The 141,073-nt window shown below is 32.6% G+C and overlaps 16 protein-coding genes and 1 long non-coding RNA gene across 29 annotated transcripts in view; 9 read left to right on the top strand and 8 right to left on the bottom strand.

Annotated features, from left to right (window-relative positions):
* LOC129287947 (RPM1-interacting protein 4-like) overlaps positions 1-1,539 on the bottom strand; it is a 4,112-nt gene extending 2,573 nt beyond the window's left edge. The window contains exon 1 of the mRNA XM_054924236.1: positions 1,279-1,539. Coding sequence (XP_054780211.1) covers positions 1,279-1,284 — 6 coding nt within the window. The 5' untranslated portion in view covers positions 1,285-1,539. The remainder of the gene's footprint in view (positions 1-1,278) is intronic.
* Positions 1,540-5,383: 3,844 nt separating this feature from the next.
* Positions 5,384-9,279, bottom strand: LOC129288228 (putative pentatricopeptide repeat-containing protein At3g25060, mitochondrial). The gene is given in 5 exon segments (XM_054924742.1): positions 5,384-6,071; positions 6,074-7,087; positions 7,090-7,256; positions 8,181-8,373; positions 8,917-9,279. Coding segments are annotated over 3 exon segments (1,830 nt in total). The 5' UTR covers positions 7,229-7,256; positions 8,181-8,373; positions 8,917-9,279; the 3' UTR covers positions 5,384-5,394.
* Positions 8,905-14,884, top strand: LOC129288227 (uncharacterized). Its single transcript, XM_054924741.1, has 13 exons — positions 8,905-9,192; positions 9,273-9,966; positions 10,618-10,702; positions 10,786-10,875; positions 11,211-11,284; positions 11,931-12,015; positions 12,121-12,210; positions 12,483-12,613; positions 13,110-13,191; positions 13,285-13,332; positions 13,675-13,747; positions 13,853-13,956; positions 14,543-14,884. The coding sequence occupies exons 1-13, from the start codon at positions 9,018-9,020 to the stop codon at positions 14,660-14,662; spliced, it is 1,851 nt and encodes a 616-aa protein (XP_054780716.1). The 5' UTR covers positions 8,905-9,017; the 3' UTR covers positions 14,663-14,884.
* A 1,825-nt stretch (positions 14,885-16,709) lies between these two features.
* On the bottom strand, positions 16,710-21,595 carry LOC129288780 (uncharacterized). Its single transcript, XM_054925517.1, has 6 exons — positions 20,975-21,595; positions 20,098-20,159; positions 19,722-19,990; positions 17,830-17,904; positions 17,646-17,708; positions 16,710-16,889 (listed from the first exon to the last, which is right to left on the bottom strand). Exons 1-6 carry the CDS (start codon positions 21,079-21,081, stop codon positions 16,845-16,847), a joined length of 621 nt encoding a protein of 206 aa, XP_054781492.1. The 5' UTR covers positions 21,082-21,595; the 3' UTR covers positions 16,710-16,844.
* A 9,690-nt stretch (positions 21,596-31,285) lies between these two features.
* Positions 31,286-34,103, top strand: LOC129287664 (acyltransferase GLAUCE-like). The gene is made up of 2 exons (XM_054923886.1): positions 31,286-31,696; positions 33,055-34,103. Exons 1-2 carry the CDS (start codon positions 31,409-31,411, stop codon positions 33,946-33,948), a joined length of 1,182 nt encoding a protein of 393 aa, XP_054779861.1. The 5' UTR covers positions 31,286-31,408; the 3' UTR covers positions 33,949-34,103.
* A 78-nt stretch (positions 34,104-34,181) lies between these two features.
* On the bottom strand, positions 34,182-39,843 carry LOC129288970 (uncharacterized). Of its 5 annotated transcripts, none has more exons than XM_054925796.1 (11): positions 39,487-39,842; positions 38,749-38,863; positions 37,997-38,073; positions 37,125-37,204; positions 36,872-36,932; positions 36,468-36,535; positions 36,299-36,380; positions 35,886-35,968; positions 35,717-35,804; positions 34,885-35,004; positions 34,182-34,602 (listed from the first exon to the last, which is right to left on the bottom strand). In XM_054925796.1, the coding sequence occupies exons 2-11, from the start codon at positions 38,840-38,842 to the stop codon at positions 34,414-34,416; spliced, it is 942 nt and encodes a 313-aa protein (XP_054781771.1). In that variant the 5' UTR covers positions 38,843-38,863; positions 39,487-39,842; the 3' UTR covers positions 34,182-34,413. The 5 variants fall into 5 exon arrangements, with proteins under 5 accessions (XP_054781771.1, XP_054781774.1, XP_054781773.1 ...); XM_054925799.1 differs by having other exon boundaries at positions 35,717-35,794; positions 35,885-35,968; positions 39,487-39,840; XM_054925798.1 differs by lacking the exon at positions 39,487-39,842 and adding an exon at positions 39,373-39,477.
* A 4,135-nt stretch (positions 39,844-43,978) lies between these two features.
* Positions 43,979-46,667, top strand: LOC129288947 (uncharacterized). Its single transcript, XM_054925763.1, has 4 exons — positions 43,979-44,376; positions 45,114-45,245; positions 45,952-46,038; positions 46,294-46,667. The coding sequence occupies exons 1-4, from the start codon at positions 44,073-44,075 to the stop codon at positions 46,425-46,427; spliced, it is 657 nt and encodes a 218-aa protein (XP_054781738.1). The 5' UTR covers positions 43,979-44,072; the 3' UTR covers positions 46,428-46,667.
* Positions 46,668-46,751: 84 nt separating this feature from the next.
* On the bottom strand, positions 46,752-52,026 carry LOC129288945 (uncharacterized). 2 transcript variants are annotated; one of them, XM_054925760.1, is made up of 5 exons: positions 51,680-52,026; positions 49,071-50,300; positions 47,738-47,884; positions 47,467-47,647; positions 46,752-47,151 (listed from the first exon to the last, which is right to left on the bottom strand). In XM_054925760.1, exons 1-5 carry the CDS (start codon positions 51,914-51,916, stop codon positions 46,970-46,972), a joined length of 1,977 nt encoding a protein of 658 aa, XP_054781735.1. In that variant the 5' UTR covers positions 51,917-52,026; the 3' UTR covers positions 46,752-46,969. The 2 variants fall into 2 exon arrangements, with proteins under 2 accessions (XP_054781735.1, XP_054781736.1); XM_054925761.1 differs by having other exon boundaries at positions 49,071-50,314; positions 51,680-51,810.
* Positions 52,027-53,240: 1,214 nt separating this feature from the next.
* On the bottom strand, positions 53,241-58,166 carry LOC129288946 (xyloglucan endotransglucosylase/hydrolase protein 2-like). The gene is made up of 4 exons (XM_054925762.1): positions 57,948-58,166; positions 55,887-55,987; positions 55,610-55,803; positions 53,241-53,721 (listed from the first exon to the last, which is right to left on the bottom strand). Exons 1-4 carry the CDS (start codon positions 58,144-58,146, stop codon positions 53,331-53,333), a joined length of 885 nt encoding a protein of 294 aa, XP_054781737.1. The 5' UTR covers positions 58,147-58,166; the 3' UTR covers positions 53,241-53,330.
* Positions 58,167-59,950: 1,784 nt separating this feature from the next.
* Positions 59,951-62,060, bottom strand: LOC129287950 (NADPH-dependent aldehyde reductase-like protein, chloroplastic). 2 transcript variants are annotated; one of them, XM_054924239.1, is made up of 2 exons: positions 61,470-62,060; positions 59,951-60,422 (listed from the first exon to the last, which is right to left on the bottom strand). In XM_054924239.1, exons 1-2 carry the CDS (start codon positions 61,864-61,866, stop codon positions 60,127-60,129), a joined length of 693 nt encoding a protein of 230 aa, XP_054780214.1. In that variant the 5' UTR covers positions 61,867-62,060; the 3' UTR covers positions 59,951-60,126. The 2 variants fall into 2 exon arrangements, with proteins under 2 accessions (XP_054780214.1, XP_054780215.1); XM_054924240.1 differs by having other exon boundaries at positions 59,951-60,524; positions 61,470-62,048.
* A 2,037-nt stretch (positions 62,061-64,097) lies between these two features.
* LOC129288309 (uncharacterized) lies at positions 64,098-66,557 on the top strand. Its single transcript, XM_054924826.1, has 4 exons — positions 64,098-64,297; positions 65,589-65,778; positions 65,962-66,111; positions 66,437-66,557. The coding sequence occupies exons 1-4, from the start codon at positions 64,098-64,100 to the stop codon at positions 66,500-66,502; spliced, it is 606 nt and encodes a 201-aa protein (XP_054780801.1). The 3' UTR covers positions 66,503-66,557.
* A 7,127-nt stretch (positions 66,558-73,684) lies between these two features.
* LOC129287955 (protein XRI1-like) lies at positions 73,685-79,406 on the top strand. 5 transcript variants are annotated; one of them, XM_054924246.1, is made up of 10 exons: positions 73,685-73,896; positions 74,835-74,890; positions 74,963-75,085; positions 75,176-75,321; positions 76,971-77,034; positions 77,121-77,223; positions 77,320-77,360; positions 77,464-77,547; positions 78,336-78,578; positions 78,883-79,406. In XM_054924246.1, exons 1-10 carry the CDS (start codon positions 73,877-73,879, stop codon positions 79,074-79,076), a joined length of 1,074 nt encoding a protein of 357 aa, XP_054780221.1. In that variant the 5' UTR covers positions 73,685-73,876; the 3' UTR covers positions 79,077-79,406. The 5 variants fall into 5 exon arrangements, with proteins under 5 accessions (XP_054780221.1, XP_054780225.1, XP_054780223.1 ...); XM_054924248.1 differs by having other exon boundaries at positions 73,690-73,844; XM_054924249.1 differs by having other exon boundaries at positions 73,694-73,778.
* Positions 79,407-82,531: 3,125 nt separating this feature from the next.
* LOC129288927 (uncharacterized) lies at positions 82,532-85,818 on the top strand. 2 transcript variants are annotated; one of them, XM_054925741.1, is made up of 6 exons: positions 82,532-82,709; positions 83,025-83,253; positions 83,374-83,589; positions 84,338-84,513; positions 84,716-85,007; positions 85,420-85,818. In XM_054925741.1, exons 2-6 carry the CDS (start codon positions 83,156-83,158, stop codon positions 85,493-85,495), a joined length of 858 nt encoding a protein of 285 aa, XP_054781716.1. In that variant the 5' UTR covers positions 82,532-82,709; positions 83,025-83,155; the 3' UTR covers positions 85,496-85,818. The 2 variants fall into 2 exon arrangements, with proteins under 2 accessions (XP_054781716.1, XP_054781717.1); XM_054925742.1 differs by having other exon boundaries at positions 82,533-82,709; positions 83,025-83,234.
* A 4,139-nt stretch (positions 85,819-89,957) lies between these two features.
* LOC129288926 (purple acid phosphatase 15) lies at positions 89,958-96,001 on the top strand. Of its 2 annotated transcripts, none has more exons than XM_054925739.1 (7): positions 89,958-90,332; positions 91,406-91,597; positions 92,344-92,677; positions 92,780-92,997; positions 93,618-93,808; positions 94,307-94,591; positions 95,691-96,001. In XM_054925739.1, the coding sequence occupies exons 1-7, from the start codon at positions 90,032-90,034 to the stop codon at positions 95,841-95,843; spliced, it is 1,674 nt and encodes a 557-aa protein (XP_054781714.1). In that variant the 5' UTR covers positions 89,958-90,031; the 3' UTR covers positions 95,844-96,001. The 2 variants fall into 2 exon arrangements, with proteins under 2 accessions (XP_054781714.1, XP_054781715.1); XM_054925740.1 differs by lacking the exon at positions 95,691-96,001 and adding an exon at positions 94,993-95,651.
* A 1,853-nt stretch (positions 96,002-97,854) lies between these two features.
* On the bottom strand, positions 97,855-99,933 carry LOC129287682 (uncharacterized). The gene is made up of 2 exons (XM_054923907.1): positions 99,861-99,933; positions 97,855-99,038 (listed from the first exon to the last, which is right to left on the bottom strand). Exon 2 carries the CDS (start codon positions 99,004-99,006, stop codon positions 97,978-97,980), a length of 1,029 nt encoding a protein of 342 aa, XP_054779882.1. The 5' UTR covers positions 99,007-99,038; positions 99,861-99,933; the 3' UTR covers positions 97,855-97,977.
* Positions 99,934-117,478: 17,545 nt separating this feature from the next.
* LOC129287602 (uncharacterized) lies at positions 117,479-118,840 on the top strand. The gene is made up of 2 exons (XR_008587746.1): positions 117,479-117,846; positions 118,553-118,840. It is a non-coding gene; the product is annotated as an uncharacterized LOC129287602 (long non-coding RNA).
* A 2,907-nt stretch (positions 118,841-121,747) lies between these two features.
* LOC129287650 (chromatin modification-related protein EAF1 B-like) lies at positions 121,748-139,891 on the top strand. The gene is given in 25 exon segments (XM_054923873.1): positions 121,748-122,124; positions 124,500-124,686; positions 124,785-124,839; positions 124,918-125,015; positions 125,139-126,423; positions 126,546-126,665; positions 126,807-127,079; positions 127,847-128,038; positions 128,309-128,389; positions 128,623-128,680; positions 129,029-129,399; positions 129,402-129,479; positions 129,616-129,669; positions 130,248-130,296; positions 130,391-130,575; positions 130,663-130,716; positions 130,841-130,921; positions 131,577-131,714; positions 131,849-131,959; positions 132,675-132,775; positions 135,676-135,894; positions 136,002-136,371; positions 136,609-138,395; positions 138,670-138,900; positions 139,517-139,891. Coding segments are annotated over 22 exon segments (5,709 nt in total). The 5' UTR covers positions 121,748-122,124; positions 124,500-124,546; the 3' UTR covers positions 138,205-138,395; positions 138,670-138,900; positions 139,517-139,891.
* The last annotated feature ends 1,182 nt before the right edge of the window (positions 139,892-141,073 follow it).

Raw genomic sequence — 141,073 nt, 5'->3', positions numbered from 1 at the left:
GTAGCAGAAAGAATTTGAAGGAGAAGACAGTAATTCAAAGTTCTTAATATTATTCAACGGCAAAGATTGTACAAATGAAGAGTTTTAGGACATATTTATAGAGCCCTACCAATGGTTTAAAAACAATCAAAACAAATCTCAGTTTAAATAGAAGTTGACCCTAATAATCTAAAAGGCTACACTAATTCAAACAAAACCCTGAATCAAAACAGGAAATAAAAAAAAATAACAAAATGGGAAATAGAATCAAATATTCTCCTTTTTACTAGCAAAAACAAAAACAGAAAGAGAAAAGGAAACAAGAAAAAGATTCAACAATTCAACATATTCAAGGTTACTTCCAAAGAGATTATGTTGACGACATACAGAGTTTAGTATTGGAAGAATTTATTTAAGATCCTTCCCTTACAAACATCTTGCGGCAAAACTGTATGGTAAGTATTAGGTTAAAAAAAAATGCATTTTTGTGCATAATCAAACGAACAATGTAGCTCCATTTGACTAAACATGTGTGAAAAGTGGCAACTTTAACAACTGCTGGTAGTGGATGATTTAGTATCCCATAAAGCTCAATCTTAATTTCATACTGAAGTTTTCCTTATAAACTAAGAAAGAAAAACATACAAAGGTCCACAACAAAGGCAACATGATAATCTTTTCCAAAGCAAATGAAATATTAGATATTAGACTTCAAAATTTAAGCACTTCTCCAAACATGGCACATTGTGATCAGAGAGAAGATGTGCTCCCGGAAGCAATAAATTGTCTGACTAAATTTCCTGCGTCAATATTTATAAACACAGAAATTAGGGCGCTCCTCGTAAAAGTAGCTATCTCCGGCATCAAACAAGGGATTAAAGCCAAAGATCAAACTTGTACAGCTTAACTAGCAGCTTATATTGATTCAACGAGAGAAAACACCAAAGGCCTTAAGGTTTTCCATAATCCTCGATTCATCATGCTTAGCATAACTTGAACACAGCGTATATGGTTTATAATTATAAAAGCAGCTGCCACTTGCCAGCATAAACCAACAAAACTAAACATCGCGAGATTCTAATTTAATATGCTCGATCTGGCTGCAACAAAGAATCTAGCTTAGTTCAACTTGATCAAGGCATCAGAAGATGAAGAAGAAGAGATTCTCAACTTAGCTAGGGAAAAAGCAACATAATGCAGGTGATTGAAACTCCGATTTCTCATCAATACAGAGAGATAAAGGGTGTCGAACCTACGAAAAAGAAAACTTACCCAAGAGAAGAGAAAGAAAAAACTTACCGCCATTTCTTCCTAAGCTGAACTTGGAAAGAAACTCAGAAATCTTAGCTACTAATTCGTCAAGAAATTAAGCTTTACGGACCAGACCACGGAGACAACTCAACGCAAGAAGCCACTCCACAAAATTGAAGGACCCAACAGGAGAGAGAGAGGAAGAACCATAGAAAGAGGTTTTACAACCATTGACCGGTGCCACCGGTAATGTTTGACCATTCTCTTCCTTCTTCCTTTCTCTCTGTAAATTCCGAGTTTCTTCGCCCTCTCCGAGCTGTTTCCCCCGCAGTCATCATTGCCATATAGTGTTCTTCTTTTACTTTTTTTTTTTCAGCCGTGAAAAAATTAACTTTTGTAGGAATTTTTATTTCTCATTTTTCTCTTAAAGTTGAATTTAAAAATTAGTTTTCTTTTCCTTATGAATTATCCTTTAAAAAATTCAAATGTTGTTAATATTAGTTTTAAAAAATAAGGTTAAGTATAATGAGCTTGATTAACGGGTTAGAGTTAATGTCTTTTAAATAAGAAATCTCGATTATAAAATAAAGAAATGTTCGCAATCTATTAACTGAATTAGTTGGAATTAAAGAACTGAAAAATCATGAATTTCTTGTATTTAAATTTATTGAGTGAAAATTTAGAGTGGTTTTTCTAATGTTTTATGTTTATTGCATATCAGTTTAGTAATATATATATATATATATATATATGATTTATCAACTGTTTTTTTTTTGGTGAAGAATCAACTTCTTTTATCCATAAATTTATGAAGTAGTATAATTTTCTGTATGTCTGAATTGGAGATCTCAGTAAGCATTTTTGCTACACTTCAATTTATTATTTATCAGTCTAGTAATTGACTTTTTAAGCACAGTTGTATGGTACCTATTGTCATTGGTGATATTTTGAGTAACTGAGCTATTTATTAAACATTTTTGGTCAAATTGAAAGATGCTGTCAGATATTAATATCCCATGTTCTTCGATTCATATCCATTTCTGCAAGCAATATAAATGGATATGAATATTAATGAAAGTTTAATTATTAATTATGTTACTAATAATCATTCTTCGTCCTTTGTAGGTCCCTCTCTCATGATTGTAACTTATAACAAGCGACTCCGTACTTTAAGGCCTTTTAAATGTTGTCTAAATTTGTATTGTGATTAATAATACGATACATTATTTAACATTGATAACTAGTGTCCGATGTTGAACTTAACTGGTGGGGACCAAAATGAAGGGATTCAAATTCATGAAAGTTGGGGACCAAAATTACTTTTATCATTTTTTTTCCAAGTGAATATGAACAAAATTCACTAACAAGGATGCTTGCCTCCTATATCTTATAACAGCATTTGTATAGTATTACAAGAAAGAGATTGTCAAAGAATAAAATCAAAAATTTCATTTCATTTATGGGTAAATAAGTAAATTGGCTATTAAATTATAAAAAATTGACTATCTTTTGTTCAATATTTTACTCTAGTTAAAAATAATGTAATTTGATTCTTACTATTAATAAAAGTTAATTTTAACTGTTAGTTAAAAAAAAACCTAAAAATTACATTAAATGATAAATATTTTATTGATTATTGTTTGTAATTTTTAGGTCATGTACTGTAATATTTAGTCCTTTTAGGAAATTTTAAAATTTTTTTTATCATTTTCTTATCAATTAATAATTAAAGTTAACTTTTATTAATTGCAAATGTTAGAGTGCATTATTTTTAAAATTGACAAATATATTGTATAAAAGGTGAATTTAGGATCCAAAATGTTTTTGAACTTATAATGGGAGGTTAATTTTACTCCTTTACCCTTCATTTATTTACACTCATTTTAATATTTTTTCAGAGATAAATATAATTTTTGTTTCATGAAATTTTCTTCAATTGTTGATTGAATCCTTAAACTTAAAAGTGGATAAGTCCTTCAGTTTCTTCACTTAAAACGACTTGATTTTTATAGTTTTTTTTGACTCGTAGCTCAATAAATTATAAAGATTAAGTTATATTAATTTCAAGTTTAAAAACTAAATTAATAATTGAGAAAAAAATAAAAATCAAAAAACATATTATCTTTTTTTTTTTGGCTATACTTCTTACATCTTTTCTGATAATAAATTAACTGACAAAAAATTGGGAGAATCTCATCCCGCGCCTTCAAGGAAGAAAAAAAAATACAATTAGGCTTAATACATTTTAAAATTATTCTGCAAGTCCAATAGTTCGTTTTGCAACACAAATGTTCTTAGTAAAAAAAGGCAACAAATATAAGTTCAGATTTTTATAATTACATGTTCATAAATTTTTAATTTTATGTTTATATACTAACAAATAACTGACTAGTGGAAGTGACTTGTTTGTTTAAAGTCGACATGTTCGTGTTGATTAACTTAATAAATTTACAATTTAAAATTCAAATATTTATAAGTACATGTCCATCTATTCATAAATCAAAGTTCAAAATTTATAACTTCATATGTTTAGAATTAAAGTTCATCATGAAAATAAGTTTAAATTTTTACAACTACATGTTCACCAATTCAAAATTTTAGGTTCACATATTAAGAAGTAATTATTCATTGGTAGTGAAATTCTTGCTTAGGATTTACAAGTTTGTCTTGATCAATTTAATTTACAATTTAAAGTTTGAGTATTCACAAATATAGATTGATCTATTTATAAATTAAAGTACAGAATTTATAACTTCATGTATGTAGAATTAAAATTTATTATGATAATAAGTCTATATTTTTATAGCTAAATGTTTGTAAATTTACAATTTTAAATTTACATGTTAATAGATAATTATTTATTGATAATGAATTTAAAATTCTTTATTATTTATTAAGGACAACTGTATTTTTTCTCTTTAAAATATATTTGTAAAAAGGGCCTTGAACCTCAAGAATAATGTCATAGTATATTGGTTCACAAGTGCACTTTTCTCCCTTGGCACCCTTCGATGCGATGCTCCCCGGAAAATTTGAATTCTTATAAAGGACAGGTTTATACTATACATACATTTATGACTTCGTGAATTTCACCTTTCATTCCCAAAAAAAAAAAAAAAGACTAAACAAAACAAAAGAAATAAACAAATAAACAAAAAGGACGACGTTCCTGTTAGCGCCAGCGGAGCATGTTTGCTTTTGTCGGCAGATTTGTTTAGAATTGACTGACCGTTGATTATTGGGTCATTAACCTCCCGAATCTATGGTATTCTTGGCTTGAATAAAAAGTATTTTTAAATTAGAGGGATAATTACACCAATAACTACTAAAAAAATTGATACACAAGCTAAAATTAATAATAAATCCCATTTAAAAAAAACTTCAGATTCTCATTTCAACGATAATCTATTTAATATTGTTCTTTGTTTGTAAATAAATTTTTTAAATAGTTTTTGAATGTGATTATCCCAAAAATAAACTACACAAATGAGTTGGTTCAAAATTATTTTTTTCGTTTTCTTCATATTTAACATTAGTACTTGTTCTGGCAAAAAAAAAAAAAAACATTAGCACTTGTTAAGAAATTAGTTTTCTTGATGTAAATTTATATATATAATAACAATTGAATAAAATGTATTACAATACACAACTTTTACAAGTCATGATCAGTAAATATGGCCATTTATCTATTTTTTTTTTTTTACAATCATGTCTAACTGTTAAAAAGTTGTAGATTTTTTTTTTCCTTTTCGGTTATTAAACTAGCCAGTAAAAATGAACACTGAATACTCCTTGAAGTAACCTTAATCTTTCATACATCCTTATTATTTCAGTTAGTCTTTTAGACAACAAAATGTTACTTAATAAGTAGATTCTCTAAAAAATTTATTTAAATAAGAGAGTTACAAATAAATAGTGAAATATCATTTCAATTACGATAATAATATCATTTTAGAACAAGAAATTTTGAATTTAAGTTTATGTAAATGCAAAATATATGACTTTTATACGATCGTATTTTAAATTGATATATTAAAAATACTGTAGCAAAAATGAGAGGAATTTTCTTCTCTGACCTGAATAATGAGAGGGAATTGAATTGAAGACTTGAACACGCCAGGAGAAGCATATTTTGTGCCACACCTCATGAGAGTAAACTATATTTTATTGTTTACTGTAAACTTTTTCATTAGTATCCTCTTCCAGATCAAACAGCAAAAATTCATCAAACATGACATAACCTGCCACTCTCATTTCAATATCTAAATTATCCAAAATACAAACAATATTCTTACAAAGATGGTGGCTTTTATCTTCCATGAGAAAAGCATGTTGCTTTCCATTCACTTCAATCACACTAAAACCAGGGGCCTTTTTCACTCCAGACATATTCATGATCTTTTTCACTTCAGCTACTTCATCCCACTTACGTGCCTTGGCAAAGAAGTTAGAGACTAGGGCATATATTCCAGGATCATCTGGATTCAACTCGAGAACCTTCTTTGCCACCTTCTCCCCAACCAAAAACTTCTCATAGTTGCAGCAACCTCCAAGGAGGGCAACCCATACAGCAACCCCAGGTTCAGCTTTCATGGAATCTATCAACTTCAAAGCTTCTTCAACTTGGCCTGCACGAGCCAGGAGATCAATCATGCAAGCATAATGCTTCTCATCTGCAGGTATCTTGAATTCATTGATCATGAAATTGAACCAGCATCGACCTTCTTGCACAAGACCTGAGTGGCTTAAAGCAGAGAGAAGAGCAGCAAAAGTTGCATGATCTGGTTCCGTATTTGTTTCTATCATCTGTTGGAACAGTGATAGAGCTTCCTTCCCATTCCATGGACTCCACATGTGGAAATCATTGCATTCCAAGAAACTGTGTCCTTAAATCTCATCTGATCAAAAAGGGCACATGCATAAGAAAGTGATCCACATTTGGAATACATGTCAATAACTGCAGTTCCAGAAACTCGCTCAAAATCCAGTCTCTTCATAAGATATCCATGGATGGATTTTCCCAACTTGAGACACCCAATTTGTGAACAAGCTAGAAGCGCACTTACAAGACAAACGAAGTCAGGTTCATAGCCTTGACTCTGCATCTCTACCAACAATTCAAGTGTGTTTCCTGCAAAACCATTTTGAGCCAAACCTGAAATCAAAGCAGCCCAAGATATGACATTTTTATGAGTCATTGTCGAGAACACTTGAAAAGCAAGTCTTAGATGTCCTGTTTTAGTATACATATCTACAAGACTGGTTTGGATTACTACATCCATTGGTATATCTCTCCGAATTAGATACCCATGAACTGAGAGACTCAATCTGGAGTCACCCAGATTTGCAATAGCTTGAACCAACCCCAACATGACAACCCCATCTCCATCCATTCCCTCTTTTAGCATTGTTCTGTAAACATCAAGAGCTTCTGTTGCTCTTCCACACTGAGCATAACCAGATATCATAGTTGTCCAACAAACTATATCCTTCCTTGGCATTTTATCGAACAGTTCCATTGCTTCATCCATCTTCCCACACTTCGCATACATATTCAACGCGGAACACCCGACAAAGACATCATTTCCATACCCACAATCCACCGCCTTGCTCCAAATCTCCATCCCCATTCTCAAATCGAGCAACCTAGTGCACACCTTCAATGCCACAGTAAAAATGGAACTGTCGGGTCTCACCCCTTCAGAAATCATCCTATGGTAAAGACTCAGAACTTCGTCTGGGTATCCTTTACGAGAATAGGCAACAATCATGGCGTTCCATGCATGAACACCTCGTTGAGACATTTGATCGAACACTTGACGGGCTGATTTGATATCACCAACACGTGCATAAGAGCGATGAGCTGGCCGTTTATGCCATTTTGGATGAAGGTACCGGTCAAGATTATCAAAGCGTGAAGCTTCGCAATGGAAGGCTTTTCTTGACATGCCAAAAGGACAAGCTTGAAGTGATTAGCCCATGGACGCAGCAATCGCATGTCGAAGCTACAAGCTCTGAACCATTTGCTTAGATCAAGTGGTGAAAGGGAACCAGGTAAGAATGTAAGAGCTTACAGTTTATTTTAACGAAGTTCATAGATCATAACAGACATTAATTAAAATACATACAAAATCAGGCATAAAAATCAAATTGGAATACAAAAGTGTTTATTATTATCTTCTCATCTTCACCGGTTTACCCATCATCAATGTTTTAAAAGCAGATCAGACGTTGAACCGGAGAGACCAGTAGTTCATGATTTTCTTGGTTGAACCGGTAATAAACAAAAAATATTATGCACATATATAATGATATAAATATGAAATTGTTATGTATAATTTGAAAAAAAAAACAAATATTCTAAATTGATGATAAGTTAGCAAGCTCACATGTAACAATATATGTTCCAAAACAACAAAATAACTAGAAGTAACACACTAATAATATAAAGTAATCAACATAACACCAAATAAAACCTGTACACTAAAAATACATATTTCCAGTAACAACTTTAGCACAACATTTAATGTATTTGTAAATGCATCAATTTCAGAAAATCTGTAGACGTCCAGTCGTGTGTCTTTCTCGGTTCATTCTTGGTGAACTTGCAGACACTTACTATATTAATGCCAATTTACATGTGGATTAAGGACAAAATTGTTCCAAAGGGCATGATCATCTAATTCTGGGTAACAGCACTGTGTGAGGCAATGAATATATATATATATATATATATAAATTGATCACAAATTAAATTAATAGCAGTGAAAAGTAAACTAGTAAACGGGGTACAGAGAAATAGAAAGTGGACGAACAGAATAAGAGCGAATATGCTAATATGGTGCTCTGAAATTTTGTAATAAGAGAATACACAGAACCAGATGCAAAGAAACCTATAGTAATATATAACTCATAGCAGAAGCAAACTAGTAAAAGCGGAAAAAACTCACTGTGAGTATCAATGGAGGACAATGAAGGAGGGAGAAAGAGAGTGGAGTGAATGGATGATTGATTGAGGACTTGAGAAGTTGCATAGTGGCTAATGCAGAGCGAAGTCGAAGTCAAGAATAGAGGATGGGTGACCAACGGAGTTTCAGAGCTGCGCGAGGTTTGGACTGGAGGGAGCCGGCGGAGGTGTGGACTCTGGAATCCAGAGGAAATGAAAGTACAAACAGGGGATGAAAATTACTCCTTCTGTGTATTTATAGTTATGTGTGTTCGTGCACTTTTTTTTTTTTAAGATGTTCCAAGAATCTTCGCACTTTTATTTCATGATATACTAAATTTAAACCCGTACATTTTATTTATTTATAAATTTAAAAAATAAAAAAATAAAAATTTAAAATATTAAAAATATTAAAAAAATATAAAAATTTATGAATAAAGTGTAAAAATTTGAAATTATATATTTTTTAAAATAAACTTTTAATTTTAATATGTTTGTATACAAAAAAATATTTTTAAAAAATATACATTATATTCATCTTAAAATTAATAAATTCAAATAGAAGTAATATTATAAAATCAAGATATTTTGTCATTAGTCTATATAAACAAATTAATGATTAAATGCTAAATGGATCTGAAGCTGGGTCTTTCAAATTTATGATTGAATATTTGTTTTGTATTTTTAGGCAAATAAAACAGGGATTAAATACTTGTTTTATACTTTTACGAGTCATTTACCTGAATATCGCTAGCCTCAAGTTGATCGATCTATTGCAAATTGAGCTAGAAACGAAGCCAATTCGATGTTATAGAAGCTTTGGTTGCTTGCCGCTGCTGCAATGGCGGAGATCTCTGAGTCTCCGTCACAACCTTCCGAAGAGAAGAGCCCACAGACACAGATGTCGAAGCCACCCGAATCCGATCCCGGCTTCGACCCTAAGACCATGCGAAAGACGAAACCTGGACTGAAGCGCCTTATCCTCACTCTCTCTGTCCTCCTCTCCTTCATCCTCGGTCTGCCCACTCTCTAACTTCGTGATGTGTTTGTATGCTTGTAATTCTACAACTAATTGGTGTGCATTTATTCTTTTCAGGATTCCCTCTTCTGTGGAAATCCATCGAAATCTACCGTGCCCCACTTCCGTTCCGGAGTATTGAGTCATTTTCAGCTCAAATCGAGTCCAACCCGTTACTATTTCCATGCCAATTCCAAGCAGTATTTGTTGGCTTTGATTCTAGGAGCTTCAGGGCAGATGCGCTTGAATCAGCGATTATGAAGAGAATGTTTGAGTTCAACTCCAACGCTTCCCAATGTGGCGCTTGTAGTGACAATTATACTGTATCCGTGGTTGTGGATTCCGGGTCCAACTATGTGGAAACAGAGAATCTGAAATCTTCGTGCTCTTGGAAGTGTGGTACAATCAATAAATTTGATTCTTTTGGGAAGTTGAAGGATAATGACGAAGAGGCTGACGAATTGCTGCAGTCTATGCTAGGGGCTTGTTATGATTCTGTGTTTGGAGGGAAGGTTTATAGTGTTATTGTGGTGAACGCGGAGGAGCAAGTGAGAGCCGTGGTTGGGAAGTATCGTCATGCATGGATAACTGGAAGAATTTCTGAGGAGGAGGCGGTGTCGAGGATAGCAGAAATCTTTGTTAGGGTGTTTGTTAACGGTGGAAAAGAAGAAGATTCGATTCATGGAGAGTTCATGCCTGTCGGTGCTGATGGGAAGATTGTTCTGTCTTTTAGTTTGCTCAATGCAGACCCACGAGATTGGATATATGATTGGTATGAAAATTCAAATATTTTTGTTACATTAATTTCGTTAAAATGTTTTCTAAATGTTCATTTTCTTTTCTTTTTATTCTCCTATAGAAGAGATACTTTGAGGGACTGAGAGCATTCGTTCTCTGGTCTTCATTATCTCAGGGCTTATCTCAACCACATCATTTTTCTTGTTGCTTTGGAAATATTGATCTATGAGATCGTATTGACCCATTATGCTAATCTGATTAACTTTGAATTTTTAATGTTAGATTAAAGCCTTAATTTATATAAGAGATATTGATGGCCTATTCATTATCTCATAACTTCACATGCGTTCAGGGATATGTTAGGGATAATTTTCCCTTTTTTCATCTTTGTCCCTTTTCTTCCCTTTTCTTCTAAACTAAATTCTTTTGTTCGATTTGAGGGATGCGATTTTCATTGTGCATGGAACTAAATAAAGGTATGGTTTATGTATAAGTTGGATCAGATATCAATATATGTGGTACTAGTTGATCGGAACTTATTCTGGCCGACACTTGCCTAATTTTTATATAAAAACCTTAACTGCTGAGTTTTTTTTTTAATAAATAAAAAACTAGACACTGTTTATAATGTGTAGCATCATCAACTTGATGGTATTCTAGAGTTCTCATGATGATGCCATTGTAGGAATTTTCATGAAGTAGACGAGGCTTTATTGCACCCTGTGATTGACGCTTTGCAACCTATTGCAAATGTAACAGTTGAAAGCCAGGTAGGTGCTTGTAAGTCCAAGAGTGATGAGAGTAATTTGATAATTTGGCTTTGAATGATTTTTATGTTTGTCATCATTGGCAGGTTTTATACTACACGCCGAAGTCTTCATTATCTTTCTGGGATGATAAACATGGCAGTCATATATTTAGTACCAAGGACCTTCCTTTCTTTGTACGCTTCTTGTCTAGTGGTTTACAGCCTTTATTGAATAAGATGAATATGAATTTAAGAAATGCGGCTCTTATTATTCAATATGCATTTCTATTTAGAGCCCTATATATGTTGCAAAACATGATATCTAACTTGTAAAATGAAGATGTTTGATGTTAACTCGTTTGTTCACTTTTTTGGTTCATAGCAGAAAAATAGTTATGAATTCTTTGTCACTGTTATGCTTAAAATATACCAGCCTATTGTCCTATTTGTCCCTCATAATGTAATGTTGCTAGGATCTAGAATATTGTAAAAAGTTGTTTTTGGTGACTCAATATTTCTTTTTTAAACAGGTTAATTCAAATGAGTGGCACTTGGATACTTCTGCTGCTGCTAGCGGGAGGTCAAAGATATTGCAATTTGTGGTGTATATTCTTTGACTCGATCCTACAATTATTTAGTATTTATTCTCATATTTTAATGAGATATGACCTGTTGACTAATCGATAAGTACACCTGAAGATAAAAATTTTAATGAAAAAGTAATTCATGGATGAGAGAATAATGATTTGCTGAGATAGAATGACAGGATACAAGTTTCTCTCCTAAAGGGAAAAATACGTAAAAAACCCAGGCTTTAACTCAAAATAGCCTTTTAATCCTTATGAAGATCTCCAAGGGATAGCCCCCTTTTTCATCAAACCTCCAAAAGAAAAAAAAACAATTCTTCCTAGGATTAAAAAAAAAAAAAATCAGAAACCCATGAGAAGGGCATAAAAATAATACTCTACGATAGAAGACATGGGAACAGTAACTGCTAATTACATGCTAGAGCATTCTATTCTAACCAAAGACACCACAAACAAGTCAGCAGAGACTGCACAGTGCCAGAGAAATTTGTACTCCTTTGGCTTACGTCTGAGATAAAAATTTGGTTTTGATCATTTTGTTTATGGCCTTAGCATCAGGAAAAAAAAGAAAAGCTTTGTATAACTTTTCTGACTTTATCTCTTCTCTCTCTTTGCTGAAATATATATCTTCTCAAATGTTTTCTTCTTTGTCTATTATATCAGGTATATACCATCTGCAAAAGAGTATCCTCTTCAATTGGTGCTTCCAAATGGAGAGATATCTGAGACAAATGGTTTTATATCACCGGTTAGTCTCAACTTTAAAATTGCATCACCTCTACTCTTTGTATTTTTCCTCTCATGAAATTTCCAAATTGCTTAACATTGAAGGTTCTAAACTGGAAAATTGTAGATGTGGGGTGGTGTTGTTGTCTGGAATCCCAAGAGCTGTGTAAAGGACTCAGATACGAAGGATATAGCCAGGAATATGATTTCTCCGAAGGTTTCCTTTTCTTCTTTGATTAGTGTTTATTAGTTTCATATCTGCCATATACCAATACCCTTTAACATTTTATTGTATTTGTAGGACACTGACATAAAGCAATCATTTCTAGAAATAGTCCTAAGGAATTTCGTTTTTCTGGTTTTTGAAGTGCATCCATGAATTTCCATCGAAAGAATTTGATGACACCCGAACACACATACAGAGTTGCATTTTTGCAGATGGTCATGCATTATTTTCCTCTAGATTGAAGCTTGCATATATTGAAACAGGATCTCCAGAAGCTTTTTGAAGTTATTATGGGGCAGCTGCGGCAACTTTTTGGTCTTAAGTCCAGTAACCTCTATGTTGGTCTATCAGGGACATCCATCCTCCTTGGGAGTGAAAGAGGTTTCACAGAATGGTAAAAAACAATGGTTCTTAGTAACCTTCAGAATTTTTTGGAGAACTTTTGAAAGCGTGATACCAATTGCATAAACTAACTGCAAAGGTGCTAAATGACCATCATATTTCAAATGGATTTAGTGAACTTATATTCTGACTCCTAAAGGAGCAAATATTTTGCATTTTCATTTGTAATTATGCAACTTCCCAAGTCCCCCATTGAAATTGCAGCAGAATTCAATGGAAGAGGTCCTTCTGCAGAACAATTTGTGGGAGATTCATGGTAAGACATGAGTAGGATGTTACTGGTAACAGGCTGAAGCATTTTACAGTGTGGCATTGACATAATTGACTCATGCCTTGGCAGTGACTCACTCAATTAGCTTCTTGGGATGCTGCATGTGGAACCCATTTACATTACATATTATGTGCATATACTTTAAATGGCTGAGTTCTTTTTTCGTTGCTTTCTGACTTTTATAGAAAGACACTGAAAGAATCGTCTGCATGTGTAGGGAATTGGATGTTTTATCTCGGCAACACACATGCTTTAATCTTCATTCATGTGCTACAACGCTTGGATCTCTTTCTAGATTGGTATTGTTATCAATGATATCCTTTCCTTATGTGATGTCACAAGCACATGATTTAGCTTTCTATTATTTGCTAAAAGCTCAAAATTTCTCATAGGTACAATCGTTGCCTAGGATGATTATCAAGGATGAAATTGGAAAACAGGTGGGTTCAAAAATATATATATATATATATATATTTGGTCTATAGGGCAAATATAGATAGATGATACTATTAAGTTTTTAGCAATGATATGTAAGTGATCGCAGCACTGCAATTTTTCCCCATTTGCATCCAGGTGCGAATATCTTGGTTATACAATTTCAAATATGTTCAGAAATTGTGTGCTTCAATTTTTCAGTTTTATCAATCACAATATGACTCGTTATTTAATACCACTCATGCCTAAATAATCTATATGCTAATTTTTCTAAATCACTTTTTACCTTCTAGATGTGGATTTAGATTTTCTCTGTCTCATCCCTTCAATGTTTTGTCTTTGAGCAGGTGAAATTTTCTCTGGAGGCTGCAAAATTGGCTCAAAATAATGCGTCTGTTGGTATATATGATGCTGCAGCTGGTAATGTTCTTCCTTGACTTAAACATTGATATCAAATCTTGTTGCTGCAGGATTACTATTTATATTCCTTGTTGCTAAATTATGGTTGATATCTTTGATTGCCAGTATCCTCGAGGCAGTCAAGGTCTTTGGCAGAAGATGCCTTTTTTCACCCATCAATCATGTCAATCAGCTATTATTCATTTGAGCATTGTTTTGCCGTCTATTCGGTTTGTTTCTCAACTCTGTCTATTCTAAATTAAATTACTAACAATTTGTTATATAGCTATTAGGTGATGGATTAAGACAAACGTGATCTATCTGATTACACTACATTGACTAAATCTAATGCACTCTTAGGGATTGTACGTGGTGTATTAATCTTTCATCCAAATAAAATTCCTCTTTAGCTTGATTAGATCTTTCTTTTGAAAGAAGAGAATGAAAATGAAACTATTACTAAAGTGGAAGAACCATACTTTTCAAAAAAGAGGGTCGAACTATTGACATTGAAGGCCAAAGCTCCAACTAAATTTTTATCTCCAGCTTTTGTCCCCCCCCCCTCCCTTTATCATTCATTTGCGTTATTCATTTGATAAATTATGTCTTAAATCTTTGTGTCCCATCTACACGCATGAGAACACACATTAGGGTTCGTGGGCATTGAGTTGTATGCCCATTTTTAACTCTACCAGGAGTTGAAAATGGCTCGGGATACTGGGGATTGCATTTCCCTTACAAGACAAGTTGCTTTCTAGACATTCTTGAGTTGAAAGTTGAAGTAAATTCTTGTCTTATTTCTTTCTTTTGTTGCAGCCTTTCTTTCTTCCGGTTTTAATGCATGTAGTCCTGGCTGCTTTAAGAGAATGGAAAAGATACAAGCAAGAAAATAGGAAGTACTTGGTATGGAAGACCAGGGCAAAAATTACATCTTGATCCCCATGGCTTTCCACTGTTGAGTACGATCTAGACGAGGGGTGAAGCATTCTGACTGATGTGAATTCCTTCTCCTGAAGTTTTGCTTCTTTGTTGTGTTTATATAGAAATTAGATGTTTTCACGAAGACATTTTTGGACCTAGCTATATTTCTGTCGACAATTGAATGTTGAAACGGTAAATTTTGTTACACATCAAAAGATTTTGTCTGTTAACAAGAAATGGCAGGAGTAACTATTTGACTCTTTCGAGGTAACCAAAAGATCATCGAATTCGTGACGTGCATGAATGGATTGATGAAATTTTCACTGTTCCTTTCTACTATCCGACAAAAATCAAGGAAATGAACTTGGCAAAATCAACGAGGCAAGAACTCATTGAGCTAACTCTAGTCTAGCTTTATGAAGTCACTCGAAAGGTTTAAGATAAGTGGGAGTAAAAAATGGCGAACGAAAAGGCAAGAAAATCTTACTAAGGGGCCTCGTGATAAATTTGATAGATGCAGAACCATATTTTGTCATTGGACTTGTCATCATTCATCATTCATCATGGCCTTTTGTTTTGATCCATGAAGAATGGGTGGAGGAAAAATTAGGAGAATAAATTGAACGAACTGTATGTATTAATAAGAGGCAAACAAGTGTCAAGACAGGAAAATTTTATAAAATCTGTGGCAAAATGTTAATTTTTGCCAAATCCATGGAGCAACCGTGCCCATGCAATATTATATTATAATAATAATATTATGTTATTATAAATGATAAAGCACGATAGTATCGTACAATTTATATAACTAATCTCACCTAATAATATTAAGATTTGCTGTTGTAGTAGTAATATTAATCTACTAGCTACCACCAGACATTTGATTTAATTGGTAAAGAAGTTGTATTCTCTTTATCAAAGATCTGAAGTTTAAATCCTTTGAATGTAGCTATATCCAATTTAGTCTGGATCCTCATTTAGTCCCTCACCTGGAACTAAGGTAGGCTCAAGATATCTCATATGAATTTTTTAAAAAAAGAAAAACAAATAAAATGAGGTGATTTTTATTTTTGATATTACTGCCATCACCTGGCTTGATTTAAAGAGAGGATGACACTTCCTAACAACACTGAATGTGGTGCATGACAACAGCTTTCTTCCCTTTGAGCTTTCATAATAATCATAGGACGATATACCTTCCACTCCTATTAGCTTAATGTGTAGTGCCTGTTCTTATTAGAATAATAAACGTACAATGTCAGCGTGTGGTTTAACTTCAATGGTGAACCCTTTCAACTGAAGGTTTCTTTTTCTTCTTTTTATCCTTCCAAGCCTCTTCCAAACATCAACAGAGACTCTCTTCCGTACGACGCGCCCCAAAAGTTTAAAAACAAATGACTTATACACTCTGAGGCGACAAGACATGGACTGTGTCCGACTTATTTCGATGAAAATTGAATTCGTTAGGTGAAGCAAACAGAAGGCTTTTAGCATCGCGTCAAATCCCAATGACTATTTTAGCTAATCCCTTTTGAATCTTCCAAGGGATTGAGAAAGGTCCTGAGATAAAAGCTTCCCTCTTGTTTCTACATTCCGTTTAGGAGCATTTATCATCTTGCATTTTGGTACTCGCATAGTTTTCTCACTTCTCATAAAAAACTTTTCTCATCCAGAAAAATGCAGCAGATCTTGCCTGACAAGTCAACCCCAACATTATCGAATCCAGTGATCAATACGAGGGTAAGCACTAAGCACTCCTAAATTACTCAAGGCTTGTTGATTAACAAACAATTAAAATCGCTTAATGCTTTTCTCCATTCATGGAATTTAAAAACAAAAAGGGGGGTGAAAGTGAAGGAAGAGCATAAAACAGGTTACAACAAGTCTTATCCCATTATATGGAATTGACTACTTAAAACAAGCCACGCTACAAAAAACTGGGGAGCTTTAGTAAATTCCGTTAGATCAGACATGAATTATCTAATATCAATAATAATCAATGAAACTTGCGGAGGGTCGGGGTGGAGGATGAAGGAAAGGGGGGGGGGTTATAAAAGCTTCATAACGAAAAACCCAAAACAAAGGGTGGTTAGAAACAATGTCAATCAAGTATAAACATAAGCCTACAAAGCATGAGCTATATAAGTAACAATATTACACTACAAAACGAAAAAAAATGTGACTCCGATTCTAATTGTCAACCCTTTGACTCTAAAGCTAAAAGTATCTTCTTCCTTGGCCCCTGAAACCATCAAAGCAAAGCCAGAATGAGACACGTTAAAGCAAAAGGAAATTGAAGACACAATTAATCCTTAACGCCAAAACATGCTTGCAGAAATGAGAGAAATGGAGTGACTACAATATAATACTGGTCTGAAACTATCACATCAAAATGATCCATAACACCACAACCACAAGCGTGGGATTGATATTTTTGTCTTTTGGCCAACAATATTAAGAAGACTTGGGCATTTCTGAAAAATTAATATTCCACGCTACTTTAATCAGTGTAAAGCGTTGCTTTCAAAGGTAACATTAAACCCCTTAACCTTGAGACCGTCCAACTAGACGAAAAAATCTTCTTCTAGTAGGACAGGAGTTGCATTGAATTGCCTAATTTGATATGCTACAGGTAAATTGCACAAAGGCATGCATGGCCAAGCATTACCAATTTCATGTCATTAATGGAGTACCCGTCTCATGGCAGCTTTAATAGGAACATAACATTCAGTGTATGGGATTTCAAGTATGCATTTGAAATGATCGAAGCCATTTTCCTAACAAGCATAGGAAATTCAAGTATGTTAAATGTGAATTTTATTTCCTATTAAAGCATGATTTCAAGTATGCGGCTTTAATACTTATTCACTAACAAGTGATAATCAACAGTTTCAAATGGGGCCAACGAGGCCATTTGCCTATCCAACATGATCGAGGCACATGTAAATTATTGCTGTTGGAAAACAAAGCATAGCGCAAGGACTTCAATTACGCTTACCATTGGTATACCCATAACCTTGAGATCCTCATCAGTCATGTGCATGAGAGCTGTCATGTCAACCTGAAGAAACAGGTTTTACAGATGAATACTAACTCCAGATGAAAAAATGAAATCCCAATAAGGCATTGAACTAGCAACCAAAAGGAAAATGAAAAGAAAAATTATTTAATGCGCTGCATACTTCTTCAGCTTGAAAAGTTATGAGATACTTCTCAAGACCCAGGGAATGCAAAAATTCATCCACTGAAGTATCAGTCTGTAAAGTAAGAACAATAGTTTCAGTGAGAAAATGCATAATACATCAAGAGTTCTGGAAATTGAGAAGGAGAAACCATTGGGAGAAACTTATATATTTAGCCGTATACTTAAACTCAAGTTTGCTTCCAATTAAATCAAGAGATGGGGATTTTTTGTATATCATTTATTTTATAACAAACTCTTGTTAATATTATTAATACATTAAACTCCACTTGTCTTGATTTGAATGGATAAAAATATATTAAGTAAATAAGACTAAATACCTAAGTATTCCCTGAAACATTTAACTAAATTGATATCCTCTTGCAAATTATGTGAAGATGACAGTATGATACTTCTTGGACCAAAAATAAAGATAAAAATAAAAATTAATCTACAAACATAAAATGACTACAAAATAAGCAGAGTCACGTAAGACAACTATGACCTCTGGTCCATCAAAATGGGCTTACATCTATATTAAGTAGGCAACCGAATTAAGCCTATATCTCATTAAACATTCAGCCTGTGAGCATTACACATACCACCAATGCTTCGCCCACTTTCACCTTCTTCATTCAACAAATTAAAATACCACTAACACAAGATTAATGTTTAATAAATAATGATCTTGTCATTATTATTACCATAAAATATCTGCAATTGCACATTGTGACTGTGCAGTACAATGGCAGATCCTCACAATAGCATCAAGTGCACTTAATTGCAGTTCCGGGTTCCCATGGCCGCTATAATATTCAACCAATTGATGCCTTTTTACACATGAACCTCCTGACAAATTAATAATTTTGCCCCTGCTCTTCAATGATACAACTCCCTAAAACTACAATAATTTTTACCAAGTTCTGAAGGCATATGACAAATGGTCATAGCTACATTGTTATTATTCTTCGAATCATATTCTATAAATACCCCAAAACATCTATCTTATGGCAAAAAAGTATATTTACCTCTATATGCAAGAAAACCACCCTATTTATTGCTTTTATCTCACCTTCAACCAAATTTAACAAAAACAAACTAAAGAAAAGAATATACAAATGCTTACCTATCTCTTATCATGCTACTATTCACCTATTTCAACACCAACATCTCCACTACAACTATCCAAACCGGCATCTTTTTTTTTTAAATATATATATATATATATATCTCTGACTAATAGACATCTAAAATATTAAATCTTGATAGCAAATCATATTCATTGTTGTACTTTGTGACAGATAATGGGTCAGCTGGCAGAACCAAAATTTACAATTCAATCTTGAAGGAATACATAATCAGATAAAATCTCCTGATTCACTTCTTCACTTGACACAATGTTACACGTAGTGACCAGCCAAATGAATCAGATTCTTCGGCTAGGATAACCCTATTTTAACCCAAAATCAGTCCTCAGAAGCCATCTCAAGGGTTGGTCAGATGAGGGGATAATATGTGAGAAAGGAGCTAATTGGTTGGTAGCAGCTCAATAGATCTCAAAGCAAGTAATTCAAAGGGTCTTGAAGCCTTCTACAAAAATGGCTAAGTGAGATTCCAAGCATCTCTTTCTCCAAGTTTATGCTTTTAATTGAAGAAAGGAAACAAATGTTCCCCAAATAACTTCTTCATCTTTTTTTATTATTGAAAAAAAAAATTCTTAAGTAATAACACATTTTAAATTACCATGCAGTCATCCTCCACATAAGAAGCAGCAGGGCATGCATCATCCAGTAAAAGTTGGTGTTAAAGCATGATGAGCATTAACAATGACCAAACAACACAATTAGTTTATACCTAATTACTGAAGAAATAAAAAAAATAATAGCAATTTACCTTTTGCGAAGTCTTCTTTTTGGGAGCTGGGTTAGCTGCTCTTTTAACATGTGGTGCAGGAGCCTCAACAATGACACTTTTAGTGCTTGTTTTAACTTCCACTTTTGACTTTGGTGGATCTGAGTTTCTAGGCTGTTGAGTCATTGTCCCTGATAACTTTTCACGTAGATCACGCATACCTGGAGCAGAATTCTTTCCACCCTGACCAGCTGGCTGAAGACCCTTTTTCTGAAGCTTCAGACGAAGATCTTGAGCAGTGACTTGACGATCTTCACAAGTCATTTAAAAAAAATGAAAACCCATAAAAAGAACTAATGGCATCCAACAAGATCAGCAACTTATACTTGCATATGATAATAACACAGTCAGTCCATACTAGAAACTCGTGGTTCGTCATCCTCAAAAAGATCATGCTCCCACTTGTCATCTTGTCTCTGCCTGCAAAACATATGCCCCTTGACTAAATCATTAAAATTTTTATTTCCAACAATCATTTGAACATTCAAGAATTTGGATGAACTTGCCACATAGGATGGGCATACTTATTTCAAGCAATTATGGCCATACAATCAACTAGAAAGTAAGAAAATACAAGTGGTAATTCAGCATGTAAATGATAAGACTCCAACAGACAAAAAGTAAATAACCAAATGTGAAAACCCAAGGTTATTATAAAACAAAGAAACCAGAAGCTAAAAATTATGCTGTCTACACAAGAACTTCCAATGAGTTAAATATGTCTCAGAACATCTGCTACCCCACTAAGAAATCTTTTTCCCATCTTTCCCTACTCCATGCATGACAAAGCATAAAAGAGAATGACTCCTTCACCACCAGTAACTTAAAAGAAAACCCTTAAAATCAGATTCCATGTTCTGAAAAATACAAGCCAAATGTGACGGGAATTCAAATAAGTGTAATAAAAAAAACATACTATCTTCCTACTTAAGCCGGCAGTTCAAGAACCAAATTGCAGCTAGTAAACTACAGCCCATTTCTCAAACAGCGTAAAAAGACTTAATCCCTATCAGCCGAATTCCTGCTACTGAGCTGAGAAGAATGTGCTGCGATACCATTCAGCAAGAAGATCAAGAGAAAATAATCATTAAAAGCAGCCCACCCAACCGGAAAATACAAAATGTAATTCGATACGAAGCCAATGAATAATCACTAAATATTTCATCAAGCATTTTTTTTTTTTCAAGTAAACGAACGTTCACAGCAAAAACAAAATGAGTGGGCAGACAACAGACCTCTTTCCGGTGATTTGCCGAGGCCTAGTAGAGTCAGTGACAAAATTGCCATTAAGGCGTTCCTTTACTGACCTCCTCGCTCCAGTCTCCACACGATCAGCATACATCTTCAACTGCTAATTCGAAACGAAGAAAAGCCAACCCTAACCCTGAACCCTAATTTGACGGCACCGAGAAAAAGATTGTAGAAGGCAATCGCAAAATTACCTAGACGTCGAATACCCAGCTCCAGAAAGGATCAGAGAATATGAAAAAACCCTAGCCCTCGTAACCTTACAAAAGAATCAAAAATTTGGAAGGCAAAGCAAACAAAAAATAAGGGGTATAAGGAAAATTCGAATTCGGAGAAAAGCGGGTTTGAAGGAAAGTTTCTGAGTTGGCCCAAAAAAACAAAACAAAACAAAAACCGGACAGCTATTAATTCTTGATTTGATAGTGTTGACACAATCACAGTTTGAGGGGAAGAGAGAGAGAGGAAGAGAGACTAAAGGTTGTTCGAACAGAATCAACAGAGCTTCTGGTTGAGAGTGCAGATGAGCCGAAGGGACTTTTCGGGGATCCGCTTTGACACTCACCAGAGAAGCGACGCAGACTCACCGGTTAGCTATCGGATATCGCAATGTGAAATATTAAACATTATTAAATAATTAAATAAATCTTAAACGAGCCATAACCCCAAAGTCTGCTATGTAAAACACCAAATGTTTTTTTAGACCAGAGTGTAAAACTTAAATGTTTATTAAGCAAATTCTTAGTTTTTGGATGGCATAGCGAATTAAATTGAAATTTTTTTACAAAAAATATTAATTAAAAAATTTTTACTTGAAATTTAATTGAAATAAAAATAAAACTTTATTTAAAAAACTAATTGTAATTAATTATTAAATGAGAAATACATTTACATCATATGCTAATGTCAAGTAAAAAATAGGTATTATCAATGTATAACATGAAAATTTCAACATTTTTTCCCTTCGTGAGCAAAGAAAACTAAAAAATTATTATGTGATATTCTCAAGCTTTGTGCTAGAGCTGAGAAGTTGGTATGTACATCTTTACATTATTGCTAACATCAAAAAGAAGAAGAATCCATATATAACATGAAAAATCTTACAATTCTCACTCTTCACGAACAACAAAAAGTATGTCTTTATTTCTTTTCTTTCTTTTTTTTTTTTTGTCAATACAATAGGCAAGTTAAAGCTTGAAAAGCCAAAAACGATACGAAACTAATCACTAGAACACAAGCTCTATTCTTGATTAACAATTTCTTGATTAACCCTAAGAACATCATTTAATGTCCAAAAACCTTGATTCTCTCTGTCTACATTCTTAGCCAATAAACAAACGCACTCAATTGATTCTCTTTCTAAAAAGAAAATTTCTACTTTTTTTTAGAAGACAAAGGTAATCCCTTGTTTAGTGCATAATTAGTATTAAAGGATGATTTGGATATGTCTTATTTCTCAAACTTTGTGTTAGAGCCAGTTTGATAAATTAGGATCTATCAGTTTTTATATATCATACTTTTATATGCTGGAGTTTAAAAATTTTAGCTCAAAAAAGATATTTAAAAAAAAAAAAGGCTTGTCAACCTCAACTCAGAACCTTTTGTACCAAACATGCTAGTTCATACCTAAAAAAATAAATAAATGAAAGCTAGCCCATAAGTTTCATGGTCTTTTCCTTTAGTGTGAGTATTGATGTTGAGCAAACAAAGAATTAAAATATAAATTTGCCCTTAAATTTCTTTTCCCCGGAGTACAATGCCGCTCTAACATTTTTTAATGCTGTAAAAATTCCCCGCGGTGACAGAGGTGTTACATTAACAATTAACATCAATGTTTTTGACATCATTTGACTAAACTATGTTTAGGTGGCATAACACGTGATATCCAATATAACTTTTTTACCCTTTCGGAATCCTACAAAAGAGACGAAAAAAAGTGGAGGCAGAGTAGACCTCGAATTGAACGACCAATACAACAACAACAACAACAACAACAAGCCTTTATCCCACTAGGTGGGGTCGGCTACATGGATTGCAAGACGCCATTGTGCTCTATCATTTATTAAGCTTTTAGAAATATTATTAATTAAGAGATCACGTTCAACAACTTCCAAGAGTGTTCTCTTAGGCCTTCCTCTACCTCTCTTAATCGGACTCAAAGTTATATGTTCCACTCTTCTCACTGGTGCCTCCCTTGGTCTTCTTTGTACATGCCCAAACCATCTCAACCGATTTTCTACCATTTTTTCCTCAATAGGTGCCACCCTCACTTTTTCACGTATGTGCTCATTTCGAATTTTATCTTTACGTGTATGTCCGCACATCCATCGTAACATTCTCATCTCTGCTACTCCAACTTTATGCTCTTGCTGTCCCGTTAGAGCCCAGCATTCACTACTATATAACATTGCCGGTCTGATAGCAGTACGATAAAACTTTCCTTTAAGTTTATTAGGCACCTTACGGTCACAAATAACTCCTTTAGCTTTTCTCCAATTAAACCACCCAGCTTGAATTCTATGTGAAATATCTCCACTGATTTCGCCATCATTTTGAATAATGGCTCCCAAATATCTAAACTTTTCCACTTGAGGTATAATTTGATCTCCCAATTTCACTTCCAAATTATTTTCGAATAGTCCTTTATCAAATTTACAATATAAATATTCCGTCTTACTTCTACTCAGACGAAAACCTTTCGACTCCAATGTCCTCCTCCATAACTCAAGTTTGCAATTAACCTCTTCTCTTGTCTCTGCTATAAGAACTATATCATCCGCGAAGAGCATACATTTCGGGATTTCCTCTTGAATATGTTCCGTCAAAACATTTAAAATCAAGTTGAATAAATAAGGACTCAGAGATGATCCCTGATGTAGCCCAATCTTTATAGGAAAATCCTTTGTTTGACCACTAGGCGTTCTTATACTAGTTTTTACCCCCTCATACATATCTTGTATGGCTTTAATATAAGCAATCCGTACTCCCTTTTTTCCAACGCTTTCCAAAGCACTTCTCTTGGTATACAGTCATAAGCTTTTTCCAAATCAATAAAAACCATGTGTAGATCTTTATCTTTACAACGATACTTTTCCATTAATCCCCTTAGTAGATAAATCGCCTCTGTAGTTGATCTACCTGGCATAAAACCAAATTGATTCTCAGAAATACTTGTCTCCAATCTCAACCTGTGCTCAATTACTTTCTCCCACAATTTCATTGTGTGGCTCATGAGTTTAATCCCTCTATAGTTAGTACAATTCTGAATATCTCCTTTATTTTTATAAATAGGAATTAATGTACTTCTCCTCCACTCATCAGGCATTTTCTTGGACCGTAAAATCACATTAAATAACTTAGTTAACCATCTCACCCCTTCTTCACCTAAACATTTCCACGCTTCGATAGATATACAATCAGGTCCGTTAGCTCTACCATTTGCCATTTTCTTAAGAGCTTCCTTTACCTCCTTATCACGTATTTTTCGATAGAATGACAAATTTTGTTCTCCTTCACCAGTTACTAAATCCTCCAAGTTACTAGATGAATCCTCTCCATCATTGAAAAGTTTAGAAAAATAAGTCTCCCATCTATTTTTAATTTCATCATCTGTAACTAAAATTCTTCCCTCTTCATCCTTAATAATAATTGAACGACCAATAATGATAGATAAATTTTAAATGATTCAATCATTATCTTTGAATTATGAAATTCTAGAATATTGGATGCTATAATTTTTTTTTAAATATAAAGCCACAAAAAAAAAACCAAGCAAAGATAGACTAAAATTAAGTCATGTCTGAAACTATAAGGTTTTTTTACAGTCAAATGATGGGCTTTTCAAGATCATAACATCAAAATTATTAATTGATGCCTTATGAGCTAGAAGGTTGATGCAATTATTTGCTTATTTATAAACATGGAAAAAAAATGATCACCCAATTCCTTCTAGTGCTCTTTGATTTTCCTAATAACTGTTGAGTGTCTGTGGGTTTTGAAATAGTTGCATTCAATTAGTGATAGGTCTTCTATTAAATTAGAGTAAACATTAACTTTGAATATGATGACATTCTAGCAAAGCTTAAGACTTTCTAAAATCCCCATAAGCTCAACTATTATGGTGAGATGATAACCAATATTTGAAAAATCACTTAATTCAGTTACCCTTGTCATCTCCAATGATGTCACCACAAGTAGCAGTATCATTAAAATTGACTAAACCGTCAACATTGAGTCTAATCCACTCAGGATTTAGTGGGCTCCATTTAGCTTCATATCTAATGTCAAATTTGCTCAAATTGTTGATTTTGGATTGAAGTTTTAGGTTGTTGATTATCTATTAAGTGCAATAGAAGGTAATGTCGCTAGCCAAGATATCATCTTCAAAGTAGATCTTGCATCTAGCTTTCTATTTATTCTAGCAAGCATGGGCAAAAAAGTCTCTGCTGGAGCGTTCTTCTTGTACCAAGGCTACTTACTTTGTTTTTAACATTCCATGTTATCCAATTCTACACACATAGAGAGAAGAAGGTATTAAATTTGGTATGAGTGGCTAATTTTTTTCAAATCTCTTTAGCTTTCTTACAATCACGTGAGATATGAATGAAAGAGTCAAGAGAGTTACAATAAAAAAAAAGCGAGTATGCTATTGAGAAGTATCTCCATTAATTTGTGCGCAGTTTGTTTGAAGACAATTCCAAATAACTTTTCAAAGGAAATATTTAATTTGTTCATATGTAGGCCATTTTCAAATCTTGGACCAAATATTATTATGGTCATGGCTTTGATGAGTCTCTATAATTTTGTAAGTGGATTTAACGGAGAAGTTACCATCACAAGATGGCCTCCAAAAAAGAACATCATATTTACCTTGTCAGTTAGGAGGTTGAAAGAGCACAATATGCTTAGTCACGTTAGGGTGGAGATAGTATCTTAAAATATCAAAGTTTCATCCTCTCATGGGATTGTGGAAATAAGAGACCTTAGCATGAAGGAAAAAAATTGGTATTATGGAAAGTATGTTTAATAAGAGGATCAAGTATGAGAGTCCATTTATCACACCAAAATGATATTTGGTCTTGTGTTCCAACTTTCCAATGAGAATGAGTGTGTGATATGTGTTGTCTTGTTATTTATCTGGTTGAGAATTGAAATTTGAATATTTTGTTATGTATACAACTCAAAATTTTATTTTAAGGAAAAAAAAGAAAAATGCATGCACGCTTGCATGCATGTGCGTGCAAAGACCATACTAGTAATGTCGTATAAGAAAGGATTAAAGTATTTTTTGTATCTCTGAACTATACCTTCATGAGCATCACTGAGTTTTGGAAGGACTGCTTAATATTAGAAGTAAAGAGAGAGGCAGGTGCAGATGATGAAAGGCACAAGGGAGAGAGGGGGGGTATAAGGTGAATCTAAAAAAGGAGGGAGACAAATATGAAGGCACAAGAGAGATAGGGGGTTTGAGATGAATCTAAAGAGGGAGGGAGACAGATATGAATGTGGAGGAGAGAGAGAGGGAAGAATGGGTTGATGATGAGGTAGAGAAAGAAAGGGTGAGATGATGAGATGGAGACACGTGTTGCCAACTCATCAAATTTTTGGGTCTCACTTAGCTCACTTAATATCTACTAGCTTATGTTTAATGATAAACTACTTTGTAATTCATTTTTAAAAGATTAAAGAGATTTGTTAAATCAAAGAATAGTATAGAACACAGAGTACTCTTAAAAATATAGTTTAAGAATAAAAATTGACTTTAATTCTATAAAAAATGGTCAAGTAGGCTAAGCTCATAAGACTAAGCCATACAAAATGGGCCAAGCTATTTTCCACCTTTATTTTACAAGATTATGAAGACATATATTGATTTAATAGGGGAAAAAAGTCTTTAACCTTTTGAGGGACTTTGTGAACATTGAATTTTTAAAATTTCAATCCTCTTTAACGTGGTTAATTTTTATGCATTGGGCGTAGTCCTCCTCCTCAAAGGGGGTAGTTCTTTGGTTGGTTAGCAAAGAAAATGCTCACATATCCTATTTATAACGTAAATAGAATTTTTTTAATATTTATAAGTCATGTCAATCAATTTTTATCATAAATTTTTTCATTGACCTTTTATTAAATATTAGTGATAAAAAATATTATTAAAGCATACATATTTAATAAAAAAATTAAAAATTTATTAAATTTTTAAATATCATTAAAAAATTTTAAAATTTTTTTAGTTTTTATAAAATATGTTAAAAATAATTTATAATTAAGATTAGAGGAGCATAAATGTTTGGCAAGCCCTTGAGCTACTGAAAGGAGGAGTTGCTTTTTTCTTTTAAAGTCGATTGCTTTGTTGATTATTAGTTGACCCAGTTAGGATGTGGAAGCTTGGCATTTGACCCTCCTTGCAACCACTGCACCGTCGATGGTATTATATCCACTCTAGAAAGCGTATAATACCTTAAATATAAGTGAAAACAATATGTTATTAAAGCAATCATATTTAATACGAATAAAGTCAAAGACTTAATAAATTTTTAAATAAATTTAATAAATTTTAAAATTTTTATTGATTATAATAAAATATGTTAAAAATAACCTTCAATAAAAACAAAGGATTGTACATGTTTATATACACCAAAAGGTAAGTATGGTTAAATGAATTATTATTGTAAAAAAAAAATAATAAAATTCTATCAAAATATATCAATAATAATCAAGTCTTTTGAAATAACATATAGAGTTATTAACTAGGGTCGGCTTTTGAAGGGCCAGAGCTTAAATGGGCCAGCCCTAATAAACCCAATCATCCTTTAGGATTTTCTTTTACAAGACCCAACTCTAGTTCTCAGGGTTGAAGGTTGGCCCTCAAAATCTTGACTCTTTTTTTTTTACTTTTTTAATTTAAACTTTTAAAAAGTATATTTATAATTTTTAAAAAAAGTTATCATACATAAAATTAAGTCTAAAAAATAATTTAAATCAATTTATACCATAATAAATAAAAAAATTAAATATTCAAGTCTAATATTAAATAACAACATTAAAATTAATATCAATAAAAATTAGACTTGACTAACATTATTAGCTAAATCTTAATGAATGAATGAAGAAGGGACGAATGAGTTTAATATATTTATTTTTTTTGGTTTTATATTTAATCTTCTATTTTTTTATATTATAATTTTTTTAAAAAAATAAAAAGGCTTAATAGGGTCAGTACTTTTATTTTCAAACTTAAAAGGGTTGGCCCTTTTAATTATCATTTTTCCTACTAAAGGAGAGGCCTAGTCTTAGTTATTTTCGGGTTTAAAAGGGCAGGCTCGATGAGCTGCTCTAATGACATAGTTCCTTTAAAGTCCTTCAAGTATCTTTTTGACATTAACGATTTTATGTTAAATAATTAAATTGCTCTTTATTTAAAATAAAAAAATATGTTCAAATAGAAAATTATAATTTTTTGTTCAATTCTTGTAATTTATAGAATAAAAGTTATAATTGATTATTTTCAAAACTTAGACTTCAATGATAAAAGAAATTTCATGTAAAAAATTATGATTTTCTTATTGAATTCTTATGATTCATATAATAAAAGTTGTGATTAGTTATTTTAAAACTTGGACTTCAATTATAAAAGGAGTTTCATGTTGGAAAGTTGTAATTTCTTGTTAAAATTTTACAATTTACAAAATAAAGTTGTGATTGTTGGTTATTTTTAGAACTTATCATCAACCATAAAAGAAATTTTATGTGAATTATTGTAATTTCTTGTTTAATTTTTATAATTCATATAACAAAAGTTGTGATTGCTTAAATATAAATTGTCATTGAAAAATAAAAAATAATTTAATTATTTAACATAAAATTATTAATATCAAAAAAGTACCTAGAGTTCTAGAAAAATTATATCATTTTAAAGAATTTAATTATTATTTATATATTTTGATGAGATTTTATTATCATCTTTTCTTTTTTTTTTCCTCAGTTATACACAATTAACACGCATAGACCTTTTTCTATAGATTAAATCCCACACTAGAGATTGAACTTGTAACCCCTTGTTGAAAGAATTATGTTATTATAAAATGAAAATAGTCTGGTAACCAGCGTGGTGTTTTTATTTATTTATTTTTTTTAGGCCCGCCTTCATAAATGAGCAACATATACCCAACATTGAAAAAAGTTTCAGAAACAGTGTAAAAAAACATATAACAATTCAAATTCATATGTCAAATTATTTGCAATGAAATGATTATTATTATTTTTTTCAAATGCAACTTCTATTTAGATTTGGCTTCTTTCCATTTTCTCCCTCTCCACCTTCCATCTCAACCATTATGTTAGATCTATTTTTAAATAGTTAAGATTTAAAATATAATTAATTTATTCTAAACTAAAATTCAATATTTAGTAGTATAATTAAAAAATTAAAAAATTTAATTTTATAAAATATTAAATCTCAACCATTTAAAAATAGTTCTAATGGTTAAGATAGCAAGTGAAGAAAAAATTGAGATAGAAAGAAATGAAGAGAAGCCAAGTCCCTTCTATTTTATAAAGTCATAACTAAAGACAAAAGATGTTATGTAACTTGACAAAATATTGTTACTCAATTTCATTAATTCTACTTAAATATGCATCTCATGATGTTACAAAAAACCATACTCTCTGTCCCAAATTATAGCACATTTTTAAATAAATTTTTCCGTCTCAAAATATAAAATATTTTGGGTAGATTAATGTTTTATTAAATGCATCAATTTCAATATTACTCTTTCTCTTTTTACAATTAATTTTATCCTTTCTCTTTTTAATATATTAAATGATGGATATTTTTTAAAAATTTACATTTTTATTTTGGAAAGATAGGGTTGTTAAGTACATTTAATAAGTTTTATTGATATGTGAGATTTTATTTAAAAGTATTTTATAATTTAAGATGGAGGGGGCATTATATATGGCCACCTTAGACAAAGACATCAAATATTGGATTACGTTTCATGATCTCTATAAATTTCCTTGGACTTTGATTCTACACATGTTCAGTCAATATAATCAATAAGAATTAATAACCATATTTAATTTAATTCTATAAGGTTCTCTAGAAAAATTCATACACTAAATTACTAGTAGCAAGGAACGTATTTTATAAATTCTTCATAGGTTCAACTTTCATCAATAAATAACTTTGTTTAAGTTACTCAACTTTCATTAATTCTACATCTGTTCCGCTAATTTAATCAATAAGAATTAATAACCATATTTAATTTAATTTTAAAAGATTCTAAAAAATTCATACACTAGACTACAAGTTTGGAACTAATCATATTTAATGTTCTTGTGCTTTAAAAGAAATTCATGAAGAATATGGATTCTCAAGTTGCATTATGAATAGAATACATTATCTTTTGGAGAACATCAGTCAATGACCCCATAATTAAGCAATATAATTTTATAAAAGGACCATTGACATATAAACATTAACAATTAATAAATAAAATTCATGTTTCAACAAGTAGTATCCGATCCATCTAGATTATTATTAGATATTAAATTATTTCAGAAGTCTTCTATTGATATTCTCCCTCCCTTTTTTTTTTTTAATTTAAACCATCTATGCACATGAAAAATTGGAACTTGTCATGAAACAATGTGGACTGATCAGGAAAAAAAAAATGCTTTGTTCTAATGAGAAAAAAATATCTATGAACCAAAGACAAAAATCTATGCAAGCAAGACAGGATATGAGGGAAGGTCCACATAGGCATCTTAGACTTCTTGTTCCTTCTTCTTCTTGTTTTTTTTTTTTTTTTGAAATTTTATTATCTTTTACATGCAAAATGACCCTATATCTACCTTATATAGAAAGATTCCATAACTCTTTGCTGTAGACCAATAAGCTGCAAAGTAAGCTGAAGAAAACAGAAATGAAATTTATTAACCTGGTTGTTATGCTTGAGGGACCTTAAACATTCTCTCAAGAGCACAACTCTTGTAACATTAGTGGAAGTTACTAAATATGCTTGTAACATCGAGGCTTTGGATCCTGCAGTTTCTATTAAAGTTTCTGAAACTTTCATTTTTTTTTTTAATTAATGGAAGTCACTCAACTTTCATTAATTCAACATAAATATGCTTTTCATAACGTTATATAAAAAAAAAAAACAAAAAAGCATATTATATATGATCACCGTAAGCAAACACCATCAAACATTGGATTAAGTTTCACGGTATCTATAAATTTCATCAGACTTTGATTCTGATTAATTCGGTGGATGACAAATATGGATAATATAGAGCTAGTTGAGAAAATTGTGATTTGTCCTGAGAAATCCACACCCAATAAGAGAATTTTCTTGTCAAATATTGACTTATCCCTAGTGGCTTATCAAGATTCTGCATCCTTCTTTGATCCTCCGAGTAGCCAAATGAGCTTTTCTCAGATTTGTAACAAATTGTATTGTGCTCTACGTAAAATGGTCGTGCATTATGATTTCATGGCTGGTCGGCTTGTGCCGAGCTTGGAAGAGGATGGTCGATTTGAGATCGACTGCAATGGTGCCGGCATCGTCGTCGCTGCAGCTAAAATCGATAAAAAGTTGAGTGAATTTGGTGAAATTTCTTTGTCTAATCCAAGGTTAAAGCAACTTATTTGTTTCGTGCGTGAAGAGGATGAAGAAATTAACGTGAACGACATGCCTCTTGCATCCATACAGGTTCCTAATTTCATAGAAAAATTTTCTTGTTTCTTTCATGATTCTTCACAATTCCATAATCCTGATCTAAATATTGTCTGTTGCAATATGCATATGTTCAACATAGATGCAATTTAACTGATTTTAGAGTTTTGTTTGGTTGATCCTTTGCTAGTAAACATTTATTATTTGCGATACAAACTAATATGGAATTGAAACAACATATCTGATTTTTAAATTTTGTTCTTAACAACAACAAAATATCATTTGAGTTCTTAAAATGTATTTTACATGTTCAGTTAAATTTATATTTAATTTAATTTTAAAAGGTTCTAAAAAATTGATATACTAATTAAATCACTATTTAGAAACGTATCATGTTAATAGAAGTCAGGAACAAATCATATTAATGGTTTTGTGCTTTCAAAGAAATTGATGTCAAATGAAGATAACAACAAAATAAAAAATTAAATTGATGGAACATATTTATAAATATGGGTTCTCAAATAGTTTATTGAATAGTGTAGATTTTTATTCATTTTTTTATTTAAACCATCTTTTTTTTTTTTTAAAGAACTGCATGGGTTTTCAACTATCACAACATAAACCATTTCTATCTTCATCATCATATGTTTTGCTTCTTTTAAATATATATTTTGTACAGGAAAATATATTTTCATATCTTTAAAATTTGTATTAACTATATAGATTCTGGTCATTTATTTTGTTTTGATCGAGTGCTTATAATTTACTTTATTAGATTTTTTAATCCCTGAATATTAAAATTCTTGAATTTTCCTTTTAAAAATAAAATTAAGAACTTTTTATATAATTTTAGAATTAATTTGTAATTATAATTCAAAGTTTATATAATTAGGTCGTCTTCTAAATAATTTTTATAAATATAAAATTTTAATAAAAAATTTAATAAAAATGTAGATATTGTATAAAATCAAATTTTATTTTTTCTTTTTTTGGCCAAAGCATTAGATCAAAATTTTTGTAAACTCTAAAAGTGTTTCTGTTTTAGTAAAGTTAATAATTTATTATTAACCAATGACTTTGTAACCTAATAGTATGAGAACTCCTTTATAAGTGGGAGGTTACGGATTCAATCTTGCTTGTAACTTTAGGTTGTTAGTACTTGCCCCTTTAATTAAGAAAATAATTTATTGTTAATTTTAACCTCTAGGATTGACATATCTAATGGATCAAACTACAAGGATTTGATTTTGGCAAAAAAAAAAAAATTACAAGGACCTACTTTAAAATTGAGAAAAACTATCACCATTTACAAAATGATTTTCCCTTTCGTATGTATAGATTATTTTCCCACAAAATAAATTGTTTAAAGTTAATTATTTTGTTGATAATGATAGCTGACTCAGTTTGGATGTGGAAGCTTAGCACTTGCCTCTCACTACAACCACTGCACACTTGATGGTGTAGCCATAAGAGACTTTGAGATGAACTTATGTGCCTTAACAAGAGGTGATGACTTCATAGTAATACCAAATGCAGATAGAACCTTCCTTAAAGCAAGAAACCCTCTAAAGATAACACATCCACATTATGAGTACTCCAAAACCCCAAGCACATACAATGTGTTCACCTCTCGCGGCACAAGTCAGATTGGCATCACCAAACGGCGATCCATGACAGAAAACAAAGTTCACGTGCTTCATTTATCACCACAAGAAGTTTCCAGATTCAAGAACAATGCTATGAAGTCTAACACCTTAAAGAACATCACTACATTTCATGTAGTTGCAGCCAGAATATGGAAGGCGAGGAGCATTGCGATGAAGATGCCAGAGGAGGAGATATCCACGATGCTGTTCCCGGTCGAAGTGAGGAAGTTGGTTGTCCCTGGACTGCAAGAAGGGTTTGCAGGTAATGCATTGGTTCCTGGCTTTGCAAGGGCTACAGTGAAGGAGCTCGTAGAACTGGAAGATGCTTTTCTGATAATGAAAGTGCAAGAAGGGATTGAGAGGATGGATGAAGAGTATGTGAGGTCAGGGATAGACTGGTTAGAGGTGAACAGAGGAGTGCCTTGTACAGAAAACAGTTTTTCACTGGTGGCTTGGTGGAAATTAGGGCTAGAGGATCAGCAATTTGCTTGGGGGAGAGTAAAATGTGCTACTCCACTTGAACTTAAGCCTGGTTTGGTTATGATGTTGACAGGAACAGAAGGTAAAGGAGGCCTTACTATTTGCCTGGAATTGCCTGAGGATCAGATGCAGGAGTTCTGCAGGATCATGCTTGAAGCATGAACTTATTTACCTCTAATAAGATAGAGTCTATATGCGTCCTAGACTTATAATTTCCTTTTTCTTAAAAAAAAAGAAATATGAGACAGTATATGCAATGATATTTCCAATAATATGAATTTTCATTGGCCTTGTTGGGGTTCAACTATATGATATTGGGCCTAACTACACACCACTCACTTTTGGTAACATACCGGCCCTTGGGGTTGAATTCTTTATTGCATTTATGGAGCATCTTAGTTCTCAAGTCTCAACTGACATATGAATTTGTCACAACCTTACAGAGTATAGTGAGTGCTAAAAACCATTCATATGATTCATAAAGAAGATTCGAAATATGTAGTGCAACATGGTTTCTTTATTTGATACAAGGGAGCCTATCAGTCCTCTTAGAGGAAATACTTTGCTTTGGTGGATCCAGTTCCATACAAGTATCACGAGTTCCGGCTGAATATCACTGAAACTTGTTTATAACAATGTCCGAGTGCTAAAAAGTCCGAAGAAGGGATTTGTAATGGCAGACTTTAATACTAATCCAGCTGAATTTAGCAGTGTTATATCTACTTTTTCCTCAGGGAGATACAAAAAGTCATCCATTTTCTCAAACCCACAGAGTTCAAGAAAATCCACACCTCCGTTCAAACTCCCAACTCTATCCTGTTCAAAAAGAGATAGAAAATTATGACTGATAAAAACATATTCAGTTCACTATAACAACTCTAAAGTGTAAAAACCAGTTCTAACTTAATCTACTCAATTACACACAAGGAATTCACCATATCCCCCAAACTTTCACCATGGAGCCACAAGCAAACAACTCAAAATCGCTCCAGTTTGGGCCTTGAACAAACTATTTAGAGGGATAAAAATATGGCTATCTAAATTATCATAGGTTTCAGAGAACACAAGGTCTTCCCATTGATCAAAACACTGTCTTACCTGGAATAATGGGTTGCTCAATCGGATCTTCCTGTATTTTTCTTGGTTGGGATTCTTGACAACATTCCCAACATAAATTAAGAGTGTTTCAAAGGCCCTTCTGACTCTTGCATGCTCATCCTATAGAGAATTTTAAAAACCAATAAATAAAACATTAGAAAAAACAGCCATAAAGATTAACTTCCGTACCAGAAAACTAATGCAAGACTGGGTGAATAAAGCATGTTATGTCAACCTCCCGACATAATTGTGATTGAAAGTTTCTGTGTCTGTAGACTGCTTCTTGTGGATTTTCATGAGATAAGGTTAAAACTACAAAGACACATAAACCTTCAACATATACCATCCAACCAAAACTTAGGTGTGAATGTAAAGTTTAAATAAGCGACGTTTGAAGGAATGGCTGAATGGTGTAGACAGTGATAAACTCATACGTTATTTTCTGCAGATAATCAGATCACTACATCTTTCATCTAGAACATGCACATGAAAAACTGGACCTTGCCATGAAACAACGTGGACTGATTAGAAAAATGCTTTGTTCTAATGAAAAAAAAAAATCTATGAACCAAAGACAAAAAAGTTATCCAAGCAAGAAATGACATGAGTGAAGGTCCGCATAAGCATCTCGTGTACAGAACAGACAGTGTGCACGAATGACTTGGATCACTCAGTAAAAATGAGTAATATTAGACTTCTTGTTCATTTTTTTAAATTTTATTCTACTTTAAATGCCAAATGACTCTTTACCTTATAGAAGGATTCCATAACTCTTGGAGTAGACCAATAAGTCGAAAAGTAAGCTTAAGACAGAGAAATAAAATTTATTAACCTGGTGGTTACGCTTGAGGGACCTCAAACATTCTCTCAACAGGTCAACTTTTGTAACGGTGTAAACAGGCTTCGGATTCTGCAGTTTCCATTGAAGCAATAAAGTTTCATTGATGTAGTGGAAGGGTAAGATTCATTTAAATATGAAATACAAGAACAGACATCATACCGTTTCTTTCTGTATTGTTAAAGATAAAGATTTCCTGGTCGCATGGCCTTCTAGGGGCAACCCAGGTTTAGATCTTCTGTTTATCTGTGAAGATAGACAAACTCAGAGACTTCTCAACAATGCTCAAATAAAATGGAACACATAATCAGTACGCATCCTCCTCAGTCTGGTGTTCAGAAGAGAACTTGTGAAAGTATATCACAGGATTATGCATGTATATGTTACTTTTCTTATCTCTGATGACTGGGCTCAAAATGGAAAGGGGGTTCAGCTTTCACAGATTGAATTTCTCATTCATGCTAAGTGATGAAGGCATTTTATGAACTACGATGAAGAAATTTCTCAAATTCAATACTTTAGATCAAAGTTGTTATTCAAAATTTGCAGTCAAAATATAGATAGTGAGTTCTTCACCTTATCCTGTTCAAGTTTCTGCATGACCTTTTCCCTTGCTCTTTTCTCTTCTTCTTTCTCTGCTTTCCGCAAGGCTATATGTCTGACAACTCACGTACATAAGTGCAACCACCTAAAATCCTTATAAATAGGAAAAACTATAGAGATCAATAATTAAATATGAACATACCGTTGCCTTTCATTTTCTTCGGCAATTCGCTTCATCTCATTGAGTTTCTTACCAGCTTGGATTCTCTCCTGGAATCAGAACAGGAAAATTAACATAAATTAATATAGCATTCTCTCCTAGAATCAGAACAGGAAAATTAACATAAATTAATGTTGCCACAATTGACGACAATTGCAAGGCCTAAACAGAGTTAACAGAAATATTAACTTCTTCATGGTTCCACCAAAAAGGGTTGAACAAGTAAGAAATTATTTTGATCTTAGCAAATATTTGAAATTTATTGAATTATGAATAATAAAAGGGACAAACAACTGAATTATGAAATATAGGGGAAAGAAAAGCAAAGAGGAAAAATAAGTTATTGTTATTGTACGGTTGAGAGATAATTAAATAAAAGCATGTACCTTTTCCCTTTGTATCTCCAATTTCCTTTCTTCTTCATCCTTCCTCTTGTGCAATTGTTCCCTACAACAGAGCAACAATGGCAATAAGAACCAACCAGAAGAAAGGGAAACGATGAATTTAAGATTTCCATTATTGAGATGAAGTTATAGAACCATATAAAATATATCATCTGGAGTTCTCAATAATCAGATAAAGTCATTATTTCTTAATAAACAACTGCTTGGAAAATGGTGTGAAAGGCCGTAAATGAACCTTAACTTCTGTGCTTTGATTTTCACTTCTTCTGTAATAGGGAATGATTGAGAAGAACCGATCTCAATATCTATATCTACCTGGAAGAATGAGAACAGTTGAAACAATGGATTAGCCCAGCCATAGCAACCTACCAGAATGTGTACCTATCAAACTGAAGTATTTTAGTAAATCACTCCTAGTGTAACTCAATACATGAAGAATAATTGAAATCCATGTAACTAAAATTGCATATAATATATATATATATCTTTAATCTTGTGATGGTAGCTTCTGCTTCATAAAGTGAGAACTTTGATTATCATTTCACCTTGAACGCATTTATTTTCCCAGAATTTAGTGTCCTGAGATTTTTCCTTGTCAAATTAGTACTGGTGTTGTCAATGGCGCATGGCAGAAAGCCCAAAATATGGCACAATTGATAGCTGCCACAGCCACCATGCCTTGGAGGTTTCACAGCACAGACACTTGGGATAAAAGCCATGTCATTGTATAACATTACATCACAATTGATATGATACAACACTTTAGGTTACATGTAGATGCTTCAAATTTTATCGCTGTGTCAGTATGCATGCTTCTTGACCCAAAACTGCCACTCCATTCCATCATGGTGGCTGCCATGACAACACCTCCAAGTTCTAATGGGACACAGATATAAATTAGTTTAAACCACTATTAATATCATATGACTATTAAGAATGTCAAATAACATCTTCCACTCCCATCTTATAAGTTATAACAATGTCTCCAGCCTTTAATAATTACTCAACAGACTTTAAGGATATGCGAGGAAACAGGAACTAGCATGCATCAAACTAAATCTACCGAACAATATTTGAAATTATGGAATCAATGGCGCAGAAACTTACCAACGGAATCTCATCAATATCAGGATCATTTTCATGATCAATTATCCAATTTATAGCGTCCTCTACATTAGTATTGCCTGGAAAAGAGAAAGAACATGGTTTAAGGAAATATAGCACAAATTAAAAAATAGCTAAAGCTAACAAAAAAGTATACCTACACAAAAAGCACACTCTAGGACATGCCAAAAGAAGTACATCTTTCTAATTACAAATGATTTCCCCAAAAACTTAAAGTAGTCTTGATCAAATAAATAGTTCTTTTTCCAATTACCATTTTCTATAATAACCCCAATGCATACAAGTACACGTGTTTTACCCAATGAAACAGAGATGCACCCTTTCAGTTTTATGTGAATTTGCAAGGATAATTTTGTCTAGGACACAACTTTCTTATTAATCAATTTGTTCTTTTGGAATTTGGACGATGACATGTATTGCATCCCATCTGAAAAAAATGACTTATGAATGGAGAGACAGATAAATATGGTTAAAGGCATCTCATCTTTTTCCTAAGTATCTGTCCTTTTTGAGCTAAAAATTAAAGCAAGCATAACAGGAAGTATACAAAATAACTGTACTGATTACTGTGTCAATCAGGAATGAAATTTCATATGAACTATTCATTCAAGCATTACAATCTAACAATTTCCTAACATCCAAAAAAAAAAAAAAATTAGAAACAGCTTTTAGTATGATAACCAGCTTGTACAAAAATAACACGTCTAAGAAATATCTTTATATGATAGACTAACCAGAATAATGGAGGCCTCGCGTTGCCTTTGCCTTTGGAAATCCCATTACTTCAAGTTCTTCAAGCATCTTTTTGTCCACTTTTGGAACAGCCATTTCAATGGACAAAACAAGAGACTGCAACCAAAAGCAGCATATTTTCATTCCTTCGTGAGAAAATCCAACATGGATATGACATGTTATTTCCCAATTCCCTCCCTCACAAAAAGGTATCAATAATTAATTCCGTAATTTTCCAAAAAGTGAATAGGATATGAACAGATTCACTATCAAGACCATCATGATCTGTTTGGCCAAAAAAAGAAGAGCATTCTAATCTGAAAAATAAGAACAACAACTAAATATTCCCCCAACCTTCAGATCATTTTCTGGATAGACAAAAACAGTTTAACAAAGAGCTGGACTCTCTGGCGGCAACTAAGAGCAACTAAGCAGCCATACAGCAGCACGAATTGGGCTTTTAAAGAAAAAAAGAAAAATTATTTCATTTGTTACAAATTACAATTTTTATACTCATTTGATTATCCACAATTTTTCATCAGCCAAACGTGACACACAAAAGTTTAAAAAACCAAAATCCAAAGGGGCAGGATCAATAAGAAAAGATAGTACTTCTCCATAACAACCTGAAGTCAATTTCTGTGAACGTATTTTGAGATTAAAAATATTAAATGCCGCTGATTAAGAAAAAAAATCTTAAATGCCCAGGCATCAAATAAAAAGTTTAAAAATATAAATACCGTCTCCCAGAGGATAATAAGATGCTCAGTTCAATTGATGAAGCTTTAAAATATCAATTAGGGTATGCAGAGAGCGAGGTATAAATTTCTTGAAATTCTTCCATTGCCTTGAAGAAAACCCACATTGGAAGCAACAAGAATATCTGAATGCTATGAATGGAGATTCCTCTTCGATTTCCAACACGAGAAGAGAAGTCGAGAAAGCCTCCACCCATATCTGGGTTTCTCTAACCCTCTTTCTTTCTCGCTGTGTTTTCTTTAACATTCTGATGCTTCGAGCTTTTGGTTTGCTTGTTTGTCAATAAAAGAACTTCGCGCTGATTTCTTCTGTTGAAGCGCCGCCTAACGGTAACCAGAATAAGCTTTTGGAGGATGGCAGTGAAGTATTGCTCCGAAATTCATTTCTATAAAAGAAATATCTGAATTTTCAAGATGAAAAAATGTGGTTAAAATTAGTTAGATTTCTTAAATAGTAATGCCTCCAATTTTTATTTGTCAGAGAAATCATTACTTTTAATTCATATTTTTCATAAATAAAATCACATATTTTAATAAATATTTATTATAAATTTTTAAATTGTCCTTCATAATTTACATTAATAAAAAATAATTAACATATGCTTATATTGATTAATATAAGGTATTTTAATCAAAAAAATTTCAAATATAATTATTATAGTTAATTAATTTTTTAAAATTATATGATACTTCTATAGTTTTTTTTTTTATATATAGAAATGAAAGGAGTACTCTCCTTGTCCCAAATTATGAAACAATTTGAGACAAGATTATATATATGTATAGATATCAATAAAATACAATAATGATACTTTATAAATTTATTTTTTTATAACAAAACTATAAACTTTTAAAAACATCCTCACATATTTAATCATTATATTATTTTATTAGTTCAATTCTCTTTCTATATTGAAAAAAATATCATTAATAAAATTTTATTTTTTTTAAATTATCTTATATTTTAAAATAAAAATTCTTTTAAAGTTATATTATAATTTGGGGCAAAGAAAGTACTCTGTTTTAATTTAAAATTCTTTCCAAAATACACCCACATTAAATGTTTGACCTAATAACTTCTTAATGACACTAAATTAGTATCTCACAATTAATAAAGACATAATAGCAAAAATGCAATAAATGCATCAAACAATATGCAATGTTTTTTATACTAAAAGGCCTGTTCGATCCAACATATATGATATATTTTAGAAAATAAATAAATACATTTGTATTCTTATTTTTTTAAAAATACTTTTTTACTTATCAAATGTTGCATTAGAGTTCTCAGTTACCCTGTCCTAAAATTTCAGGGCACATGCTTTGTGTTTGTGAACGATGTGTTGAAGTGATGGTCGAATTAAGAATTTTATTTTATTTTTTGATATGGTTGAAGAAACATTCGGAGAATTACGTTACAATCTCGTCTGGAAAAATAGAATTGCATTATATATTTTTTTGGGAGGAGGGGACTCACTTGTCGTGCTTCATACTTATGGAAGAAAGGACCAACCTTCTTGAAATCCTTGGGTTTGGGTTTATTGCATTTGTGTGAAGAAAATATATGGTGTTTTTCATTCAACTATATATATATATATATATAAAAGAAAATATAGGATCTGTTTGGAAATCTATTTTGGGAACAGTTTTTTATTCTTCAAAATAAGAAAATAAAAAAATTTGTTTGATAACATGTTTTTAAAAAGTATTTTTAAGAATAAAAAAATAAAATATTATTTTGAAGAATAGAAAAATGAAAACAATTTTTAGGTGTTCTGTGATTATTGTTCTAGAGAATAAGGGAGAATGAAAAAAAAAACTTATTTTTAATTTTTTTATTCTCAAAACATGTTCAACAAAATATCAGTTCTCAAAATAATAAAATAAAAATAGTTTCAAACAACCCCATACATTTTGGTCTTGTTCGTATTTTGTTATAGATTCCTGTATTTTTCTAATGTTTAGATCTCTACATTTTTATTTTTTAATATTTTAAATTTTTAAATGAACAAAATGAATAAAATATAAGAATTTTAGATGAACGTAAAATATTAAAAAATAAAAATAGAAGAATTTAAAATATCAAAAAAAGTATAAAAATTTATAATAAAATATGAATAAAGCGGGAGGGAGGTAGAGTTGTGGGACTGTAGGTATTTTGCTGTGATCCGGAATGCATTTAATCAATCAAATTATAAAAACTTAATTAAAATAAGGCGAATTTTAAGAATCTGATTAGACTAAAATATAATTTTTAGTCCAATCCTAATTTTTTGGGCTAAAACTCATAAATTTGACTTAAACCCACCTAAACTTCTAGGGAAACAGTGGTTCATGAGTGAAATCTGGTCAAGCAATAATCCTCGGAGAAACAAAATATAAGAACTGGCAAATTATTGTTTTTTAAAAATATACATAATGTGTTTTTATATCAAATGGTCATGGGAGTGGTTGTTGTATGGCTAAGTCTGGTGCAATTTAATATCTGAAGAATAAAGATATGCATTTTAGCATAAGCTAACACTGTTCTTAAAAGTAGTGATTTGTGAGACAAATCCTAAAGAGTCATGAAAATTAAAATAACTTGATGATTTTGTTATACATAAAAGGCAAAACTTATATACTTAATATATTTTTACTCAATCAAGTCATAACATGTAAATTTTAATATGTTAATAATATCAATAATAAAAATTTATTATAGAATAAATAATCTATTAAAAATATACATATAATAATATAATTGAAAATAAATACTTTAAATATATATAAGTTTTTTCTATACGTAAAATGTTAATGTTGAAGATGTGCAAGAAGTTGTCATGTGTCTAAATATCTAAGATTGCTGAGTATCATCCTCATCGAGGGTGGAGATTTTTCTAAAACAATAATATATTTTTACGATTATGGAAAAATTTTGTGAAATGAGCAAAATTGAAAATTACTTAGCTTTAAAAACAAAATTAACCATTTATAAACCAAATGAATAAATGATTAACAATTTTTCAAACCTCCGTGGATGTGACCAAATCCTTGCCGTCTAAAAACAAAACAAGTAAAGTAGTAAATTTAGTTACAAAATATTTTTTGAGGAGCATTTAATAGCTTAAACTATTACATAGTATAAAATAAATCATAAATTTTAAAAAATGTAGCATTCAGTAGCCCACCATTAACTTCAACTAATGAACATTATATGGGGCTCATAATGCCATGACGAGCGCACAACACATCAGCATGGTAAATGTGCAAATTTAACTATAAATTATTTTTTGAGAAGCACTGAATAGCCTGTACTATAAAAAAAAGACCATCCAACACATTTCTCTCAATTTTGACTAAACATCATTTATTTTCATATTTATGAGATCCATAAAGTATTAATCTCTCCAATCTTCTTACCTTTGTTCACAATATAACTCTAAAAAAAGAGGTTTAATGAGTTTTTATCTAAAGATATTTACAAGGACAATATCAATGAAGTAGAAGCTTGATTTTATTACGCATAAAAGAAGTTTGATTCTAGCTTAATTTAGTTATGAATTATTTCTTCTACTTTGTTAATGTCGTTTTTGTGAATGTCTTCAAATAAAAACTTTTTGAACATCTTCTCAAGCTAAAATTAAAAATGAAGGTAAGAAGATTAAAAAGATTAATGCTTTATGGGCCTCATAAGTATGAAAATAAATAATGTTTGGTCAAAATTGAAGAGAAGATGTTGGATGATATGAGGCTCATAAAGCATTAATTTCTTCAATCTTTTTGCCTTCGTTCTCAATCTCAACTCGAGAAGAAAAGGTTTAAAGCATTCTTATTTGAAAACATTTAAAAAGATGAAATTAATAAAGTAGAATAAACAATTTGTAACTAAATTAAGCAAGAATCAAGCTTATTTCATGCATAATAAAATCAAACTTCTACTTCATTGACATCGCCCTTGTGAACATCTTTAGATAAGAATTCATTGAACCTTTTCTTTTGAAACTTATATTGTGAAAGAAGGCAAGAAAATTAAAAAAATTAATGCTTTGTGGACTTCATAAATATGAAAATAAATAGTATTTGATCAAAATTAAAGATAAAGTGTTGGATGATTTGTTTTTCTATAATAGAGATTACTTAGCGCTCCTTAAAAAATAATTCGTGACTAAATTTGAGTCTTCATCATGTTGACGTGTCATGTCACATGTCATTATGAGCCATACATAATACCCATTAGCTAAAGTTAACGATTAGTTACTGATACTCTATTTTTAAAATTTTATAATTTATTTTATACTATTTAATAATTTAAACTACTAGATGTTATTGGAAAAATAGTTTGGGATTAAATTTTCTATTGTGCCCAAACAAAAGTTACGTGCGAAGTACACCGACCCGATCCTCATACCCGACCAAAGATACGCGGATCCGGGTCCACTGTGAATCCCAGTCATCTCCCGGGACACTTCCAGAAACCGTTGGAACCTAAAGAAAAGGAAATATACACAGTAGTGAGTCTTCAAGAGCATCACTAACCACCTTCAAGAATTTCTCAAGAGAGATCATTCATCGCAATTTCGGAGAAAATGTCAGCTAAGAAACCCATAGCGATAAAACTGCTATGCCCTTCACTGTCGAAAGTAGTCCGACTTCTAGTTGCTTCGGATGAACAGAGAATCGACCTGGGCTCCATAGCTCGAGATTTTGGGCTCGACCCATCGACGATCAAGTTGAACGGTCACTTTATAAGTAGAGGCGTCGACCTCGTTGCCTCCTCTGTTACTTGGAAGTCTCTCCTCTCTTTCTTCTCTGCTAAAGGATTGCCCACTGGGAAAGACGACGGTGATGCTCTTGATGTCACCGGCAAACTCTGTAAAGCTGGGAATAAACGTGAGTCTGTGTGCTATCTATTCACATATACGTCGCAACTATTTGTTTTGTATGCTCATGTGTTTATTGGATTTCTTGAAACTGTGACAATCAATGGGTATCCCCTCTCCGATTGCGAATGCTTGATCTTTTGTGGAAAACTGTCGTTAGAATAAGGAAAAGGGCATGCTCTATTTGGTTGATCTTAAAATTTTGTGTCATGTATCACAACGACTATTTATTTGTTTGTTTGGGCAGGAATTTTTTGTTTGATTGCGTGCAACAATTTAATTCGGTTGGGATACCCCATTGTGTCAGGGAAATTTTATTTGGTATGATTATTATTAGAATTTGATACTTTTAGCCCAAAAGTTTGTGGGTGTTTGAACAATGTAGATTTGTATATTTAGTACAATGTTTGCTCAAACCTCACGGGGAGAGTTGTCAATATTTAGTGTCCGAATGTATTTCAAACATGATTATATTCATTAGTTGGACACTTGTACATAATAAAAAAAAATTGTAGATTTGTATGTTTATCACTTTTACATTTATAAATCACTATATATCTTTTTTGTGTCCCCTTGAAATCTCCTTTTGATCCTAAGTCAGCCAAAACCTCAAAAGCAGGTAACATGGCTTTCCATCCTTCTAGACACAGATCGTCACAGGGTGCTCTTATTGTGCTATGTCTTGTATCCATGTTAGTATTACTGCTTCTGAGGCATCTGATGAGTTGTGAACTTTTCGTTTTGCAGGAGGGCATGACTCACAATATGCTGGAAATGAGGTTTGTAAAGAGATAGAAGGTGAGAATTTTGGTAGCAGTGGAGGGACTCAGGAAATAATCGACTTGCTTAAGAATAAGAAGTTCAGAGAAAGCAACCCAGGTAAATGTTTTCATGAAATCTTTTTATATGGATGGCAATCTTGGTGATTCTTGAAGGCTGAAGATATATATATGAAGATATATGTATGACTTTTATATATATCTAGTTGACTGACCCCTTCTAGAACCATGGGTATAAAATGTAGAGCAGAAGAAAACACTTATGATTATGAATAATAATGTAATAATAATGTGATTAGATTGTGTGCTCTATATATCCGAGCACTCTCTTTAGTCTGATGTATAAGCCATTTCCAATATATAACCAAAAAAAACTTTAAACCTTGTTAATTTTATCTTAAAATTAACAAGTTTGCACCTTTGTCCCTAATAAATATTTTTAAATCTCATTATTAGTATTTTTATTCAAAGCATTTAATAAGAACAAAAATATAAAGAGGAATATTGAAAATTGACAAGTACCCTATAAATAGGATTAAATTTTTTCTTCTCTCTCTACCCTATAAATAGAATCAGAGGAGTATGTGGTATTTAGGTACCACAACAAGTTCAGAGACATTCTAGTTTACAAGGCAATAGATGATAAGCATAAGCTTATAAAATATTTTGCAGCATTCATTTTGCTATATTTGTAACTCAGCTTATATTTCTTCATAGCTTGTCCATAGCCTAGACAAAAGATGCTTGCATGTAAAACTCTATCGAATGTTTATGACATGGATCATTTTGGTGTATTTGTATTGCAGTTATCATGAATGGCCTAGGCTGCAAGAGAAAGCAACTATGTGAAGATTCCAACCTATTCAAGAAGCTAAAAATAAATGATACGACAGGCATGTGTTTGTTCTAATTCTCCATTCAACCGCTCTCTTCTATTGATTTTCTTATCATGATCATGGTTTTTTAACTTCGATTGAATCTCGGGATTGGTCCATGATCTGATCAGCTTTTAATTTTTTGAAAATGTCGATCTATTAATATTTCTGAAAGTTAATATTGTGGCATCTAACTGTTAAATACGTGAATGTTACATTTTTATTGATGAATTTCATTTCAACAAAACTGAACGTTGAATGGAATCTACACAGATAGTCAAGATCAAGCAAGTGTTCCTGCCAGTGACATTTCAGGCAACCAGTTTACATGCAGAAATGCAAATAAGAATCTGAAGCGGATAAGAGACGAGGCAATTGTAGCTGCTCATTGTAAAAGGATTAGATGAATTCTCATTTTATTATCTAAGTACAATTTACCTTCTTTTTTTTTGGGTATATTAGGAGAATTTGAACTTTTAATCGTTGCCCATGCCCCAACCCGCTTCATTCTTGTTATTGGAGCTCCATCAAGTAGCTCCTATGATTTTCTTCCAAATTTGTTATTTTGACGGACTCACCATACATCGCCATTATGTACATCAGCCTGTACATTCTAAGTTGAAGTGAAAGCTGTAACTTTGATGCTCTTCGTGATGTCCTTTAGCCATGCTAAAGGGGGTTATAAAGTTTGTGATATCCGTACCATTTCAATATCCAAGGTATTTGTGGAGTAATTGCAATCTCTAATTTTCTATTACGTGACAATAATCGAAATCAAATAGTTAAAATGTGTATATGGTCAACAACTCCAGTTGTTCATGCGTTAAATGTAACAGGGTAATGGAATCTGTGTTGCCTTTTGATCAACTAGGAAAAAAGATACAAAGGCAAGCATATTAACTATATGCAATGAGAATATGGTACAATTAAAAAAACTACCTATTCGGTATCATTGTGAGAAGTATTGCCAAGCAACAGCAATGCCTGCAACAATTACCACTTTTAGAATCAATTTTGGACTGACAAGGGATGAGGAGGTTGATGATGGCTGAGACGTCTCTGATGATTTCCCTCTTAGTTTGGCAGACAGCTTAGCTAATACTTGGCGAAGAAACCCAATTTTCTTGGCACCTACAAGCAAAAAATACAAAAGAGGGGGGGGGGGCGGCGGAATCAGAAACTGAGTAACCATTTAAAAAGTGCACACTCAAATTTTATTGCACCTAAGTTTAAGAGCATAACATGAATATGGTCGTCATTAATAGAGAGTGAATATAGCATACAAGGAAGGTTTGCAGAAAAAGGGTACATATTAGATGAAGATTGAGATATTGATATACATGGAAATCTTGTAGGCATCTTTTAGCATTTTGACTTGGTATTTGGCAACAAAATCGATTTACTTGTGGGGATCAAGACGCAATTAGTGCACTAGTTAGGGATTACCTTTATCTTTCATACGTCTTTCCTCCTCTCCAACACGCCTACGGAGTACATTTAGCAAAGATCCAAAGTACAATGCAAAAACTGTGCATGTAATTGTGATGACATTGTAAGGCATGCTAAAATCAGGTGTCGTCAAGGGCACCAGCAGAATTTCTGTATATGAAAGAACAGGACCCTTCTCCTGCATTACAGATCCCATATACATAGGTATGACGGATGGAAATCTTAAACATACCAGAGTTATGACCATGATTGTTCAAATTCAAATTACCTGTAATTTTGATAACATTGGTGGCTTGCTTATAGAATCGTCAGGAAAATTCAATCCAGCATGGAAGTTTGGAAAGCTTATTATTGCTGATGGAATGTCAAATCCTTGGTTAGCATCTGGAGGATACTCATCAATGTGCAAAAAGCCCTGTGAAGACCGAAGAAGGTCGGTTAAGAACCAACATCAGAAGAAGAAACTGATTTCACATTCATCCACCTTGAAACTGTCTACTACATTTCTTTTCATACAAGATAGCAACCATTATTTTTGGTAATGGAAAAATAATTGACTGATGAGATGGGAGAATAATCCTGAAGTTACAAATACAGAGGATAAAGAATCCTTTACAAAGAAAAGTTAACATAAAAGAAACAATCCAGGCTCTAACTAAGAAAAGCCTGCGGATCCCTTTGAAGTTTTGTAAGGGGTATCCCTCTAAAAAAAAAATAATTTGCGGTGACCCACAACTAGGACATACAAAAAAAATCCTCTTCCAAAGAAGATGTGGTTGAAGTGTTAATTGAACGCTCTAATATTCTATTTTAAAGATTCAAACATTGCTTCCATCTAAGGAGTAGGTTCAGAAGATCATTAACTCAGAATTTCTACAATAATCTAGAAGCAGATCAAAAAGAAAAAAAGAAAAAGAAAGTTGCTTTTGATGGGTAGCAAGGAGAGGGTGAAAGCCAACCATTAGTAAGATGGAACTGTTGAAAATCAGGGGGGAAATTAAAAATAGAAGATGAAGGCTACTGGCCTCTTCAGCCTCAAAATGTAAGCTTTTATCAGGTCTCTTGACTTTTTATCTGAATTATATACATAGTGCGCTCTGCAGCCATACATGTGGCATAGTGCCATCCTCCATGGCATTACAATACACAATATAGCCTACCATTAATAACTATGCAGATGATAATAATCCATAATTTAAGACATATAACTCCATGATAACTATGCAGATAGAACTCCACCATATTCTGTTATTTTGTTTCCACTTCCCATCACCAGCCTGAATTCATTGAAGTAAATATTTTGAGTTGAAGTTTAAAACATCGAGAAACTTGCATTACTAACATTAGACAACACAATGCATTCATCTTTCAAAACTAAGGATTTGGACCTTTGAGTACTTATATATTTTAAAAGGCATTACACAAACAAAATTAATATTGTGTATGATTCCTCATTCTTCATATGACACCGCATCATCAACACTCCTACCTAATTGTCTTGTGAGGTTGGTTTTAACAGTGTTATGCAAATAGTGCTTGACATCAACCAAAGTAAAGTAATCCAAAAGGAAATTAAACAAAATAAAAAACACAGAACAAACCTTGTCAAACTCTAAATTTAGGACAGCTGACTTCATGTCACAGGGAAATTTAAGAACCAGCTCCATCACCCCAGGTGATACTTTGTCTTCAGATGGAGAAACATGCATTCTCTCAACAAAATCAGTAACTACTCGACGCCTTTCATCAACAAATAGTTGTAGAGTATGATAGTATACTTTAACATACCAAGGAACAATTTGTAGAACATTAACTTGGAACCTACACCCCTCTTCTACACCATTAGCACCAAGGAAACCCAGGGTCAGTTCAGTGGATTTCAAGGATATTGCAATAGCCCCCCTTTCATTTCCACTTCCCATTAAAAATCTACTTGCATATAAAGGGGCAGGTGAGCTTGACCAAAGAACTGGTTGGTTCCATGTAAACCTTAAATCAAATTTCTCAGTTTCTCTATGCTCTTTGATTGAATATTCATACAGAATTGATGGGCTTTTTTCTAGTTCCTTATGCACCCTGTCAGGATTAATAGACAATTCAAAGCCAATGTTATTCTTCAAATTTTCAGTTGCTGTATCATAAGCATGCTTCTGGAGATTCTCAAGTTCAGCGACAAGACCTCTTTCAACTTGAAGATAAACATTACTTGACTTGGCAAGAGTACATCTTCCATTTATTTGCCTGCCAAAAATTGAACTCAAAGACCAGCTTGGCTGCATTTTTGACTCATTCTCATAGTCCACACCAGCTCTCTGACCATTAGGCAGAAGTGCAACTGTAAGAGTTTGTTCTAACATAACTCCTGAATCTAATCCATCAGCAGATTTAGATAGAGTCAATCTCAATCTCTGAGAATGGTAAAAGCTTCTGTAAATAGATGGTCTATCCATCAAGGCAGAGAGACCAGCTTTATCTCGACAAGGAAGGAGTTTCAACCAGGGAGTGAGATTCTCAGTGCATACTGCTTCACGTGGCAATGTACCATATCTCAAACTTCCTGAAGCTGGTTGAAAGACCAATTTAGGAGGAAAATAAGTGGTGGAAGACTCTAGGAAGTTGATTGAAGCACAGAAGAGTCCTGACAGTGAGTGTGTTAAATTCTTCCAAGATGCATCAACCTGATGTTCTGGGACATCAAAGACTGCCCACAACTCAACTCCAGGAGGCTTTGCATTGCTGCTTGATATTGGATCAAAACCACCCCAGCTTTCGTAGTTCCACCGACCTTGTGTGAAAGATAACTCCATCGCATTAACATGATACTTCTGAACCTGTCAATTTAATACTAATCCACATGTTATTTAGCACTCAGAAGAGAGCAATTCTTTTGGAGCACCAAAAGATTTTAAAAAAAAAAAAAAATCAAATTTTACTCAACAATCCATAGCAAAAGCATTTTCATTACGAAAAACAATAGTTTAGACCAAAGTATAAGCTTAACAAATTAATGTTAAATAAAGGAATTTCTTTACTACTTTAGACCTTCATCATCATATTCAATAAAGAAGCTATATTAAGAAAGCCATGTGCTGAATTAAAGACACAAGAATTTTGCTTTAGCAAAATACAGAACATAACAGCACTTGTAGTCCTTAAAATGCCTAAGCTGGTCAAAAGAAAATTTTCAAACATAACAAATCCAGCATCCACCATTTACACCAAATAATACGCCCCATATGAGAAATGGCCACCAAAAAAAACCTCATGACTTGAATGAACAATTGAAAGGTATGGATTTTCAATCTTGTGTGTTTGCAGCAACTGTTGCCTGTTCTTTTACAGAGTAAAAGAATTTGTCCATTGCCATTTCAACCTCAACAGCTATGTTAAGATATCCCAGATTTATCCTCCCACTGAACCATAAGAAGTCCCACAGTAAACCTCTTTGTTCCTTATACTTCGAGCAAATTGATAAAGGGTAGTCAACATTTTGATTTTCTCAAGTGCACTAACAGTGAGAGACTTCGTCTTTCCATTGTGGTGCAACAGAAAGCACAAGCTATGAATGATTGTAAGGTCCGCCAAAACCAACAATGAGAAAAAGAAACCTATCGAAGGCTGTGAATTTGAAAAAGTACCACCAGTATATAACCAAGGAAATGCAGATTCTCAGATTTTAACCACCCGTTTTCCCTTAGTAACAGTAACTAGATGCTACAATATTTTCCAAGCAAATGAATAATAATCAAAACAGGATGTGGGTTCAGCTTCGTGAACTAATTTGAACAATCAACGAACTCGAATGAATAATTCACATCTTGCTAAACTTCAATTACTTAACCATGTGAAGATAGGTCCATTAACTTTGTCCAATGTCTCTACGTAAAGAAATCTTTCTTTTCGTGATATATATGACAAGCTGAGTTTGGTCACACAACTGAAGCAGGGAAGAATTACTTTCCTATTTTCACTAGCTAAAATCTAATTAGTCGACTTAACTTTGGCACACGAATTATTTAACAGACCATCTTGGGACGGCGCCCAATAAGTTTATGATCCTAAAATTTAAACTAACTACTCATGCATATCAAGATTTCAGTGAAACAGTTCAACGGATTGAAGACAAAAGCATTCCTTTCCCGCAAATTTACTATCACAAGTTTTCCCATCAAGCAAAAACCAAGGTAAAAGTTGGAGAGCAAATACATACCAACTGAGATATAGCTTTAGGGAAGAGGTGGTGATGGCGAGCAAATGAATCGGTGAGGGGAGCATTGCTTTGGAAGTGGAAATGCGCGAGCACTTTACGATCAGGCAAAGGCTTGAGGAGCAACTCCTCGGTGAATTCTTCTTCTCCGAACGCCGATCTGATTGCAATTCCAGAAAATACGATCGGAAAGAAAAATAATAGAAAGAGAGAAGAGCTCCTAATTGGGAGAAGAGCCATTGGTGTCTTTGGCAACACAGTGATCTGACTGCTATACGGAGTTCGCCATGGATTGGACACACTCAATCACTCGGAGTGTGAACTCGCGAGCTGTAAATTGGTCAAAGAAGTTTTTTTTTTTTTTTTTGGATTCCAAGATGTTCGCGCAGTGACCAGCGATTAAGAATTGGGCCTATAGAGATCCATCGTCATGACTCACAATCAGTGGACAAGCTCAAAATCAATATCAACATATATTAGCCTAAATTTCAAAAACACAAAAAAAGAAAAGAAAATAACCGATTACGATTGTTTAAGCACCACATCTTTATTTTAAATTTAGGGAAAAATATATTTAAATCTCATATAAAAAAATTAATTATTATAAAATTTATTAACAATTGAACTAAAATCATTCGTTAAAAACTGAAATAAGGTTAATCAGTTATTAATAACCTCAGTTTAATTGTTAATAAACCTTTAAAATAAATAATTTTTTATATGGGATCTAATTGTAAGTCTTCCTTAAATTTATGTAAATGCAAACTTTAAATAGCTACCTCTTCTTTTTTATTTTTGACATACAAAAGACAAGCTATAATTTGGACAAGATTCATCTAATAAGTAATAATAAATTTATCAACCTAATAAAAGACAGAGCAACCAATAATAGATTTATTTTCATATCTATATTGAGCATCTTTGGCTAGGAAGACGGCCCCTTGTAGACCTTGAATTGCCACATCTAATTAGAGCATTATACGTGACAATATGCAAGTCTAATTCATCTAGATAATTAATCAAAAAGAAAGAAAAAGACAAAAAAAAAAAAAGGCTAAATAGGAGTTCTGTATCAAAGTCTAAATTAACTTTTTTATCATCGATTCCTTCAATTGCCCTGATCATGTTCAATCAGGACATGGAAAATATGCCATGAATTGAAAGGTAAAATTTTCATCTTTATCAACAATGTTGAATTGATTAGAAGTGATTCAATTCCCGTTAAACAAGTTGCATGTTCATATAATTCTATGAGAAAAACAATTCCTTTCACAAAGCCTCAAAATTCATTTCCTAACATGTATTCTCCAAAACATTTTTAGAATTATTTTCTCTGCAAGACATTTTGCACATGATCAACAAAAAATCATAGATGTAAATTAAGTTCAATAAAATGTCAATCAGAATCGCGCTTGAAAGTGAAATTGGTGGTATAACTGATGAGAACCAAATCTCTTCATAATATCCATACAAATTAAATGTGGTTTGTGTATCAATAATGCAGCAACATTTGATATTTATATTCATACTTAAAAACTATAATAAATCATAATATTATAACTCATGAAAGCAGTATGACTTGTTCCCTATGCTTCGTGTAATGTTTGAAACTCGCACTACTGGTTACAGTAAAAACTAGATTCGTAGCGAATAATTAGCATTCTTTAGGACGTGTAGAAAACCTAGGCGAATCATCACAATAATCATAGGTGACATAAGTTTTCTGCACATTTTCATACAAGGTCTGCCTTGTAGGATCTAGCTGCCAAAACTTCTGTCTGTTCCAAGAGAACCTGTCAGAGAAACAATCTTGAAGGTTTGATGATGATGAAAAGGTTTGAACTTCACAGCCTCTAACACCAAAGTCTTTGAAGGAAGCTTGGAAAGGAGCATAGTCCCAATTCACTTTGCTTTTGCCTCCATTTGTTGCCCAGTTATTTCCATCCCACAATGTTGCTTCTATTCTCATTGCCTTTGTTGGGTATCCTGCTCCTATATCAGTCTTGTTCTTGTATACCCTAATGGGAACTCTGTCCACAAAAAATCTGTGTAACAGAGAACATGTGGGAGTTAAAAAAGAAAGAAGTATGGGCAAACTTATGTGTGAAGTAGGCTCTATAACATTGTACTTTCCATGTATTTTTTTTTTCATTAAATATGAAAATTACATTATGGCATGATTGTCAATTTAAAACTTTTGTTCACATTGAAAATGGACTCCCTCACGAGCGAGGATACTAAGATTTCATATAAAAGAGATAGATACATGACATTAGGTGTGTTAGGACCATTTGAACTCATGACTTTTAGTTTTTAGAATGTAGTTTTGTATTTTTGAGATGTGAAATATTGTTTAAAAATTTTATAATTAGGTAAATTGATTTTTTAAATATGCATTAAGGAAATTATTGAAAGTGAATTTGGGAACCACATTATTAGAGCTTTTCAAATTAACTTTTTGATATTGGGTTCTTGAATTTACCATACCATCCTTATTCCCTTGTATGTGTTAGTTTGAAATCTAGTTTTTTGACTTTTTTGTGTGTTAGTACCCTCTTTCAATATTTATTGCATACTTTGTTTTATTAAATGACTTTCTAGTATTGGGTTTTTGGCAAACTAATAAATGTAAGGGAATAAGGATAGCATGGAAAATTTAAAAACATGACATTAGAAAGTCAATTTAAAAAGCTTTAATAATATGCATTTTTAAATTCACTTTCAATAATTTTCTCAACATGCATTTAAAAAGTCAATTTATTCAATTATAAAATTTTTAAATAAAATCTCACATTTTAAAAGTGCAAAAGCATATTTCAAAAAGTTTAAAAGTCATGTATTCAAATGGGTTTTGAGTTCTGTTTCTTACACATGGATCCTAAACTATCATGTGTCTATATCTCTTCTTGTTATGAGTTGAGCCACCGTGCGGAATCAAAATTAGTCCATGATCAACATAATTAGGGACGAACTTACATGTAACAAAGTGGGGCAACTATTCTTCAATCTATTATGTATAATATAAAAATCATGTGTCTTCATCTCATATATGTTAAGGACTTTTGTAGATATGGTCTATGTCATATGACCAAATCAAACAAACAGCTTAACACTTATTATATTTTGTATTATTGCTGATTTATTATATTTATTAATGATATATCATTGTGCATCAATAATAAATTCATTATAAATTTTTAAATTTTCAATGATAAACTTCATATATATCAATAATAAACCCTTGTATATCAATATGAACCGATCATACTCCTAAATTTTTAAAAATTTGGTCCATATTTTCTAAGCACAAGATTTTTTTTTTTGTCAGTGGTCAGTGGGCTAATTCATTCAAAACATTAATTGTCCCCGGTGATTAATAATATTATTTTTTTATGCCATTCAATTTTTTATTATTTTTTATATTCATAATGTTCATATCTTACAAAAAATATCACATCTTATACCTATTATATTTTATTTTTTAGTATTATTATGATACATTTTTTATATGACAAGTTTATTTTTATATGTGCCAATATACAATTAAAAATTTCTTGATCCGTCACAGAATGTAATGTCAAAGGAGAAAAATAGAAGTATGCATGGTGCACATGTTAGTAGGCCTCTGTCTTTTCTTTTTCTGTTTCTTTTTTTTTTTTTTTTTTGGGATGTAGACGAGGCCTCATTTGGATCCAAGTGATGATAATTAAATTCAAGTTGAATATGACCATGATTTAAATCCTTCTTAAGTAATTAAAAAATTAAATATCACCTAATTAAATGAAGAGCATTAATTAAGTTTGAGCAAATAAAAATTATATATATACACAAAATGACAAAACCATGCATATGAAAGACAAAATTATGGATGTTCCATTCAAAATAAAAAAATAATAATGAACAATATTAAAAGATAGATATAGATTAGCTTACACAATCTGATGCTGATTGAAAAGAATGGAATAATTGTGAAAACCCTGAGAAGGGTCAAACCAAAGATGAAGCCTTTGCTCTCTACCACCATTGCCATCTACGTATATATTGGTCTGTAATGTGTGGGGCCCTCCTTCTTTATTTCCCAAGAACTCGTAGTCTATCTCGTCGTGATGATCGCCATGTGAACTCAGCTATATACATATATCCATCGTCCAAATTAATTAATTAGATATTAAATTTATAGAATCGTATAAAATTAAAGGAAGCATCATACATAGTAAGCAGTTACAACTCCGGAAGTATCTCCACCTGGCACTTTGATCCTCATGTGGAAGAATCCTGAACCATAGGTCATCTTTGATCCAAACCCGGATCCTATTTAATGCCCACGAAAAAGAATATTTAATAGATAAAAAATCCGAAATTTAATTAGTTTCCAATGTCTTTGGGTTTTAGTTTTGTCCAAAATTCCAACCGATCATTTTGGAAAAAATTAATTTACAGGTTCTTCTAATTTTTTTTTCGATTTTGAATAAGTTCTATATTTTATTTTATTTTAATTAAATTTTTATAGTTTAATTGATTAAATATGTTAGCTCTTAATTATTAAAATATTTTAATTTTTTTATTTTAAAAATGAAATTAAGGATTCTTATATATTTATATAATTTTAAAAGACTGTATAATTTTAAAATTAATTGCATAATTTCAGTAATTCAAAATTTATATAATCATATTATGTGTTCTCAATAACTTCCATGCACGTAGAATTTTCATAAAAAGTTAATAAAAATATAAATATTGTATTAAATATTTCCTAATTTAAAATTGAGGAGAATTCGAATGATTTACAGATTAATTATATATCTATATATATATATATTCTAACTAAGAATGAAATCAAAATCACAAAGCTGAATTAGATCTTAAGAAAGTTGAATCCTTCATGTTCGTATGGTGTTGTCTGTATATCTTTTTATATAAAATGTGTGCCATTATTCTATATAATGTCTTGCAATTCTAACAAAACTAATAGTGGTTTAAAGAGAGACGCCATAAAGTACATGTTGAACCATAGACTTTTACTCTCTCCATTTCAAAAGATACATCTTTTTAAATAGAATTAATGAGTAAATAGAATCTTAAATTTTTGTTCGAAAATCACTCTGAACCTTAAACTCTTAAAATATATAAAATAAATTTAAAATTTTTAAATTCATAACAAAATAAATCCTGACCGTTAACTTTTTAACACTGTTATTGTCTACACAGATATTGTTTAGGGTTTATTTTCCTCCGAATGTAACACTGACCATTATAATATCTACATAGACAGTTATGGTATTAAAAAAGTTAATAATCACAGTTTATTTTGTTATGAATTTAAAAGTTTAGGGTTTATTTTGCATATTTTAAGAATTCAAGGTTTAGGGCAATTTTTGAGCAATAATTCAAGATCTTATTTATACATTCATCCTTTTAAATATTTTGCACATAGACTAAGAAATGCAATTAATAAACACGAATATTTACTACATTGTCAAATTTAACCCTAATAAATGTTGTTTTAAAATTGCTGGAGTTAATAAGTGTATAATAGAAAAAAACCTTAATAAATGTTGTCATGAATTTTTAAAAAGACATGTAAAATGAAACAAAAAATTCTTCTGAAAAGACTTATATTTTGATACAGTAAAGTATATTACGCATTCTTTCTTGTTTCACATTTTCAAAAGTCCCAATTTCAAGTCGAACATCTGAAGACTAAGATTCGTTTAAAATTAAAAAAATAAGTCATTTTTAAATAATCTAAAAATTTTATCAAAATATATTTATTTTATACAGATTTTATAAAAATCATATATTATTTTATGTTTGGTTATAAACTTACAATAATAAAAACTAATTATTATTTAGTTATTTTTTATATTTTCGTGAATCTTTATTTATAAAAATAATTTATTATTTAGTTATTTTAAAATTTTATAATATCCATGTATCTTCATATTTTTGTGGCATTCTTTCTCATCTATTACAGCATCAGATTATTTGTAGAAACTATTTAAAGTCGTTTCTGAATGTAATCAGGATTTTTTTTTCAGATCTTGACTATTTTCAAAAATTTAAAATGATGATCAAAGTTTACAAAATAGATTTTTTCCCCAAAAATTAGTATTTTTCATTAAAAAAAAAGCTCAAACAAACCAGCGCCCTAAATTCTTGAGATTGTAAATTTAATTTGTGTGTGGATATGTGTGTGTGTAGAAACACAAACAAAAGGAGGTGTGTGAGTGTTGTGTGCGTAAAAAAGAAATTGAGAGGGAAATTAAAGAACCTGAAGAATTATCCATGGAGAGCTGAAGTTGATTTGCTCGGTCGGAGGGCAACACAACATGGTCATCCCCATACATAACCTCATAGTGCTCCTCAAAGCTTACTTCATCATTATTATCACTCCCAACAACGATCCCTTTATTATCCTTAGCAACGAGGATATTTATTATAACAAACACAAATAGCAACCAAGATTCCATATTAGCCCCAAGTCACCCAATTTTCTATACCTTGCTTATTCAATTTGATATATATATATATATATATATAGAGAGAGAGAGAGAGAGAGAGAGGAGAACTTTCAAGCTGTTGCAGACTACACACACACGATAAGAAGGACGTAAGCTTTATGTGATTACGAAGATTTTGAAAAGCAACAAGAAAATGGTCCGTAATATAACAAAGTGCCGCCATACTATTCTCCCTGTAGTAAATCACTTCACCAATTCATGCATGATACCTTACTTTCGAAGCAAAAATTAATATATTCGTCAAAAAAGTAATTATGTAATACAGTTAATAATTTTAAATATGGGTAATATTTAATAAAACTTATAACTTGAGACACTTGTCTTTTTTTAACAAGTGCATTAGAGGTATAATTTTTTGAATATAAAATACTATAAACGTTGATTCAATCAAAGGTTAATACAATTTGGACCTTGAATTATAGGTTTAGAGAGAATTTGAATCTTAAACTTTTATTTGATATATTCTAAATTCTAAACAATTAAAGTTTATACAATTTTACCCTACTGTTAAATTAAAGCAAATCTCTGTTATTTTTTTTAAATGAGGCTTAATGTGCACTTTTAACCAAATTTTACTCTCCCTCTCTCTCTTACCCTCATTTGAAAAAAATTGCATATTGAACCTTATTTTGTGAAAAAATAATAGACATTTGCTTCAATTTAATTGTAGGGATGAAATTGCATTAACTTTAATTGTTTGAGGTTTAAAATGTATCAAATAATAGTTTAAGGTTTAAATCGTCCTTAAATCTATAATTCAATATTCAAATTACATATTAACCCTACAATCAATAGATATATAGAAATTACCTCTCCACACTAACTAATAAATTTCTATTTATTTTATACACAAGTAATTTATAATTTGTTCATTTGTAATTATTTAGGTGGTTATGGTGTTACGAAAATGCATGTCCTACAAAATAACACAAGAATCTCCAGCTTTTAAATTGTTGGACAGTCAATAATGCTGTCCAATATATACTGTAATAAAGCATCAAAGGTAATTACTACGATGTGGGAGAAGCTTCCTTCTTTTGTCTCAATTTGTTAATCGACAAATTAAATCTGAATTGAAATTTTACTATTTTCACTTTTATTCAATGCTCATATAATTTGCTGGTTTTCGTGATTTACATACATTAATAATCTTGAATGTTCTCATCATGCAAAGCTTGTGGCCCGAGGTCTAATGTCATGCTTAGATTTCGGATTTTGACATTTTCGGGACGGAAATATGTATCGAAAGATTTATTTCTCCCTTTTTTTAAGAGAAACCTTAAAAAAAAACGTGGGCCTACCACTATAAATTGGTCTTGGTAGAAGTTATAAGCTTTTACTTCTATTTGATTCAACAATGTTTGAATTTGACTACTAATTATAATATCATGGATATCAGATTCCTTATCAAACATGACAATTTTTTTCTCCATTTTCTCTTCTATTTATAATAGAATGATTAACTTAATAGTTATTTTACGTTATAGATTTATTGAATAATTAATACCTCCTCCAGTATTTTGTTAAAAAAAAAACTTTTAAACATCTTACTAGAATTAAAAAAGGATGATTAAACTATTAATCCTGTCTGAAAATGAAAAAGATTTCAAATTTTGCGTATGCTAAATTCATAGTACATTATTTAAAAGAAAATAATGAAAATTATTACATTCTCTCGTATTATCTAACATATTTTTAATAGGAATAACATTTAAATATATATATATATAGTAATGAATACCCATCAAGTCACTTAGACCAACTATTCCTAGTAGAATATGCCTTATACTATATTGACATTGATACAACAAGCATCCCTCTATAAAATGCTACACATGATTCGCATAATTTATAACTAAAACTAAAATTTAAAAAGGTGGAGGAATCACAACTGATTATGATTTAAGAGATTTAGAACAGACAAAGTGTCTAAACAACAAAGCCACCATTGACTCTAACAACCTGGCCGTTGATCCACTCTCCAGCATCACTAGCCAAGAAGCCCACGAAGTGAGCCACATCCTTGGGCTCTCCAAGTCTTTCCAAAGGGCAAGCATCCACAATTCTCTTTATGGTTTCCTCAGTTTTGCCTTCAAAGAATAGCTCAGTGGCTACAGGCCCTGGTGCCACACAATTGGCTGTGATCTTTGTTCCTTTCACCTCCTTAGCCACTATCTTTGTCATCGTCTCCACTGCAGCTTTTGAAGCTGCATAGGCTCCATAACCTGGCAAGTTGTTCCCAACAATTGACGTACTTATCAGTATGATCCTTCCTCCACCACCTCGAACTAGCCTATTTGTCGCCTCTCTTGTGCACAGAAATGCACCTATTCAACCCCACAAGGAAAAAGAAACAGAGTTTTTTCAGAATTTAGGATCATGTAGCAGGGGTTAAAACATGGTTTTGATAGAACCAACCTTTGATTAAGCGCGCATACATACATACATACATATATTAGTAGAGACCATCCTGTTTAAAGTCAATACTAAATATGAGTGCCTCTCCCACTCTGCGAGGGATTAAGTTTTGATAGAAGCAGCCTTTGATATGCTTATGTCAAAACTTAGTTTTTGCCCCATTCCAACATGATTGCAGATACATCCTTCATCAACAAAGATTTAAACATATACTAGTATCATGATTGGGAACTATTGATTCAGTGTCAACATGAGTTGTTGGGTTATCTAGTAAAGAGGAAATGATAAAGCTTTTTTCGTTATACTCATGATATGTGGCTTCAAATTCTCCTAGCTTTAATAACTTATAATGTTAGTGGTTCTTTCTCTTAGTATTCCCTATTAAACCAAATGGAATATAGGTCTCTCCTTGCCTCTGGAGAAGCTTCAACTTTATGCTCATCAAACAAGTAACTGCTGACCCAGAAAATTATTTGATTTATTCAGAGCCTAGCTCTAAAAAAAATTATGATTATATGTACACGTTGAATGTAAGAAATAGCAACTTTATTTCTGTGTTAGCTTGTGCATCACGTATGAACCATTTGAAAAAAGATAAAAATGCAACAAATTTAGGATTTCAGCGGAGCAAGTTAACTACCTAACCCTTGAAATGTTTAGACATGTTGATCTTGCCTTTGTTCTTTTAACAAGTGCTTTTAGAATTTGTTATTAAAAAAGAGAAAGTATTCTTACTCAGTTTAATTAGAAACTTAAAGAATCACTATCTCAACCACTCGCACCATTTGTCTAGGCTGAGGCTCAAATACCAGATTTCGAAAGCAAAGAATATTAACAATTTATGGCATAATCACCTCTAGTGTTGATGTTGAAGGTTCTGTCCCAATCCTCCAACGCGGTATTTGCAATTGTCGGGTACTTCGGATCAAGCACTCCGGCACAGTTCACAAGAATATGGATCGGCCCAAACACTTGCTCCGATTTCTCAAACAGCAGCTTCACCTGATCCGGATCCGATACGTCCGCCTGAACAGCAACGGCTTGAAGCTCTGACGAACTGGAGGCATTATTGAGCTCAGAAGCGAGCAAATCGGCTTGGGTCGAGCTCAAAGCGTAGTTGATTACAACCTTGGCTCCGAGTGAGTGGAGATGAACAGCTATGGCTCGGCCTATGCCTCGAGAAGCCCCCGTCACTATGGCCACGCGGTCTGTCAGTGGACGAGACGATGAAGAAGAAAAAGAAGAAGCCATGGATGGGCTTTTCCCCCTGATTGATGACGATGATAGTTCTTGTTGGGATTTCGTATGTGCGATTTCGTGGGTATTTAATGGCCGCTATTTTAAAAATTTTCAATAGAAGATTTGAGAAACTTCAAACTACGACGTTGAAGAAAGAATCCATTGAGTTTTTTTTTCCCGTTATTCTTCAACCCAGCCTCCACCAGAGTTAAAATTCATGACATGCAAAATGTTATGAAAAGATGAGTGCACCTTGAGAAAATGTAATGTAATTAATTGCCGTGAGGAGTGATGCTAATGTGTATAGCAATTTAATTAAAAAAATTACTTATTATTCACTCCTACTTAGGAGGAGATATTTTTTTTTTATTATAGGCAGAACTTACTTTTTATAAAAAAAAATAAATACATTAAAAATTAAATTGATTATCGACACGATCAGGACAATGGGTTAATGATTTACTGATTCAATTATAATTTTATTTAAATTAAATGAAAATACTGAATAAATTTATATTTTGACTAGAATTTATATATTAACAAGTGTCTGTAATTATCCTGAGCTACTAAAAATACATTTGTTTTGGATAAATTTTGAAAAAGAATGCCGAATTCAATCTGAAAAAATAAAGTATTCCCGACTTGCTGGACTCGAACGGTCAAACACAACTAAAATAGAATTGCGTTATCTGATAAGATGCGTCATGGCATACGCATACCTCAGTTCTAGAAAATAATGGTAATTGAATAGTGGTCGCAGTTGGTTACTTTGATCTTCTTTATAAATTATTTTTATTAACTTTATAAATATTAATATAAAAAATAAAAATGTATAGAATTTTAATTTTTAAATATATCTCATATAATAAATTTAAAAAGTGATATTATATTATTTTTTTCTTTTATAAAAAATAATTTTAAAAATATTTTTAAATATTACTTAAAAAGACACAATGTGACTTATAAATAGAATAAAATAAATTTTTTAAAATATGTTTTATAAATAAAATTAGAAAAAGTATGATGTAACAACTTAAAAAGTTGACATTTGTTGCATTAAAAAGCAGGACATGTGAGAATTTTTTTAAGTTTGACTTTATTTTAGACCAGTTTGAATAAACTCAATTTAAATAAGCACATTTCATCCAAATTTTTAACTTTGTCCACACATACTCTCATTTATTATTATTCTTTTGGATCCATCATTTGGGGTTGGGACCCTCTCCTAATCCTCTATCTTCTCATCTCATCTCTCATTTAAAAAAAAAACTAGATTTTAGACTCATATAATGTATGAAAATATCATCCCACTCATTCAAAAGGAAAGAGAGAGCATAAAAGATTCTAAAGGAGTTATTTTTCAGAAAAATATAATTATTAATTTCTATAATTTTATTGAATTTTGTTTTTAATTCTCGTAATTTTTTAGTGTTTTCAATTTTTATAGAAATTGAAAATATTGAAACTATAAGAATTTGAATAATAAATCTCGCTCAATCTTATTAAAATTATAGAAATTGAAAACACTGGATAAAAATTACATGAATTAAAAATAAAATCTGATAAAATTATAAGGACCGAAATTGAGTTTTTCCTTATTTTTTAACAAAGGACAAGTGATTTGGTCAAAAAAAAAAACAAAGGACAAGTGAAAATAATTAAATACCTATTTTAATTTTTTAAATCTTGTTAGGCATGAGAGCTCTCAAGTAGGTAGAAAATTGCAAGTTTAATCTCACTTATAATTTCAAATCTTTATTGCTTACTGCTCTAAACTAAAATAAAATTACAATAACATAAATAAATTGCCTATCATTTTTATTTTAAAAAATTATATTGAACAGATTAATATAATCTTTTATATAAATATACGCTTCATATATTATATAAATTATTAAATTATTTTATATCTAATAAGCTTTTGAATCCAAATATATCTTTCATTTAGTCTAGATGGTGCGAGATTATAAAATTTATATACCTTGTTTGTAATATTTGTCAAAGTAAGGGGGTGTATTTGTCCCACTCGCTGAAATGTGGCTCGTCTGTTCAACAGCAATGGGAATGCATTTATTTTCATTTTGGGTGAATATGAGACCCCAAGGTAAGATGATTCGACCTCTTGACTAATCAAACTAAGTACCCTTTGGGCGAGGCTATAAATCAGACATGTTGCAAGTAGATCCTCCCTCACCCACTTCATTTACTCTGGCCCGCATTTTCCCCGCATGTAAGAATCTTCAATGCATTCTCATAACAACAGAGCATTTTCTCAATCAAGAACCCATTCGCCTCGTGTTAAGAAGATGAAAAAGAAGAAGAAGCAATATGGTGGCAGAGCAACCTGCTCGCTCCTTCCCTTGGTTGAGCTCTTTGATCAAACTGAATTGCCCCTGCGCCATGGACAAGAAAATAGAGGATGTAGTAAGAGCGGCAAGGTCTTGTAATGCTTTTATGGATAGTATGATGATTTTTTCCCTAACATATGCATGTATGGCATTGAACTTCACCTAATCAACCTAAATCATTGAAGTCTTTCTAAGATGTTAAAAAATATTGTGATAAAAGTTAAGAAATTGTGTATCACTCTTCTTTTATTTTATTTTATACCCTTAAATCTTGTAGTCAATTAAAATTCACTTATCTCTCCACCTCTCCTTTAGGGTTGCACAAGAAATTAGACGGGACTGGACTTCACCTTAATTTAAAGTCTAATCTCTTTTATGAAAATGATTGGGTGAGGCAACATGTAATCCGATCTGATTTTATAATAACTTAAAAATTAGCAAGATTAAACTTGGTTCATAAAATTGGAAGAATAGTCCTATTAGTCTAGTACTACATAGCATTTTTTTTTCCTTTTTCCTTTAAGAGAGGCAATAATCAATTTCAACCAATTAAACTCAATTAATATAATAAAAATATTTATAATCATAATAAATTCATAATAATTTTCAACAACGAGAAAAAAATATTTTAGTTACAATCTAAGTGGTCTAAATTATTAACCTATTAGTCTAAGCATGCGATCGTATTTAGGAACCAGACTTATTAAATTATTAATAGTCTTAACTTATTGTTATAAATAATTAATAAATTAATTACAATCATATTAAATAAATTTAATAGGACTGGACTGGATTAAGTAGTTCAAATACCTAGTCTCCAGTCAATCCAACCCAAAAAAAATTTAATTTTTTTAATCTTTTCAATCTTAAAGGATCATTTTTTAATAGAACTGAATAAGATTAGACCTTCTCGAGTTAGATTAGGTTGAATGGGATTGAAAAAATTTTGCACAGCCCTACTCTCCTTTCTTAATATGTAAAAATGAGTTGTTTTATTAAAAAAATAATTTTATAATCTAAATTTTATATTTTTAAATAATTAAGAAATGTGATTGAAATAACTATAAAAATTAAATTGTAATGAATTAGAATTTACGAGTTGAGTTGCATCAAATTAAAATTATAAAGATTAAATTGCATTAGATTAAAGTTCAATAACTGAATTTCAATAAAATTAAAATTATAAAAACTAAATTTTAATTTTTTGAAATAATTAAGAATTGCGATTGAAATGACTTTTTTGACCTTATCGGTGGCATTGGTCATGTGAATTGTGTCGTTGCTAACTTGCTATGAGAGAGAGCGAAGGAACGGACATAGATACATCAAAGGTTGATTGAAACGCCTCGGGAACTGCATAGCGAAGCTGTGATTATTCTTGTGAAGCGGAAGGTTACCACTGGCCACTGCCTTGTATAATTGCGAGTGCCTCAAGAGATTCCATGTCGACTACGACGCAACAGAGAAGTTAATAAGTTGCAGAAGCGAAGATATCTGCAAGTGGAAGTGGCGCTGGCGGTGGTGGGAGCCAGCCGGACGATCTATCAGCTCACATTATCTCAAAGTCAAGAGCCAGGTTTAATTTCGTCAGAATCGTCACTTCCGATCTTAATTGTTTCTAATTTTCGGTTTTTTGGTACTATAATAAATGAAATTTGATTCTGAATCTTCAATTTTCGATATGGAGAATGGCGATTTTACGCGTACTGTGTGGTAATTCTTCATCTCTCTTCACCGGTTTTTTATTTGTGTGCTGCAGGACGGTGACGAGGTGTTCTTCAAGATCAAAAAAGGAACTCCACTGCGAAAACTCATCAATGCTTATTGTGATCGAACATCGCAGAACCCAGAGTCCGTTGCTTTCCTTTTTGATGGACGCAGAATCAGGCCCGAACATACTCCTCGTGAAGTAAATTTTCGGAAATCTCAATCTATCTAAGTTTAATTTAGCAGAAAATTATTCAGAGAAAACGAGATATAGTAAATTAAATTATAGATTAGACCCACGTGAAAGATCGTCTCCCCCTCCTTTCATGTTTCGTTTGTTTCTTTCTCGCTTTTAAATTTGGGAGGAAACTTATTGGCAGGCTGGCAGGTTTTAGATTCAGTCTACGTGTAGAGTCTTGAATATTATTCCTACAACTATACATATATATATATATATATGTATATGTATATCTATATCTATATCTTTGATAAGGTTATTATCATCATCTTTCACTTATTTCTTCCAGCTTGAAATGGAAGACGGCGATGAGATAGATGCAATGCTGCACCGGACTGAAGGTGGAATTCATTAGTTTCTCTAGGGAGAAATAATATATGCATTGAATTTTAGTTGTAGTTCAGTTTGACGATGATGAGTAGCTGTCGTTCTTGTGAAGCATGCATGTATATTGTATAACTTGAAATTACGAAATTAATAAAAATTGTAAATCAATAAAAGCAGAAAAAGCAAATATGAAATTATGTTCCTAACATAAAAACAACCAAGGCTATACTTAAAATAAGCATAAAACAATGAGTTCTTTTTTTATAAATCTAAAATTTAAAACAAAAAATTCAAAAAACTATTTTTTTTAATTAAAAGTGGGCCAGCCTGCCATAGGTTACGGATTAGGCAAGGTGGGCCAGATGAGGCCGCCTTTAAATGGGTTAAAGATTTTTGGCCTCTGAGCTCATCTGATCCATATTCCGGACTTCAAAGCTTCAAACATTATCATTATACCAGAAAACTAATGAGACCTTTTAATCTGTTACCCCCTAAATTAAATTAAAATATCCATTAAATTTGAAACTAAATAATTTGCTATCAAGTTAAATCTAATGGCAGAGAACCATTTTGAGTTTCTTCATTAACGTCCGACTCATGCCCGAACGTATTGCTATACAATTTTTTTTTTTGGTCCGGGAAATATGAGATTAATTAGCCCCCAAATTAATATGATTGGCGAGTGATATAGGAGCTAAGTAGTTAGTAACTACACATAATTTAAGTTAAATAGTGGTGAATTATATTAACAATAAAATAAGAAACGAGACTTAAATAGTGGTAAATTATATTAAAAATTATGAAAGGGTCGGGAGAAGGTTATTATTATTATTTTTTTTAAAAGAGCCTAAGTGCATGGACTGGACTGAAAGTGATCAGAATCTTTTTGTTAACAGAAGAAGAAGAAGAAGCAGGAATTGGTCAGAAAATCAAATTGGATGAAGATTATTCCACTGAGAAGAAGAGCGTTTCATTAGCTGGAAATTATCGGAAACGAGGTTGGAATTTGGATTTCGTTTCACAGAGGGAAGAGCCACCGTTTTATTTTTCTGGAAGCTCCTAAACCAAAGTTATTGGCCGATTGCTTGCTTTAAAGATAGAACAACGTTTCCTTAACCTGATTGGTTTTAAGGTTAATGTGGATGACTTGATCACTTGATTTACGATCATGAACCTACTTCTTGAGGGCTCTCTTCTTAGGCATTGTTTTTTTCTTTTTCGGGGAGAGAGTATTTTAAAGTTTTTGTTTAGTTCTTGATTTAAGAAAATTTTTAAATTCAGTGAAGTATTTATGAATTAATTTTAAAAATACCCACAAATATAAGTGGTTTATTTGGCCGTGGCATATCGTGGGGTGCCATGCATGCTTAATTTTCCTAGTAGGCATGGTTATAACTTATAAGTAAAACGAGAAAAAAATAGTAGGTGCATGAGAAAGATAAAAAAATATTTTATTTGATTAGAGATATTTTGATTATATATATATATATATATTTATAGGAATAATACCTAACAATTTTTTATGGTTCAGAGGCTTAAGATGGAATTTTCCCAGTCCATTACATTAGTTGAACTTAATTAGTGCTTGTTCAGTATGCAAAATGAAATGAAAAAATGACTTCATAAGGTAAACTGGCAGGGATCCAACATCAATTTTTCCCCCTCTCCATTTAACTGCCCTTTGTATTTCAATTTATGTTTGACAAAAATATATTTACAAGATAATTATTTATTAAATTTAATAAAAACACATCTCAAATATAATTTGAATATACTTTTGAGAGTTATTTAGACAGATTTTAAGTTATTTTCACATTTTTTGATATGGATTTGTTTTCACATTACTCTTATTAATTTCAAGATTTTTCTATTTTTCCTTGTCTCTCATATTTAATACTCTTTAAGGGAGGCATATTTAAAAGAAAGTAACACTCACTTTAGTCATATTTATAAGGTGGGAAGAGAAATTCCCCTCCCTCCTCAATTTCTGCATGCCATCCTTCCGTAGGGCCATACTGAGGAGAAAATATGTTTTTGTCTCATATATAAGTCACATGATTAAATTTTTATCATAAATTTACCTTTTACTCTTCATCCATTAACTATTAGTGAGACAAAATATATTATTAAACCATGTATCTTAAAATATTTATAAATAAGATTAGAGAAAATATGTATATATATATATATATATAATTTTTTACAGAATAATACCATATAACTAACTTAGCTAATTTTTATTAACTTTTTGTGAATTAGTTACCCAGGTATTATATATTTAGGATAGAAAAAACTACTTTCTCTCGTTTATAATATAGAGTATTAATAATTATTTTAATGCTTTAATAAAATTTAGTTAAAGTCTTGATCTTTAAAAAATTGTACATCCTTTCAATTAAGTTATATAAATGTCTTAATAAAAATAATTAAAATTTAAGGCATCAATTTTTTAAAAAAGATGAACAATGAATGAAGTATTTAGATTTAAAATTTTATATTTAAAATTCATATATTTAAAATTTTTTATTTAAATTAAAAAAAATAGGAGATACAAGTTGAGAAACAAAGGAGAAATGGAATATTGAAAGTAAAAAACTTACTAATAAGTGTATATTTTATAATTAAATAGGTATAGATTTTAAAATGTATTAGATTAAATTTATAAATATTTTATACCTATTTAATTTATTTTATATATTTATCTCCCTATATTTAATTGTTAGATAAAGATGAGATTTGAATAAAAAAACTACTTTTATTTCTCTTCCCTCTGTACAGTAAAAATAACAGATGGAGAAGATAAAGAGATATATGTGTGTGTGCGTGTGTGTGGGGGAGCATGCTCAATCTTTTTAAAAAGGGAAGTTAAAATTAGATTCAAAATTCAAATCTTATTAAATCCATAAAAACAATATTTTGGCATTTTAGAAGAATAAAAAAATAAGGTAATGTTTGAGAGTTTTTTTTAGAATTTTTAAGATGAAATAGAATGGCTACAACCTTATACCATTACTTTGAATAAATTTTTAAATGAAAGTAGAATGGTTTGGGCGGCCTTTCAAATCATTCTTTACCATCCTAAACTCATTTTCTTAAACTCTAATATTAGAGGTCGAGAATGGAATGATAATATATAAATAAAATTATCCTTATCCTTCTCACCCTCTCTTACTCCTTTATTCTCCTTTACTTCAATACTAAAAAATATAAATATATCTAACTCAAATTTATTAATTTTATAATTATTTTTAAATAATAATTAAATAAAATTATTTATTTCTTTAATAAAATTTCCAAACAATAGAATGTTCTGTTTCATTTCACTTTGTTTCATTCCACCACATTTTATTTCATTAGTGACCGTTCCTTTTTATTCCATTATATGCTCTTAAACATACCCTTAATGTAATATTATTCAAATACATCTAATCACTCATATGAGTAGTTGAAGAATTTTTTATGAAATATTTAAAACTCATATAAACATTATAAAAGCTGAGGATGAGATTATTAGAAGTTATTTATATTCTAGTCCTTAATTTTTCATGTGATCACTTATCATGTTTGGAATTTTAGGTTTTTGTTATTTTTTAATTTTATGATGCATTTTTAAATTACCTCATTGGGATAGAAATGTAGTATAACTATAGAGCTAATTTATTTTTTATTTTTTATTGGGACTATGAATTTATATTTATGAACATATTTTGATTTTTTTCAATTATATATATTTCTCATGTTCTTTATGTTGATTATACGATTGGCCACCATTTAATTAAATTTGTAGGTAATTTTGATGAATTGAAATGTAGAGAAAAAACTTAGATATAGAAAAATAGACACAAGTAATAATTTCATGATTTAAACTTGTGGTGACTTAAAACTATAATTTCATAATTTAATTAATTACTTTGGTATTATGAGAATGAACTCAGCATTAATTTAAAAAAAAACTAATAATTTAAAAAAATATTAAGATATTTTAAAAATAATTGTCACTATAACTAGCAACAACCTCATGCGTTCATTCGGTGGATGACTCGAGCATATCTCATCAAGATCTTTCATGCTCTATTAGGAAGAGCAAGGTCTATCAACATATAATGATCCATTCAGCTTGAGATGTCTGATACTCTGATAGAGGATGCTTGAAGAATGAGAATAGATCTTCAAGATGCTGCTGCTGAAGAAATGCAAGCTGATAATGCTAAAAACAAAACATGAAAAGGTGAGTTACAACCATCTCATTAACACCTCCATAACTTGAAAAAAAAAAAAAAAACATGAACAGGTCATCTAAATGAATGCACAAAACATTAATACTCACTGAATCCTCTGATGACAGCGATGAGATGAAAACAGGGGAAGGGAAAGTCATGGTAATACATAAGAAATGGAACTCAAATAGCTCATTAAAACTATATCCCTCTTCACCTTCTTTGAAAAGACATGAGGTGAGTAGAGAAGCAGTAATTGATAGCCCGGGAAATAAATGCATTTTTCGCTAACCTTTCTTAGAAGCTGGTGGAGGATGGATGCCAATTTCATGTTTAGACATATGTAGCAAACAAGGGATGGTAGATGGCAATAGTAGAGAACATGAAATTTGAAAACGCCATGGGTCTTGATATGAGATATGGGACAGTGGTAAAATGCAATGACAAATGGGTCTAGATGTTGCCCGATATGCATGATTATTACTCAATGGAAAAAGAAATTGTCATCCCTCTGAATTGGCAGCAAAATTACCAAACACATCTTTTTAAGGATCCTCATATTTGTGCAGCCGTGAAAAGAGCCATTGTTAGGCAGCTCTGAGAAACGTTCTTCGAGATCCTCGTTTCTGTGAAGCCATGTCAGGAGCCATCTTTCATCAACTTGGAGTTAGTACTGTAAATACAACTAGTTACTGTTCACTGAACTATTGAACAATGGTTTAAATCAGAAGCTGTGTCCAGAGTGGCTTGGGTGGAATTGATTTGTTAATGATATTGATTGATTAAAAAGTCAATTTAAAAGACAAAAACTAGTGACCTATATATTGAATTTTGAAGCCCAAAGCTTTAAGTTATTACGTTTTCCTCATAATTAATTATTGCTTACTTTTATTTCTATATTTTTTTTATATCCATATCTATTAATTTATGTTATTCATTTTTCTTGAACTGTTAATTATTTAAATTAATAAAGTTATAATTTTTTACAACATCAAAAACTTGATTGACCACAGACACTTGAAGGAGCATGCATTTACCTTTATTTTCCAATAGGTGAGAGAAGAGAGGAGATACAAGAATAACAATGATCTTGAAAGTGAAAACATGAAGAGAAGGAGAGGATTGGAATAGCTAAAAATTTAAATAATTAGGATACAAAGAAAATTTAAAATTACACAAAAATTATAACAAAACATGACTTTAAATTTAGATCAAATTCAAATCCATAAACTTTTATGTATGTAAACAGGGGATTTGGCTTAAATAGAAATTCAAATCAAAATTCCCATACATTCAAACATAACATTAGTCATAGTTGGGAAAAAAAAATCAGGGACTACCAAACATTTTATATTTTGAACAAAGCAAGACTTTCAAAAAATGCCCTTAGTTATGGGAATGAGTAGTGTTTTTTTTTAGTGGAGTTAGGAAAATCTTAAAATTCATTTTTAGCACCACATACTTAAGGTACTTATTTTTAATTAAATAAAGAATATATGTGAATATTTTACACATTTTTTATTCTATAAAAAACTTTTATTATTGATTTTTTCAACACATTAAAACTCAACTGTTTTAATTTGATCAGATAATGGTATATTAAATATTTAAGATCAATTGGATATTTGGTATAGGTGCAATTCCTTGTACTTAATGTACATGCTTCCAATCAATTTAACGCGTGGATTTTTTTTTGGTAGATTATTTATACTAGAATAATTTCTTTTTATCGATATAATTTGTATTTTAAACTTCATTTATTTTGATTTGATTGAAAAAAAAATATATTAAGCATATAGAATTAAGTATATAAGTCTTTTTTTAATATTTGATCTACCACTAGTTTTGTAACGTATAGTAGGTATATATTGTTTAGTATGCTAGTCTGTTCTTTTTTTTTTTATAACGTAATTTTTTTATTTTTCAAATTTATGTAAGGTTTTATTTTGATTCTTAATTTTATGAAATATTCCTTCATTTTCTTAACTCTAATATCAGTTTCATTAGCAAGAAATGCTACCATTAAACTTTTAAATGTTGACAAAATATTTTTAAATGTTGACATATTAAATTTTATTTTTAAAATAACATTGATTGAAAAAAATATCATTTAAAACTAATGATGTTAAGTTAAAAACTATAAAATGTTTTATAAAAGGGTTAAATAATAATTTGATCTCCAAACTATAGCTTTAGAAGTGTTTGGGATTCTAAATTTATTTTTTGTGCAATATTCATAACTCCTAATATTAATAAAAGTTAATTTTAATTCTTAGTTGATCATAATAGAAAATGACATCAATAATTACAAAAAAAAAGAATAAAAACTTTTATTTGTAATTTTATGTAACTTTGTGGGTCATTGTCTATAAATTTTAAGTCATTTTTTACAAATTTTTTTGTTCATTTTTTAATCATCTAATGATCAAAATTAAATTTTATTAATAATAATGCATTGTATAGTTTTTAAAAATTTAAAAATATTATAAAAATAATTTTAGGATTATAGACTTATAATTTAGGGGTTAATTTATTTTTTTAATTTTTTAAAAAAATTAAGGAACCAAATTAAAATTTTATATATGTGCACTTTTAATAATTTTTATTAATATATTAATATTAATATGATGAATCAAAATATTTAAATTATATATATAAATATTTAACATGGAGTCAAATACATATGATTTATAAAAAAGAAATAATATCACATTACCGAAACAAATATCACGGTTCACGAGTAGCAGACTGACACTGGTCCCCTTGAATAAAAGCGGGCTCCGTCCTTTGGTCTTATTAAGATGTGTATGGAACCATGGATCATGTTTCATTCAGTATTCTTTTGTAATTTTTTTTAAAGTTTTGCTAACATTTATAATTAAGAATTAAAAAGTAACAGTTTTTATTGCCGAGAGCCCATCACAATTAAATTAATAATTAAAATTATTAAGAATTTTTTTAAAAAAGCACGTATAAAATGCAGGAAGAGGGGAAGCAGAGACACCAAAAGGAAGAGAGACGGCGGGTACTTGTGATGATTCTTCTCTCATACCAATCATCTATTTGAAGTGGACGCTGCTACTTCGAGTGAGCAAAATCGATCTCCTGTGACTTGGATTTAAGGGAATAAAGAAAGATATTGGATTGTGATCAGTAAGAAGAATTTAATTGCAGCTGATATTGTGATGGATTTCAATAATGACAAGTAAAATTCTGTGTTTCTATATGAGTTCTTCCGAAGGCACGCATGATTTGTTTAGTTTAACAAGCTACACTTGAATGCTTTCATTTTTGTGTTTGCAGATGTTGATTTTGGTTATTCACATATTTTTCTTCTTTAATTTGGAGCTTTTGTTTTTTTAATTTGAGAAATGAAATAGGTTCCCTTTAATTAGCAGTATTTTCAGCTCTCATGTAAGTCTTTTTTTTGGACTTCTCGTTCTGCTCTTATTCTGCATTTTTAAAAGAAAGCATCACATGCTGAAAAATGTTTCTGTTTGATAAGGTAATTTTCTATATGTATATTAGTTTTACTCGAGATTGTTCGATGTGTGTGAGGTTGTAAAGGATAAAGAAAAGGTGAGAATGTGGGCTCTGATTTAATTGGGGCCTTAGGGTTATCATTTTATCCCCTTCCTCTTTTTGTTTTTTCCCCTTTCCCCTTTTTCCTTTTGGAGTTTTTCCGTTACTCACATCATCAACAGATGAAGAAAAACCACTTAAACCCAAACACACTCTTAAGTTGAAGCTTGTGAAGCTCTTTTGATGTGACAATAAAAGAGTCGGTAGATAGACAGTAAATGAGTTCACAAACACTTCAATTTTAGAGGATCCAGATTAGCTTTTGCTCTCTGTTCTTCAGATGTCTCTTTAGTGTCATTGTACTACATTTCATTGTTGGTCATTGCTTCTTTAGTTTACAATGTGGTAAATCTTTGTGCCATTTACTTTTTGCGGGATTGTCTTCAGTTATAAGTATGATGTCTAGAATCATTCTCCAAGGACTGAACTCATCCCAACTCTTGAGAATTTTTCCCCATTAGTTTTGGTTCTGCATCTTCTTTGATATTTCTCTGACATCTTCTGTTCTGTTGTTGTGAACTTTTTGGCAATTACTTATCTGTTATCTATTAATGGTGGAAGGGAGCCGTGGGGTTGGCAAAAGGAGGTCAATTGTTTACAAAAGACATCCACTTTTGGTAAGTCTTTCAATGGTAACAATACAATTCTTAAATGACTGATCCCTGAGAGAATTGTATTGTTTTGACCAGACATGTCTCAGGAGCTTTGGAATGAAGTGCCTCAAAATGAAGACGAGAGTTCCCACGTGTTTGATGATGAAACAACCCCAGTTAAGGCTTGTGGGGATTTGGCTTACCGTGTTACTTACAGTGGTAGGACAATTCTCTGGCAGGAAGCAGATTTCTTGACGTTATCTTAAGTGTTCTTTTTCTTTTTCTGATTTAAATGAAGTTGAATTTCAGGTAATATAGTAAAGGAGCCAGAGGAATGCAGGGAGACCTCTCTTCTCAAGAGACGTCGGATGCTCCAGTTCCACTTGCACAGCAATGACGTGCATGTTTCTCTTTCCAATGAAGAGATGTCTTCAGCATGCTTGAAATTTAATGATGTCAGTGCTAATTTTTTTTTCTTGAGTGGCATTCACATTGAACTATTCAAGCTATGTGCAAAAGAGACTCTAAAAATGACTGGCTTTTTAGATTCAAATGCTGAATAGTTACCAGACTGATGACTTGTGCAAATATTTGAAGTTTGTCTGAGATAAATTGCATGCTAATTTTTGTTGATTGGAAGAAAAATACTTCAGGCTATAACTTGATGTAACTTGTCTGCTTATTTCTGTAAGATCTATCTTTTCTGATGTTAGACCTATATCTTCCATAACTATTGTTATTCACAGTTCTTTCCTCTTCATGTTATTTTTAACATATATTGGCATTTAGGGTCGCTTTCTTTTCCCTTTAAAATACCTTAGTTTCTTTTTTACATGTTCGGTTCAGACCTCTGTGTCTCTGTCACAGAGATTGTTTAGCGGTACATATGCTTTGCATGAGTCCTTCTCATATGATGTGTCTTAGTTCTTTATGTGATAGGAATTTTGCTTGTATTCCACCTCAATCTATGTGCTTAATTTGTTTTTATTGTTTTTGTTGAAAAAGAAGCTTGTTAGAAAAGAAGTGAATTATAGAAGGGGATAAAGACAACCATCTGGAAGGAAAAATCCCCAAGAAAAGAGGAGGGAAACTGGGAGAAAAACGATGAACTTAAGATCAACTATGAACAAAAAAGTGAAGGACAGCAAGAGAAACTATCCTTTCCCTTAAGTCATTTAATGTAGCTAAGGCTCCATTAAAAATTCTAGCATTCCTTTCTAACCAAAAAAAGAGATCACAGCAAAAACTGGGTATTACCACAGAATGCTGCCGTCATTGTTCCTTCTCAAGTGATTATACCAAATCAATGAAAATTGATCCATTCACTTTCTGCAGATACTCAACTTAACAAGAACTTGTTCCAAACAAAGTAGCCGTGCTACATAGTTGTTTCAGAATTTGGACTTTCCCTACTCAAAAAACAAATAATAGCGGAAAGTGCATTATTTGGCTTTGGAACTTGCAGCTTTTCACAAGTATTTATTCTGTTGGGTACTGCTGTCCACACAGAGGATTCCACTTCTAGGAGAGTTTTAGATTTCCAATTAAATGCTTCAAGTAAAATGGTTTCTTGCTGGGAGAAGAAGTTAAGAAATCAAAATTGCACTCGCCAAATCATAATGCAAGCTCTCTTATCTGAAGAGGAAGAAAGATGAATAGGCTAAAGAGCCTGAAGTTCATGGTTTCTCTATCAGAGGGATTTGTGGCAAAATGAAGATTCCAATTAAAAAAATATTTCTGGAAAGACCAAAAATCTCAAATGAGAGAGTTTTGCAATGTGGAAGATGATCCAAATTTGAGAAAGCTTGACTAAAGGAACATTCCCAATCCTAAGATCCTCTCAAATTCTGTTATGCACCATCACCCAAATTACATGCCACAGAAGTTCTAAAAAAGTAATGTGCTTAATTTTATTTTATTCTTGCTATTTAGAGCTCATCTTATTGAGTTGGCGTTGGCAATTGAGGATAATGCTCTGTTCTTCACATTTTTGCTTGTCAAGTGTGTCTGATAGTGTCATAGTGATTTGGCTGAGAATCTTTCAATACAAACTAGAGTTGTGGAATTGCCTGATTGTATAATTCATGCTTCTTTTCTTATCTAGGGGAAGGAGGACTTAATCGAAGATGCTTTCCCAGACATCTCACAGTGGGTGCCTGGAACGTCAGGTTTGCCTCTTGAATGATTATCTTCTGATAATATTTGTGGATATTTATTTCTGATGTTTCCCCATTCATATTGGAATATGCATTAGGAAGTGCTTCTGCCTCCAGTTATGAGGACCTTGAGCTGTCAGCTGAAGGATGGCTTGCAGAATGCTTTAATGATGCTGAAATGGAATTCAACACTGATTATATGTATGCTTCTTTAGATGCAATTTAGCCCTTTAATGATTTGTGTCATAATGTTGCCTATTATGAATAATGATCTGATGATTATGCCTTTTGATTCAGGAATGTTTCAGGGGCAGGTGATGTTCAGATTGATGTTGCAGGTGAATGAATTGTTAGGATATTCACGGCTGGTTACTCATGACAGTTCTTCCTTCCTTCACTCTCTTTGGCTTTTCACTTGGTTTACTCATAATTTTTTTACAGAGCTCTGCGACATCCAACCGGCAAATGAGCAAAATGTGGTTAAGCAGCATGCTACTCGACCACACAGAAATGTTATCTTCAAAGGTTTGACTTTCTCTGTCTTTTTGCCTTCCTTGCAAACTTACAATTTCACTGGACCTTTGCTTAATTTCACTTCTAGACATAGTTTTGAAGCTGGTGGAGCCGATTTAGCCTACATTGAAAAATACTATATATATGCTTCAAATTTAAGATAATATTTTTGAAAAAATAGTAATACTAATACTGATAATGTATATTATTTTCACTAAAGTAATATTGAATGTCTGAATCATAGAACAACAGAAAACAAATATTTTTTTTTTTATATTAAAGAAAGATCGATATGATTCAAGTGATGGCTCCCTCATTCAATCGTCGAGTGCTACATTTGGTACCATAGAATGGGAAGGAATGGATTGGAAAGAAAATGAAAAAGTGAATAAAATGCATGGAAGTTGATACTTGTGCACCTATTTGAGAGAAAAAGTCATCAAAAGGAACATTTTCATTGAGTAATGATACTAAGGGTATAATAGACATTACATATAAGGTTCCTTTACTCATTGGGGCAATCAAATCTGCCTAGTGAATGTAACTTTATCCAGTTCAATTGTAAATATAGTCTAATTATTATAAACAGACTGGTTTCAACCAAGTCGATTTAGATCCTATATAACTATGCTTTCTGGAATTATCTTTCAACTTCAATGACATGGACGTTTAGCTGAATTTCCTTGCATGCTATGATGTAATGATGCATAAAACGTGAAGCATGCTTTTATATATGTAATGTATGTCCCGCCCCCCCCCCCCCACCTTTAAAGTTGGACTTATTTTACATGTGTATGTAGGAAGGAAATCTATGATACAGATGCCAACCAAGTTGGCAACTTCTGTGGCGTATCCATTTGCTTTCATCAAACCTAGTGGTGCCCAAGGAGATGTCACTCTGAAGGAAATAAATCAGCGGATACAAACTCGGACATATTCGAAATCCAAGCCAAAAGTTGAAGATCCATCTTCTTACCCTAAGTCAGCATTTTCTGGGAAACCTGTTGTAGGCAAAACGAAAATTCGTACAGAAGGAGGAAAAGGTAGCATCACAATCATGAGAACTAAAGGCTGAGTTTAAATTGTTGAGTCATACCCTAGCGGGGTTGAGCTCATTTTCTGTAATATCTATACATATATATATGACATGTACAACATGAAATTGTAACTTTTGTTCTTTTTAGCTATTGCATCTATAAATTACACCACCTTTATGCTTGTTTCCTTGTAGGATGTAGATGTTTTATAGATGTTTATTGATGCCTTAGTGCCTGAGCTAAGTCTGTAATGAGATTCTTGATCTTCCTGAAATTTCATTTTTCATATAACCTTAGTGTTTGGCCGCAGGAACTTTTGGGCTAGAAGTAGGTATTGGGCTAGGGAAAATAGGCATCCGCAGTTCATTAGTTAGGCCCAGCGAAATGAGCGGAGCAGTCAAGATTAATGAAATGATGCATCGCTACCCAGAAGTGTATTTCGACCACAATCCCTTTTATTTCAGAACATTCTACGGCCACAGGAAGCAATTCATGACCCACTGAAGGAAGAGCAGTTGCCCTGGAGGATTGGCGGGAAAGTTACAAGTTTGAAAGAGAGTTAACTGTTCTACCCCTATTTAAGACAAAGGACGACACGAGAATGATAGCAGCACTCAGACCAAGCACTTTAGACAACTTGGGGTGCGGTTGGAAACTCCATATTTCACATCCTAACAGTACTTTTTTACTTTGGGGAAGTGAAATGTTGTTTGGGATCAATCAAATCAAAAGGATTTTTGGAAAAGACTTCTAGGATGGGATGAAATGTGGAATTTTTCAAAGCTCCATTGAGTAGCTTTTCATATGTGAACGTGATCAAATTGGTACCTACTTTTGCATTTGACCATAATACCTTCATTATGTTTATTCTTGTCGTGTGCACTCGAGGCTTGTGTTTATTGTCACTCTCATCTCTTCTACTTGAGCTCTCCCATCTCACGCCTCCTTCTTTGCCATCTCTCCTCTGCGTCTCCACAATCTTTTGGTCACAGATCAGACTTGAGTCCCTCCATTTCTTCTTCCAAGTTTGGTTTCTTGTTTTGTTGGCGTCTTGAGCTTTGTCTCTTCCGTCTCTCCTTTGCGTCTCCTCTGTCTCATCTTGATCTTCTTTTCTTTTAACCAAAATCTGCTCCTTCACTAGAAAGACATTCTTTGCTTGAAAAAGAAAGAGGGAAAAATTATTATAAAGTTTGTGCAAGGAAAATTAGTATTTTAAGTCCTATAATTTATCCTGATTTCAAATTAATACTCATAAGTTTACTTTTTTTTTCAAATTAACAGTTTAAAGATTCTATTAAAAATCAAATTATATATTATAATTGAACCATTAATGTAACTATTCAATATTAATGAATGTGAACTATTTATTACATAATTTTTTTAAATATTAAATTATATAATTTTTTATTCTTATTATTTAACATCTTAAATTTTATGTTATTGAAAATTTTTTTGACATTTTTAAAAATTTCTAATATATAATATTTATATAATAAAAATTATAAATTAATGTCTTTTTTTTATCATTGTATATTCAAAAGTACATTTCAAAAGCACAAATTTTCATTAATTTAAAGAATTTTTAATTTGTCAAACTGACTTTTGAAAAAATGTATCCAAACATAAATTTTATTATAACAACTGACTGTCATTAAATTAATTTTTATCAAATAAACTTTTTACTAAACTGACTTTTAACAAATTGAAAATTAAACACACTTAATTAACCATGAAGCATTACCGTGAACTATGTGATGTAGTTTGCTTAGTGTAGATCAACCTACGAGTAGGCATAGCTCTTTGCATTTTTCTTTCTAGCATAGTATTCATCCATTTTCCTTTAATACAATTTGATTTCTTGATTTGCATGATCCTCCAAATAAGTGGTAAAAGTTTAGATGATCCAAGAAAATTGAAGTAAAATACCTTGAGAATTCACAAACATCACAATTGAAGACTAGTTCTTTTGGCACGCCTGATGCACATGAGATGATTTTGGCTATTCCACACTAACAAACTTTTTTTGTGCATTGTGTGAGATGATTTTGACCGTTTCATGCCAATACTTTGAAGTTTTAATTTCACAAAACTTATGACAAGTTTTTAGGTTCTTGAGTAATGTTCCAAGAAGCAAAAACTTGTCAGTGACTATTAACATGTTCTCTAAATTCTCGTAAGTCATAATTTTTATAATTTATGAATGACATAGTTATCTATAAATTTTATGTAATTTGTTAATATATATTGATGTTTCAACTTTCAAGGCTAAACTTAGGTGCTACTGCCAGTGACTATTAACATGTTCTCCAACAAAACTTTGACAAATGATTTTTTTTTTATAATTTAACATTATATACTTGGCATGCTAAAATTTTTTTTTTCACAATGTTTCTTAAAAAAAAAAAGAAAAAAACTTGCTGGCAAACATCTAAATACCCTTGGTGTGTGTGTGTGTGTGTGTGTGTGTGTAGACATCTAAACACTCTTATCTAGAGATGGATGGTGTTTATTATTTCACAAATGTTGTGCCTTATTCCTGTAAACAAACTAGAATGCCAAATGGAAATGTTATTTTAATTTTTTTTGAAAAAGAAAATGTTACATTTGTTGTCTACAATTTTTGACAATTTTCAAATCCAAAATTTTTTTTACTTACCTTCAAAACTTTGGCATAATGTTTGGTTTAACAAAAACAAATATTGCATTATTTTAATATTCTCTCGTTTAGCTAGGTGGGAAAGAACAGAATATATTTTAATATTGTATTATTTGGCTTTGAATGAAAAGAAAGGGAAAATAATAAAAAAATTATTTAAAAAAGAATGGTTAGGTTACAATTCATCAATTTCTTACTTTATAAATTTCAACATGGAACTCCTATATTATTTACCTAAAGAATATCATTATAAGTGTTTGCTTTATAAATTTTTATGAAATTATAATATTATAATGTGATGTCATAAATGGATGGATGGTGGGATAGAGAAAGTAGAGCTGAACAGAATATTTGATTTTTTAAAATTATAATTTTTTTTAGCTGATAAATTATAATTATTTAATATATACATATATATACAGTGTTTTTTTTGCTAGAGGATATATATATATATAATATAATGGTTAATATTTAGTTATGTTATTAAAAAACTAATGAAAATTTTGAAATCCAATTTGTGTTATAAACATAAATTATTGTAAATCACAGTTGTAGTCGTTTAGATTAAAATTATTAAAATATTAAAATACATATGCATATTGGTCATTTTCTATCTCTCAATAGAAAAGTGTTTACTTTTTTTATTACTTTCAAGTATCTTTTTATAAAAAAGTAATATTATTTGAATATTAAATGTTGATTATTTTTGATGGAAGGATTCAAATTTTAATTCATTGTGAAAAATTGGCCTTATTGTTAGTCTTAACCCTCACTGATAAGGTGTCATATTTTGTATTTTAATTATTTACATGTATTTTTTATTAAAACTAATCATATTCCAAATAAAAAAGAAATCAAATATTCTGAAATAAAAATCAATAATTATTCCGATAAAACCTTTTCTTCTATTGAAAAATGGCAGTTGATACACAATTAGGTCATTTATTTATTTTTATTTGGTATAATTTTTTGAGTAGTTTACTCCCATTGTGTCAAATTTATATCAAAAAATGAAATAGTTATTCTTTCCTGTCAATCTGACTTCTCAAATATTTAAATATTATTTGATGGGTGAAAATGAGAGAGTTTATAAACTTGATCTATGCGGTAACATCACATGATGAAGTATTAAAAGTGACACCTCACCCGCGGAGATTCCAACATCGATACGTTAAAATGTCTTATCGTACAATACAGTTAATTACCTAAAATTTAATTTCTATGTTATATTTGCTTAATAATTATTGTTAACTAATACAATACTCCTTTGCTCAACTTCCTTAAGGGTAGTTCAGTAATTATGTGCCCGTTCCTTCCTTGACCCAGCTCTCTCGGAAGGATAATAAACATCTCCGCTTGAACGAAGCTGGCTTTGGCACTGTTCCTCTTCTTCTTCCACTTCGTGTAATCAAACGTGCCAGCTAGCTTCGGCACTGTTCCCCTCGGAAAATTTCGCCGAAGGAAGATAGTGTTTGTGTTCGGTAGGGTTTTGCTTCTCTCTTTTGTTCGCCACGTTACCTTCCTCCTCTCTTGTAGTTGGCAGTGGTCTCGTTTCTAGATTTTCTTCTCATGTTTAAATATTAATTTTTGGGCATTTCTCTGTATTTTCTGGTATTATTGCTCTTGGAAATTTAGGAATTTGTGTGAGACCCTGCATATACGGTTCATCTTTTGTTCTGTGATGCCATTATTTTTGTATTATTATTATTTTGTTTCTCTATTTCTGTGAATTGGTGCATTTCAAACTTCTGTTATTATGTTAATGGCTCATGACTAACTTGGCTGCTATATGTCAGGGAAGTATTAGGTATTTTTGTCAATGTCACGCTGCTTGTATCTTGCAGCCAAAAGTTGAAGCTTGTGATCTTATTACTGTGCTTACTGCTAAAAAATGGAACTGTTGACCAAGGATTAGGCCAAAACTAGAATGAATATTGCGACCAGAATTGCAGCACAAGCATCCCATTTTCTCCACGTTTATCCCATTCCCATCGTCTCCATTCGAGGTGCCTTTTACTCATCACTGTCAGTCACACCCTCCCTTCCCATCTCTCTCCTCCTCTGTCTGTGTGTGTTTTATTTATTTAATCGAACACTGCTAGTTGTTGAAATGGCTGACGGAGGGAATTGTATCTGTGCTTCTAGGGGTTTGCAAGTTGGGGTTCGTAGGAGGTTGAATAGAAAATTTTCCAGAAATATGGCTTGGAGTGTGGAGAATTCTGAGGCGAGTATTGAAAGCAAGATTGGGGTGGTTCGTCCAGCAACTGATGCTTTTGTTGCAGAGGCAGTTGAAGCTTTGAGATTTGGGAAGGTTATTGCTGTGCCCACTGATACACTCTATGGGTTTGCTTGTGATGCTTGGTATGCTATTTTTAGTTCATGTTTTCGTATTTTGCAGACAACCTGTTTGTTTAAAATCCTCATAGCGCTATTATTATTCCTATTTTGGCTTGCTGTTCCTTTATCGTTTCACTGATTCCCCCGCCCCCCTTGCCCACAAGGCCGCAATCTGGTTATTAATGTAAGGACCATAACATGCTAATTGTGCTGTCAAAAGTAAAGCCAATATTAAGTTATCCATTGGAAACATTTAGATCCATGAGTTCCTGGACGGGAAATTTATTTGGGAGAATTACAACCAGGTTCTACATAAAAAAATTAATTACTGTAATGTCCATTGACAACTGAACTAAACTGCATTGATAACTGGTTGTGTTGTCAATGCAGTTTATTTCAGTTATTAATGGACCTTGTAATAATTAATTTTTTTGTGTAAGATTTTAATGTAATTTTCTCAATTTATTTAGATGAGACCACCAAGGACAATAAAAAAGGAAGTGATGGACTTGTACGTTATGATTTATGAAACCCCTTTTCCGTGAAAGCAAGAGGCTAAGTAATCATTCTATGTTACATTAATTTCCTTTTTATATCTCAGACCCATTAAAAGTTGGCTCTGCATGATGTCCTTCCTTTTAGTTACCTTTTAAAGTGTTCTTTAAATACAAAAATCATATGCATTTCAAAGTTTCTGCATATCGCAATTATTTAAAATTGGATTTTTTTTTATCGTTAATTAACTTTTGCCTTTTACTGGAACATTTTACAGTTCATTGGATGCAGTTAGCAGAATTTATGAGATTAAAGGACGTAAACATACAAGCCCCTTGGCTATTTGTGTTGGGGACGTGTCAGACATTGAGCGTTTTGCAGTAACTGACTATTTGCCTCAGGGCCTCCTTGATTCCCTCCTTCCAGGCCCCGTTACAGTTGTGCTTAAACGAGGTTCGTCAGTCACATGCCATGCTAAAAGGCATATAAATAGATGAGAATATTATGCTATAAGTAGTTACACAGTCCTCAACTTGTTTAACCATACTAGGTCAGTTCAAGAAATGGATTTGAATTTTGAAGCAGAATTAATTTGTATCTCGTTCTGTTGTCTAGCATCAATATTTATTAGTCTGTATGCTGGCATATTCTACAGGAGAATCAAGTGTTCTTGAGCAATCTTTGAACCCGGGACTTGATAGCATAGGGGTTAGAGTCCCAGACTGCAATTTTATTAGGGCCATTGCTCGTCACTCGGGTACTGCCTTGGCCCTGACCAGTGCAAACTTAAGTGGACAGTCAAGTAGTGTTTGCATCAACGATTTTGAGGACCTCTGGGGACATTGCGCCTATGTGTACAATGGTGGCCTGCTTCCATTGGGTCGTGCAGGTTCGACGATTGTGGACCTCACTGTACCACATAAGTACAAGATACTCAGACCTGGAAGGTAGATTTTATTGAGCTAATTCTTGTCTTTCAAGTTTCTTAATTTAGTTTCAGAATGGGATGTTTTATGTCATACTAATAACGAAGACCAGATTTTGGTTAGATAGTGTTCGTTTTCATATTTGGGATAGAATTGGTGGGAATTATAGAGATGCTTCAGGATGGGGTTATAAAAAGAGCAACACGTGGTTCGTGTCTATATATAATAATATAACGCAGGCTATGAAAGTAGTCTACGACCCTCAAAGAGGGCATGCTACAGGCCTTTTTTTTTTAATTACTTACGGGTGTCTTTCTATTAGAGGCAGTTCTATTCAAGATACGGTCAAATATTAAATGTGGACATATAACCCAATGAGGATTTGAACTTTGCTACATGCTGCTTTAACCGTGTTCATTTTCATGTTGTGTAGCGCGATGGAAGAGACAAGGGCCATCTTGGAGAAGCATTCTCTAGTTGAAGAACTTGCCACTCTAAATGAGCAGTAATTGATGTGCAATGCCTCCATCTAGACTCGACATTTCTTTCACTTGGTCCAACGTATGGCAAATTATGGCTGCTGCCACTGATTTCCCGGGCATGTTTTGTGTCTAGATTTTTTGGTCTTGGACACAGAATAATACAATGTAGTAATTCAAGGTAGGCATATCTTGCGGTACCTAAAGAGATCAGTACTTCTAAGACATAGAGATAGGTTAGATCCCTATTCCCACCAACTATTTGTATTATGAGGTTGTCTACAGCAGATTTATGTGATAAATTAACGTGCAATTGGTATTGTATGAAAGTTCGATTGGAGATGTTTTTGTTATCTTTTAGATTTATATATTGTATTATATTAGTTATGTTGGGCTATCAAGCTTGAGTGGACTCGACTTAGTGTGGAGAGAAAGCCTCATATTGGATAGAGTTGGGCTAAATAAGAGGAATATAAATAGAAATGACTCATAAACTCAAAGTCTTAAGATTTTAGGTTAAGATGTAGTATCATACTCATTATATTCTTCCATGATGCTTTTTAAGCCTAACAAGTGGTATCAAAACCTCCTTTTAGGAAGGGACCCAGTGTAAAGATGATGGAAAAAGCGTTGGAAGCTCACAAGTGTTATCAGGTTGAACTATTTGTAGTAGGTTGGTGTCTTCAAAGTAGGGGCAAAGAGGGAGAGATTGTTGGCTTGTCAAGTGCGAGCAAATAAGGGGAGTATGTTTGTGTGATCAATGATGGATTCACACTTGAGGAGATTGTTGGATTATCAAGTGTGAGTGGACTTGACTTGATGTAGAGAGAAAGTCTCATATCGAACAAAGTTGGGCTAGATAAAAGATATATAAGTGAAAAAGACCTATAAATTCCATGGCTTAAGATTTTGGGTTAAAATGTGGTGCTATACCCACTTATATTTGTCATCTTGAAACCATTAGGTAGCCTAACTATGTTTTTCCCTTTTTCATGATGCTCCACAAGCCTAGCAAGTTATGAACAAGGGAAGGGTTATTTAGCCTTTTCTTTTTATATGGCTATCTAACTAGGTTAGTTCAACCATTATTGGGCTTATTGGGGATAATTTTTTTTTATACATATTGAAAAATGTTGAAAAAAAACTTCTTGTTGTTTTTAATTAAATAAAGTATTAAAGGGTAAAAATATTCATTAACTTTTTCTTCAATACTCCAATATCTTTAATTCAACAAGAGTGCAAAATTATCCATGAATTTGGTTTAATGAGTGCAATTTTTCATAAATAGTGAAAAATGGCAAATTTTTGTTGGTCTTGTAGAGTAGGTCTCCTCTCCATTTCTTTTCTTTTTCTTTTTCTTCCCTCAACCTTCCTTTCTTCTCTTTTTATCTTGCTAGAAAGAAACATACCTCCTTGCTATACCATGTGTTGGCAAAGCACCATGACTGCAAGAAGCTTAATAGAGGTTTATCATACTGAGATTGCTTATGCCCTTTGTCACCAAAATGGACAAGGCATCTATATTGAGGGACACCATCGAGTGCATGATGCAGGATCTGGAGGCTCATAACTACCAAATGGAAGTAGAGCAATAGTTGAAGGAGCAACAGAGGAGCTTGATAAGGGTAGGGTCAAACAAGAGCAAGATGAAGATTGTGGAGCGGAGTGGAGGGATAGGGAAGCCGAAGACAGTGAAGGCATCTCTACCGTCAGGAGTGGTGACATTAATGCAAGTGTCAATTATAGAGAACAATGCGCTATTGGAGCTAGAATGCAAGAACAAGGAGGCATTGTTGTTGGATGTGATGCAAGTGCTAAGAGAGATGAGGATAGAGGTTATGAGCAAGGTTTTAAAAACCAGACTGATCATTGAACCGGACGAGGCACTGGTTCACGGTTCATTGGTCGAACCGTGGTCTAACCGGGGTCAAACCAATTAACATTAAATTAATATATTTTTAATTTATATATCATAATTAAATAAGAAATACATTTAAATGTGTATTTTTTTCAAAAATATATTATAGATGCTTGGTAATATAATTTATTATTGATAAATACATAATTAATATTAATTATAAGTGAAGCTTTTCATTTAAATATCAAGAAAGATGTATTTTAATTTTAATTTTAATTTTTTTTTATTTTTTGTACGGTTTTTATCCAGTTTTACCGATTGTTGATCGATTCCATAATGATCGATTTTTAGGGGGTCAACCGGACTGGACCAAGAACCAGTTCTCAATTCAATCGGTCAAACCAGCCGGTTCGATTTGGTTTTTAAAACCTTGGTTATGAGTGATGATGGTGCAGTTGTTACTGTACAACATGGTGCTCATGCAAAGCTTAGGGAGAAGGTAAAGGAAAATTTAAACAAAAAGAAGGCCAACATAGTTGAAGTGAAAATGGCCATCAACCAAATCATGCCCCATAATGGTATGGTTCAACAAATGAAATTGGCAAGCATGAAGGTATAGTGGGGCAAGTAAAGATGTATCAAAGAAGATGATGGGTTAAGAGAAGGGAGGAGGGGGGGAGAGAGAGAGAAGATAAGGAAAGGAGAGATTGATAGTTAATAAGAAGGGGGATGGGTTGGAAGAGACAGGACATAAAAGAAAAGAAAAGAAAAAAGGAGATAGAAGTGGACGGTAGATCATGAGAACTTGACACGTGGCATGATTATGAAACCCATTCTACAAAACTACCAGTCGTTTACTATTTTTTTACAGTTCCAAAAAAAATTACACTCTTTAAATTAAATTTATGAATATTTTTATATTTTTAGTTATTTAAGGATACTGGGTGTTTTGGGAGAAGAAAATTGATGGGTATTTTCATAAAATTTTAAAGAAAAAAACACCGTCAAACAAATAAAAAATCTTCATCTTCACTAACCGCCAAGAAGATCTTCGCAGCCAAAATAAAGATCAAAATACTCAATGTCAAATGTCATCCTCAATAAACACTTTATTTCTAAACCATTAACAATCGTTTAAAACCAATACACAAAAGGGAATGAAAGCTTTGTGAGGAGAAGAATGAATTAGACCTTGAACAATAGTCACTTTGGCAAGGGTGAAGGTAAGTAGATGAAAAAGCTGATGAATAATGAAATCAACAAAACCCATTTGCATTAAAAGTGCAGGTGAACAGATTTGTTCCAAATGAACAGAAGTTGAGACAACCATGAAAGCTATAGAGAGGAAGATGTAGATCTATGGAGGGTTTGATTTTATGTCATAATTTTTAGTTGGCTTTTTTCCATTCATGACCAAAGAAAGTTTTATGAAACATCTTATCCTATTTGTTCACATTGATAGGGAAATTTGCTCGCGTCTTCATCGGATCTTGGCCAACTTTATATCAACGAATCAATTTTTGTTGATTTTATGGTGTTAATACTAAACAATAAGTAAACTCACCAATTTTTCACATACAGTTGTCATACTTTACTTCTTTCTTCCTTTTTTAAAGAACCTATTAACTACTTTATATTAAGAAAGCAGGTTACTTTAGTTAAAAACAATACCATGTGTCAATAATTGACTTCATTTTATCAACAATACCCTTCGTTAAATAGCTTTAATGTTTGAATATATTTAATAGGAGAATTTTTTTAAAAAACTAATAAATGAGCTGGATGATTGCAAAGAAGATCTTTTTATTTATTATTATTATTATTATTATTATTATTATTATTATTATTTTGTTTCTTTATGAGCAGCATTAGCTCTCGAGGTTGGCGAAGGCGGAAGCTCTAAGGCGGCCACTGCGAATGTTTTGAGAAAGAAGTGCTAGATTGCAAAGAAGATCTACAAAAACACAAAGTTACCAAAAAGTTCCTGTAAAAAGAAAAAATAAATTAATAATAAAAAGTGAGCTCTGTAACTTATATGCTACTATAACTATGTGATGAGTAAGACTTCCTTTGTTTTTATTTATAGAAATAAATTTTGAAAGATGGTTTTTTTATAAGACAAATTGTAAAATTTGAGGAGTATTTAATTTTTTTCCCCTAATATGTCCTTGTTGAGTGTATAAAATAACTTGCTAACAATGCTGCATTCTCTATTAAATATTAGCAAATTAAGCAGGCATTAAATAAAAGTAAAATTAAAAAAAATGAAAATATCTTTAAGACATAAATTAGTTAACTCAGCTTAATTAGTGTGTGAGAATTAGACAATTCTTTCCAATAAATAAAACAGAGGGAGTAATAGATATTACATTATGAGATGGATTATATAATTTAATATATGAAATATTAAATTATATGAAATATTTTATTGTTTAGCATTTTATTTAAGTTTAATTTTTAATTTGCCGGCAAAAAAAAGTTTAATTTTTAATTAAAAATATAGATGGAATAATTTATCTTGAGAATAAAAAATTTGTCAACATCGTCCGTGCAGCGCCACGTTCATCCGACCAACGGTCACCAACTGTCACTCGCTTATTCCCAAGCGATTCCTCCTCACTCTCTTCTCGCCACCTCACTGCCCAAAGCCGCTTCCTCTGTTCCTTCTTTTTCTTCCTTTTCATCTCTCTCTCTCCCCCCCCCCACAAATGGAAAATTCCGAAGCTGGTGATCTTCCGATACGTTGTCTTCCCGTTCTCTTTCGTTACCCGGGTTCGATTCTTCTGCTGAATCTGCTTGTTGCTGCGGTTCGCTGCGATATTCCGACGACCCTTGAAGGCCCCTTTGAGCCCGTCACTGTTCCTTTCGATCCTAGTCTGCGCGGCATCGCCGTTGATTTGCCTAACACCGATCCTCGCGTTCGCCGCCTCGTTCAGGGTTTCGAGCCTGAGCAGATTTCAGTGTCTCTCTCGGCCAGCCATGATTCAGTTTGGATCTCATGGATTACAGGTATTTTTGATCTCTAATTTTTTCAATTAATTTATAAGAAAAACATATTTACTGCTGACAGATTTGGTGAGTATTTATTTATTTTTGATTTAATATGGTCTAAAATGATTGTAATATTACCTTTTCATTCTATCTCTACTCAAAATTTAACGCAAAATCTAGCATTCTGCCGAACCATTAACTCTCACCTCAGCTCAGGCGATAACTAACAATCTGTCGGAATTACCGGGGACTAAAATTGAGTTTTTCTCTTATTTTATTGCTTGAGCTATATTTCACTGGGTGGATTTCTTGTTTCAACCTGCATTTCACTGGGTGGATTGAATCAAATTTTCTAAGCGTTAAAGCAAAAATTCATTTTAGTTTTTATCAGTATCGAATATTTTAATGTGGGGTATTGTCGCTATGACCTATTGATTGGGTCACATCACACTGTTTTAGACTTCAAAGGCTTCTCACTTAGAACATTTGGGTTCACTAATGTGCAGGTTGCACCTTAGATATTGAAATGCTAGTGCGTTTATTGATGAGGTTATCAATGAATTTGGAACTAAATCCATATAAGTTGCTGCTCTAACTCCATAAAAAGTTTAACCGTTTATTTATTGTTATGTGCAACGTGCTAAATGCAACTCCTTATAAGCCTCATGTCAACTCTTGGCAACTGGTTTTTTTGAAGTTCAGGAATACATGGCTGGTCAGTCATGAATCTAGTGAACTTCTCCATGTAAATGTATAGAGACAGCTGTTTATGTGATTATGTCCATGTCTATAGCTAACTATACTAACATAAATGGAGTTCCATGCTCGGTCTTTCGTTATCAATTTTGGAGTCACTTCTCTTTCTAGTTTTCTACAACACACTTCTCTTGAAATGGTCCAATTATCACTATTTCTTTTAGTAGAAGGTGAGTCTGTAACGAAGGAGATTTTCTGATCTATTCTAGAGATTAAAAATCAAGAGCAAATTTGCTAGAATTTATTGAATTTATTTGGAAAAAGATTTGTTTGTACCCCCGTCATATTCATATTCTTCTGTTGATCAAGGATCCTGAATTCATGGATAATATCAGGGAAATTTCAAATTGGTGACAATATCAAGCCATTGGATCCTAAGGCTGTCTCAAGTACTGTTTATTATGGAACCTCAGAATCCGAATTAGTACATGAGGCTAGTGGTCATTCTCTCATTTACAGTCAGCTTTATCCTTTTGAAGGACTTCAGAACTATACCTCAGGAATCATCCACCATGTTCGACTTGCAGGTGAGCTTTGCAGATTTAGAATTGAAAGAAAACAGTGGACACATCTTACATTACATCACTATATAACGCTTTCTTTTCGGTTTTCTTAATTCACTTATAGTTTGTTTATAAGATGCATGCCTCTTCATATTTTATAATTTTAATTGATAAGCACTACTTATGAGATTCCTCAATGGCTGCTCACTTCTGTACCCAAGAATATAAACGTCAGGTGAGGGCTTTTTGACTAACCCACATTCATAAATTTCTTTTGTGGGGAGAAAGACAAGAGTTTGAGGGAAATTTGTCTAGAGTAAACCATAATGAGGATTCTTTTGCAGTCAGTCGATGTCTCATTTACATCCTCTGTCAATCAGCAGAAACTGTCAATATCTCAGTAGAATTGTCCATGAATGAAATTTAATGGGGCTTTTAAACTAAATGTTCATTCATCTCAAACATTATCATTGAAAGTTTGGCTAAGTTTTTAAGCCATGACTCTTCAAAAAATGGATTGTGTAAGAATTTATCACATGTCATATAGTTGTATAATGATTTCAGTGTGAGACTTCAAAAAAGGATCATGGACATAACACAACACCTACAAATATTGTTGTGTCAGGGTGTTGTGTCTCTGGGGTGTCAAAGCTTCCTTGCCTACCCGTGTGTAGAAAGTTTAAGTAATTTCCCATATACATGTCTCATTATATCATTTTCGCCTGGAAAGTCACATGTTACGTTATTTTAACAGCTTTCACTCTATGCAGGGTTAGAACCAAGCACAATATACTATTATCAATGTGGAGACTCCTCACTAAAAGCAATGAGTGACATCTACCATTTCAAGACAATGCCAGCTTCTAGTCCACAGAGCTATCCAGACAGAATTGCAGTAGTGGGAGATCTTGGCCTTACGTATAATACAACTACAACCATCAGTCACATGATCAATAACAAACCTGATCTTTTCCTATTGATTGGTGATGTGACCTATGCAAATCTATACCTAACAAATGGAACTGGCTCTGACTGCTATACCTGCTCATTCCCAGAAAGTCCCATACATGAGACCTACCAGCCTCGATGGGATTATTGGGGAAGGTACATGGAAAAGTTGTTACAAACTTTTGACAAATTTTTTGGCTGATGGGGCAACACTTCGCTTTTTTAACCTTTTATGCTACAATAACTGAATAATTCCAGGTTTATGCAGAATTTGGTTTCCAAAGTACCGATGATGGTGGTGGAAGGAAATCATGAAATAGAAGAACAGGCATTTAACAGGACATTTGTGGCTTACAGTTCTAGGTTTGCCTTCCCCTCTGAAGAAAGCGGGTCTTCATCCACGTTTTACTACTCCTTTAATGCTGGGGGGATCCATTTTATTATGCTTGGGGCTTACATTGGTTATGATAAATCAGGTATTAGTCCTTCTTTTTCCCTTTTCTAACTGTTTTTATTGTGTAATCATTTTTAATTCAAGATATTTATTTTTTTGTTAGTGGTATTTCTGTCAGTGGACCTGTTTGTTTAGCCTCAATTGAAACATAGGTGTGCCTTGAAAAATGTAAAAATTGAAATTATATGTTTTGAAGGCCTGGCTCAACGGGATGATTAACTATGAGGACTTGTTTACTACCAGCTTAGTTTTGGAAAGCATTGGCCACAGACAAGGAGTGAGTAGCTCAAATGGACCAGCCTTTCTCATTAAGACTGAGTTAAGCTTGATGTACTTGGGTCCCATCTCTACCCATTCCCCTTTCTCCACTCCTTTCACGTCATGGACCTTTTATTTTACTAAAATAATAAATGGCAATAATCTACCAATATTCAATTTTGGAAGTTAATTAGCGTATTAACAATCAGGAAGAGAAAGGCTAATTGATAAAGTTTTGAATATGCTTAAAATCCATTAATATTCTCTTGGGTTTGAACCGTAGATGTTTTGTTTTTTGAATCGATGCATATACTGGTTGAAGTTGAGATGATATGTTTTATTCCTTGTAACCTTTGGAAGTTAACTGTGACTATCCCTTGCCAGCTGAACAATATAAGTGGTTGCAAAGAGATCTGGCTAGTCTTGATAGGTCCATAACTCCCTGGCTTATAGCTACTTGGCATCCTCCATGGTATAGTTCTTATGTGGCACATTACCGAGAAGCAGAGTGCATGAGGGTGGAGATGGAAGAACTTCTATACTCACACGGCGTGGATATAGTATTTAATGGGCATGTGAGTTATTTTCACCATTTAATATGATTGAATCCATTTAGGTTCATGAACTTGCTTCATGTCACAAGATCAACAATGAACCAATACAATAAAAAAGCTTTTGACCAGTGGCACAAGTCCTGATTCCTTACTGGGTTTTTGCAGGCTTATGTATTGTTATGTTTATATTATAAGTAATTATAACTTATAAGCCTTGGCTACTTCTGCTCAATATACAAATTTAATGAATCAAATATCAAATCTGAACGCTGAGGTAAATAAATGGCTCTATTTTGAAAAACAAATTGGAGACCTAAATTTCTATGAAGCAGATAAACAGATCATCTCGAGCATGTGTATGATTGGCTTCTCTGCCTCCTACCTGTTTGTTGTCTGGAGGTTTACAAAAGTGCTTACGCACACTTCATGATACACACAAATGATTTTAATGTTTAATGATCTTGCATCCTAAGGCTCAAGTCTTCACTCATTTGTTTGGTTTTTAAAATTGATGAGCAGGTGCATGCTTATGAGAGGTCAAATAGGGTTTACAATTACAGTTTAGACCCATGCGGTCCTGTCTATATTACTGTTGGGGATGGAGGTAACCGAGAGAAGATGTCAATCCAATTTGCAGATGAGCCTGGACAATGTCCCGATCCATCAAGTACTCCTGATCCTTACATGGGAGGCTACTGTGTAACAAACTTTACATCTGGCCCTGCAGAGGGTCAGTTTTGCTGGGATTGGCAGCCGGAGTTCAGTGCATTCAGAGAAAGTAGCTTCGGCCATGGAATTCTAGAGGTATCAATTTCTTCATGCACATGTAATATGACAAAACTTCCTTCTCGAAAAATATGTCCGGGAATTCAAAACTTGATGGCATGGCATATCTTTTTAAAAAGAAGTTGAAATTTAGAAAGAAAATACCTTACATTCATTCCTTCCTTCATTCAATATTATAAGGCACTTTTTTCAAAGTATCATGTTAAAAAAATATGAAGCATTTTGGGTCTTTCAAAGTACAAGTAATAAAGTTTTCCCAAAAATATCCTCAATTATGGGGGTGTAATTAGTAAGGTTTTCTAATTGAGATACCTTATTGAATAAGAGTAAATGTGGAAAAAGTATGTAATTTTAAAGATAATTAATTAACTCATTGGGATGTGTGGTTCGGTTAAAAATATCTTGTAATTTCTGAACAGAGGGAGTATCAAATTTAGGTCTTCTCTTGTGACATGAGATCAAATGATCAACAGGCGAGTGAGGGGAAGAGAGAAACAGAGCATAGCTGCATAGGGGATCCCATTTCCAGCTATGTGAACCCGACATCTATCTTCATATTCTCTGGAGTTCTCATGTCATAATAGAGGATCCAACATATCAATGCATAACCTTTTGTTTGATCTTGTTTTTTATGTTTTTTTTTTTTACTGAATATTAATTTTCAATATAAGCAACATCTTAGCATGCTAACGGAACCTGGGTTCATATATCCCTGTCAACCATACGGAAGTCTGCACTAAGTCTCACTGAGCTGAACCAAGTAGACAAACTCCTGGATTGTGTTCTTTTTGAGGAAGATATAGGATAGAAGATTTATAGGTTCCTAGAGAGCTATTAAGCACTAAAACTGATAGACACTGCACAATTTGATATTTGTATTACATGCATTATGTCGAATTTGTATCCTCTCTAGTTTCTCTTCTGCTTGTTTAGTAGCATTTCCATGCTACTTTTAATCTTAGCCCTCCATGCAAGAGGGGCCAAGATTTTACTAATTTGTTTTAAATAATTTTTGCGAGTGCAGAAATAACAGATAATACATTTACTAATATATTTTTTATCAAGTGTCCGAACTTTTGCTAATCGCTTAGGGAGTGCTTTGATATGTAATTTTCAGGTAAAAAATGAGACATGGGCTTTGTGGACATGGTACCGAAACCAGGACGCAGGCAATAGAGTGGGAGATCAAATTTATATTGTGAGGCAACCTGATTTATGTCCTGTTCATCTGATGATGAAGCCATCTAAATTCATGTGGAGATCATTATGAAAAGCTGAAGGTCACAGCTACCATGTGATCACACTTAAGATTCTTGTTTGTTTTGCTATAGATTCACAGTGCGTGTGAAACAATGGGACGAGGAATTCCAAGTATTTGTACTAATATATCAATTTGGGAATGAAAACTGCTTTTTCAAAGTGCCTTAATGTCTTTTTTCTATTTTGACCCCAAAAAAAATGTCCGTTTGTTTTATATATACATATATATATATATATAACTGTATAATTGGATCATATTCATTGTCAAGTTTAATTGAGAATAATTCTCCCAACAACATTTTTTGTAATCACGCGAATTTGAAATTGAGACCTAATGTTTAATCAAAATATCTGTATATTGTTGTGGCAAGCCAAGCCAAATTTTATTATGTCCAAACCTTTTCTGTTTAAAAAGAATGGACCGGGCCCATAAAGCTAGCCTTGGCCTGGAGAGTAATGGCGTAAAGCAAGATGATGTATGGAAAAAATTCATAATTAACCATATGAGTGTGGCGTAATAGCTATCTCACTTCGTCTCTTAAGCATGTGATAGGGGATTCAATTCCTTACTCATGCGAATGGAGAGCACTCTATGGCCAGCTATTTGCCCCTTTGTGGGAGACCCCGCGGTGAAAGGATTAGTTACTGCTACTGGCAGTGAATACCTTGGGCAACAAAAAAAAAATCATAATTGGAAAGTTACTATCATCATTTAGGCTCAATGATATATTCATATATAAATGAATAGTATTAGATATAAATAGTTATGAAAATATGCATAGTATATATAATAATTTACATGTGCTATCTATTTTATTACTCTAGTTTAAACCTTGAAATAAGAGATTTTTTTTTAAAAAAAGTTAAACATAGTATTAAAATTCAAGTCAACCTAGTTAGTTAAACTAATAACTTGATAAACTAACATATTGACCAAATCAATGAAATGCTTTGTTCATAATCAGTTTGATTATGGTTTAACTATAATTTTAATCATTAAACATTGGATCAATACCTTAACTAGTTAACTAGTTCAACAACCAATTTAGTTTTCAATACCTTTTGTTTTTGTAGCAAACCATCTAGTCAACAACTTAGATTAATCTAGTGTGAGTGGGGTTAGGACCCTTTTGAGGAGAAGTTCTACCATTGTCCACCGATATTGTTGCATTTTTAGGATTTGAATTTGAAATCTCTTACTAGACATTTAGACTAGTATAACTCCCTTGTAGTTGAACCAAACACTTGTTTAGTTAAGAACACTGGGTCAATAGAAGGTACGAATAGTTAAGAATAAAATCTAATTTAAATTTTAACTTAGATATATGCTTATTGTACAATTAAAAATTTAAAACATTTTAGCTAAAAGGATTTGGTATCTGATTAGAGCCAATACTCTTTTCATCTGCAAGCACCTTTAAAAAATATCTCAGACTTTACTGGTTTTTGAGTCGTTGTTTGTTTTCTTTTTTTTTTTTCTGTTCTTAGAGGGTTGTGTTTGTTTGAGTTTTATTTTTCGATATTATCTTGTTATTTCTCTAGCCTAAGTCTTGTCTTTGCTTTATTTATTTATTTATTTATTTTTGTTTCTTTGCACTTCTCTGGGCCTTGGTTATCCATAGCTACTACCTACTAGCTTTTAAGTTGCAATTGTTTTTTGTTTTTTATTGTTTAATAAAGTTGACGTTTTTTCCAACAAAAAAAAGTGATCAAACAAAATTATAACTGAACTAAATTGCTTAAAATATTTGATGATCACTTGAAGTGATCAATATTTATTAAAATAATAACTTTATTTATTAATTTTATGATGTTTACTTATTAGAAATTATGGATTGGTTAAAAACAACCAGCCAACTTTATATGAAGGTGTGAAGTGCGAACATGCACTTAATCTTTAGAAAAGTTCACATCATATGATAATCATGTTCATGGACAATTGAAATTGTAAATCACAACACTCTTTAAGTTCTTTCTTTGCACTTCTCTTTACAGATCAGAATTCACGGCCTTAACGCGCGAAATTTGTCTTTAACAAAAAAAATGAAAGAACAACAACAACAGAGTAGGGAAAAAATTCAAAATTCCCAGCCCAGCAAATTGAAAAACAAAATCAATTATGAAAAGAAAAAGTGTTATGTGGATCAGAAAACCTCAAGAATCTCCAAGATGAAATTGTTGCAGAGGGGGCAATTTCCCTTGCTCACAGTGAGCTCCCTGGAACACATCCTGCAAAACGAGTGCCCACACGGCACAAAAGCCGCACCTCTATGCTTCACCATGCACACGCAGCAATCGTGCTCCTCACCTCCTTCGTCGTCTTCATCATCCTCATCAAAATCCTCGTCGTCATCGTTTTCCATTCTGTACGTCGATCCTTCGAGTCCCATTTGCCTATCCGTCTCCTCCAACAGGTCCATCAGCGACATTGTCACCCCGCGTCCCCCAGCCCCGAACGATTCTTCCTCTTCGTCTTCATCATCTTCCTCCTCCTCCGCCATCGCTGCCGCCTCCGCCGCCTCCTGTGCAGCCACAGCTTCCCTAGCAGACATCTGTCTCTCCTCCCTCGGCTGGCGCATGTGGCCGTCCTCGTCCTCGTCGTCATCGCTTTCAATGTTGTCTCGAAATGTCACCACGCGCTTTCGCCGGATGGAATCCGCCCGCACTGCCGCCGCCAGGCGTGCGGAGTTCGGGCGGGAAATCTGAGGCTTGAGTTTATCGTCGACGAAAACGGCATCCCCGACCTGGCGCGTGGATCTCTGGCGCGTGATTGCGGGAGCGAGATGGGAACTCTTGATGGCTTCTTCGGTGGGATCAGCCATGCAGTGAGCGGTGACGTCCAGGGGGGAGAATGTGAGGACTCGGACGGAGCTGCGACGGGGAAGCTGTGGGGGGAAGTTTCTGTTATTCCGGATAGGGAAAGGGATATCTGAGGCAGGGATAAGGACGGAGGAAGTCCAAGCAGATCCGGCGCGTTTCAGCCGAAGCTTGTCTTTAAAGGCTTTCCAAGACTTGCGATCCCTATTGGCGGACTCGTCTTCACGGATGATGTCAAGGAGGGTTCGACGGTTTGTGATTGTGAGCTGATGGCTCGACGCGGCGGCTCGGTTGGCTAACACGTCGTCGAGGGTTAATCCGGCTAGCGAGTCTCGTTGGCTATCCGCTAATGGCATTTCACCATAATCAGGTGTTCTCCGGCGACCTTCTGCTTTTATTTTTATTTTTTTTTTCAAATTTTTTCCATGCCAAAAATTACCAGAAAACTCATTATGGTTCACATTTTCATGAGAACATTTAGGAAGGGAAAATAGAAAAATGCATTAATAATGCACAGACAAAAGTGGGTCAAAACATTTATGATTTAACAGGAAAAAAAGTAGAAAATGAAACGGAACATTGCAAGGCACAAAGAACAAGTCAATAATTATCAGCCAAAGAAAATAATATCATTTAAATTTGAAATTAATTCATTAGTGAATATTTAAAAAATTAACTTCAAAACAATTTAAACCTAAACATAATTAGGTGGATTCCATGTAGAGTATAAAGAAAGTTGAATCATTCATAATATATGAACACTGAAAAACGTTTTGCAAAGTAAAAAGAAGCTGCAATGAAAATGACATAGACGTTAATGACTAGGACGGGAACAAATGATCTTGCACGCACAAATAACATCGGAGTTTCTTGCGAGATTTAGATAAGTGAGTGGCACATATCTACTCATTCAATGAGCATCTCAAATGATATGATAATCCTTAAAAATTTTGTTATAAAATACTCAGGAAATGCTAAATCTCAAATTTTTTTAGAGGACAAGCATGTGAGAAATGTATTGTTAAAAGTAAGGATTCAATTATAATTAAGACACTTTTGGACAGAAATATGCTTTAATAAATTTTAAATTTTAATGAAATCTAATAATTATAATTAAGAGACTCTTTGATGGAGTAAATTTAACCTGCTCACCGGATTCAATGTCCAGATCAAAATGAACAAGAACGAAATGAAAAGACAAGCTAATTACCTGGCCCCCCCAACGGAAATGGTATGTCTATCGATTAGATGGCAATGACGATGCGTTGAATCAACTTACTATTCTGAAAGTGACAACCCAGAAAACATGATTTCATCAACAAGGAGAAAACGAGGAAACGTGAGTGACTATATTACAGTACACCACATTAAATTGAAAATCTATCATTGCTAAAGACAAAGAAGATGGGGGGAGAGATCATCAGGTGGATTACTGTTGAATAATGCTTCTTTTATAGATGAATGTGTAACCTTGTGATAGTTCTTGTTCAAGTCTCCTGATCGACGATGTTGTATAATTTGCAATGGGTTGTGAGTAGACAGAGAAAAAGAGAACAGAAAGGGAAGACCCGGGAAAGAGAAGATTGGGTTTTGAATAGCGAGACGAATTTTATGGAGGAACGTACAAGCCATCGTCCTTCCCCTTGTTTGCGGAGAAAATTTCTTTTCATCTCACAATCTCATGCATCAATTAATTTTTTAGTTACAATAAACTAAAAACAAACTAAATATTTATAGTAGATATATATATCCCTAAGATTGCATGGAAAAATAATTTAAAGAAAGAGAAAATGCAATGGGAATGGAAAGTATTCTACTAGCTTCTACGCCTCATGGAAGAAAGGTTTCTTATGACGTTCCTTTTCGGAATACATAACTTTGAGTTTATGCAGTTTGTTTGTATTTTATTATTGATCCTTACATTTTTTTAATATTTTAAATTGTATTTTTGTTTTCTATTGTTTTTAATCTCTTCACGAACAAAGTGTAAAAATTTTGGAGGGATTTAAAATATCAAAAGACAAAGATGTAAAAACTTAAAATACTGAAAAAAATGTAAGGACCAATGGCAAAGTGCAAGAACTCAAAATTATATTTTTCCTTCCTTTTTTGTACTAAACAGACCAGGATTTTGAATATGGGTAGGTTGCTCCTCGGAGGTTACAAAACCAGGATGCTTATTTTATAATTTAATATGAAGTCAAGAAATCAATTTAAAATTTTAATGAAATTAAAAGATTCCAATTGCAAAAATTATTCATAATAATTATGAAATCAACTTATTATTTGCTATTTATCAACAAAGACAATCCCATTAATCAACAGGATTTGTATAAAATTTTTCCAACAACTAAAGAAATACACACGCGTATATAATATACTACTGGGAGCCCAATATGCCAGCTCCGCTCAATTTGACCAAGGTTGATTTCTTTCCTTTTTATTTTGGCTTGGCTTGAAGTAACTTGGCAACACCAAGCCAATCTGCGGTCCACAGGCATATCTCTCATGACATAGTATTAAAAAAAAACATGTTTAGTATTAGAGAGAAATTAAACACACACACAGAGTGGGGAGTCTTATAAAATAAATATACGTTTATTTTTAATTTAGTGCCTCATAGGTCTAAGTGTTCGATCTGACTCAGTCATTGCAGTGCGTTTACTTACACAGCCATTTTTAACTCTTTCCTGTCATCTGTCAGTTGTTTTTTTTTTTAAAAAAAAAAAACTGAAAACTATGATTGACTAGGGAAGAATAGTCATCAGTCACTCTAAGCATGAGCAAAACCATTCCTCAAATCCATCAGTATTGTTGATACCTGAATTTCAAAGGCAAATACAAAATTATCAAAAACTTGGGTACATTTGGTTGATTTGGTTCTGCTGAATTTTCATTTCAATTCTGTTCCTAGGACATGTTCAGTCCCTAAGATCTTGTTTGGTACAAAAGATTGACGAGATAGAATTGAGATTGGTATTAGATAATATTACATTTTCATATTTGGTATGGGGTAATAAGAAATTTAATCTCAATTCCAATCCCATCTATGTGTGATTACTCAATATCACTCACCCTTTAGTATTAGAAAATCAATATTATAATTCATTATTTTTTGACCAAAATACCTTCCACCCTTTCCTTCTCATCTCTCCATTTCTCCTCACAGCCACAACGGTGATGGCGACACTGACGCTTCCCACAACCACACACAAGCACAACGGCAATGCTTGAACTAGGAGGAGGAGGAAGGGGAAGAAGAAGAACGGTGATACTGGGTAATAATAACATAAAAGAATGATGAAAAACTAGAATAGCGATAAGAAGCCCTCGTTCATGGTTGGAAAGCAGAGGCAATGGCCTTTGGTGTTATTGTGGTTGCTCTCTAGGGAGGAGGAGAGTGATCGAGGTGTTAGATGAGATAAGGTTACAATTTTTTCTTTTTATTATTTTAAGGGTATTATAGTCTTTTTATAATTTATATTTAATTGGAAAAGATGAGGTAAGTATTGCCTGTAAATATTATTTTATATCAAATACAATTTAAAAACATCATTCACACTCTTACACCTATAACCAATCCCTTTAAATCGAGGCTTTTATACCAAACATGGTCTAAGATCTCTTTGCTATTATGTATCAAATCAGCCATACCATATATTGTTAAGATGTCCTTTCATGAACTCCAAGATAGGATTTTTGGCATTTATTAGACTTCCATAAATGAGCAGAATCAATCTCATCCATGCGTAGCTTACCTTAATTGTGAATTAGCCTAGTGGTAAGCTTGCCATTGGCTTAAACCCAAATGTATAAATCTTTACCCAAAGTTTCCTTGCTCATTAAAGCATTGTTATTTGTTATGTAAGTAAAGATTATGGTTTTCAAAAGTTAATGGTAGTTTTCTCTTAATTGGTCGAGCTCCCAAATATAATATAGAAATTCAAGTCAACCTACCAAGTTGAATTATTAAACTAGTATCTTGATCAATTTGATAAAATGTTTTGTTTATCATTGGTTTGATAATGGTTTGACTATGATTTTGATCATTAGTCCTTGAATTAATATTTTAATTGGTTCAATGACTAGCTAGGTTTTAAATACGTTGCTCTCAATTGAAAATAACTAAGATAAGAGTTGATGTTGTTCAATAACCGGCCAAATTTTCAATAAAACACTCCCAATGTAAACAACTAAGGTAAGAGTTTTTTTTTTCTTTTGGGCTAACCATAACTAATGTAAGAGTTGATGTTATATACCAATATATTAACATTTTTAAGATACATAATACATTATTTAGCCCCTTGTTCCAAGGGCGTGTTGTTAGATTGTTGTAAAAAAATTTAATTTAATTAAATAATAAACATATATTAAATATATAAGGTTAAGTACATAAATCTTACTTTTATAATAAATAAATGTTATGAGTATTTATTAGTGCATTTATTAAACTTCTCAAAAAATCAATAGAAGTAATTTTCAACAATTGTATACTCAATGTCAATATCACAATTATATAGCTCTCTAAATAGCTTATTTTGTTAGTATATTAACATATTCTTTATTATGAAATTCAACATTTTCACCATATTATACAATCATTTTTTTAGTAGTCATTATCCGTATAAATAATCCTTATCACATTTATATCTTATGATATCTAACCACAAGATGCATTAATAAAAAATGAATTTGAGAGCAAAAAAATAAAAAAGAATGAGTTGATGTGGGCCCTACAACTAATAAACATGAAAATGTTTAAAAAAAAATATCATTGCATTTAGAAAAAAAATAGTAAGCCCTACTATTATTATTAATTCTATGGTTTAATGAATCGTGAAAAATTTCTATTTCATTACATGCTCCCTCTAGTCTTATTTATAAATTATTTCTACCAACCTTATTAATACCAATACAATACAAGTACAAGGAATAATTAGAAATGAAATTTCAAAAGTAACCCTCAATGAAAAGAGCAAAAAGTAAGTTAATATAGTATCATTTTTTAGTATTTCTCTCTCCCTTACTTTATAAATATTTGACTAAAAAAGTTGCTAAATTTTTTGGCAGGAGTTGAAAAACATTGGCGAGTGAATTTTGCAAAAGTTAGCTCCGTTTATGAGAGAGTCAAATTGTAGAATTGAAAAATAAAAAAACAAAAGCTCAGAATATTCACTCTCCACCATGGAAAAGTGCTCCCTCTCCTTTGATTTAAATGCTCCAGCCAATGAGGAAGATAATAAGGACAGCAACACCATTTACTTGGACTTAAATGCTCCTACTATGTGTGAGAATGTCCAACTAGACAACAATAAAAATGAAAGTTAACATATTACAGTTAATGAAAAAAGAAATGATAAGAACATCTCTCTTTATAAAACTCATGAATATCCCATGTAAAATTTACATTGTGAAAACCTATAAAAAGGATGAATAATAAAAATATGAAACTTAATACCTTTAAAATCACCAACAACAAAATTTTTTAACTCAGACAACATAAAGTAAAAAACCGTTATGTTTCTAAAATTAGCATTTTGACCTCCAACTTTAAACTAACCTGTATAAGACATTCACAATTCACATAGAGCTGGATTTTGGTATGTTAGGAGTCACTTAGCCACATACGGATAGGCAAGCTGCTTGACATATAGAACTGGTTATCACATTGGAATAAGGTGTGACTAAAAGAAATTGAAAGACAAACTCAAACATTTAAATTACAATAGTAAAGATATATTGATGCAGACGTGAAAAATGCATTTTTTAATGTGATTAATTTTTATCAAAAAAAATTTAGCCTCCTTAGTTATTTGGATATGTTTGATTGCCTAAATTAAATTATTTGAAACCACGTAAGTGAATACTTATCTTACTAACTCATAATATAGTTAAAAATAGAAAAGTGAACATGTACATATTCTTCTTGTCCCTTATAGTCAATTGCTGCAAGTTGTTATGGTACAGAGTCATAGACATATGACTAAATGGATTATTGGATTTCACTCTAATTTATTCCTTTTGTATAAAGGATTTCATTAGAAGAAATAAATATGACATTGGAGTGGAAGTTTCAAGATGATTTTTTTTCCTAGTGTAAGATCATTGGTGGAAAATATTGACCTTGTAATGCAAATTTTATTAAGATAGATTAGGTGCATTGACCCTACTATCTCTAGATCATTGAGATATATTAGTTGCATTAACCCTACCATCTCTTGTTAAGAATGGATAATCATTTGCTCACTTGTTATAATCATTTGTAACATTTAATTGTATGACTATACTCAAAATCTTAAAAATTCAACACCTAAACTAGTTCTATGTAGGCTTGTGCTTTTCAATAAAAATGTTGATATTCTAAATTCCAATTAAGACATTGCCCTATCCCACATCCTGCTAAGCATCTCAATTGTAATTCAAAAAGTTTTGCAAAACATATGGTGAATCTTAGCTTAGATTAGAACAATCACTTTGGTTGGATGTCAAATATGCATAGTATTTAAAATTAAAAAAATTTGTTTTTGGGTAAAATACAAGGAGAAAATACTATTAGAAAGTAAATAGCAATGGTAGAAAATAAATTATTCTAGACGTGCAAAAGTAACCAAACAAAACCAAGCAGAGAATAAATAATACATTCATGCATAAAATCAACTCAACCTCTTTGAAATAGAATAATTGGAAGCTTTCCAAAAGAGCCATGAGCCTTGACCACAATCCCATAAAGATTAGATACATAGACCAAAACTCTATTGCTAAGAAAACCACACAACTAAAAGCATTAATAAAAATCCTCACCTCATGCTCCAATTACAAACCCCTAATTCCTTAACACTCTATTTTTGAATCCCAATAAATTTTCACAGTTTATTTAAATTAAGTAAGATCTCAATATACCTACATAGCACTATACCAGTAACAACTCTCAATATGAATGTGTAATTAAATTTAATAACTTAACAAGTAGAGTACCTTGTTATAGCTTGCATCTTTTTCATCTCCTATAAGCTTGCTTAATTTGAAATGTAGCTTAACCTCCCTTTGAGCATTTTTTCTGTAGAAAAAAGTTCATTAGATTATATGGTTTGTCAAGAAATCTAACATCTATAAACTTTTGAAATATAGACAGATATAGGGGGCACTACAATTAAATCACCAAGGCAACTACTGTGTAAAAGAAAAAGGTTCTTATCAAATGAAGAGCGTGTATCCATTTAAGATATTGTTAAACTCAAGTTGTCAAGGTAAATTGAATAATATTACAACAAGTGCTTCAGCATATTCAGTTTTAATTAGAGTCATTCAATGTGTAACATCCTCAGATTTTAATCTGGTTATTTAAGCCTAATTAGGTTGATTAAGTTGGTAATAAGGTTTATGGTCAAAGAGATTTAATGGGCGTGTTTGATTGTGATTTCAGCCATAAAAGTGGGTCTGAAGAAGAATCAAGTCACTCAAATATGAAAAAAGGAAGAAAAGTGAAGAGGGAAGACTCTGTGCCATGTGCCGTTGCTTGTGGACCAAGCCACTGCGGTGCATGTGTATTGACCTGCCTATGAAGGCTCTCTTTATGTCATGCATAATGGCACATTGTACATTCACCACGGCGCGTGGTCATTTTTTACAACTTATCAATTGCAAACTGAGGCAGAAATAGAAAGGAGAAAAAGGAGAGAACGAGGGAGACATTTTATGATCTGCTAAGGTTTATTTTTGGATGACATTGTAAGTATTTTGAAAGCTACAAATACCAAAGATAAGTATCATACTCACTAATATATCCCTTTTCTTCCACATTTATGAGTTTTTGTTAAGAGTTTGATAGTGGGAGATAATTTTTTGATCCATATAAGTTATAGGTTTGAATTCATTAACTTAAATAGAGTTAATAGGAGTAGATTAGAGTATTTAAACCTAGATATATTAAATTTTGGCACTTCTAGTAGTTGGACCTCATTATTATGCGAAAATGATATTAATAAAGGTTGTTGAGAGAGTTGCAATGCTATTAATGAGAGTTTAATGGCTTATTAATGTTATTGGAGATTAAAGAGAGTTAATATAACCAATGGATAGGCCTAAACTTATACAAAGTGGGCATTAGGTAACCTAGAAATGTAAGATGAGAATTGAAATGTGTGTTTAGCAATGTTGATGAGTTAAATTATTGATAATTATAGATTGAGCTCTTGCACACCGTTTTGGCTTGGGAAAAATCAAGTTTGGAAGCTTAGATTATTGAGGGATAAACCTTTGATCTCTCAAAGGTTCGAGGTAACTAAAGGAACTCTATTCTAAGTAGTTATATGTCAATTAATTGTTAATTGTAGATAATATGGATTGTCACATGTATGAGTTGATTTTCAATGTGAAAGCATGTTAATACTTTCAATCTATGTTTTGAAAATATGAATGTGTATAATGTAATATTTCAAAATTTAACCTAAGATTAATTAAGTTAATCAAGGGTAAATGAGTAATTTTAAAGGAATATTTGAAGATAAATAATTTTAGTTAGAGAATTATTATTATATATTAAAAAAAGAAGAAAAGGAGAAGAGAGATGGACGTTGTGTGTGTGTTTAGTATATATTAAAAAAAAACAAAAAAAGATAAGAAAAAGAAAAGGAGATGGGAGACGAAACCATAGATGTGTGTGAGCTAATATGTATATATGAAAAAGAAAGAAAGAAAGAAAGAGTGGTGTGAATTCTTGACGTGGGACCATACTATTTTAAAAATAAGCCAACACAACTTTTTGGCTTTTCATTTCCTTTCTTCTTCCTTTTCATTTTGTGTCCGCATGCAGAGAGCGAGCAAGAGAGAGAGAGACGTCGTGACTGGAGTTGATTTAGAAGGTGAAGTTCTATAGTAGGATATTTCAATTGAGATTTTAAGTATTCTAAAACTATGTAAGTGTCTCAAATATTTTTCTTAGTTAGATTTTTCCTTAAATTTTTTATGTGCAGATTATGAGAAATCTAGGGTTTGAAAGAGGAATGAATTTTTAATGAATAAATATTATTATTGAGGTTGTTGATAGTGTAATACATATCTTAGAGTTTGTTTTGTTAATAGAATTGGATTTTGAAGCCTTTGAGTTTATCTCTAGATCTCTTTAGATTTTTGGTTAAATTTGAAGATATAAGTTGATTTGTTGATGTCTAGATGGTTATTTGAGATGAGAAATAAATAATTATAGCTATAGAATAATAATTATAGGCTTGAGGCTAAGTTTGCAATTTTTAAGTATTTTTAGGTGCGAATTTTTATAATGAAAAGGGAAATTTTGATATTAGAAATTGTTTGAATGATAATTTTAGCCAAACTTCAATGAAATTATTGTAAATGAGGCTATTGAATTAAGTAGATAGGTTCAAATATATAAAATTAAATTTTAAATTTAAGAGGCTAAGATTAAGGTCTTAAAAAAATGAAATAAAATAAAATAAATACTTAGGTGTTGGAATATGAATGAAAATTATGTTAATTGTAGATTAATTTTTTTTTGGCACCCTTCAAGCTTTAGAAAGCTTTGAAAGTGTTGTAACTTGAGGGTAACTTTTGATCTTTCAAACATTGAGGTAACCGAGGGAAATTTATTTTATACATTCGAGTGTTAATTAATTATTTATATTTATAAAACAAATGAATATGTGTGTGTATGTGTATCTAAATCTTGAATTGTTGTTTGTAATGCATATTGTGGCTTTGTTGAGACCCTATAATTTGTGACCAAGTTAATTATGACTTGATGTGAGTCATAAGATTGATGGTTGATGATGATGTGCATACTCTTAATTATAAATTATGGATTATGCATAGTAATGAATTGTAGATGAGTATGTTGAGTTTTATATGATGTTAATGTAATTTATGTGGTAATATAAAAATTGATGCAAAAGGCATGGTTGAAATATGATGATTCTTGATGCTTGTTGAGTAAAAAAGTCGATGAGCATGTGGGATAATTACAAATTGTATGTATATGAGTTCTTAAAATACATCTTTCATGAGCATGATCATATGGCAAGAGTTCGTCTTAGTGAAAGAGCTAACAATTATGCAAAATCCATATGGTACTTGGCTATCAACTAATATTCCTAGAGGTTATAGCTACTACTTGCCTTATAAGGTATTGTAACATTGTTCCTATTGAGGAAACTAACCCTACTGACCTACTTGAAGTTTTGGGTAAAGCTAGTCTTGGGTTTGACACCCCATAATGTGTGATTTGAGGGAAACTGTATTCATAATTGAGTAAGGTGACCTTGGCCTAGTAGCCCCTCACGCTATGATTAAGGCTCTGGGTAGTCTCACCACATGGATGATCCCTTTCGGTTGTTGGCCCATGGATTTCATATCAAAGGAAATAAGGGAAGATATAAGGAAAAGATTGATCATGCATATTATTATTATCATGCCATTTGAATGATTGATAGCTGTGTTTGAAAATATGATTGTAATTGTGAAAATGAGAACATGTGATAAATATGTGAATAATGTATATGTGACTACTTGTGCCAATTTTGTATGAGTACTTAGTACTTGTGGGCAATCGAGCCAATTTTGTACTCAACTTTATTCTTTAAATTATTCACATGAGTTAGATGTTAATGTGATTATCATGATCTTGATCTGATTGTTTACATAAGCATCTTGATAAATTATTAGCCACTTGTATTCATGATTAATTATCATGTATTTGTATAACTTAGATATACCTTGGTTACTAAGTGGTTGTACTCACCCCTCTTTTTTAACATATTACAGGCATTAGCTCATTTAGGAAGAACAGAGAAAAAGGGCATTAGGTCAAGTGATAATAATCACTTCTATATTCCTTTCTCTTTTTATTTTGATATGCATATTTAGTTTATGATATTGCCAACTAGGATAATACATTCTAGATCCACTTGCATTATAGGTTTTGTGTTTGGTGGAAATGTATTTTGGGCCCTTGAAAATGTGATTGGATGCTTGTGTTTATATTAATGAGCCAAAATATTTGTACAAGTAGAAATAGTTCGTACCTGCTTAATTTAAGAACTTGAATGTTGTTATAGTCTCCCCTTATGTTTTTGATGTCCAAGGATGAGTAGTTGATATTAATTATGTGTAAATGAAAAATAAAATCGATGCATATAATGGGCTATTGATGAATAGATGATATATAAAATATGATAACTACGTAATAGTCATTGTGATAAATGTGATTGAGACCTTGGCCCCCCGCTGTCAGATATGGAAGGGTTTGAGTGGCCAAGTATTATGTTGTAAACACACACACACACACACATTGTGGGGTAAGGCATAGAGAGAAAACAAAGAGGAAAGTTTTTCTTCCATGTTGATATGTGTTTCCTTTATCATACTTTCACATATGTTTAATTGAATGATATAAGTTTTTAAATATTTTAAAGACTTGGAATTCCTTTATTTTGAATCATTTGTAAAAATACATGTTAAAGATTTTTTTAGGTTAATCTCTTATAGGATAATCATTTTGGATTAGTTCTTAATTAACTATGGTTAGTGTGATGATTTAAGTTTTAATTTAGGACATCTTTTTTACACATAATGTTATATCTGGATTGTAATGCAAATGTGAAATCAAGATAGTTTTCAAACTAGGAGCATGCATATGCCTTTAGGAAAATGGATGTGTTATTGTGATGAGGTAAATGTGGGTTGATAAAGAAATGATTGCTGTAATAAGTGAGAATAATGCTTTGAAATTGAATTAGATGCTCACTTAGGTAGCACGTGATCGTGAGCCCAATGTGTTGATTATGATAATCAATAAATGAGAACATGAAAATAAGTGAGCATCGTATATGGCACGATCAATAAGCAGGAGTTTGTCCAGGGATTAGGAGGCTTAGCCTTGTCTGACAGTTTGTCGAGGGACTGTCCCATAATTTATTGAGGAACTAGAACCTAGCTATCTCCACTAGTTTATCGAAGAGAATTAGCCTAGATTATAGACACCCTAGAGATTCAAGAGTAGAGGAATCCGTGGTCCAAGAATAAGTAGTGATTTTTGGCCAGGTCACACCTCACGATTGGTGAGCTTAAGTAGTTCGGTCATACAAACAGAGCCTTATTTAATAATATAGCCTATGGTTTTAACCGGAGGAAATAAGGAGAGTATAAGGTTAGTTAATCATTGTCTATGAGTTTATATGACATGTCACACATTTTGAGTTGTAGTAAGTCGTGTAATATATTGGGTCATGGTTACATGTCTGAGTGTCTTGTGACTATGTACCTAGCAAGTGTGAGATGAAAAATATGTTAACTGGAACAATAATTTATGATATTTGTCCAAACATGTTTTAAGAATTTGATTTCATATGTATGTGTTTGATTACAATTAATATATAACTGAAAAAGGTAGGTTTTACCTTAGTTACTGAATGGCTAGATTCACCCCTTTCAATTAACATTTTTCAGGCTTTAGCTCTGGTGCTATGAGGGAGAAAGCTCAGAAGGCTTAGAAATTGATACATTCCTACTGTATGGCTTTAGTTTATATTTATTTTGTATAATAGAATATTATTGTCAATTCTAGGTTGCGTTTGGTTACATTTGTACTATATGGTTATTTCAATGACTAAATTATATTTTAGGCCTTGAGAAATTGCATGTGATAAGTTATATATGTTGATAGGGCCAAAATACTAGTGCAAGTATAGAAATAATGTTTCAAATATGTTATGATTAATTTTGACACAATGCAAGACAAATTACCTTCCCTTTTTGTTTTTAGTATGAAAAAGGGTTGAGGAGTAATTTTATACCATACTAGTAATTGTAAGCATGTGTTGTGTTATACTAGTAGTCGTAGGTCTAAGGAATATAGTCTAGGTGTTAGGAATAGCTTTGACATTTATTATATGTTTTAGACACCTTTTTTTTGTGTAAAAGTTGTGAAAATGTATTTCGGTGTCTAATTTCCTGGTGTGGCTTGTTTTGGAAGTGAAACTTGTAACACACCAAATTTTTTTTTTAAAATAATTTAACTCAACTATAGTTAGGTTACAGTCACCCAACACATTCTTATATCAATAATTTCAATATAAAATATTTTATAATTGGCTTCAACTCACACACTATAACATTTCAGATAAATTTTTACCTTTCACATGCCATTAGGCTAAATCACATTTGTCTATCCTTATACTCTCAACAAGTAAACTAAATCACATTTGTCCATCCTTATACTCCCAACAAGTAAAATAAGCAATTTAGTCAATTTTTAACACAAGCCAGTTATTTGGCCTTATAATCATGCCATTTTAACTAATCCAAAGTAAACCAAATATTAAAATTACAGTCATCCAAATTGTACTAAAAATAGAAATAGTTTGAAAGGCATGATTACATTTATATATTCATATAATTGACAATAAACAAAAAGCCCTAATATTGACAATATAACACATTATAAATCATAAATTAAATACCCAAAAGAGACAGTGGATCTATACCACTAAGCCTCTAGAACTCCTCCACGTGTCACTCGTGGCTCTTCTCCTGAAAATTGTTAACCACATAATGAGACTCAAAAGTCCCAGTAACCAAAGCCAATTTATGATAGTGTATACAAACAGTTAAGTGTGTGCTTACTAAGTGAGAATTAAAAATAATATAATTCCAACAAATATAAGAAATATTGCAATACACACAAATAACCATCCTTATATCCCTCCATTAACCTCGAGCCATAACCCTCACTCGGTGCTAAATTACCCGGTCAAAGGTAGATTAGCCCGAGCCCTTACAAACCACCCATTGAACTCCAATAAGGGTGTACCACGTGGCACATAAATACAACAATAATAGCAAGTCTCCCAATACCTCCCACAATAATCAAATAAATTCATAATAATATTGCACAATTATACAATATTACAAAATTCATAATTTTCTCAATAATCACCCAATTAACATGAAGTAACACTAATCATAAATTAAAAGCATGGTTACCTTATGGCTTTTTTAATAAATTATTCCTTAAAATTTCTCTCTCACCACAATCTTCACCAGTAATACAATCTACAAATAACATATTATTTATAAATATTAGTTTCAATTTTTGAAACTAATAAAATAATTCTAATAATAGAATTAAAAATATAACATAATTCCTAATCTCAATCTTAATACAAATCTATAGTTAATACTATTAAGTAAAATTTTTAACTCCTCTTTTAATTATCAATAAACATTAATAATCTAAAAATCAACTTCTAAACTAATTTCTATTATTAAAATTTTCTTTTTATTTCATAAATTCGTACCTAAAATACCCAAAAATTAAAAATTGAGTCTCTAGCTTAGAATCATAATCCTATAACCATTAATAATTCATTTCTCATCCTAAATAATCATCTAAACCTCAATAAAATCAATATATATTTTCAGATCTAGTTTAGAATTTGATCCATAAGCCATAAATTCAAAGATCATCAACAAATTTATACTCTAGAACATTTATTATACTATTGACAACCTCAAAAACCATATTTATTCAACATAAATTCATCCCTCTTCTAGATCTTAAATTTTCTACCACTACAAACTCAGAAACCAAAAAAGAAAGATGACTAAGAAAAATTTTTAGAACACTTACTTAGTCTTGAAGAGCTTAAAATTAGACCCTAAAATCATATTAAAAACTCTTACCTTAAAAATTTAGATATGGAGCATCGACGACTCGCGTTCTCTCTGCCTCAGCGCGCACGAAGGAATGAATGAAGAAACGAAGGAACATGTAAGTTTTTATAAAAATTCAGTGGGTCCTACACATTTTTTTTATTATTTCTTCTTTTCTCTCTCTCCTTCTTTTTGTTTATTATTATATACATAATGATTGTTGTGCGGCGGCCAAAAGCAATTTTGTTCTTCTTCTTCTTCCCCCCTTTTTTAATACCTTTTCCCTTTTTTTTTTATTATATAATAATTAATAATATTTTTTTTATTTTTAATTATTTTTTAAATTTTTAGAATTATATCCTAAGTTAGATTTAATAATTATCTCTTACTAATTTTCGTACCTCTAAATATTATTTTTTTTAAATTTCTATTAACCCAAATTAACTATTAAAATTTAAATTGGGATGTTACAAAACTCGTGCCATTAGCTAGTTTATGAAAAGAGCTTTTTGTAGACACCTAGATCATGTCATTCGAACGTCAGATAAAGAATCAAAGTGCATCAAAAGTTGCCTGATTTTACTGTCAAATGACAGCAAAATTAGCTGTCAAGAAAATGTGGAACATGCCGCAATGTGTTGGCGCCTAAGCTGTGACGTGTGGCATAAAGAGCAACATGCTATGGCATGATGTGCACAAGTCATGGCGCATTACCCTGTTCTATAGCAAATAAGTTATTTTATCAACTATTTTCAATTTCTTTCACTCCTCTGAAGTATTTCATGCTTTCGTAATTTATTTTTTCTTTGATATAAGAGGTCATGAATGGTTTAAACTCATTTTGATTATGAAAAACTTGAGATTTCTTGATTTTGAAATAAAAAAAACTTGGTAATCTCCTAAATGGGTCAATATGTTGATTAACATGAGTTTAATTGGTTAAGTATGATTAGTAAAGGAGATATTTCACAACACATTTGGCGTCAAGTTAAGGAAATATGGGATGCAAGTCATAGAAAGACAAACAAGTGTGGAAGAAGGATGTTATGCAAGGAAGAGGGGAACTGCACAATCAACTTAAGTGTGATCCCTACCTAGTTGAAGAAGTATTGGAGCACTTAGCACAAGTTGGTGGATGATTCAGATTAAGGGGTGAATACTTTTGTGGATCCTCTATGTTTTGGTCATTAATATTTTGTGTTACAATTTGTCATGTAAATTACAACACATAATATTAACAATCAATATTTTATAATAGATGCCATTGACAACGAAGCATTTATTTTGTAATAGATGTTAAACAAAGAAGATAAAGGAAGAAAACTAATTAAAGTGACACAAATCTGAACAAAGTGACACAAGAGAAATTAATTCATGCATGGAATGAAGTTGATTTAAAAATAGGAGAAAATCTAAACAAAGTGTATTAATTAGTCGTGAGTTTAAAAAAGAACTGAGATTCAAGAGCTAAAGGAAGAATTTTATATATTGTTCTTCAGTGCTTATATCATTGCAGAAGCCAAAAGCATGACTTTGACTAATCTAAAGTAAGCAGTGTGGTAAATCAACTATTATCGCTCTTACTGAAAGATTATTATTGCTCTTACTGAAAGATTTTACAAACCAGTGGATGGAATGGTGTGCATAGACTGGATATCAAATCTTATAACTTGAAAGAGCTAAGGTCATATATTGCCCTTGTAAGTTAGGAGCTAACCCTTTTTGCTAGGACCATTCAAGAAAACATTGCCTTTAGGAAAGAGAATGCAACTGAAGATAAGATAAGAAAGGTTGCAGCTTTAGTTAATGCTCATAAATTTATAAGGTATAAGAACCATACTAGGAAAATTTTATCACTTGGTATTTCCAAATTTTAATGCAATATTTGAAGACACCAAATCTCATTTCCTAGTTTAAGTTATCTTCTAATAGGGAAACTAAGAGCAATAATAAAGCTCACTTAGAAGGGCTACATCTTGGCCAAATCTCTCTTTTATAAGATCCCAATACAAGATCCATTTCCCATTAAAACAAAACACACGCATTGTAACAAAATAGAACATAATAGAGGTGCACACAAAATAGAAGTGGATTAATAAAATAGAATATCATCATTCATTAGACTAACAGACCATAAGCTTAACTTCCATCATAGATCAGAATAAGCTTAAATTCTAGACTAACCAAAATTACACAAAGGCATAGAAATTTGAGACTAATCAAAGCATATAATGCAAAGTGTCATACATAAATTGCTTATAGTCCTTCTCTTCCTTTGTTAGATGTTTATAGTCTTCCTTTGGAAATGGAAACTTATTCAGGTCAAATGGGTGGACAATCTTCTTCTTTCACTTGCTTTCCCAAACCCTAAAATCAAGTTGCCGTTACCACCACTTACTTCTTCACCATCCTTGATTGCCTCTTTATTCAAATCAAACGATTAGACCTTTTCTCATGCACAGCCTTAACTAAGTAAGAAGATGTAAGGGAAGAATCATTTAGATGAGATGCCTTCAAAATCTTTTGATTCAAAGAGGTTATCTTTCTAGAGAAGTCGAGCAGCCGTAAATCTTCTTTCTTATCAAAAGAATCATCGACTACTCACCTCATTAGTTAATCCCATGACAAACCCTCAAAACACTCTTTCATCAGACTTGAACGACGAGAATCCAGTGATATCTCAAATCACAAATTTATCGACGAGACTTGTGCAAACTACAACGAAAGAGGAACTACAATAGAGGAATGATGAGCTCGATGGTAAGAGGCGATTGATAAAGAGAGATTGAAGATGATGAGAGAATAAGTGGAGAGAGAGAGTGAGAGAGAGCAGGTCAAAAGTATTAGAAAGAGAAAGTAGGAAAGAGAAAGAGATGGGTATTTTGAGAATTTTGTTTTGAAATACAAAATCTTGCTTTGAGTGACTAATATCGTGGACAAAGTTTGCCTTCTAGAAAGCGACTCATAATCTAGACCGGAAGGAGTATAAGATTAGAGTTAAAAATAAATTTAAAAACTTTCATTGGACTTCTGAAAAGTTAATTTAATGACTTGCAGGAATGAACATGAAAACGAAAAAAATAAAAAAGAGAGAAAGGAAGAATAAGAATTAAAAAAAGAATATTCTCTATCTTGTTTTTCAGCCTTTTATCTATTGATATGAATTGTGAAATGTGAAATGGAGAACATCTCTCCAGCTAAACACATATACTTGTAATTAAAGAATTTTTGAACTTAAGGCACCGTTTGATTTATTTACTTTTCACATTCCAAAAAGTGTTTTTTTTTACTTTTGAATGTGAAAAGTTATTTGAGATCTTTTATGAAATTAAATGTATTTTAGAAAAGACTTCCTAACTGAATTTAAACATGAAAAATTGGAAATTACATTTTGTAGTTTTTGAAAACATAAATTTAAAAGTGAAGTATTATTTACCCCATACTATCTCAAATTTAATTTTTATTATTTTATTTAAAAAATAATTAATTCATTAAAATATATAATTATCATTTTAATAATAATAATAATTAGATATCAAATTTTTAGCATTATAAATTATAAATTGAATAATTAATTATGTAATTTTTAGCATTAATTATAATAAAATTACAAGTTTTAAAATTATAAATTAAAAAAATTATAAATAACTAAATATCAAATTTTCAGCTTTATAGATCAACTTTTATATTATTTAAAATCTTTATCATATTTTTTCAAATTTTAATATATTATATTTATATAATAAAATTATAAATTTTCATAAATTAATATTATTTTAATAATTCTATATTAAAATTATATTTTAAAATCATAATTTAATAATTTTTAATGTATTAATTATTTTTAAAAAAATATATTTAATATAAATTTTATTATAATAATTAATTTTTATCAAATGAAATTTCACTAACTTATTTTGAAACCAAACAGACGGTAACATGTCTTTTCTTCTCATCCAATAAAGTCGCTTTCTTCGTTTTGCTTTTCGTTTCTCTCTCTCCCCATCTAGACTCTTCGATTCCAAATCCTGTCCCTTTCTTAGTCGCATCTCCCTTGCCCGAGTCCACGCATTCTCTCTCGGTCGTTTCTCCTCTTCAGGTGCAATTTCTCTTCCTCTTTGTTCTCTTCCGAAGTATTCCTAATTTTTTTGGGATTGATTATTTGATTGTTTCTTGATTTCTATCTTTCTGTGCTTTCTAGCTATCGTCCTGACAAGAATCAATCAACAACAATGACTCATATCCTTTGATATGTTTCACAAGGCTTGTATTTTCTTTTAACGAACTATGTTGATCTTGGATTGGATTGTCTCGCCGTTTCGTTAGCTAGAAAATCTGAGAGTATTATCTGGAAACTACTTGATGCTTCTTCTTTTTCTCCTCCCTCCCCTCTTTGTTCTTTTGTTTAGCTTTAACTGAAGCGCACGTGGAAACCAGAGGGATCGAGATCGAGAACGAGCTCAAGCTAGGGCTACTACTAAAGGCAAGCAACCTAAGAACGATGGTTTAACCCCTGAACAACGCCGGGAAAGGTTGTACTTTTTAACTCTCTTTCTCTCTCTGTCATCCAACTTTTTCTTCTTTATAAGTTGAATTAGAATTTTAGTTTCTTATATTCCATCTGATCATTCTTTTCTTTTTCGGGAACAATGCTCCTTTGAACTCTAGTTGTGTCATATGAATCGTATATTGTTAGTTCTATTTATGAACATTCAAACCACAGTTTATTCACTCGTAAAATTTCAAATCAGCCGCTTCTAGACTATGATAATGGATCATGATGCATAACATAAAGTACTATTTATGATACCAATTGATCTGCCCCATCAGGATGGAATGAACAAGGCAATGGGACAGAAAAGCGATTTCCTGGGAAGTGTTTTTGATGTCCTTGAATAAAAAAAATTAAAAATATATACATAGTTATTGTTAAATAATGATATCGGGGTATAATGGAGATTAAATATCTCAAATTTCATCTAATGGGATGGAATACTTCTTTCCTTTCATGTGGAGGTAACCAAGCGTGGCCTGCAATTATTGAAATACTTTTTATTAGTTTAAGTGTGAGTGGAGATTTAAGGTTGGTTCATTATAATCTCAGGTCTGGTCTCCATACGATCTTGCTGCCACATTACTCCAGAAATTGAATTATGCATGAATAAGATTTTGTTGTTGTCTGTCTATGTTGAATGCTTTCTAATACCTTGGTCTGTGTATTCTGCCTGTGATTTGCAGAGATGCAAAGGCATTACAAGAGAAAGCAGCAAGGAAGGCAGCTCAATCTGCAGGAGGGAATAACGCAGTTGGTGGAGGCAAGAAAAAATAGTGAAGGATTCGCTGAAATTTAATTATTTGTATTTCATATTCTGATGATTTGAGTTTTGGGTTTAGAGTCCATCTGTTGATGTCGTTAAAGTAAACATCGATGTTTGCCTCAGGAACGTTCATCCATGGTGATTTATGAACCTTTGACTTCTATCTCTCACGTGTGGAATGCAATTAATTTTTACCATTTCCTAATGATCCTGTCTCCTCTCTCCTTCTTCTGCCCGTCACTGATTGCACGACCCATCTGGCTTCATTTTTTTTCATTCATAAGAAATTAATAAACCATCATATATATAAAATCAATGATTGAAAACTCAAACTGGACTGTTCGTTGTTGATTGGTCAAGTTAATGGCCCGATCAAACTGACAAAATCGATTGAACTGTTAGGTTAGAGTAGACTGTTTTGGATTAGGAGTTGGATCCGATCCTTAAAAAACGGATAGCTTAAAAAATATTATTTTTCCTTTTTCTTTTTTATTATAATGATTTATTTTTTAATTATTTAATATTATTTGTGTTATATGATTTATTAAGTCATAATAAGTTTAAAATATTTAATTTTATTTTTAAGTTAAATTGTAAGTTTATATTTATTTTTTATATTTAGATTATTATTATATATATAATTTATTTTAATTTAACTCTTATGTCATTGATTCAGTCATTAATTCAATTATTGGTTCAATTGGGTTGGATTATTTGAACCCAAAGTTACTAACATTTTTATTTAATATTTAGTTCAGTTTTAAAAGCATTGGATGGGAATAAAATGGGGAAAATGTCAAGAGGAAAATCTTAATTAGTTTTTGATTTTTTTTTTATCCAAACATCATATTAGGTACCAACTTCACATCGAGCTGAGTTTGATAGGAGCTTGAATTAATTCAGATTGAGCTGAATTGGGACTCTTTTTTAATAGAAATTCTATCAATTTGAGGTCTCTTGTTTTTTAACCATCAATTTGAGACCTCTTGTTAAGTGGATAAAAAAAAAAAAGAAAATATTGTTAGGCAGTTAAGTGTATCGTTTCAATTGTACGTTTCTTAGTAAAAACATGCTGACTGGAAATTTTAAATTTTACATGGCAACCAGTGCATGTACCTTTTAATTTATATTATTTTAATAATTTCTCTTAAAAAAACTCTTTAACACAAATAATCCAATGGTGTCACGATATATTTTTGTGGATAATATGGAATCAAATGCACAGTTATAGTTATTTAAACCTTTTAAAAGTGCAGAATCGTTTTGCTCAATGTACTATTAAAATGCAACGTTTAGACTTGTAAATATTATATTTAAACTTTACAGGTGCGGCATGGGAAAATTCATTATACATTCACCATCCTCATTTATTTACTCTCTCTTTTTCTTTCCCTCTCATTTTCACCACATGGTAACTCCTAATAACAAAAAAATTGTCAGCTGGATTAAACGTAACCAGGATATATAGCAAAAGTTTTGATTCCATTGCCTGAAAGTTGAAATGATATTGTACTGGTCCTTGGAATAAACAACAGCAACATCCTCTTCCATTTGTTCTCCTTTGATTCCATTCTCATTGTCTGCTGGAGGTCAAGCTCAAGCAAGCAAGCCCAATGTTCTTTAAACCTTAATCAGAGAGAGAAAGATGAGAAGTGGGTTTGGGTTATATGAGAAAGGGGAGAGAAATTGCTTGAGAAGTGGGCTTGGTTATATGAGAAGAGGGAGAGAAATTGTTTGCATGGCTCTCTAAAAAATATATTAAAAAAAAAAATGAAAAGTAAAGCTATACACAATGTCTTTTAAGATGTGAGCAGCAGTTTTTTTAAACTTAATTCACTCTCACCTATTTCACTTTTTGGATGCCAATTGGGTCAATGATGAATTTCTTTTAAAATACAATGAACATCTTTGAGTGGGAATTGCATTTTCAAAACATAAGACAAAATAATAATAATTTTAAAAAATAATGATTTGACTTTATCTCTAATGCATTTAAAGACAAATACAATAAATTTTAATATTAAAAAATAATGATTTGACTTTATCTCTAATGCATTTAAAGACAAATACAATAAATTTTAATAGTTAAATTTCTAAAATGAGTGACGGTAAGAGAGACATTTATAAATATTGAAGTGTTGTCTTAAATTAGTACCTTTTAAGTAACAAAACTTAGAAGTTATAGTCCTATACTTGGTTAAACAACCTTATGTTGATTTATGAACATATTTATATTGATTTATCACTTTTTGTTGATTCATGAATCACCATAATGAATTATTTTAATATTGAAAATTGGTTCATTATGATCACTTAAATACAAGTCTCAATTTCAAATATATGTGAATGTTAAGAGCTTTTTTGAAACAATTGTTCTTAATTGTATCCAATAATCCTTGAATTTAACCCAGTCATGCCTTAAATTTTTGAAATTATTAGGTAAAAAAAGGGAAAAGCAATATAATGATTGAATGTTTATGATTTACGAGGTAGCAGCAACACTGGGCATTTACTACTAAAAGAAGGGCAACTTTATAATCACACAGAAGGAATTTTCAGAGTTCTAAATTAATTTTAATGATAAAATTTGTTCAGGAATAACAATTCTATCATATAGCATTAATTAATTAATTAATTCTGGCAAAAAACATTAGTTAATTAATTAATTATAATTCAGCAATGTTTGTCGTTATCTTTTAACTTTTTAAACAGAAGGGTATATAGATACCATTTTTATTCTTAGAAATATCCTTTTTCATTTTATTCGATCTGCTTATCAATCAAATGAACAAATTAATCTTTTTTTGGAATAAAATAAACAAGTTATTCTATTTTTCGAATAAAATAGACAAATTGATACTTTAGAGGACTGTACCCACAAACAAACCACCAAGGAAAAATGATTTATTAATTAATCACCATAATAAAAGACACTCAATCAATCACAAAATGCAAGCTGAATTTTCTTTTAAATTAGAGCGACATGCTTTAATAATTTGAGATTACAAACGAGATGTTTATATGCCACTAGGTTGTCTGAAAGCTGAACCTGCTAGATTTCAGAAATATAAATATTACGTAATAAAAGCCCAAAGCGAGCCTCCAAATTGTTTGATCTGTGAAGCCCTCTTGATCGTCATCGTCGTCTTCATGCCCAGCCCACTATCGCAGAAGTCGCATGGTCCTTCTACGCCGCACGATGAACTAACTAGTTGGAGATGTAAGAAACAAAATCAGTTCTTTGCGAAATTCTTACAAGATTTGTTTAAGACAACCTAATTGGGGAGATTGGATTCCGCGCCAACATTGAGAAACGCTTTAATGGCGATCATTTGATGTGAAATGTTAGTTTTTAGGTCAAATTCGTGTTATTCCCACTGACAAGGGCCCTCTTCCAAAACCCTAGGAGAGAGAAAATTCAGGGATAGACGCCTTCAAGTTGTCACTAGCAGTGCCCAGGCTTCCAATTTCGCGACTCTTGTGTATTCCCGGGTATTTTTCTTGTCTTGATTGCTCTTGTTTTGGCGTTTGGTGTATTTGGGAAACCCTAGACTCATCAATTTGGGAATTCGTGAAAACGTTTATCATTAGCTCATCAATTTCTTGGGCGATTTATGCCAAACTGTTTTTCATTGAGACTGTCCTATACATTGTGATGGAATGCCTACGGGTTTTTGCTGGAATTTGTGTCTGTTTATGGGTTTGTGGCATTAATGCGTCCATGAATGGCGGAAATGTGTCTGACCTTATTGGGAAACAAAGTAGAATGCGTCCTTTAAGTGGTAATCAAGTAATTTGAAGCATAAACGTATGGTTAGTGATAAGTGACAACTGTTTGAAATTTTGGAGGCAAATCATTGGAGGCGACCTTCATTCATGCCAATTGCAATAGTTGACCAACTTACGTATCAATAAGTATACTGACTTGTAATTTAGGTATTAATTACTAAGTATTCCTTGCCCCCCTTCTGCATATGTGTCGTGGAAGTGCACAACTTCTGTCTGGTCATTCATTTCGGCTTCTGTACGACTGTAGATATTTTAACATGGTAATTAAATGACATAACCTTCTGAGTTACGGACGTCCTTTCAGTTAGTTGCAGAAACTAGAGAGGAAAAATCGTGTGAATTTGATTTTATGATGAGGACCCTTTGCCTGCTGAACGGTTGGGATTTCTCTTTTCTTACTTTGGTTACATCTCCACTATACGTAATTGCTATTTGGATTATGTAGAGTTTCTCAACTTTGAAGCAATTTAAGAAAGTTGATCCTTTAAATTTTTAAAAGAAGCTCTGAGTTTGAATTTTCATGGAAGAGTTAATATCTAATTGATTTAATTGTTTACAGAAAAACTTTATGAAAATAATTATTTATTTGTAGAAAATGGTTAGTTTATAGGGCCTAAGGATGTTTTCACTGGCATGCCAAAGCATAAAACTGCCGGTTAAATGTTTGGTAAAATAGCATCAGTATTATCTGGTTTATGAATTATTCTTATGGTGCATCTGAAACTAAACATTTGATTCTACTCTAAATATATGTATCAAAAGCCTACCATTATCAAGGCTTTCAAAGAATATTCTGTCCCCTCTAGGTTAGGATTGCTACTTTCCATTTAAAGGTATCCTAATTTCATTTTTGGGGCGAGGAAAGGTCCCTATAATTGGGTGAACATTTTGGAACGGTGAAAGTTTTATCTGTGCAATAAATGTTGACTAACCTATTTTTCATATTAAAAAATTTCCTTTTTTAAAGAATGTTTGAATTATTTAATATTGGTTTTTCCTTTGAATTTGACTTTATTTTCGAAAAATTATATCTAACTAGATAGATTTTGTCCTCTGCCTTGCACAGGATAGATAATAATTTGAGGGAATGTAATACTTGAAAGAAAAATTGAAAAAAATTGGAGAGAAAATCACAATTAAAATTTAAAAAATGTAATTAATGTGTTGTGCAAAAGGTAAAAGCGAGAATTATTTAAAAAAAAAAATAAAAGAGAGGGGACAAAAGCATGGATTTCAAGAGAAGCTATGTTGTTACTTTTCATAAGCCATTTGGCTTTCTATAGATTCATTTATATAGATGTAGTATAAACTTTACTTGAAAAATGCATTTCTTTGAAATTTAAGTGCATGTAAGTAGACCATACTCTTTTGATATAGCATTATTTAATAAGTATGAGTAGTAAAGGGCTTTTTTAAAACCAAAGTTTACTTATGCATTGAAAACATATCAATAAGTAACATAAAAGCTCTGTGATCCTTCAATATTTTTCATGTTTCTTGGTGAAAATTTACTTACATAGAAATTTTCTTTATAAATAATATGTGCATAATTTTCTGGTTTTCTTCCCGTTTGCTTCTTTTATATTCAGCCTGCAGAAACATTGCAACCCATGTTATTTTCCAGGCATGGTTGTTTATTGCAGATCACATTTTGTGATGTGGCCACAATATTGCTGATATAGTGACAACATCACTTTGCTGGACAATAAATGTGGTTTGCAAGCATTGCAGCCATAAAGTGCGGGTGGTCTTTTGGATTTCATACTTTTACAGTTGAGTTGTGCAGAGAGTTCACTGTTTTATTTTTGGAAGGGGATTTTTCTTATAGTGATCAAACCTTGCTGAAAAGCGCGTGCAAATGTTATGCTTCTTATTTTGGAGTGAATTTCATATTTCAGATGATGTTTGGTTGATATCAAATGATGAGTACTAGTAGTGCTCACATTCTAATGTTTGGCTGAAATGGGAGCTTTTGTGCCTTAATATTTCCATGAGGTTTCTATATAATTAGGTGTTGTTTTTATATATGGACTTATAGCTTGTGGCTTTCTTTATCCTATGTCTTAATAAATGGGCAGATTCAGTAATAGATGGAAGGTGAAGCTTATGGACAATAGCGGTGGGAATGCATGGATGTAACTCAGGCCCCACATTCCTTGTAAATGCTGAGGTTGATTCCATGGGAGGAGTTGTTGACTGCAGAACTGGTAAAGGTTTGAAAACTTCTCACCAAGCAGCAGTTGAGAAAGCTCAAGCAGAACTCAGGTGATGGGGAGATCCTATTGTGTGGTTCATCATTTGAGTAATTTTTAGCTTAATTTTATTTTGATGCTGAAATAGTAACTGTTAAATGTTGATAACAGACAGGAGTGTGATGTCCGTGAGGAAAGAAGAAGGGAGCTAGAATTTCTTGAAAAAGTATGGTGTTTTGATCCATTGAGCCTATGTTTCCAAATTTTTCTATTTAAATGATGGGGACTTATCCTTTGTGTGCAGGGTGGAAATCCCCTGGACTTCAAGTTTGGGAATGCTGCTTCAGTTAGCGTCCAGTCTACTTCACTCACTGACCAACGTCATGAGCAATTCGTGACAAGGTTGGCTGTTTTCCCCCCATCTTGGCCTATGATCTATTTGTTTATGAACCTCTTCTGTGTATAATTTGCCTATTGATATATCTTGCGTCTTTCTCCTGCTCGCTTCTTATATTATGATGTCAGTGAAGCAAAAGGTAGTTTTGCATTGGCTGCCTCCCCTCATGGTGACTCAGTTGATAGCAGTGCTAGACCAGTGGCTCCTTTGATTAATGAACCTAATACTGCTGATAATCTCTTACTTTTTGATCGAGAGAATGCGTCAACTGAAAGTAAACGGAGGACTCTACATTTGAATAGAAGGAATCATGTTGCCCCATCGGAACACTCTTCTAAAATTGGGGGGAGTCAAAATGCTAAGGAGTCAGAAGATTCTGCTATTTTCCGCCCTTATGCTCGAAGGAATAGGTCCCGACCAAATCATGGTCCTCGCGGGGCTTCAAGAGATGGGAAGGGGTTAACATCTGAGGCAAACAGCCAAAAAGTTCACAACTTGTCTTCTGCTTCCAAGCCAAAGCCTGCTAGTTTAAATGGTGATGTGGTTTCTAAGGATTTGGAAAATGACTTGGATCATGTACGAACAAATCAAACAGGTAATAGCAGCATTAGTGTTAAGGAAGATAAATGTGTTTTACCTTCTCAAGATGATACTGCACAAAACTCAGTTGTTGTGGCTTCAAGGGAGGCTAATGTGGTTGAGTCCAAGGAACTGGCAGTTTCAGATGACCATGAGCCTCCCCCTTTCACTGATACTACAAAATGTCAGAATGAAATTTGTTCTGGTCAACCCAATGGCTTTGGCAACATAAAAGTAGATCGGACAAGTGTACTAGGCATGAAAAATTTTGATTCAGAGTCTTCTTGCACCCAAACATGCCTAGTTAGATATGTAAATAATGATAATGACATACATACTGGTATAAAGAATGTTGATGCTGATGGAAGTGATGTAAATCAGGCAGCAGAATTTGAGAAGAAACTAAATTTAACTCTTGAAGTTGTAAAAGAAAATAACAAGACCAACAATGGTGAAAGTAATGCTATTGCTAGCTATAATCATGATGCTGGTTGTCAAAACCATTGTGGTACTATTAATATCGTTAAGGATGAGGAAGATGTGCATGTTAGCAGTAATGATTCTTGCAATAGAAAGGAAGTGCAGCATGATGCTAATACTACATCAAAGACTGATAAAGGAAGTGGTGTCATGGTGGATCATTGTTGCTCCATCAAAGACAGTGGCTGTGTAAGACATTCTGGTCCTATGGGTGTGTCAATTTCAGAACCTCAGGCTGCTCTGGCAGAAAAGGCTAATGGTGCTGCCTCTGACTGTGGACCATGTTCTAGTCACTTGAAGTCGGCAGACAAGGCCAATGAAGATTTTATTTTGGAAGAGGCTCGGATCATAGAGGTCTTTTTTTTGGTCTTGATTTCTTGTGATCAACGATCTGCTATTTGTCAATTTTTTGGAGTTCTTATTTTTGTTTTGTGTAAGCATCAAAAGTTCTGACGTTATATGGCAATGATAAATAGGCCAAGCGCAGGAGGATTGCAGAATTATCAATTCAGAAATTGCCTTCAGAAAACCAGAAAATATCTCATTGGGGTTTTGTCCTTGAGGAAATGGCATGGTTGGCAAATGATTTTGCACAGGTTCAAATAACTAAATCTACTAGAGATTCCCATCTCTCCCCCTTGCTATATTAGGGTCTTTTGGATTTTGGATTGGCAAATTTATGTCTTGCCATTTTTATATTTTGAATTTTGATCTCTGTTTATTGAATGTGTTTGTAGGAGCGTCTTTGGAAGACAACTGTTGCTGCCCAATTGTGTCGTCAAGCTGTTTTTACATATCAAATAAGATATGGCAAACAAAACAAACCTTGGGAGTCAACAAATTTGGCTCACAGCATGGCAAAGGCTGTCATGAAGTTTTGGCATTCGGTTGAGCACTTTGTGGATAATGATGATCCTAGCTATAAAGACATGGGTTCTTCACTGGAATCTGGGAAAGTTTATTCAAATGAAGCTTCTAGTGACAAGAACAGAGATTCCAACGTGATGCTGGTTGTTCGCTTGAACCTTTCACTTTATCCATGACCAAAAAAGAAAAAAGAAAAGAAAAGAAAGAAAATTTCTCAGACCTTCTCTGTTTGCCACTGCTTTGGGTTGGTCAATTTGGTGATATGACTTCTGTTATACAATTCTTTTTAAATTTAATTTAGCTATCATCTGAACATTATTTGGGTAGGAGTCAGATAATTCTATGTCAAGCCACTTAATCAATATCATCTAATTGGCATATAAAACCTTTTTTCATTCATACAATGACGTTGTTGACTTGTTGACCTTTGCCAAATTTTATGGATCTGGTTGATTTGTTGATCTTTGTTATTCTTAGCTATTTAATGGTTCTAAACCTTAACACCTCAAATTAGTTTGATTATGCTTTATGTTCTCGTATCATTTACAACTGGTGACTATTTCTGAATTGAAAATTACAATCTTACTTGAAAAGTTTCTATCCTTACCTTTCATTGTTTGCAGACGATATATTGGCTGTGCATATTACTGTTTTGCCTCCCTGTGTTGCACTATTATCAACTTTTTCTGATATGTTCATTTGCTTGATGTTAGCCTGTTTTGTGCACTGTAACTGGATGCATCAGAGGTTCAGAATTGTTGAATGATACTATAATGGGAAAGAATATTATGTTATGCTTATAACAGGGATGCATCTAGAGAAAATTGTATATCTTTTGCTTTCTGTACTGTTTTGTATTGTGACCTAATTTTTTTTACTGATGTTATAATGTTTGGTTGCCACTTGCCAGGAGACAAGCAAAGGCTTGGAGGGACAATCTCCCAGAAAAATTGTGGCACTTAAATTGCAAGCATATGCTTTGAGATTTTTGAAGTATAACAGCTCCCTTGGAATTTCCTCTCAAACAGACTCAATGAAGACACCTGAAAGGATGTCAGTATCTGGCGACATGGACATGTCATGGGAAGAGCTTCTTACTGAAGTATGGGCCAAGTTAGCTTATAAGTATTTGGTTAACATGTTAATGTTGATGTTAGTGACCCATCTCTCTTACTCTTTTTCTCTCCATCACCTTTATTTTGGCACTGGCATGCTAGTTTTATCAAATGTTGTAGTTGATTCCCATTAGATGAGACTGCTTTATCTATTGGATGGCTTAGTAGATGATTTAGGTGGATTTTTTTTTTTTGTATTTTTATTCATTTCATGGATTTAAGCAAGTAACTCTTTCCATTTCATTTTGATTTGACAGGAAAATCTTTTCTATACAGTTCCTCCTATGGCAATTCATGCATATAGAAAATCTGTTGAATACCATTTTCTACAGTTCGAGGTAAAATTATGATTATAGATGTTCCATTTATTGCGTTTTCTACTCTCGAGTGGTTTAGATCATAGAGTTGCTGGGAATCACATTTTAGTCTTGTTGGTTAAAGATAACAAGCATTTAGAGAATTTTTGCAGGGACAATGTTTGTTTCTCATATATTATCAATGTGATTGTGCCTAATCATCATTTAGCCTTTGATTGCTCTCATTAGGGCTAATTAATTTATGGTTTTTCCAGAGAACTGGGAGTGGCATTCAAGAGGAAGTTGAGACATCTTTGTATGATCCTGCAGCAGGTAATGTTGGGACTATAAATGTGGAACAAAGGTCATAACTTGTGATCCTGTGAATTATTCATTCATTCAATTGGTGGCTTACGTATTAATGGAAGATTCTTAACTAATTTAGATCAGTTTCCTCCTGGATATCTGGTCACTTTAGTAGGACCAGTTAGCTAATCCTATCTGGCCAAAATGATAACAGAAAAGATAATAAGCAACAAATAATGGGAAAATGCCCAAATAATAACAGAAAAACTAATCTGAATAGTCAGTGGTTTCCATCAATATATATTATTTAATACGGGAATGCATTCTTGACCAGTTGTGCACTTGTTACAGTTTTCTACTTTAATTTAAATGTAGAGGCTGGTTCTGAAGAGATTGCATGTTATGAGGATGAAGGAGAGACCTGCACTTATTACTTGCATGCGCAGAAGAAAAATAGAAATATGAAGTCTCATGCTCCAGGGTCCTGTGATAAGTATACTGTTGGAACTCAGCCATCCACGCTATTTGGAAGAAGGCCTGGTAGTTTAAATGTTGGGTCAGTACCAACAAAACGAAAACGCAAGCGTATGGTTTCTAGGCAGAGAGTTGTGAATCCTTTCATGGTCACTGGGACCATGCAGGCTCTAACTAAGGCAGATGCTTCAAGCGGAGATACCAGTTCCTTTCAGGATGACCAGAGTACTTTACATAGCGGATTGCAGATCCTGAAAAGTATGGATGTGAGTCAGTTGAAGACCTAGAGAAGCAGTTACCTTCTGATTGTGTAGAAATATCTTTTAAACCAAAGAAGAAGGCAAAGAATCTGGTAATCATCGTTTTGGATTTTCTCATTTTCATGTAACTCCAAGGCATACTTTTAGAGATGTGTAGATTTTTTTATAATGTATAAACAAACTTTCATACGTACTTCAGCTTTAGTTGCTTAACAAGCATGTCTGCAGGTTTCTGCATATGATCAGAGATGGCAGTTGGATTCTGTTGTTCTAAATGAACAGGTAGTTCCTGTATATAATAAAATTCCTTGCCATGATATCAGTGTTGCTCTTGGGAGGTCATGAAACCAAATCAAAACTTCTGGCTGTTTGACATTAATAGGGAGTATGTTATTAGATCAGCGTTAGATCAACAGTTTATAACTATTAAATGTTGACTCTATTTTGTAAAGCTATTTTCTAAGATACTGGGATTATTGATGCTGGTTTTATAGATTGTAGAATGGTGTGCTTGGACTTCGAATAGATTGTTAGAAGTTGATTTTGGCCTCTCTCTCTGCTCTCTTCCTCTACCTTTTTACTTTTAGTTACATATGCAAATTCACTGGGGCGAAGTTTGATTTTAGGGAGCACATTGTTTTGAGAAGTCGATGAGTATACCTTCCTATTTTATCCAAGTTAAATATTTAGAAAAATTGAAAAGCATAATAAAATACATTTTGACTATGACAGTCAATTTCTTTGTCACTGTTATTGTAGTCATTTTTTTAAATGCTTTTCTTTTTAGTCCATTCTTCACTCATCTGAGTTAATATTAATATTTTCTAATTTAGTCATAACGTGTTCTCTTGTCAATGCAGAGGGATCTTTCCAAGAAGAGATTGGATGATCATCATTTTGAATCTAATGGTATTTCACCTTGTTATCTGTTATAGTTTGCAAATCTTTTTTGTTCATGATTAGTATTCTTTGCTCTTTACACATTCAACTGTCCTGTTTATAGGTTTGTATAGACAACATAATGCCAAGAAGCCAAAGATAGCTAAGCAATCATTTGATAACACTTTTGACAATATTAGTCCAATGGCTAATTCTATTCCCTCCCCTGCTGCATCACAAATGAGTAACATGTCCAATCTCAGTAAATCTATTAAAATCATAACGGGCCGGAAAGCTAAAACTTTGAAGGTAACTTTGATGTTGACCTAGGGGGTTATCTTCAGGCAATTTCTCTTGCTATGATTTTGCTGAATTGCTTATTTGTTTTTCATTTAGATATCTGCTGGACAGTTAGGTTCTGGAGGTCCTTGGTCGCTGTTTGAAGACCAGGTTGTTTGTTGTTCCTCAGCTGTATTGGACTTTCTTTTGTCCAATTTTTGTATAATTAGTGTAGGTTCTATGATCTTTCAAAAGGACTAATCTAAAAAGGGCTTTCCTCTATTTTCTGTTGCAGGCCCTTGTTGTGTTGGTGCATGATATGGGTCCAAACTGGGAGCTTGTGAGTGATGCAATCAATAGTACACTCCAGTTCAAGGTAGTGATGATATATGAATAATCTTGCATATGGAGGGAAGATCTATAGTACTGTAAAGATTTATTGTTGAAATGTATACTTAGATTCATTTTGTTTTCTCTGTTTTGAAGAAAATCAATCCATGTCACTTGGTTTTGAAGCAAATTAAGATTATAGGGGTGTGCGTCATGTTAATTTTTCTTCTACTAATTTAAAGATATATTGTTGAAATGAAATGTGATGATTTTTTTTTTTAAAAGAAAATTAACCATGTCATTTTGGGGACTAGGGGTTTATAGAATGACTTGATTAAGTGAAATTTCAAGCATCATTTTCCTTTTGTGGTTTTGACTAGATACAGTATAAATGAAAGGGCGACGGTCCTTTACCCTCTGAAAAATGTTCATCCTGGAATGTTTTCTCACGCTACTTGCCCTTGATCCAGCATGGCAAGTGATAGGGCTTCGATATGTAATATTTAGGAACAAGATTTCAGCAATTGCCAATATTGACTATGCTGCCAGGTCAAAAGGAGATGTCATATTCCTCCCCCCTTCCTTTTTTCATGATTTAGAAGCTTTGACTGTTGAAGTTTCTTATTTAGTTTAATTTTATTTGGATCATTGTTCTATAATGGATTCTTCACTTACTTGATAAAAATTTGTGACATTTCTAGTATATCTTTCGGGAACCAAAAGAGTGCAAAGAGCGTCATAGGGTCTTAATGGATAAAAGTGCTGGGGATGGTGCAGATAGTGCTGAAGATTCAGGGTCTTCTCAGTCTTATCCATACACATTACCTGGAATTCCAAAGGCAGGAATCTATTATCAAATTTCATTTTTTCTAATTAACAATTATTTAATATGCAATGGTGAAACTATGTGTATTGAACGTAACTACCTTAGCTTTGAGGTTTTGATTGATTAGATTTGTTCTAACTTTTGCAGGGCAGTGCTAGACAGTTGTTTCAGCGTTTGCAAGGGCCTATGGAGGAGGACACCATCAAGTCTCATTTTGAGAAAATTATTAAGATTGGACAAAAATACCACCTGAATCAGGTTTAGTTGTTATGACACTGGGACTTCTTTTCCTTGCCAACATTTACACCTTTTATCATCTTTTATTATTAAATTTCAAATATTTTCTATCCTTATTGCTTCTAATGGGTCTTGATTTATATTACAATGATAGACTCTGCTCACTTAATCATGCTTTAGGTTGCTCCCTTGTGGTTGGTTAAGTTGAGTGTTTTGATTATGTTCTGCATAATCATGTTAGATCGTTTGTAATAACTAATCCTAGGGGAGGTGTGGCTATGATAATCATGTGCTGCATATTGTTATTTGGATATAATCTATATTTTATGTTTTCTTGTGATTGCTGGGGATAGAGATGGTGCAAGATATTATTCAGTGTCTATTACATGATCTTGTGGTTAAGTAGCATGCAGGCTATTATCTGCCTTGAAAGGAACTGGAATTCCTTAATTTTCTTCATAAGTATTTACCAGTTTTTTCCTGTATACCAAACAGTACATGCTGTGAACAAAAGTGATCGTGGAATTTTTCCATTTGAGTTTCTTTGGTAGTGCCCTGTTGATCTATGATAAGATTAAGTAATTGATGCGTCATCTGATCATTTGTAATTATGAGCTTGTAGTTCTGAGCAGCTTTGGGGCAGTGGAGGACTTGGAAAGACAACTTTGTTGTCCTTTTATCCCTCTAAGTCTCATAATTTGATTCTTCTAATTTGAGGTTTTCTGTTTTAATGCAGAATGATAATCAGGATGTAAAACAAATAACGAGTGTCCATAACTCACATGTCATTGCTCTTTCCCAAGTCTTCCCAAACAACCTGAATGGAGGTCTTTTAACGTAAGTTTTATTTTATTTTATTTTAGTTTAGTTTTTAAGCAATAATTGTGGAAGTTCAGAGAATTTGAACTCTGAATTCAAATTTTATTGAATGAGAAGTGATAAAATATATAGAGAATGAAAGGAGACAAACCTCCAATCTAATCCGTCCAAACTAGCCACAAAACAGGTAAAAGTAATAGAAGCATAATGATGATGTTTGAGTAGACAAAATAATAAAATAGGCTAATAATTAGGAGAAAAATTACTAATAATTTTGCAGGAGAAATTATGATCTCCTTTGACGTCCAACAGTAATTGATGTCAGTTGAAATTATATGCTGAATAATTTCTTGTATTTCTCTGATAAAAACGGAATACATATATAGATGGGGGAGGGAGAGAACAATCTGATTTGGATCCCTCAATTCTCTCTATAAAATCTAATCTAATAATGATAAAACTAATTGCAGAATATAAAAGGAAAGTTAACATTATCAGCCTAAAAGGAAAACTAAAAGGAAAACTGGGTTTTGTGGGTCTAGGCCCAATAAGACTGAAGGTCCACATCCAACACTCTCCTTCAAGTTGGTGAGTAGATGTTGATCGTTCCCAACTTGCTTCTGAATGCTTCAAATTTCTATGAATGTAACAAACCATTTAGACTTTGAGTTTGTTTCAAATTTTGATGGACCCCATACATTACTATGGATATGGGAGAAAGGGTGAGTTGGAGTATAAGAATTGGTGGGGAAAGAGTTTCAGATTTGCTTAGGAAAATTGCAAGTATCATAATGAAATTCAGAGATTGTTTTACTGTTGATGCTAGGAAATAGAAATTTCATATATTGGAGGCTCGGGTGGCATAACCTAGAGTTCCATAAAGTAAAGTCTGCACTGGTCATGACTGAACAAATGGCACGATTATTCTTAGATGGAGATCCATAGATTTAGTAGAGCCCACTCCATTCCTTAGCATTGCCAATCTTCTTTCCCAAGGCCAAGTCCTGAAATTCACAACCATTTTTGTCAAAAACCACCAAGCGGGTGACAATGCAACTTATAGACAACAAATTGCAATTAATAGTAGGAACATAGAAAATGTTATTTGAGATAATATGTTTAGAAATAATTATAGTTCCAGTACCCATGATTTTTGCAGATTCATCATTAGCTTTTTCAACATATTTATGCTTAGAATATTCATTAAATTCAGCAAATAGTTCTTTGAAACCTGTTATATGATCAGTAGCATCTGAATCCACCACCCAAATATTTTTTGGGTTAGCTATCCCACTAAGAGTATTAGTAAGGGCAGTGCTTAATTGTGCCAAGGTTACAGAAGGGTGTGTTGCCTCACTTACGTTAGTTGCAGTTGAAAGAAGTGTGCTTCTCTAGGATTTTCGGTGAATGGACAACGCTTCAGTACTTAAAGATCCATTTTCAGGTTCTGCTGTACCAACCATAGGCCCCATACCTTAATTTTTAGGCTTTTCTTTTGAATTTGGAGGCTTGCCATGTAATTTCCAGCAAATGTCCTTGGTGTGTCCGCCCTTATTGCAGTGATCATACCATTTTCCAGGTCTTTTGCCCTTCATATCTCCTTGAGCTCCACGGACAGCAAGTGCAGAAGCATTATTTAGAAGAGAAGTAGCTGTCATGGATCTTTGAGTTAGTATTTTTCTGCTCTCCTCACATCGGACCATATTGAAGGTCTCTTCCAGTGTAGGAATAGGCATCATGCTCATTATTTGACCGTGGATATCCTGAAAGGGGTCATTGAGGCCCAACAGGAAATCATAACACCTGTCTTGATCAATTAGTTTTCTGTAATAAATCCCATCCCTGTGACAAGACTGCTCATGGATCTCATAGAGATTGATTTGCTGCCAGAATTTCATTAGACTAGTATAATACTTAGTTACAGACTTGTAAGGGAACGTTTTACCTGGAATATGGTGGCAGAATTTTCTCTAACCAAGCAAGTATTCTTTGTTGACTCCCATATTTCTTTGGTGGTGGTTGCGAGCAGGTAATTCTTACTGATCTCCACTGTCTTGGAGTTCACGAGCCACATCATTACCATATTTTCTTCAGCAACTCAGACTTCATACTGGGTATCATCAGCAGGTGGTGGAGAAGGAATACCTGTTAAAGATTTCCCTTTGTTTCTCCCTCATACAGCCATAGAACATTTCGGGACCTTTGTAGGTAGTTGTTTCCATTGAATCGATGAGTAATTGCAATATGAGAAACTACCTCAGTCACTAATGCTCTTGTTCTAGGGAAGAGAGTTGGACCCTTTGACCCTGTGCCACCAAACACACCCTTCGATCCTTTGCCATCAGTCGCACCATTCAGCCCAGTACTCCCTCCCGTTGCAATCACCAGTTGAGTTCTTGTTTCCATTGCCAATTTAGAGTGCCTGTGGTGGCTGGTTTGTTGAGGCATCTATGAACGACATCGTACCAAATACTATAGAAGAAGAAAAAGATGAGGGGGCCAAGATGTTTGCTCTTATACCATGAAATTATTTACTGAATAATTTCTTGTATTTCTTTGACAAAAACACGATACATACATTGATGAGGGAGGGAGAAAATAATCCAATTTGGATCCCTCAATTCTCTCTATAAAATCTAATCTAATAATGATAAAACTAAATATAAAAGGAAAATTAACGTTATTAGCCTAAAAGGAAAACTGAGTTGTGTTTTGTGGGTCTAGGCCCCATAAGACTAAAGGCCCACATCCAACATCAGTTTAACCTCCATTTCACTTTCTATTCCATTGCCTACTTAGCTCATCTTGTTGGATTTAGTTTCACATTGTGATTTTCACATTTTTGGTTTCCTTTTTTTCTTTTTCTTTTTCTATTTCATTTGGCATAAGTTTTTTAACTTTCTGATTTCTTGGTGAAGGCCGCTTGATCTTTGTGACATAAATGCACCAGCAGCAGACTCCCTTTCCCTTGGGTATCAAGGTTCTTATGGTGGTGGTGGTTTGCTACTACCAAATCAAGGTTCTGTGATGTCAGCACTTCCTACATCAGGGGCAAGTCCTGCACTTTCAGGGTCTTCTGGTATGGTTCCTGGTAATAATTTGTCTTCACCATCTGGTCCAGCTGCTGCTTCTGCTAGGTATGATCTTATTACAGCTGGAGATTCTTGCTTTGCAACTATAAATGTGTCGCATTAGTTTCACAACCCAAATTGATGTGTACTTACTATTTTTTCTGTGACAACAGATATGGGGTTCCAAGAACTTCACCTTTGTCATTTGATGAGCAGCAAAGAATTCAACAATATAATCAAATGTTGTCTGGCCGAAATATTCGGCAGCCTAGCATGTCTATTCCTGGATCTCTTTCTGTAAGTGAACGTAGTGTGCACATGTTTCCTAGTGGAAATGGCGTGGGTGTGATTGGTGGGATTAATAGAAATATGGGACTGTCAAGATCAGGGTTTCAAGGAATGGCATCATCGCCTATGGTGAGTTCTGGGAGCATGCTTGCCTCTAATATGACGGGGATGCCAAGCCCTGTAAACAAACACTCTGGAGTTAATTCTGGACAAGGCAATTCGATGCTGAGACCTCATGAGACACATATGATAAGGGTGAGGGGTGCTCTAGTTTGATTTTTTTGGGGTTTAATTTCATTGGTGGAATTATGACTATAAAGTTCTTACTCCATCCAACTCAGCATCTATTCATTGACGTATCTTAAATGGCTTCCTTGGTACTTGTTAATAAATTTAACATCAGTCATTTTTACTATTATTTTTTCTTTCTTTTGTTGACACATGTTGTAAATCCATTACAATTTTGACTAATAACTTTTGCCTGGTCACTAGCCTGGACATAATCCAGAACATCAAAGGCAAGTGGTGATTCCAGAGATTCAGATGCAGGTCACTCAAGGGAATAGCCAAGGTATTTCAGCTTTCAGTGGGTTGAGTTCTTCCTTTAGTAATCAGACTGCTCCAACACCTGCTCAGCCATACCCAGGGCAAGTTCAGCAGCCACATCAGTTGTCCCAACAACAGTCACATCTTAGCAGTCCTCATTCTCATCCTCAAGGTCCAAACCATTCTGCTCATCCGCAGCAGCAAGCCTATGCAATGCGACTGGCAAAGGAAAGACAGTTACATCAGCAGCGATATCCTCAGCAGCAGCAACAGTTTACTGCACCAAATGCTCTGAGGCCACATGCTCAGGCACAGTCTGAACTTCCCATGTCATCATCTCTGCAAAATAATACCCCCGTCCAGTCTCAAAATTCATCTCAACAAGTGATTCATTCTCCAGTGACGCCTTCATCCCCTTTGACTCCCATGTCATCTCTGCACCAACAGCAGAAACATCACATGGCACATGGATTCAGCAGGAATCCTGGTGCTAGTGGATTGAACAATCAAGCAGTGAAGCAAAGGCAACGGCCACCTCAGCAGCAGCAGCATCAACAATCTGGTAGGCAGCATCCTAATCAGCGGCAGCATCCACCGTCTCAACAGCAGGCTAAACTTGTGAAAGGCATAGGAAGAGGAAGCATCTCAGTCCAACAGAATATCTCTATAGATTCTTCTCATGTCAGTGGATTATCTGTGCCTCCAACAAGTCAAACTGCTGACAAAGGGGACCAAATTACACACATGATACGAGTTCAACACATAAAGCCTGTTTCTAACTTAAATCCTACTCAACCGTCAAAGCCATTGGGTCCTGCTCTTTCTTCAAATCATTCCCAGTTACAGCAGAACTTAAATTCAGGACCAACAAACACTTCATCAAAGCAACTTCAGCCAATGGCATCACCTGATAATAGTACTCAAGGCCAGGTTCCACCAGTCCGATCAGGTCATGTAATTTCATCTCCAAAGACAGCTGTCTCATCAGCTGTTCTTTCTTCTGCTGATAAGCCCCAGCGTCAGCAACAATCTCAGCTACAATCTAATAAAATGAATCAAACTCAAAATGCGCAGAGAATGTTGCAACGGACTTGTCAATTGCATTGTGAGTCATCAAGCAAGCCTCAACCTGACTCAACTCAGGCGGATCAGCCTGCTGAAATTAATGCTTCTCAGATTAGTAAAGGCACTGCTGTGACTCATGGTTGTGTTGATTCTTCTAGTGTGGTAACAGTTATTCCCACCATGACTTCTCAGCGGAGAAACTCAGAAGCGCCATTTGATTCCCATGTTCCAACTCCTGCCACTCAAGTGGGTTCCTTGGGGAAAGCACCTGTTAGAAATTCAGTGGGAAATGGGCCACAACCGACTATCAGTCAAGGGCAAGGGCCTAGGCAGTTGTCATTTGTCATGCCTCATGTACATAATTCAGTTGCACAGCGGCGGCAACAGCCACTGCCTATTCAACAATCGTCATCACAACCTATTCTATCCCAACAACCACATGAGCCCCACAAACAGCATCAACGGGACCAAGATTAACATTCACCTAAACATGTGACTTTGCAACATCAACCTCAGTAATAATTGCAGCATCTTCAGCCAGGGCGGAATATTTTTTTTGTCTGTCCTCATTCTAAATGGGAATGATACAATCAAATGGACACAGCAACCACCCTGCAAGTTGATTGTCAGGATTGGAATTTTTATGCCCTCTTGGCAGCTATTTTCAGGTATTTATTTATTAAGTTTACTTTGCCTGCCCTTGTATTCACAAATATAGCGAGCATTGATTTTAGTATATCCATTTTTTGTTCTTTTAATATATATATATATATATATATTTTGTTGGAGGGGGAATGTGGCTTCTGAGTTTATGGTAAAAGAAAGTGTTGCTATTTACAAACATCAAATGATTTTTCCGAACCATTACCGACTAAAGATAGGAGCATTTTGTGGCAAATGTATTCTGGCACACCTGACCTATATAAAACCTTGTATTTACAGAGGCTTGATACAAGACATTTAACTACAATAACTACAGTGATATTACAGCACTATACACATCAGGCATACAGTCAACAAAATTTTGGTGTAGATAAAGTATCCTCAATGGTCATATCAGCACTTAAAATATGACCCTTTTCCACATGGCGACAATGGTGGCTATTGTCAAATTTGTTTCGACATTGAGGTCTTGTTTTGATGAGAATCAGCAGCCTGGCTCCAGTTAGACCTGTAATGTCTTCGTTCCTTTTTACTACAAATTTTCCATTGAGCTAATGTGGTTATGTTTAATTCTTAGGTATTATCCCTCTATTTTGAGCACAATGATATCAATCTTAGCATAATCAAGCCCAACTGGTTTAGGTTATTGTTACTACTGTTCGTAGTTTACAACAGGAAATCTATCTGCATCAACTTTCATCTTGATCTTTTCCTCCATCCAAATTCTTTCTAGCTTGTTCTTTCCTAATTTGAATCTAAAGGAACAGTCATGCAAATTAGATGACGTTATATATAGTATGTGAGTTGTAACTGATAATGATATGGTATCAGCAGGGTTTTCCTCCCAATTTTGATCTGGTACATACATAATTCATGGATCTATGTTGCAACCCTTCTCTCAGCTGAAATGCGCATGAACTTTGATCCCCCATTAATTTTGTCTCATGTAGAATATAGTAATGGAATTGTTTTCAAGTGTTGCGTTACGTTGCAAGGTACTTAATGAAAGTTGGTCTGATTTGTTGTGTGCGTATTCATCTGGCCTTTTTGTTTGCTCTTTTGCCAGGTTTATGTCCTTTTATGATAGGAAAAAATAGCATTATTTATTTTTTGGGGTTTTGTGCAGATCAAGCTGGTGAATATGGAAACAGATACACGTTGATTCCTGCTGGTCTTGTTGAAAAATCAACTGAAGTAGTGTTGGCAGGCATTATTGGTTATTTTATGTGTCATTCTGATCTTGTATATTACCACCTTCCTTAAAGGGCCCCCTTTTTTTAGGGGAAAGACGAATATAGAGGTTTGTGCAGGATCGTCTCTCCTGGCCCTTGTGTAGAGAGGAACACAATTCCTTTTTTCTTTTGGTAGATTAGTTGTATATTGTTATCCTTTTAGTTAATTGGGATAGCAATCATTTTTATGGGCGAAAGCCGATTCGATTCAAATATTTGTGAATACAAGTTTTTGCACCAGGCAATGCAATCTTTTTTTTTTCCCTGTACATGCACTTGCGGAAGTGCTGAATCTTGTGATTATTTTCTGTTCCTCATGTTCAACGAGTCATTTCATGTATCAGTGTTATGCAATATATGAATTTCTGGGACAAAATGTTTGTATTCTGCAGGTGTCCATGGGAAGCAGTACCATAGTTGGTGGTTTGAAATTGGTTTGGGTTTTTGGAAGTAAGTGTTTTACTTTTTATTTATATTTTTAAATAATTTTGTGGATTATAGCCTTCAGTCCTATTACTTTTGTGCTTTACCCTCGTTATTAGAGGTATTTTGTGGTTATGTTTTGTTACATGTGTCTGAACTTTCATTTAAATTTTTTTTTCCCCACAGGAGATATAGATTATTGCACTGTATTTTTTTTTTAAATGCTATCATTTTTGAGGAAGTGTATATGTTGTACTGGAAGAAAGTATGTTTTTCCTTCTGAGATGACGTGGAATACCGCTATTACTGTGAGATGGGAGACAGCTATAGAGGGAGTTATTTGGTTGCTCGTGGATCTGATTTATGATTTATTATCATATTTCTGAGCACTGATAGCCAGATTAGAAGTAATATATTATTAAGTACTTGTAGTTTGGTCGAAGCTGACTTAGGGCCTACTGTGGCAAGTGAGGAAGCAGGGACTGTTATGGTAAGCGCTCCATCTTTTAGCAGGTGATATCCAATGTTCCCTGCATGTAAAGAGTCAATACACTTTTCGAAGCAGGTTTTGAAAGTGGTGCGATCCACTGATGCACTTGTATTAGTATGTTTGTATTGGCTTCTTGCAAATCCAGCCAGCTGGTTTAGGTACACTCAGTAATTTCTCGTTTTATTGTTCTGACAGATGGATAGTGCTACATATTTCTGTTATGTTGATTCTTTGTTTTGACACATAAAATAAGGCTCATTACATGGTATGTTTTGGCTAGAATTTTTAATCTTCTTGGTGTTATAATGTTTTATCAAGGACTTAGATTCCTCTAGGATTAAAGCACTACTGGGGTTTGATTCCTCCAGGTTAAATAAAGCCATCCAGGAATTCAAGAAGCTAGAGGGAGATTTGCAGTAGTTTAAAAAGAAAAGATAGTGAGGGTTATGTTTTTAATAATTTTTTTTTAAAAATAAGTTATAAATATCGATTTAAATAATTATAAATTTTAATTTTTATTATAAATTGAATTACATAA

Source organism: Prosopis cineraria, unplaced genomic scaffold, assembly GCF_029017545.1.
Source record: "Prosopis cineraria cultivar Desert tree isolate PC_DT_omini unplaced genomic scaffold, ASM2901754v1 PC12, whole genome shotgun sequence".
Classification (NCBI taxonomy): Eukaryota; Viridiplantae; Streptophyta; class Magnoliopsida; order Fabales; family Fabaceae; genus Prosopis; species Prosopis cineraria.
Note: the sequence above shows the minus strand (reverse complement) of the source record. Positions and strands in the feature narration are given on the sequence as shown.

Bases quoted from the DNA above. Each gene is read 5' to 3' on its own strand.
- LOC129288946 (XM_054925762.1), bottom strand. From the start codon at position 58,146: ATGGAATCTTGGTTGCTATTTGTGTTTGTTATAATAAATATCCTCGTT. The intron at 55,988-57,947 runs GTTCTTTAATTT...GGCATTAAATAG, and splicing joins CTCCATGGATAATTCTTCAG to GATCCGGGTTTGGATCAAAG. The intron at 55,804-55,886 runs GTATGATGCTTC...ATATGTATATAG, and splicing joins GAGTTGTAACTGCTTACTAT to CTGAGTTCACATGGCGATCA.
- LOC129287664 (XM_054923886.1), top strand. From the start codon at position 31,409: ATGAGCTTTTCTCAGATTTGTAACAAATTGTATTGTGCTCTACGTAAA. The intron at 31,697-33,054 runs GTTCCTAATTTC...TGATAATGATAG, and splicing joins TGCCTCTTGCATCCATACAG to CTGACTCAGTTTGGATGTGG.
- LOC129288926 (XM_054925739.1), top strand. From the start codon at position 90,032: ATGGAAAATTCCGAAGCTGGTGATCTTCCGATACGTTGTCTTCCCGTT. The intron at 90,333-91,405 runs GTATTTTTGATC...GGATAATATCAG, and splicing joins TTGGATCTCATGGATTACAG to GGAAATTTCAAATTGGTGAC. The intron at 93,809-94,306 runs GTGAGTTATTTT...ATTGATGAGCAG, and splicing joins ATATAGTATTTAATGGGCAT to GTGCATGCTTATGAGAGGTC.
- LOC129288970 (XM_054925796.1), bottom strand. From the start codon at position 38,842: ATGGCTGTTCCAAAAGTGGACAAAAAGATGCTTGAAGAACTTGAAGTA. The intron at 36,933-37,124 runs GTTCATTTACGG...GCTCTGTTGTAG, and splicing joins ATCAAAGCACAGAAGTTAAG to GGAACAATTGCACAAGAGGA. The intron at 35,805-35,885 runs GGTATGATGTCT...ATTGCTTCAATG, and splicing joins TTAACAATACAGAAAGAAAC to GAAACTGCAGAATCCGAAGC.
- LOC129287955 (XM_054924246.1), top strand. From the start codon at position 73,877: ATGGATTTCAATAATGACAA. The intron at 73,897-74,834 runs GTAAAATTCTGT...TAATGGTGGAAG, and splicing joins ATGGATTTCAATAATGACAA to GGAGCCGTGGGGTTGGCAAA. The intron at 78,579-78,882 runs GTAGCATCACAA...GTTTGGCCGCAG, and splicing joins TCGTACAGAAGGAGGAAAAG to GAACTTTTGGGCTAGAAGTA.
- LOC129288945 (XM_054925760.1), bottom strand. From the start codon at position 51,916: ATGGCTCTTCTCCCAATTAGGAGCTCTTCTCTCTTTCTATTATTTTTC. The intron at 47,648-47,737 runs GTAATTTGAATT...TCTGTAATGCAG, and splicing joins CAATGTTATCAAAATTACAG to GAGAAGGGTCCTGTTCTTTC. The intron at 47,152-47,466 runs GTAATCCCTAAC...TTTTGCTTGTAG, and splicing joins AAGACGTATGAAAGATAAAG to GTGCCAAGAAAATTGGGTTT.
- LOC129287950 (XM_054924240.1), bottom strand. From the start codon at position 61,866: ATGGCTTCTTCTTTTTCTTCTTCATCGTCTCGTCCACTGACAGACCGC. The intron at 60,525-61,469 runs GTGATTATGCCA...GGGGTTGAATAG, and splicing joins CTTCAACATCAACACTAGAG to GTGCATTTCTGTGCACAAGA.
- LOC129288780 (XM_054925517.1), bottom strand. From the start codon at position 21,081: ATGTATGCTGATCGTGTGGAGACTGGAGCGAGGAGGTCAGTAAAGGAA. The intron at 20,160-20,974 runs GTCTGTTGTCTG...TATGTTTTGCAG, and splicing joins CGGCAAATCACCGGAAAGAG to GCAGAGACAAGATGACAAGT. The intron at 17,905-19,721 runs GTAAATTGCTAT...CTTACTTTACAG, and splicing joins AAAAGAAGACTTCGCAAAAG to ACTGATACTTCAGTGGATGA.
- LOC129288309 (XM_054924826.1), top strand. From the start codon at position 64,098: ATGCATTCTCATAACAACAGAGCATTTTCTCAATCAAGAACCCATTCG. The intron at 64,298-65,588 runs GTAATGCTTTTA...ATTCTTGTGAAG, and splicing joins AGTAAGAGCGGCAAGGTCTT to CGGAAGGTTACCACTGGCCA. The intron at 66,112-66,436 runs GTAAATTTTCGG...TATTTCTTCCAG, and splicing joins CCGAACATACTCCTCGTGAA to CTTGAAATGGAAGACGGCGA.
- LOC129288947 (XM_054925763.1), top strand. From the start codon at position 44,073: ATGTCAGCTAAGAAACCCATAGCGATAAAACTGCTATGCCCTTCACTG. The intron at 44,377-45,113 runs GTGAGTCTGTGT...TTCGTTTTGCAG, and splicing joins CTGTAAAGCTGGGAATAAAC to GAGGGCATGACTCACAATAT. The intron at 45,246-45,951 runs GTAAATGTTTTC...TTTGTATTGCAG, and splicing joins GTTCAGAGAAAGCAACCCAG to TTATCATGAATGGCCTAGGC.
- LOC129288927 (XM_054925741.1), top strand. From the start codon at position 83,156: ATGAATATTGCGACCAGAATTGCAGCACAAGCATCCCATTTTCTCCAC. The intron at 83,254-83,373 runs GTCAGTCACACC...CTGTGCTTCTAG, and splicing joins GGTGCCTTTTACTCATCACT to GGGTTTGCAAGTTGGGGTTC. The intron at 84,514-84,715 runs GTTCGTCAGTCA...CATATTCTACAG, and splicing joins TACAGTTGTGCTTAAACGAG to GAGAATCAAGTGTTCTTGAG.
- LOC129288227 (XM_054924741.1), top strand. From the start codon at position 9,018: ATGGCGGAGATCTCTGAGTCTCCGTCACAACCTTCCGAAGAGAAGAGC. The intron at 12,211-12,482 runs GTTTCCTTTTCT...ATATTGAAACAG, and splicing joins GGAATATGATTTCTCCGAAG to GATCTCCAGAAGCTTTTTGA. The intron at 13,333-13,674 runs GTGGGTTCAAAA...GTCTTTGAGCAG, and splicing joins AGGATGAAATTGGAAAACAG to GTGAAATTTTCTCTGGAGGC.
- LOC129287682 (XM_054923907.1), bottom strand. From the start codon at position 99,006: ATGCCATTAGCGGATAGCCAACGAGACTCGCTAGCCGGATTAACCCTC.